This window comes from Salvelinus namaycush, chromosome 15 (assembly GCF_016432855.1).
Source record: "Salvelinus namaycush isolate Seneca chromosome 15, SaNama_1.0, whole genome shotgun sequence".
Classification (NCBI taxonomy): Eukaryota; Metazoa; Chordata; class Actinopteri; order Salmoniformes; family Salmonidae; genus Salvelinus; species Salvelinus namaycush.
Window position 1 is genome coordinate 41,838,010 of NC_052321.1, and position 144,179 is coordinate 41,982,188.

General features: G+C 45.1%; 1 protein-coding gene and 1 long non-coding RNA gene across 2 annotated transcripts; both read left to right on the forward strand.

The window, feature by feature from the left end:
* The first annotated feature begins 22,351 nt into the window (after positions 1-22,351).
* Positions 22,352-83,604, forward strand: LOC120060086 (pleckstrin homology domain-containing family H member 1-like). Its single transcript, XM_039009148.1, has 31 exons — positions 22,352-22,515; positions 33,844-34,059; positions 46,249-46,311; positions 46,615-46,764; positions 46,982-47,065; positions 48,656-48,737; positions 49,123-49,727; positions 51,801-51,932; positions 52,107-52,319; positions 53,461-53,539; positions 53,831-53,922; positions 54,044-54,191; positions 55,606-55,745; positions 55,837-55,947; positions 56,048-56,134; positions 60,677-60,838; positions 61,800-61,880; positions 63,684-63,863; positions 66,353-66,464; positions 66,828-66,940; positions 69,715-69,891; positions 70,106-70,203; positions 70,474-70,651; positions 70,843-70,998; positions 71,523-71,620; positions 71,790-71,931; positions 72,052-72,242; positions 72,450-72,579; positions 75,099-75,182; positions 76,864-77,010; positions 81,609-83,604. Exons 2-31 carry the CDS (start codon positions 33,907-33,909, stop codon positions 81,807-81,809), a joined length of 4,389 nt encoding a protein of 1,462 aa, XP_038865076.1. The 5' UTR covers positions 22,352-22,515; positions 33,844-33,906; the 3' UTR covers positions 81,810-83,604.
* Positions 83,605-91,662: 8,058 nt separating this feature from the next.
* On the forward strand, positions 91,663-136,284 carry LOC120060542. Its single transcript, XR_005478234.1, has 3 exons — positions 91,663-91,759; positions 91,879-91,966; positions 136,055-136,284. It is a non-coding gene; the product is annotated as an uncharacterized LOC120060542 (long non-coding RNA).
* The last annotated feature ends 7,895 nt before the right edge of the window (positions 136,285-144,179 follow it).

Consider the following 144,179-nt stretch of genomic DNA (forward strand, 5'->3'; position numbering starts at 1 on the left):
CAAACACATTCTAGTTCTCAGTAGCCCACACGGGTGTGTGGAATCTCCGCTGGCCTTCTCCTGCCCACGCCAAACACATTCTAGTTCTCAGTAGCCCACACGGGTGGTGGAATCTCCGCTGGCCTTCTCCTGCCCACGCCAAACACATTCTAGTTCTCAGTAGCCCACACGGGTGTGTGGAATCTCCGCTGGCCTTCTCCTGCCCACGCCAAACACATTCTAGTTCTCAGTAGCCACACGGGTGTGTGGAATCTCCGCTGGCCTTCTCCTGCCCAGCCAAACACATTCTAGTTCTCAGTAGCCCACACGGGTGTGTGGAATCTCCGCTGGCCTTCTCCTGCCCACGCAAACACATTCTAGTTCTCAGTAGCCACACGGCTGTGTGGAATCTCGCTGGCCTTCTCCTGCCCACGCCAAACACATTCTAGTTCTCAGTAGCCCCACGGCTGTGTGGAATCTCCGCTGGCCTTCTCCTGCCCACGCCAAACACATTCTAGTTCTCAGTAGCCACAGGGTGTGTGGAATCTCCGCTGGCCTTCTCCTGCCACGCCAAACACATTCTAGTTCTCAGTAGCCCACACGGGTGTGGGGAATCTCCGCTGGCCTTCTCCTGCCACCGCCAAACACATTCTAGTTCTCAGTAGCACAGGGTGTGTGGAATCTCCGCTGGCCTTCTCCTGCCCACGCCAAACACATTCTAGTTCTCAGTAGCCCACACGGTGTGTGGAATCTCCGCTGGCCTTCTCCTGCCCACGCCAAACACATTCTAGTTCTCAGTAGCACACGGGTGTGTGGAATCTCCGCTGGCCTTCTCCTGCCCACGCCAAACACATTCTAGTTCTCAGTAGCCCACACGGGTGTGTGGAATCTCCGCTGGCCTTCTCCTGCCCAGCCAAACACATTCTAGTTCTCAGTAGCCCACACGGGTGTGTGGAATCTCCTGGCCTTCTCCTGCCCACGCCAAACACATTCTAGTTCTCAGTAGCCCACACGGGTGTTGGAATCTCGCTGGCCTTCTCCTGCCCACGCCAACACATTCTAGTTCTCAGTAGCCCACACGGGTGTGTGGAATCTCCGCTGGCCTTCTCCTGCCCACGCCAAACACATCGTAGTTCTCAGTAGCCCACACGGGTGTGTGGAATCCGCTGGCCTTCTCCTGCCCACGCCAAACACATTCTAGTTCTCAGTAGCCCACACGGGTGTGTGGAATCTCTGCTGGCCTTCTCCTGCCCACGCCAAACACATTCTAGTTCTCAGTAGCCCCACGGTGTGTGGAATCTCCGCTGGCCTTCTCCTGCCCACGCCAAACACATTCTAGTTCTCAGTAGCCCACACGGGTGTGTGGAATCTCCGCTGCCCTCTCCTGCCCAGCCAAACACATTCTAGTTCTCAGTAGCCCACACGGGTGTGTGAATCTCTGCTGGCCTTCTCCTGCCCACGAAACACATTCTAGTTCTCAGTAGCCCACACGGGTGTGTGGAATCTCTGCTGGCCTTCTCCTGCCCACGCCAAACACATTTTAGTTCTCAGTAGCCCACACGGGTGTGTGGAATCTCCGCTGGCCTTCTCCTGCCCAGCCAAACACATTCTAGTTCTCAGTAGCCCACACGGGTGTGTGGAATCTCTCGCTGGCCTTCTCCTGCCCACGCCAAACACTTCTAGTTCTCAGTAGCCCACACGGGTGTGTGGAATCCGCTGGCCTTCTCCTGCCCACGCCAAAACATTCTAGTTCTCAGTAGCCCACACGGGTGTGTGGAATCTCCGCTGGCCTTCTCCTGCCCACGCCAAACACATTCTAGTTCTCAGTAGCCCACAGGGTGTGTGGAATCTCCGCTGGCCTTCTCCTGCCCAGCCAAACACATTCTAGTTCTCCAGTAGCCCACACGGGTGTGTGGAATCTCCGCTGGCCTTCTCCTGCCCACGCAAACACATTCTAGTTCTCAGTAGCCCACACGGGTGTGTGGAATCTCCGCTGGCCTCTCCTGCCCACGCCAACACAATTCTAGTTCTCAGTAGCCCACACGGGTGTGTGGAATCTCCGCTGGCCTTCTCCTGCCCACGCCAAACACATTCTAGTTCTCAGTAGCCCACACGGGTGTGTGGAATCTCGGTGGCCTTCTCCTGCCCACGCCAAACACATTCTAGTTCTCAGTAGCCCACAGGGTGTGTGAATCTCCGCTGGCCTTCTCCTGCCCACGCCAAACACATTCTAGTCTCAGTAGCCCACACGGTGTGTGGAATCTCCGCTGGCCTTCTCCTGCCAGCCAAACACATTCTAGTTCTCAGTAGCCCACACGGGTGTGTGGAATCTCCGCTGGCCTTCTCCTGCCCACGCCAAACACATTCTAGTTCTCAGTAGCCCACACGGGTGTGTGGAATCTCCGCTGGCCTTCTCCTGCCCACGCCAAACACATTCTAGTTCTCAGTAGCCCACAGGGTGTGTGGAATCTCGCTGGCCTTCTCCTGCCCACGCCAAACACATTCTAGTTCTCAGTAGCCCACACGGGTGTGTGGAATCTCCGCTGGCCTTCTCCTGCCCACGCCAAACACATTCTAGTTCTCAGTAGCCCACACGGTGTGTGGAATCTCCGCTGGCTTCTCCTGCCCACGCAAACACATTCTAGTTCTCAGTAGCCACACGGGTGTGTGGAATCTCCGCTGGCTTCTCCTGCCCACGCCAAACACATTCTAGTTCTCAGTAGCCCACACGGGTGTGTGGAATCTCTGCTGGCCTTCTCCTGCCCACGCCAAACACATTCTAGTTCTCAGTAGCCCACAGGGTGTGTGGAATCTCCGCTGGCCTTCTCCTGCCCAGCCAACACCATTCTAGTCTCAGTAGCCCACACGGGTGTGTGGAATCTCCGCTGGCCTTCTCCTGCCCACGCCAAACACATTTTAGTTCTCAGTAGCCCACACGGGTGTGTGGAATCTCCGCTGGCCTTCTCCTGCCCAGCCAAACACATTCTAGTTCTCAGTAGCCACACGGGTGTGTGGAATCTCGCTGGCCTTCTCCTGCCCACGCCAAACACATTCTAGTTCTCAGTAGCCCACACGGGGGTGGAATCTCTGCTGGCCTTCTCCTGCCCAGCCAAAACACATTCTAGTTCTCAGTAGCCCACACGTGTGTGGAATCTCCGCTGGCTTCTCCTGCCCACGCCAACACACATTCTAGTTCTCAGTAGCCCACACGGTGTGTGGAATCTCCGCTGGCCTTCTCCTGCCCACGCCAAACACATTCTAGTTCTCAGTAGCCCACACGGTGTGTGGAATCTCCGCTGGCCTTCTCCCTCCCACGCCAAACACATTCTAGTTCTCAGTAGCCCACACGGGTGTGTGGAATCTCCGCTGGCCTTCTCCTGCCCACGCCAAACACATTCTAGTTCTCAGTAGCCCACAGGGTGTGTGGAATCTCCGCTGGCCTTCTCCTGCCCACGCCAAAACCATTCTAGTTCTCAGTAGCCCACACGGTGTGTGGAATCTCCGCTGGCCTTCTCCTGCCCACGCCAAACACATTCTAGTTCTCAGTAGCCCACACGGTGTGTGGAATCTCCGCTGGCCTTCTCCTGCCACGCCAAACACATTCTAGTTCTCAGTAGCCCACACGGGTGTGTGGAATCTCGCGTGGCCTTCTCCTGCCCAAGCCAAACACATTCTAGTTCTCAGTAGCCACACGGGTGTGGAATCTCGTGGCCTCTCCTGCCCACGCCAAACACATTCTAGTTCTCAGTAGCCCCCCGGGTGTGTGGAATCTCCGCTGGCCTTCTCCTGCCCACGCCAAACACATTCTAGTTCTCAGTAGCCCACGGTGTGTGGAATCTTGCTGGCCTTCTCCTGCCCACGCCAAACACATTTTAGTTCTCAGTAGCCACACGGGTGTGTGGAATCTCGCTGGCCTTCTCCTGCCCCAGCCAAACACATTCTATTCTCAGTAGCCCACACGGGTGTGTGGAATCTCCGCTGGCCTTCTCCTGCCACGCCAAACACATTCTAGTTCTCAGTAGCCCACACGGGTGTGTGGAATCTCCGCGGCCTTCTCCGCCCCCCCAAACACATTCTAGTTCTCAGTAGCCCACACGGGTGTGTGGAATCTCCGCTGGCCTTCTCCTGCCCACGCCAAACACATTCTAGTTCTCAGTAGCCCACACGGGTGTGTGGAATCTCCGCTGGCCTTCTCCTGCCCACGCCAAACACATTCTAGTTCTCAGTAGCCACACGGTGTGTGGAATCTCGCTGGCCTTCTCCTGCCCACGCCAAACACCTTCTAGTTCTCAGTAGCCCACACGGGTGTGTGGAATCTCCGCTGGCCTTCTCCTGCCCACGCCAAACACATTCTAGTTCTCAGTAGCCCACACGGGTGTGTGGAATCTCCGCTGGCCTTCTCCTGCACGCCAAACACATTCTAGTTCTCAGTAGCCCAACGGGTGTGTGGAATCTCCGCTGGCCTTCTCCTGCCCACGCCAAACAACATTCTAGTTCTCAGTAGCCCACACGGGTGTGTGGAATCTCCGCTGGCCTTCTCCTGCACGCCAAACACATTAGTTCTCAGTAGCCCACACGGGTGTGTGGAATCTCCGCTGGCCTTCTCCTGCCCACGCCAAACACATTCTAGTTCTCAGTAGCCCACAGGGTGTGTGGAATCTCCGCTGGCTTTCCTGCCCACGCCAAACACATTCTAGTTCTCAGTAGCCCACACGGGTGTGTGGAATCTCCGCTGGCCTTCTCCTGCCCACGCCAAACACTTCTAGTTCTCAGTAGCCCAACGGGTGTGTGAATCTCCGCTGGCCTTCTCCTGCCCACGCCAAACACATTCTAGTCTTCAGTAGCCCACACGGGTGTGTGAATCTCCGCTGGCCTTCTCCTGCCCACGCCAACCCATTCTAGTTCTCAGTAGCCCACACGGGTGTGTGGAATCTCCGCTGGCCTTCTCCTGCCACGCCCAAACACATTCTAGTTCTCAGTAGCCCACACGGGTGTGTGGAATCTCCGCTGGCCTTCTCCTGCCCACGCCAAACACGTTCTAGTTCTCAGTAGCCCAACGGGTGTGTGGAATCTCCGCTGGCCTTCTCCTGCCCACGCCAAACACATTCTAGTTTCAGTAGCCCACACGGGTGTGTGGAATCTCCGCTGGCCTTCTCCTGCCCACGCCAAACACATTCTAGTTCTCAGTAGCCCACACGGGTGTGTGGAATCTCCGCTGGCCTTCTCCTGCCCACGCCAAACACATTCTAGTTCTCAGTAGCCCACACGGGTGTGTGAATCTCCGCTGGCCTTCTCCTGCCCACGCAAACACATTCTAGTTCTCAGTAGACACGGGTGTGTGGAATCTCCGCTGGCCTTCTCCTGCCCACGCCAAACACATTCTAGTTCTCAGTAGCCCACACGGGTGTGTGGAATCTCCGCTGGCCTTCTCCTGCCACGCCAAACACATTCTATTCTCAGTAGCCCACACGGGTGTGTGGAATCTCCGCTGGCCTTCTCCTGCCCGCAAACACATTCTAGTTCTCAGTAGCCCACACGGTGTGTGGAATCTCGCTGGCCTTCTCCTGCCCACGCCAAACAACATTCTAGTTCTCAGTAGCCCACACGGGTGTGTGGAATCTCCGCTGGCCTTCTCCTGCCCACGCCAAACACATTCTAGTTCTCAGTAGCCCACAGGGTGTGTGGAATCTCCGCTGGCCTTCTCCTGCCCACGCCAAACACATTCTAGTTCTCAGTAGCCCACACGGGTGTGGAATCTCCGCTGGCCTTCTCCTGCCCAGCCAAACACATTCTAGTTCTCAGTAGCCACAGGGTGTGTGGAATCTCGCTGGCCTTTCCTGCCCACGCCAAACACATTCTAGTTCTCAGTAGCCCACACGGGTGTGTGGAATCTCGCTGGCCTTCTCCTGCCCACGCCAAACACATTCTAGTTCTCAGTAGCCCACACGGGTGTGTGGAATCTCCGCTGGCCTTCTCCTGCCCAGCCAAAACATTCTAGTTCTCAGTAGCCCACAAGGGTGTGTGGAATCTCCGCTGGCCTTCTCTGCCCACGCCAAACACATTTATTCTCAGTAGCCCACACGGGTGTGTGAATCTCCGCTGCCTTCTCTGCCCACGCAAACACATTCTAGTTCTCATAGCCCACACGGGTGTGTGGAATCTCCGCTGGCCTTCTCCTGCCCACGCCAAACACATTCTAGTTCTCAGTAGCCCACACGGGTGTGTGGAATCTCCGCTGGCCTTCTCCTGCCCACGCCAAACACATTCTAGTCTCAGTAGCCCACACGGGTGTGTGGAATCTCCGCTGGCCTTCTCCTGCCCACGCCAAACACATTCTAGTTCTCAGTAGCCCACACGGGTGTGTGGAATCTCCGCTGGCCTTCTCTGCCACGCCAAACACATTCTAGTTCTCAGTAGCCCACACGGGGTGTGGAATCTCGCGGCCTTCTCCTGCCCAGCCAAACACATTCTAGTTCTCAGTAGCCCACACGGGTGTGTGGAATCTCGCTGGCCTTCTCTGCCCACGCCAAACACATTCTAGTTCTCAGTAGCCCACACGGGTGTGGAATCTCCGCTGGCCTTCCTGCCCACGCCAAACACATTCTAGTTCAGTAGCCCACACGGGGTGGTGGGATCCCGCTGGCCTTCTCCTGCCCACGCCAAACACATTCTAGTTCTCAGTAGCCCACAGGGTGTGTGGAATCTCGCTGGCCTTCTCCTGCCACGCCAAACACATTTGTTTCAGTAGCCCACACGGTGTGTGGAATCTCGCTGGCCTTCTCCTGCCCACGCCAAACACATTCTAGTTCTCAGTAGCCCACACGGGTGTGTGGAATCTCCGCTGGCCTTCTCTGCCCACGCCAAACACATTCTAGTTCTCAGTAGCCCACACGGGTGTGTGGAATCTCCGCTGGCCTTCTCTGCCCAGCCAAACACATTCTAGTTCTCAGTAGCCCACACGGGTGTGTGGAATCTCCGCTGGCCTCTCCTGCCCACGCCAAACACATTCTAGTTCTCAGTAGCCCACACGGGTGTGTGGACTCCGTGGCCTTCTCCTGCCCACGCCAAACACATTCTAGTCTCAGTAGCCCACACGGGTGTGTGGAATCTCGCTGGCCTTCTCCTGCCCACGCCAACACATAGTTCTCAGTAGCCCACAACGGTGTGTGGAATCTCCGCTGGCCTTCTCCTGCCCACGCCAAACACATTCTAGTTCTCAGTAGCCACACGGTGTGTGGAATCTCCGCTGGCCTTCTTTGCCCACGCCAAACACATTCTAGTTCTCAGTAGCCCCACCGGGTGTGTGGAATCTCCGCTGGCCTTCTCCTGCCCACGCAAAACACATTCTAGTTCTCAGTAGCCCACACGGGTGTGTGGAATCTCGCTGGCCTTCTCCTTCCCACGCCAAACACATTCTAGTTCTCAGTAGCCACACGGGTGTGTGGAATCTCCGCTGGCTTCTCCTGCCCACGCCAAACACATTTAGTTCTCAGTAGCCACACCGGTGTGTGGAATCTCCGCTGGCCTTCTCCTGCCCACGCCAAACACATTCTAGTTCTCAGTAGCCCACACGGGTGTGTGGAATCTCCGCTGGCCTTCTCTGCCCACGCCAAACACATTCCAGTTCTCAGTAGCCCACACGGGTGTGTGGAATCTCCGCTGGCCTTCTCCTGCCCACGCCAAACACATTCTAGTTCTCAGTAGCCCACACGGGTGTGTGGAACTCTCCGCTGGCCTCCCTGCCCCACGGCCAAACACATTCTAGTTCTCAGTAACCCGCACGGCTGTGTGGAATCTCCGCTGGCCTTCTCCTGCCCACGCCAAACACAATCTAGTTCTCAGTAGACCGCACGGGTGTGTGGAATCTCCGCTGGCCTTCTCCTGCCCACGCCAAACACATTCTAGTTCTCAGTAGCCCACACGGGTGTGTGGAATCTCTGCTGGCCTTCTCCTGCCCACGCCAAACACATTCTAGTTCTCAGTAGCCCACACGGGTGTGTGGAATCTCCGCTGGCCTTCTCCTGCCCACGCCAAACACATTCTAGTTCTCAGTAGCCCACACGGGTGTGTGAATCTCCGCTGGCCTTCTCCTGCCCACGCCAAACACATTCTAGTTCTCAGTAGCCCACACGGGTGTGTGGAATCTCCGCTGGCCTTCTCCTGCCCACGCCAAACACATTCTAGTTCTCAGTAGCCCACACGGGTGTGTGGAATCTCCTGCTGGCCTTCTCCTGCCCACGCCAAACACATTCTAGTTCTCAGTAGCCCACACGGGTGTGTGGAATCTCCGCTGGCCTTCTCCTGCCCACGCCAAACACATTCTAGTTCTCAGTAGCCCACACGGGTGTGTGGAATCTCCGCTGGCCTTCTCCTGCCCACGCCAAACACATTCTAGTTCTCAGTAGCCCACACGGGTGTGTGGAATCTCCGCTGGCCTTCTCCTGCCCACGCCAAACACATTCTAGTTCTCAGTAGCCCACACGGGTGTGTGGAATCTCCGCTGGCCTTCTCCTGCCCACGCCAAACACATTCTAGTTCTCAGTAGCCCACACGGGTGTGTGGAATCTCCGCTGGCCTTCTCCTGCCCACGCCAAACACATTCTAGTTCTCAGTAGCCCACACGGGTGTGTGGAATCTCCGCTGGCCTTCTCCTGCCCACGCCAAACACATTCTAGTTCTCAGTAGCCCACACGGTGTGTGGAATCTCCGCTGGCCTTCTCCTGCCCACGCCAAACACATTCTAGTTCTCAGTAGCCCACACGGGTGTGTGGAATCTCCGCTGGCCTTCTCCTGCCCACGCCAAACACATTCTAGTTCTCAGTAGCCCACACGGGTCCGCTGGCCTTCTCCTGCCCACGCCAAACACATTCTAGTTCTCAGTAGCCCACACGGGTGTGTGGAATCTCGCTGGCCTTCTCCTGCCCACGCCAAACACATTCTAGTTCTCAGTAGCCCACACGGGTGTGTGGAATCTCCGCTGGCCTTCTCCTGCCCACGCCAAACACATTCTAGTTCTCAGTAGCCCACACGGGTGTGTGGAATCTCCGCTGGCCTTCTCCTGCCCACGCCAAACACATTCTAGTTCTCAGTAGCCCACACGGGTGTGTGGAATCTCCGCTGGCCTTCTCCTGCCCACGCCAAACACATTCTAGTTCTCAGTAGCCCACACGGGTGTGTGGAATCTCCGCTGGCCTTCTCCTGCCCACGCCAAACACATTCTAGTTCTCAGTAGCCCACACGGGTGTGTGGAATCTCCGCTGGCCTTCTCCTGCCCACGCCAAACACATTCTAGTTCTCAGTAGCCCACACGGGTGTGTGGAATCTCCGCTGGCCTTCTCCTGCCCACGCCAAACACATTCTAGTTCTCAGTAGCCCACACGGGTGTGTGGAATCTCCGCTGGCCTTCTCCTGCCCACGCCAAACACATTCTAGTTCTCAGTAGCCCACACGGGTGTGTGGAATCTCCGCTGGCCTTCTCCTGCCCACGCCAAACACATTCTAGTTCTCAGTAGCCCACACGGGTGTGTGGAATCTCCGCTGGCCTTCTCCTGCCCATGCCAAACACATTCTAGTTCTCAGTAGCCCACACGGGTGTGTGGAATCTCTGCTGGCCTTCTCCTGCCCACGCCAAACACATTCTAGTTCTCAGTAGCCCACACGGGTGTGTGGAATCTCCGCTGGCCTTCTCCTGCCCACGCCAAACACATTCTAGTTCTCAGTAGCCCACACGGGTGTGTGGAATCTCCGCTGGCCTTCTCCTGCCCACGCCAAACACATTCTAGTTCTCAGTAGCCCACACGGGTGTGTGGAATCTCCGCTGGCCTTCTCCTGCCCACGCCAAACACATTCTAGTTCTCAGTAGCCCACACGGGTGTGTGGAATCTCTGCTGGCCTTCTCCTGCCCACGCCAAACACATTCTAGTTCTCAGTAGCCCACACGGGTGTGTGGAATCTCCGCTGGCCTTCTCCTGCCCACGCCAAACACATTCTAGTTCTCAGTAGCCCACACGGGTGTGTGGAATCTCCGCTGGCCTTCTCCTGCCCACGCCAAACACATTCTAGTTCTCAGTAGCCCACACGGGTGTGTGGAATCTCCGCTGGCCTTCTCCTGCCCACGCCAAACACATTCTAGTTCTCAGTAGCCCACACGGGTGTGTGGAATCTCCGCTGGCCTTCTCCTGCCCACGCCAAACACATTCTAGTTCTCAGTAGCCCACACGGGTGTGTGGAATCTCCGTGCTCCAGTGAGGATACATCCCACTGATCCCCATACAGCCCTGACCTCGCTATCTCCCTCCTGGTCTCAATTACTTATAATGGAGAGGCAGGGGTCTGGTGATCAGTGGTATGGGTCCAGTCCTCCCTCCCTCTCACTCTGGTTCTGCTCTGGTCCATTTGACTCCACACGCACATGCACGCATGCACGTGTCCGCGCATACTTACAAACACACCCTTCCATTTGTTGGGCAGCTGTGTTGCAGATCTGTGCGTGGTGCTTGGAGGATGTTTTGGATTGGGGTGGATGTATGTGTCTGCATTAGTGTGTGCATGTGTAACCTGTTCACCTCGGTCTCCTCTCCTCTGGGTTTGGGGGACCCGCACGTCCCTTACCGCGGTAACTCAGAGCAGATTTGGCATGCTGAAACAGGTGACCAAATTCCTGCTCAGCGGGAGGGAGACACGGAGGGTTTGTGTGTGTATGCTGTGACCACCCTGCCCATCTCTCCATCCCACCAGGCTGACACATTGGTTAGTCACAGCTGCTGTGGAGAATGTGGACTCAAATCCCTATGAAGGCAGAAGAGCTGGAGAGAAGAGGAGAGGAAAGGAGAGGAGAGGAGCGGAAATGAGAGGAGAAGAGAAGAGAGAAGAGGAGAAGAAAAGAGAAGAGAAGAGGGGAGTGGGGAGGAGCAGTATACACCCCTATTCACTTCTTTAACTGAATCAGACAGAGGTAGAGAAAATGGGGGAGAGAGAGGGAAGGAGAGAGAGAGCTGGAATCCGTCTTTGATCAAAGTGACCATTACTCAATGAGAGTTGGCGGTGGAGGGGCGAAGGGGAGTGGGGGGATGGAGAGACAGAGAGAGAGAGTTCTTTGTTTCTTCCCTTTCTTTTAAGGATATGAAAATGCCCCAGGGAGGTCGATACAGGGGTCATGACCTTTCCACCCCTCTGGGGGGGGGGGGGGGGGGGGGGGGGGGGGGGCAGTTTGAGGCTTGTACTTGAAGAGGACGCTGGCTGTCGTGTTAACTGTCTAACGGTCCTTTCAAAGATTCTCTCAATAACTGTCTTCTTATAGACAGGCACTTCTGTCTCCCTTTCTTGCTGTGTCTCAAGGGGGACTGTGTGGGGGGGACTTGAAGAACCTAGTGTGGTCTAGGTCCTTCAAGCATCTGCTGTTGGAGTGTGTTGGGTCAAATAAATCAAGGGTTCATTCTGAGAAATCAGGAAGGAGGGGAGGGGGGTTGAGAATCTCATAAGACATGTGTAACTGTTATAGACATGGTGTTATTGACTCTATTGTTATATCTGCCTCCGAAAACGTTGAACCAGAATGTTTGGTTGTTAAAGGAACTGTTTGAAAGCTGCTCAACACATTCTGTACCAACAGCTGCTGTAAATGTGCAATGTCCGTTATTTCACTGTAGGATTCTCAAGAATAAGACAGGCCTGATACTTTTATTTAACCCCCTAGAGTCTATTGACGCACCGCTGCGTCAATTTAAGTAACATAATAAAAAAATCCCCATCAAAATCCGTCAATTCAATCCACCGCATCTGCCTATGGCAGCCTTCTTCATCTGCTGTGGAAGGTGGCAGATATTTGATCAAATATTTGTATTGCATTTTTTATACCTAAAGAAGTCCTACAATTCAAACTCAAATAGCTAAATGATCCCTGGTATGACCGTCTTTAAACAATTCCATTTGTCAGCTTGGAATCCCCCACTCCCAACGGCTTAGACTCTTAAGAACTAATTTCAAAAACTGGACCAAATGTAACATACCTACAACCCCACCGCACAATTAAAAGGATCTCTAGCCATCGAAATGAGGATCTCTAACCGTCGAAAGTGCAACGTGAGAAACATTAGATGACAAGACGTTTGACTGATGTAATGTCCATTAGACAGAGAAGTACCTGGATGACAGTGATGAGAGGACATCTTAAGCCCTGCAGTCGAATGAAACGTAAGATCCCCCAGTCATTCTGGTGGATGGATTATCTTGGCAAAGGAGAAATGCTCACTAAAATCTGAGAGAAATAGGATTTTTGTGCATCTGGAAAATGTCTGGGATCTTTTATTTCAGCTCATGAAACCTGGGACCAACACTTTACATGTTGAGTTGATCTTTTTGTTCATTGTATAATATATATATATAAATAGTTTGTTCTATTTTGGCGGACTCTTGTGGTTAGTTTCCGTCAGTCTATTCAGTCAACAGCAGGGGGCACTATGCGGTAACACTTTATTTGGATAGTCCATCTGCAGACTATCAGTAGCATTTCAACTAACTATCACTAACCCTAAACGTAACCCTCACCCTATCCCTTAACTTAACCCTCACCCTTAACTTAACCCTCACCCTAACCCTTAACTTGACCCTTACCCTAACCCTTACTCTAAACCTAACTCTAACCGTAACCGTAGCAAGCAGTTGCTTATCAACAGATCGTTTGTTGATAGTATGACCGTCTGTGGAGCGTCTACAGATGGACAATCCGGACTATCCAAATTAAGTGTGACCCAGTATGCTTCTAAAACTGTGAAGTGACAACACAATCTAGGATCTAGTATTACTGATATCAATTCAATTGGATGGAGGGATGTTGTTGTTGTTGAAAGCATTTTAACACCTCTGTCCTCCCCCAGATACATGCTCATGATGACCAATAGGAACGTCCGATAACTCACATTTTTGCACAACGCTCTGGGTTACCACTAACACAAGAAAGGCTTGAGTCTCAAGCGAGGACCTCAACGAGCCGAGGCCAGTACCGCCAAATATGCACAATGTGGGCACAATAGACACAGGAAAACACCTACTGTCACAATAGAATATAACAGTAGAATTTCACAGTAGAAACCAACAGTAAAATCACACTGCAGAATCTCACAGTAGAGTCTGACTACCAGGGCAGACGTGTGTTTTCTCCTGTGGTTTAGCACAGTGCTAGGGTTTAACCTTGGCTAGAGCGCTACAGAGGGAAACACCCATTCATTACATAAACAAGCCAGCGACTGAGGAAGGCCAGAGAGTGTGTCCATACACACACACACATACACGCAGGCACACGCTCGCATGCACCACGGATTGAGTGGTATGGGTTTGTGTTTGTCTACAGCTGTTTTTCCCTTCTCTCTCCTCTGTCTGTGTCTGGTATAGTCATCACTCTGCCCCCCTACAGCCCTACAGCCCTACAACCCTCCAGCCTTACAACCCTAAACCCCACACCCCTCTGTTTTTCAGCTCGCTCCATGAAATCCAGCTCAGCCCCCCCCCTTCTCTCTTTCCTTCTATCAACCTCCTCTTACTCTCTTTTCTCCTCTTGTTTCTCTCTTTCCTAACACGCCCCCTTTGGTCTCTTTTCCTCCTCTCCCCTTCTGCCTCCCTTCTCCTCTCTTCTTTCTCTCTTTCCTCCTCTCCCCCGTCTTTCTCCGTCTCCCTGCCTGCAAGCTCCATCTCTGTCTTCAGCTGAACACTGCCAAGGCGATTGACTGTCTGTCTATGACATCACCCCGGGTATCAGTGCTCTCCTCTCGTCTCCTGTTCACCTCAGAAGAAGCTGGCCCAGGGACATGAAAGTGACACCTGATGACTCACAAAGGAGTAGAGGGGAGGAAGTGAGGGGGTGTTGTTTTTTTACAAGCCGGACTTGGCTCTCCGGTTCCCTGTCCCATGGAAGTAGAGAAGTCACATGAAGAACCTGTGGTGGGCCTCTCTCCCTCTGACAACAACAAAAGACAGTTGGGTGTTGCTTCGACACTCCTCCTCTCTGTAACTCCCTTGTCTTGTATTCACAGAGAAGAGGAGAGTCTGTGTGGACTTTACACTTCTACCGTCACACAGATAGTTACACACACACACTACAGTCTCATTCTCTATCCGCACGCCCTCTCCCTCTTCCTCTCTTTCCCTTTCTACCCCGCTCTCTCACTTCCCCGTCTCCTCCAATTCTCTTTCCTCCCATCTCTCTCTCTTTCTCTCCCTTCCTCTCTCCTCTTCTCTTCTTCCAGTTGATTTCCCTGTGGTATTTCCCAAAGTAAACAGACAGCATGTTGTGTATAGACAGATCACATCTGTCCACAGTACCGCAGCGCTGCTTGACACACACACACACACACACAGTCTGTCTTGTCTGTGGCAAACACCATGAGTGATTGAGATCTCCCGATGCCTGCGAATCCGATGTGTGCGAGCGGATGTTTTCACTCAGCTCCTTCAGTCTGTTTTGACAGTCAGCAAACAACACCATGATTTGGTGAGTCCATCTGTAAAACCAAGGGAAGAAGAAGAAGAACACCCTGCCCGCTGCCCGGACAATATTTAGGAAGAGCTTCCTTCCTGTTAGAATTTGCATCGATAATTACAACGCAACTTAAAGTACAGTAAGTGCATACATTTTAGTGTGTGTATGTGATCGACGAGGGAAATGAACCCATATGACCTTGGCACTGCTAGTGGCACAGCCACACTTCTACGAACTGAGCCCTGCGCGAGTGATGCTGTAGTAGCCTACTGCTGCCACAGCCCCAGTCTCTGTCTGTGCGTGTCTGTTTGACAGCGTGCTGTGAACGTGGCTAGTTTCACAGATCCAAGCAGGATGGAAAAACACGGCTCAACAATTATGGCTAGTGGTCCCTGGATCAGCTGTGGATGGTTGAAGTCGACGCACACACACACACACACACACACACACACACACACACACACACACACACACACACACACACACACACACACACACACACACACACACACACACACACACACACACACACACACACACACAAAGACCAGCACTGACCAACAGAGTGTAAACATGTTGCCTGCATGGAGAATCCACAAGATGAGAGCGTGCATTGTAGTTTAGATCTTTATACTGTAATCATCAAGAAAACCGCGAGGATACGCATATTACTGTATTCACACAAACAAGCACACATTTACGTACTGTATGCACACGTCCGGAGCATCACACCATTTAACATGAAGCCTCTCCTGAAAGGAGTGTTTGTGTGACGTACAGTAGATAAACAGCCACCAATCCTTTAGCCCCGGTGATTTAAAGATCACTGTCTAGCCACACTCACACGGTCTGCATCCGAAGCCACTGTCCTACACGCTCACAAACACACGCACACACGCAGTACACACACACACACACACACACACACACACACACACACACACACACACACACACACACACACACACACACACACACACACACACACACACACACACACACACACACAGTCTGCATCCACTGCCACCATGTGCTGGCCTACATCTCACTCATACTCACTTGACCAGAGTGAATTTTACAGGCTGGTGGAGAGATGAGTTTGTTGAAAATGTGAACACAGTCAACTATACCACTCACTCTAAACCCTGTTACAAAATGGCAATAGTGAATCATGGGATGTGAATATTGAATATATATGATTATTATATTATAATACATTATACATATTGTGATTAAGAGTGTAAGTGGAGGGTAGGTTTTTTCCTGTTTCCATTGCAGTGCCATCGACCATTCGCGGATGAAGGCTAACTAGCCTTCACCCGCAGGTGTCTGCTTTGTCAGCTCCAGCACAACACCACAACTAAACAGACCACACACACAGAATTACTAGGAAAGGAAGAGGGAGAAGAGGAGGGGAACGACAGAGCAAAAGAGGGAGAGGTAAAGCTAATGGCCTTGTCTTAAAGTAAGAAAGAAAAGAAAAAACGTTTTTTTCCCCCTTTCTTTCAAACATTTTATTTGACATTTTCAATACATCACAGTCACCAACAACAATGAAAAACATCCTGAACATACTTTGTGTAACACGTAACACAAAGCAACAGGAGATGTCGAAGGTCTTCCAAAAATAAAACATGTCAGAATAAGCAAATAAGAAAATAACGTTGTTGTATTTTACTCAACTCATTACTCTGGTCCAAGGTATAATAACATCATTTATGAAAACTGCCTGTTGTCTCTTTCTAAGTCAAATGAAGCTCTTCTCTTCCGGTCCTTCTCTCTCTTCTCCTGTTCTTCTCTCATCTTTAGCTGTGTGTCGTCCTCCCTCACGTTGCTGCTGTAAAAATGGGATTTTGTTTATTTTCTTTTTATAGTGAGTTTCCATCATGTTGTTCCACTCCTCTCTGGCTGTGGTTCCCTCTGCCTGGCCAAATGGCAGTAACACGGCTCATAGGACATCACGAGGGAAAAACAGACCTATTTGTTGGCCTAACTAAGACAAGCTCTCCAGTCTTCAAACAACTAGTCAACACGTGAAATGGTGACATGGACGAGCCAAGGTTGTACAATAAAAAGCTGTGGCAAGGTTAGGGGCTTCAATATTGCACCCTGTAGTGGCCAATCACAATCTTCCTTCAATCCAGGTCACTGATCCAACCAATGAAATGACCTCGACATTCAACCATGCCATTCAGATCAACAGTGGGTTCTGTCTGTAATGGGTGCTGAACTGGGTGGTACTACTGGCTCAGTAGTATGAAGGTTTCCAGGTCTTTCTTCAGTCCTGGTCTAGTACAGTCCACATATGACCCACTGGGAACTACTGAAACTGCCCCATTTTGTTTCTCTCTGTAGCCCACGCACTTTCAATATTTCAATAATAAATCAGTCGATTTTTCATTATGTTAATGGTGGCGGATTGATTCATTTCCACGTTTTAGTATCTGTTTCTCAAGATGAGTGATGAGAAGAGAATTGTCCAGCCCATTGGGTGTCTCACTACACCCCCATATGCCATGTCTTGAAATATGCAGACAGACGGATTAAAAGTATGTTTACATTGTCGTACTTCAGACAGTCAACTTTCTAGCTCCGCCAACAGCTTCCAGACTTTATAGCGTTCCCAGAAAGCATGGATTATCGAGTCAGTAGTCGGCTAGGCGAACCGAACTAATGTGTTCGCATACTCCCTTAAAATACCTCTGCTTGAAAAAAAATGTCAAAGTGGGAAAAGTACTGTTTGTCCATTTTGAGATGTTGTAGCCAGTATACACTTCCTCAAAATAGTCTGAAATTATCTAAAATAACTCAAGAAATCTTTCATTAATTTTGACATTTTTGCTGAGGAGATCTTAGTTCCGCAATTGTATGTCTAACCAAGATGTTTAGTGTAGTATTTCTCAAAGAAAAAATGTCCATGAAAACGAGTCGTCTGTCGTTGAATGACAACAAAGACTTTATTGAAGAATCGATACTAAAACATTTAAAAATCCCTCCTGTTGACCAATCACCTACGAAGGGGCGTACACTTCGGTTGCCGACTTCGGCTTGCATCCAGAATTTTTTGTGTCCCAGAACAGCCGGATTCCGAAGTCCAAAACGAACAAAAATGTCACAAAATGTCGTCATAATATATGCTCGGAATCTTCCAAACTTTTTTGTCTCAGAAGAATGCTGACACCTTTACTGCACTGGCAACCCCTAGAGCCAGTGCAGTATATTATACACTACATGGCTAAAAGTAGGTGGACATCAATTAGTGGATTTGGCTATTTCACCCACACCCATTGAACATTGAGCACACAGCAATGCATTCTCCATAGTCAAACATTGGCAGGAGAATGGCCCATACTGAAGAGCTCTGTGACTTTCAACATGGCACTGTCATAGGATGCCACCTTTCCAACAAGTCAGTTCATCATATTTCTGCCCTGCTAGAGCTGAAACGTCTAGGAGCAACAATGGCTCAGCCGTGAAATGGTCAGACCGCCGAGTGCGGAAGTACATAGCACATAAAAATCGTCTGTCCTCGGTTGCAACACTCACTACCGAGTTCCAAACTGCCTCTGGAAGCAATAACTTTTTTTTGGGAGCTTCATGAAATGGGTTTTCATGACCGAGCAGCCGCACCATATGCAATGCACCATGTGCAATGCCAAGCATCGGCTGGAGTGGTGTTGGACTCTGGAGCAGTGGAAAAGCATTCTCTGGAGTGATGAATCACGCTTCACCATCTGGCAGTCCGACGGACAAATCTGGGTTTGACGGATGCCAGGAGAACGCTACCTGCCCGAATGCATTATGCCAACTGTAAAGTTTGGTGGAGGAGAAATAATGGTCTCTGGCTGTTTTTCATGATTCGGGCCCCTTAGTTCTAGAGAAGAGAAATCTTAACGCTACAGCATACAATGGCATTCTAGATGATTCTGTGCTTCCAACTTTGGGGCAACAGTTTGGGGAAGGCCCTTTCCTGTTCCAGCATGACAAAACGCTGCCGTGCACGAAGCGAGGTCCATACAGAAATTGTTTGTCGAGATCGGTGTGGAAGCCCTGACGTCAACCCCATCGAACACCTTTGGGATGAATTGAAACACCGACTGCGAACCAGACCTAATCGCCCAACATCAGTGCCCGACCTCACTAACGCTCATGTGGCTGAATGGAAGCAAGTCCCCGCAGCAATGTTCCAACATCTAGTGGAAAGCCTTCCCAGAAGAGTGGAGGCTGTTATAGCAGCAAAGGAGGGACCAACTCCATATGAATGCCCATGATTAAGGAGCAGGTGTCCACATACTTTTGGTCATAAGGTCAAATCTTTTTGTATTATGTTCCAGCCCCCTGACCATTCGCTCAAGAAGAAAATCAGCCCGTGGCTGAATCTAGTTGATGATCCCTGATGTAAACCCTGTAGGCCTGACAGGCAGACATTGTTGTGACTGGGAGCACTGGAGCACATTGTGCAGCTCAGGTCAGGCCAACCATCCAGCCCCTCTCCTTTCCAGCCAGGGCCCTAGATAGGGCTCTGAACATTTCCTCTCCAGCCCCAACAAACAGACACAAGCCAGTGCTAAACCAGTTCCACTGCATTAAATGGGCAGCGGCTGAGCTATTATACCAACAATGGGCTGAGAGAGAGAGAGAGAGAGAGAGAGAGAGAGAGAGAGAGAGAGAGAGAGAGAGAGAGAGAGAGAGAGAGAGAGAGAGAGAGAGAGAGAGAGAGAGAGAGAGAGAGAGAGAGAGGACTGGTGAGCTGGCTAAAGTAAGGAGTGTTTAGAGTAGCAGAGGGGAGAGAGTAGCAGCACAGTACATTAGCTCTGTCCAGACACAAGTACATATATACCATATACAGTACACTCAAATAATCAATCATGATGTTCTGAGGACTTTATAAAGACTTAATACACTGAGCATACAAAACATTAAGAACACCTGCTTTTTCCATGACATAGACTGACCAGATGAATCCAGCTGAAAGCTATGATCCCTTACTGATGTCACATGTTAAATAGACTTTAATCAGTGTAGATGAAGGAGAGGAGACAGGTTAAAGAAGGACGTTGAAGCCTGGAGACAATTGAGACATGGATTGTCTAAGTGTGCCATTCAGCGGGTGAATGGGCAAGATAAGAGATTTAAGTGCCTTTGAATGTTGTATAGTAGTCAGTGCCAGGCACACTGGTTTGTGGCAAGAACAGCAAAGCTGCTGGGTTTTTCACACTCAACAGCTTCCTGTGTGTATCAAGAATGGCCCACCACCATCCAGCCAACTTGACACAACTGTGGGAAACATTGGAGTCAACATGGGCCAGCATCCCTGTGGAACACTTTCGACACCTTGTAGAGTCCATGTCCTGACGGATTGAGGCTGTTCTGAGGGCAAAAGGGGTGTAACACAATATTAAGAAGGTGTTCCTGATGTTTGGTATACTCAGTGAATATGTGTTACAGAAGTGTGTTTGTGTGTTTTAGTGTACTACATGTCATTTAATGTTCCATTTCTTTACACCTACCACATGGACCGTGTGTGTGTGTGTGTGTGTGTGTGTGTGTGTGTGTGTGTGTGTGTGTGTGTGTGTGTGTGTGTGTGTGTGTGTGTGTGTGTGTGTGTGTGTGTGTGTGTGTGTGTGTGTGTGTGTGTGTGTGTGTGTGTTTAGTGTTGAGCGATTAGTGCTTTTTGAGGTCGGTTGGATTTCGGTTAAACATTTTTGGGGGGACATTAATTACATTATGCATTATGTGGGTTGAATGCTGTAACAACACAGAATAAATCAATTAATACAAGTCACATGATGGAATTCAAACAATTTAACCAATGTTGGTCAATTAGTTGTTTAAAAACGGAAAAATACCCGACATTTCGGGTTAATCGCTCAGCCCTAGTGTGTGTATGTGTGTGCATGGCTGGTAGTGACCTCATCTCTCCATGCTCTTTACTGTAGGTCATAAGCCCATAAAAACTGTGTGTGTGTGTGTGTGTGTGTGTCATCCTGTTTTTAACTGGTCTTTCATAATAGCGTAGATTTAGGCATTTGTATATTCCACTTATGGCACCTAAACTGTGAATTATGTATTTGGGTATATCACACACGTGTATCCGGTGTAAAATGGCTAGCTAGTTAGCGGTGCGCGTTAGTAGTGTTTCAATCGATGACGTCACTCACTCTGAGACCTTGAAGTTGTTTCCCTTGCAGAGGATTTTTAAAAAACGTTTTATTTTATTTCACCTTTATTTAACCAGGTAGGCCAGTTGAGAACAAGTTCTCATTTACAACTGCGACCTAGCCAAGATAAAGCAAAGCAGTGCGACAGAAACAACAACACAGAGTTACATGGAATAAACAAGCGTACAGTCAATAACACAATATTAAAAAAAGAAAGTCTATATACAGTGTGTGCAAATGGCATGAGGAGGTTCTGGCAATAAGTAGGCCATAGTAGCAAAGTAATTACAATTTAGCAGATTAACACTGGAGTGATAGATGAGCAGATGATGGCGTGTAAGTAGTGATACTGGTGTGCAAAAGAGCAGCAAAGTAAATAAAAACAATATGGGGATGAGGTAGGTAGATTGGGTGGGCTATTTACAGATGGACTATGTACAGCTGCAGCGATCGGTTAGCTGCTCAGATAGCTGATGTTTAAAGTTAGTGAGGGAAATGTAAGTCTTCAGCTTTATCGCTTTTGGAGCGATAGGTAGTGATGCTTCGTGGGAGGCAGATGTTGAGGTGTTCAGAGGGCCCTTGGTTCAAGCCCAGGTTGGCGTATTGTTACACATGCAATGCAACAATCTAAACGCTTCCAGATTGCTCTAGCCTGGTCCCAGATCTGCTTGTGCTCTATAGCCAACTTCTATGGTCATTGTCATGGGCTTGTATGAGGTGTTTGTCCCGGACAGCCAGTCCTATGTTGTGTCCAAACATGACAATGACCACAGGTGATGACAAGACAGCACAAACAGATCTGGGACCAGGCTACCATTGCTTTACTCACTGAAGACAACTGCTATGTGCTTACGCATCTATATGGAATTAAACCTCTTCAACGTTGCTCTGCTGATGGAACCACATTTGCTAACAAACCAATGAATATCTCAAATCAGACGTAAAACCATTGAAACCAGGTAGATCTACTGAACTAGGACAGGCATAGTAGGCTACTGTGTGTATCTGACGCCGAGGTGGAATGTAGTAGTGTTTAGTAGGTAGAAACCCCAGTCTAAAACAGGCCTAATTATCCCCTCACAAAACTTTTACAGCCTGGCTAATGATTCATTAATAGTTAACTCTCACACCACAGTCTAAAAACGTTTCTTTCTAGTAAAACTGTAGGTGATTAAACCGAAATAAGACATTAGGCTATACTGGACACTCACAAAGGACAGACTTATAAACAAAACAATACAGTCTACTGATTTGTGAAATAATTCAGGTTACTACTAGTTTATTGAAAGGTTTGTGGTCAAACGCACATACTGAAACCATCATTAATCATCATTAAAAACATAGGTGCTGGGCTATTAAAGAATACAAGTATAGAACAAGAAGGCCGCACACTGTTAAAGCTCCCAATTCCACCGATTTATTGAGAACGTTTCGATCCGAAACGGATCATCCTCTCATAGTCTGTTTACACTATAGTAATCAGCTATCTACCACTTAGAACACAATCAATTCTCAAATAAAATCAGCGTTGAGCTCTGATGCAATATCCTGTGCAGTTCCTACCATAGTTCCTGACACAAGTGGGCTTGACTCCCTGCGAAATCTGATCCTGCATTTGGCCCTTTAAATGAATACGGGATGCATTTAGGGACTGGAGAATCGGGATCTACGGCACGGTGGCACAGTCCCCTGAACTCTCTCAGTCTCTCTACGTGCATGAGAGACACGGACAACCGGGGTTATACCGGACGATACTACAGCATGAAACGTTGAAAGAAGAGGCTAGGAACACAGTCAGAGAGTGAATGTTAATTGCAGCGTGATGTGATTTACCAGGGCGAGTTTACTAGGCTACGTGAAGCAAGAGAGAGCTGGCTGACTGCAAGACTACAAAGTCACAAGGTGAGAGGTACTGGTGTTAGAAATAGTTCCGCTAGAAGCAGGAACGCGTAAGTTTTTTTTGTCTATTTCCGATTGTAGCATACTACTCATCTGCTTTGATTTATGCTCTGACACGGACCTACAGTAGTTATTACGAGTCTGCTCTACTGTAGTCTACTATTCGTTTTACATCGTTAGAAGAGAAATGCAACACGAGTTTAGGATTGAGCATTGCTCATTTGCTATAGACGTTTTCATGGTGGTTTCTAGTCCAGTGTGTGTGTGTGGCACACCTGTGCGTTGCTTGTGACCATTCTGGACAATATTACACCAGCAGTGTAACTTTGACCTCATCCTCTTGGCATGCAAGAAGAAGATATAAAGAAGATATTTTTTTATGCAATAAACATACGAACTTTTGCAGTTTGTGTGTGTGTGGGGGGGGGGAGTGTGGAGTGTTGTGGAGTGTTTTGGTGTGTATCTCTCGCCAGCTAGCCAACTGTCTGTCTGTATCACATTCACATCCATAATAATGGTCCTACTAATTAATACATGTAAACCTAAACAGTCCAGGTGTTATCTAAAGACACCAGGGACAGTGGCCTACCATCGGTCCTGTACTGCCACTTCCACACTAAATGCATTCTGTTGGGTGTTGGCAATTCAGCTTTTGCAACCATCAGAATTGGATCCTGTTGTGTATACAGTACAGTAGCATCTATTTGATCTGCGTGGTAAATCATAGAGTCTTATTTATGACATGGGTATTAACCATGACAGTATTTGATATCTTACCCTCTTTTTCTTTCCAAGCTGGTTTTGAACATGCATGCTGAACTCTCAATATGTAGGCTACAGTCCATACAGACAGAATCCAAAGCATGGCAGATGTGCACTTATTAGGCCAGTTCAGGTACCACACCTTGTTCCCCGTGTTGAGCTTTTGATCGAGGACCTGTGTCAAGGCATGCGCTGCTATATGCCTCTACCCTACTGTATGTCCGAGCTGGGGATTATAGTTATACTGCTGCAACGTTTTCCCCACAGCACAGTCCTGCTCCCTCCCCTCCTGTAGTTAGTCATGCATTGTTGAGGGGAGACAGGATTTTGTGTGTGTGTGTGTGTGTGTGTGTGTGTGTGTGTGTGTGTGTGTGTGTGTGTGTGTGTGTGTGTGTGTGTGTGTTTTCCACTATGGGACAGCAATGCCCTGGTCTGTATTTACGGCAGAGACTGATAATGAGTGTGGTCAGTTTACAGAGAGCCTGTCATTAGACTACCCTGCTTGCACACTCAGCTTCCTATAGAGGTAGGGAGGGAGAAGAGGAGAGGGGGCGAGGAGAGAATGAGGTGGAGAGGAGAGAATGAGGAGAGGACAGGAGAGGTGGAGAGGAGGAGGAATAGAGGAGGAGAGAAGGACAAGGGGAGAGGTAGTGAGGAGAGGAAAGGGGAGGAGAGGTGGAGAAGAGAGAAGATAAGGAGGAGAGGAGGAAAGTAGAGGAGGAGAAGAGAGGGGGAGGATAGGAGAAAGTAGGGGAGGAGATGAGAGGTGGAGTGGAGAGGGAAGGAGGAGAGAAGAGGTGGAGAGGATAATAAAATGGACAGGAAGGAGATGGGAGGTGGAGTAGAGAGGAGAGAAGAGGAGTGGAGAGAGGTGGAGGAGGAGAGGAGAGGAGAAGAGAGGAGAGGAGGGGGGGAGAGAGGAGAGGAGGGGGGAGAGAAAAGGAGGAGAGGAGCGGCGATGAGATGAGGAGAAAGGTGGAGAGGGGAGAAGAAGAGAAGGGGAGGAGGAGAGAGAAGGAGAGGAGGAGAAGAAGATAAGGAGAGGAGGAGGAGAAGAAAGGGGGAGAGAGGGGAGGAGAGAAGAGGGGACGAGAAGAGGAAATAGGAAGAAAGGGGGGTCCTACACTGGCTCTTAGGTGCCCCTGCACATGCCAGTCTTTGAATGTACAGCTGTTACAGAGCCTTGAGCTGCATAATGTGTATAAAACTGTATTCATAAAACCACTAAAGTTGGGGTTTGGACAGTATACCATGTTCACTTCACCGTAGTTGCACGCTTCTGTTTAGACGTCTAGAGTAAAAGGCTGGTATTTAAATCTCTATAGCTTAGTGTTTATTTTGTTTCCAGTAACAAACCTCCTCTTTAAGAACACACTCAAAAACAAAGTAAGGAAACCCCATAAAAGGTGTGTGCATATGTGTAATCTTGCCTTTCTGCTTGCTAATCTAAATGGAATACTGTAGCTACTTTGGTGAGGCACTGAGACCAAAACATTGAGTCATAGTTTTAAACAAGAGTGTGTGTGTGTGTGTGTGTGTGTGTGTGTGTGTGTGTGTGTGTGTGTGTGTGTGTGTGTGTGTGTGTGTGTGTGTGTGTGTGTGTGTGTGTGTGTGTGGTGTGTGTGTGTGGCCAATAAAAAGAAAAGATTAAGATGGGCAAAAGAACACAGGCACCAGAAGGCCAGCATCCCGGAGTCGCCTCTTCATTGTTGACGTTGAGACTTGTGTTTTGCGGGTACTATTTAATGAAGCTGCCATTTGAGGACTTGTGAGGCATCTGTTTCCCAACTAGACACTCTAATGTACTTGTCCTCTTACTCAGTTGTGCACCGGGGCCTCCCACTCCTCTTCCTATTCTGGTTAGAGCCAGTTTGCGCTGTTCTGTGAAGGGAGTAGTACACAGCGTTGTACGAGATCTTCAGTTTCTTGGCAATTTCTCGCATGGAATAGCCTTCATTTCTCAGAACAAGAATAGACTGACGAGTTTCAGAAGAAAGTTATTTTCTTTTTCTGGCCATTTTGAGCCTGTAATTGAACCCACAAATGCTGATGCTCCAGATACTCAACTAGTCTAAAGAAGGACAGTTTTATTGCTTCTTTAATCAGCCCACAGTTTTCAGCTGTGCTAACATAATTGCAAAAGGGTTTTCTAATGATCAATTAGCCTTTTAAAATGATAAACTTGGATTAGCTAACACAACGTGCCATTGGAACACAGTGATGGTTGCTGAAAACGGGCCCCTGTACGCCTATGTAGATATTCTATTAGAAATCAGCCGTTTCCAGCTACAATAGTCATTTACAACGTTAACAATGTCTACACTGTAATTCCGATCAATTTGATGTCATTTTAATGGACAAACAATTTGCTTTTCTTTCAAAAACAAGGACATTTCTAAGTGACCCCAAACTTTTGAATGGTAGTGTATATCTTGGTTCCAGCGAGCTGCTTGCAGCAGGGTTTCAATCCAGTATTCCCCAGACAACTAGTGTTTTCTCTGGCCCAGAGTGTTTCAAGGTCTCTCAGCTGGAGAAGAAGGGAGCAGAGGAAGGAAGACCCACAGAAGGCCTAGACAGGGACCAAGCGAGGGGAGGCCCAGGGAGGGAACACCCAGGGAGGGAAGGCCCAGGGAGGGAAGGCCCAGGGAGGGAAGGCCCAGGGAGGGAAGGCCCAGGGAGGGAAGGCCCAGGGAGGGAAGGCCCAGGGAGGGAAGGCCCAGGGAGGGAAGGCCCAGGGAGGGAAGGCCCAGGGACGGAAGGCCCCAGCCCAGGCTCCCTGCAGCAAGAGGAGAGGAGAGGGGACCAACCCTGGCCCACTCTCTCCCCCCTATGTTAAACAAGCATGCAGTGCTAAAGGAACTAAATGAATTGTCCCAGGGAGAATTAGCATGGTCGTGCTGAAAGTGTTTAACCAGCAAATGGTTTGTTTGCACCCAGCTGTCTTAGCTAGCTTACTGGTGGAGGTGGCCTGGCCTGGGCTTACCATAGCAGGGATGCTTTGGCCTGGTCTAGTCTAGCCTGAATGGACTAGCAGGGCCTACCATACCAGGGTTGGCCTGGTTTGGCCATAGCTAGCTGGGCCTACCGTAGCAGGCCAGCTCTATGCTAGGCTGGCAGGGTCTAGAATGGCTGTCTGCTTTGGGCTGACCTCCCTTCCCTTACACACCGTGTTTCCCTTTGCCTGGCTGGTTCTCCTCAACCTCCAGAGAGATCCATCCAGCACTCCACCAGGGTCTAGGCCTTGTGGTGGGCCAGAGGAACCTCTGGATATATGGCTTCTGTAATTAGCCTGCTAGCCGGTGCTAACCCTACACTTATGAGCAGGCTAATTGCAGAGAGTGCAGAGAGAAATGGCTGAGTTTCAGCAGCCATCTGTTTGTCTGGCCGGCAAGCTGGTTAGCTAAGTGGCTGGTTGTCTATCTGTTTTGTCTGGCTCTCTGGCTGGCTGACTGGATGGCTTCTCATCTGTCTGTCTGAGTCTGTCTTTATGAGTTATACTTTGTTAACACTTTGTTATCATTACTATAATCAACTTTCCCCCATTGAATTCCCGCTTGAGCCTTTATGGATAAACATGCTGGAGAGTCCGTCTGTCTGTCTGAGTCTGTCTGGGTGTCCGTCTAGCCATAGAAAAAATGAGAACTAGTCAAATCGTTGTATTTGTCACGTGCTTCATAAACAACAGGTGTAGACTAACAGTGAAATGCTTACTTACGGGCCCTTCCCAACAATGCAGAGAGAAAAAAAAATAGCAAAATAGTCAAAGAAATAAATAATGCTAAATAATAACACAAGGAATAAATACACAACGAGTAACGATAACTTGGCTATATACACGGGGTATCCATGCCGAGTTGATGTGCAGGGGTACAATGTAGTTGAGGTAGATATGTATGTTGAACGCTGAGCTCTAGTCAATGAGCAGCATTCTCACGTAGGTGTTCCTTTTGTCCAGGTGGGAAAGGGCAGCTTGGAGTGCATTCGAGATTGTGTCATCTGTGCACCTTTTGGGGCGGTATGCGAATTGGAGTGGGTCCAGGGTGTCTGGGATGATGGTGCTGATGTGAGCCATGACCAGCCTTTCAAAGCATTTCATGGCTACAGATGTGAGTGCTACGGGGCGATAGTCATTTAGACATGTTGCCTTGGCATAGCGGGATTTCTTACAAGTTTCCGGATTAGTGTCCCGCTCCTTGAAAGCGGCAGCTCTAGCCTTTAGCTCAGTGGGGATGTTGCCTGTAATCCATGGCTTCTGGTTGGGATATGTACATAGGCTCAATGTGGGGAGAACGTCGTCGATGTACCCATTAATGAAACCGGAGACTGACCTGGTAAACTCCTCAATGCCATCGGATGAATCCCGGAACATATTCCAGTCTGTGCTAGCGAAACAGTCCTGTAGCTTAGCATCCGCTTCATCAGACCACTTCCATATTGAGCGCGTCACTGGTGCTTCCTGTTTGAGTTTTTGATTGTAAGCAGGAATCAGCAGGATAGAGTTATGGTCAGATTTACCAAATGGAGGGCGAGGGAGAGTTTTGCATGTGTGTGGAGTAGAGGTGATCTAGAGTTTTTTTCACCTTTAGTTGCACAGGTGACATGCTGGTAGAAACACTATTGTACTGGCCTGGATCCCGTTTCACTCCTGCCCTGTAATTAAGAAGGGATTGCCTGGTCTGGCTGGGCTGGGGAGAGCTGGGGGCTGGGGAGAGCTGGGGGCTGGGAGTGGGGGTGGAATACAGGCATTGCTTGGCCAGGCTTCGCTGGGCCTTAGCAGCACATATACTAAAGCTATGGAGATCTTGGTGTGGAACGGACACTGGCTGGGGTGGGGCACAGGGACTGGGTTAGGAGGTATTAGGTCATTTAGTTCAAAAGCACGGCCTGGCCTGCTGTGTGTAGAGCTAAAGACAGTTTGAGGTTCAAAGAGGAAGCTTTTATTTAACTGTCATAATGAAGTCATCGCTGAGAGGTGAGTGTTTGCTTTTCTCACATTGCCCCACTGAGTCACAGGAAGTGAAGTGAGGATGAGTTGTGAGGTGCAACTATTTCCATAAGATCTTCAGAGGGGTTTCACATGATTTTGCTTAGCAAAAGATGCTGTATCTTAATTTGATCATCCTACTGTTGCAGGAATTTTTCTGTGCAGAAAGGAAATGCAAGCTTGTATTGTATTCAAAGTTTAAAAAGGCTTCTGAAGTTTGTAATTTCCACTTTAAAATGTCAGACTGGATTTGCTCTAACAAATAATTTATTTACCCCTACAAAAATGTCCATTCATTATAATCCACATAATAATAATGTCATGTTCAGTGTTGTGATTAGTTACTTGAAAGTAACATATTACATATTTCTAGTTAATGCATTACATTAAAACATTACTTTGTGTGGAAAGTAACACGCTATATTACTAGTTCTATTACTTTGCGTTACTTTCATGAAAAAATCAGTTTGTTTGAGGGAGGGAGCAAGGCGAGCCGCACACACACACACCAAAGATATGTACTTACTAACTCACCCAATGATGCGCAGCTCACGCACCAGAGATGACGATGTGCTCGTGCCAAAAACCTCTCTCGCTCTCGTTAAACAATGCTGTTGGCTCAATATGCCTATTTGGAAGTTGATAGGATATTTTGGAACAGACAGATTAGATTGTTCTATTTTCAGCAGGGGAGCCATTTGCTTTCCAACCTGTTTTTTCCCCCCGCGATTGTATTTGAAATATTGTGAAGGCCTGTTTTGGCTGCATGCTGTTCACTAGGGCTGGGCGGCATACTGTATTTTACTAGGGCTTGGCGACATACCGTATTTAACTATATACCGGTGTAGCAATATTGATGTTACTCATATTGATGTTACACAGGAAATGGAAACCAGTTGTTACTTACTTCATTAATGTGCTGGTTGACAACATGCCTAGTAAAGTTTGTTTAACTATATATCTTTGTCTGTCGTGACTACAACACAAAGCATACTGAAACATGGTGGCAGCGGTACTCAAAAGAACCTGGATGTCATCAATGTTAATGAAGAATACATCCCAGGCAGCAGTTTGAAAAAGTGCCTCGTTTACGGGCTAGTCATCGCGCCGAACGTCTACGTTAGCTGGCTATCGTGAGAGACTCTATGCTAAAAGCTAGCTGGCTATTGGATACAAGATTCGTGAGTAGCCAACGTTCCATTCTACCAATAAATCGCCATGGAAAATGCACTGAAACCTCCGGGAAAAATAGACTTTGATGATTGTAATTTAGCACTGACCTGGAAAAGATGGAAAGAGGAATTCAATTTGTACATGGCTCTTACAACGAGAGAAAAACCTGAGGACTACAAAGTGAAGCTACTGTATTATCTCTTTGGGGGAAAAAGCAGAGAGATTTGTGTGACCCTGTGTGTGGGCAGTACAAAAGACAATATCTCTGTTGAGGAAGTAATTGCAGCGCTGGTTGCATTTTGTGATCCCAAGAAAAATGAAACAATTGAGAGATATCATTTTTTCATGCGAAGTCAGGGACCAAGATGAGAGTTTAGACAAATATCTCACTGAATTGAGGACTCTAGTGGCCACCTGCAACGTTGGAGTAATCACAGACTCTCTTATCAGGGACAGGATTGTGTGTGGCACGTGTGACACATACTCAGAGAGACTGATCTCAGTTTAGAGAAATGCATACAGATTGGAAGAGCTGCAGAACTGTCCAGACAGAGAGCTAACGTCATAAATGTGCAGGGCCCTGTAGCAGTGCATGCAGTAACACAGAAAGAGAGACCGAGAGGGAGAGGAGACCCTACAGAGGGACAGAGCATTATACAATGCAGATACTGTGGACAGACACATGAGAGAAAAAAGGAAAAATGCCCTGCATATGGACAAAAATGTAAATCCTGTGGAAAAAAACATCACTTCTCTACGGTTTGCAAAAGGGCAGGGATCAGCAAGAGAAACAAGAGTCCTGGCAATGGAAAATGAATCAGCTGACTCAGAGAGCCGTGAGGATGTTCTGTGCATCACACTAGGGCCAAAGTCAGAGAGCATCAACGTGGTGCAGGAGAAAACCACAGACCCCAATGCAGCTCTCTTTGCGACCATGCTGGTCAACAAAAAGTCAGTCAGATTGTAATCAGTGCTAGTTGTAATGTTATCCCTGCGAACCTCATAAAAGCCAGTCACCTAGAGCCCTGCAGTCTGGTATTGGTGATGTATAACAAGAGCACTCTGACGCCACTGGGGAAGTGCACACTTAAAGTGATCAATCCACGCAATAAGAAAACCTACCGAGTTGAGTTCATCGTAGTCAACAAGAATGGGCACAGGCCCATTCTAGGCAGTAAGGCTATCCAGGCAATGGAGTTGATTACTGTGCAGCATCACAACATCCTGGCCATCGAGAAAACAACCGGATCCTGGACTAAAGAGCAAATGAAACAGGAGTACTCTGATGTATTCCAGGGAGATGGATGCTTACCCGGCAAACTGAAGCTGGAAGTGGATGAGCGAGTGGAGCCCGTCCAGCTGCCGAAGAGAAGAGTGCCAGTAGCACTATATAAACCACTCAAAGAGGAGCTCAGTGGTCTAGAGAAAAGAAGGATGATAAAAGCAGTTGAAAAAAAGCACAGATTGGATTAGCAGCCTGATCGTAGTGAAGAAACCGTCTGGAAAACTACGAGTGTGTATTGATCCGAAACCTCTCAACAAGGCGCTCAAGAGGAGCCATTACCCACTTCCCACTGTTGAAGACGTGCTGCCAGATCTGAACAGAGCACGCGTGTTCTCTGTGATGTAAAAACGGATTTTGGCATGTGGAACTGGAGGAGGAATCCAGCTATCTCACCACGTTCTCTACTCCCATGGGACGCTACAGGTGGCTGCGCATGCCAACGGGAATCAGTCCAGCCCCAGAGATCTTTCAGAGGAAGTTGAACCAGGCAATGGAAGGTCTTCCAGGAGTCAAAATCATTGCAGATGACATCCTGATTGTGGGAGAAGGAGACAACGATGAACCGACGACTCTGGGCCATGACGAAAACCTGAAAATGCTCCTGGACAGATGCAGGAAGCTCAATATCGAGCTGAATCCGGAGAAGCTGCAGCTCAGGCTGAAGGAAGTGCCCTACATTGGCCACCTGCTGACATCAGAGGGGTTGAAAGTGGACCCAGGAAAAGTCACAGCCATCAAACTGATGCCTAGGCCTACAGAGGTGAAGGGGGTGCAGTGCTTCCTGGGCATAGTAAACTACCTAGCCAAGATCTGCAGCCACGCCACGGTGCTCTGCGGGCCACTGCGACAGCTAACACTCAAGGACTCACTGTGGGAGTGGTCAGAGAGACATGAGCAGGCTTTCAATAAAATCAGGGATACCATTGCACAGACCCCTGTGCAGAAGCACTACAACCCAACAGAGCTGCTTGTACTACAGTGTGATGCTTCAGAGAGTGGGTTAGGAGCAGCCTTGATGCAGGGAGGACAACCAATAGCATACGCCAGCAGAGCCCTGACAGAGACTGAAAAAGGGTATGCACAGATAGAGAAGGAGCTGCCAGCAGAGCCCTGACAGAGACTGAAAAGGGGTATGCACAGATAGAGAAGGAGCTGCCAGCAGAGCCCTGACAGAGACTGGAAAAGGGTATGCACAGATAGAGAAGGAGCTGCCAGCAGAGCCCTGACAGAGACTGGAAAAGGGTATGCACAGATAGAGAAGGAGCTGCTTGCAGTGGTGTCTGGCATGGAGAGGTTCTACCAGTTCACATATGGACGAACTGTGGATGTGCAGTCAGATCACAAGACCTCTAGAGAGCATCATGACAAAGCCTCTCCTCAGCGCATGCTAATGATACTCCAAAACAACGAGGTCAATCTCCGATACGTTCCGGGAAAACATGTGGTGCTGGCCGACATCCTGAGCAGAGAGAACCTCACAGAACAAGCCAACAGAGGCCCTGTGGAGGTCGAAGTGGAATCAATTAATATGATACACTACCTCGCTGTGTCAAGCGAGAGACTAAAGCACATCCGGAGAGCCACTGAGCTGGACCAGGAGCTCCAGATACTGAAAAATGTGACCCTGCTGGGATGGCCTGAAGTGTAATAACATGTACCCTTGGAAGTAGCCATGTATTTTCACAACAGAGATGAGCTGAGTGTGCAAAATGGAGTTATCTTCAGAGGTGAGCGAGTCGTTGTGCCTACTGCCCTCAGGTCAGAGATAATGCAGAGAATCCATTCGTCACACATAGGAACAGAGGGATGTCTGAGAAGAGCTCGCGAGTGTGTCTACTGGCCAGGCATGAATGCACAGCTGAGAACATACATGCACTGCATGGGCTATGAAGCAGCGGAAAGAAACGTTGAGGCCACACGAAGCACCAAAGCATCCCTGGGAAAAAAATAGGGGCCGACCTGTTCCAGTTCAACGACAGAGACTACATGGTCACAGTTGATTATCTCTCCAACTTCTGGGAAGTGTACCATTTGGAGAACACACAGTCGAAAACGGTCATTTGAAAACTGAAGACACACTTTGCATGCTATGGGATACCTGACATCCTTTACTCAGACAATGGTCCCCAGTACTCTTCAGACGAGTTCCGAAGTTTCAGCAAGGCTTGGGACTTTACATACAAAACATAGTCTCCAGGATACCCGCAAAGTAATGGCAAAGTGGAATCGGCAGTGAAAACAGCCAAAAGACTGATGTCAAAAGCAAAGAGAGCAGGTGCTGGCCCATACTTGGCCATGCTGGATTCCAGAAATACCCCGTCACAAGGAACAGTCAACAGCCCTGCAATGGTGCTCATGGGAAGACGTACAAAGACACTACTGATAATGAGTGAAAATCTTCTGAGACCGGGGATGGCAAACTGTCAGCAGGAGAAGTTCAAAGAAAGACAACAGAAACAGGCAAAGTACTACGACACCTCTGCTAAGGATCTCACAGAGCTGCCACGAGATGACAGGGTGAGAGTTCAGCCACTCACAGGACAGAAATAGTGGTGGCAGAGGGCCACAGTAGTCAGACCTGTGGAGCAAAGGTCCTACGCGGTGAAGACAGAACAGGGACAAGTCTTCAGGAGGAACAGGCGACACCTGAGGAAGAGCAGGTTGCCCCTAGTGTCCGGTTTCCACGTCATCTCCCAATGTCCTCAGACATGGATGGACGTCAAATACTGACTTGTACCACGGGAGATCTGGCTGTACCCCCAACACTAGTCCTGCAGTATTATTAAGAATCTCCATCTGTAGCTATCTGCTTATCCATTCCTGTGGCCTGGCGCTTGATATCTCTTTGTGTGAGTGACGTATTGTTTTGTGTTATGTGCTGTGTCTGTTTAATACTTTTTAATATGCATTTGTAATGTTGTGTATTGAGCTGACCAGGGTAGTGTGTGTGTGTGTGTGTGTGTGTGTGTGTGTGTGTGTGTGTGTGTGTGTGTGTGTGTGTGTGTGTGTGTGTGTGTGTGTGTGTGTGTGTGTGTGTGTGTGTGTGTGTGTGTGTGTGTGTGTGTGTGTGTGTGTGTGTGTGTGTGTGTGTGTGTGTGTGTGTTAATCACTGTGTGTTGTTTGGCAGGTCCAGGTCAGTCGGTCGGTTACCAGTCTGCGAATTCTGTCCGTCTGTCGGTCAGCGGTCAAGATGGCGGACGTCTTGGAGAGTGGCGGGGCGGGACCAGGCTCTGTAGGAGGAGCCGGCAGCGTGGATTGGCAGAAGCATTGCGTTGCCTTGGAGATGCAGCTGCTCAGGTTCCGTCTGCAGGCGGGGAAGATCCGAGAGCTGCTGGCTGAGAAGGTGAGAGAGAGGGGCATCATGGGTAATGTAGTATAACCACCATCATGTGCCATTGCTACTTTGTACTGTCTAAGGCCGTGTTTCTTTATCTGGTCCTGGGGACCAAAATAGATGCACATTTAGTTTTTGCCCTAGCACTACACCTGATTCTACTAATCAACACATCATCAAACCTTTGATTAGTAGAATCAGATGTAGTGCTAGGGCAAAAACTAAATGTGCACGTATTTTGGTCCCCAGGACCAGGATAAAGAATTACTGGTCTGATGGATGAGAAAGAACAGTTGTACCCAAACCTAGGTTATTTTATCATCACATAACATAAAGTACAGGATTATGTCTTCCACCCACAGAGCAGCCTTGCCAGTGCGCGTTTTGACCTGACATTGATTTGTTGTGCATGAATGAACTGCGCTATGTTCAAATGTACAGTTTGTTTACCATTATACAGCCAACAGACACAGACAGTGTGGGACCTGGTTATGCTATCATGATCATTTGTGTTGATTTAGTAGAACAGGCTGGTTGAAGAACATTTTCTTTGAGTATCCCTCCTTGGCCAGTTGCCACACTGACACAAAAGACTCCCTGTGAATGAACACCTAAAACCTCCCTCCTTCTATCCCTCTGTCTCTCCCTTTGGTGCTTTTGTTGTCCTCTAGACTCTGTCATGCTGCATTGACCTCTGTGTTGCAACAAATGGTTAACTGTCTGTTCCTTGTCTGTTCCAAACAGCCCTGCGTGAAAGCAAGGAAACTACTGACTCGTGTGAATGAGTGCCTGAGGGAAAATACAGGTGTGTGTGTGTGTGTGTGTGTGTGTGTGTGTGTGTGTGTGTGTGTGTGTGTGTGTGTGTGTGTGTGTGTGTGTGTGTGTGTGTGTGTGTGTGTGTGTGTGTGTGTGTGTGTGTGTGTGTGTGTACACCAATTAAGGTGCCACCAACCTCCTGTGTAAGTGTTCTGAGAAAGTTCTTTATAAAATCCTTCCAGGAACAGTATAGCAACATTTACCAGGGATAGTTCTTCACATTGTTTGTAACATGTTTCAAAACATTCTAATAATGTTCAGAGTATTAAAAAAAAGGGCTTAGCAAGAAACACTTCCAAAAAGACTAATTCAAGGCGAAACATTGTTGGAGCACGCAACAAAAAAAGGCAGAGATCATTTATTATTTGCTCACTTGCTTAATGTTCAGAGTAACGATGTTATTAAGCCCCCTTTTGAAAAGTAATTTTGCTCTGGGACGGCTTCTTGCTGGCTGTAAGGGAGTATAAAACCAAGTATATTTGCATTGTTTTGGTAAGGAGGACTGTCACTTTAAGTTTCATCCCTTATCCTCCTGCTGCTGTCGGTCAGTCAGCCGGATGTTTACAGGGAACATTTAGGATTAATGATAAGATCATAAAGTCTCTCTGTAGGGTTTTCTTTTCTGTCTCTTGTCAACCTATCAACCTTCTCTCTCTCTGTGTGCGTGCGTGTTAATCACTGTGTGTTGTTTGGCAGGTCCGGGTCAGTCCGTCGGTTACCAGTCTGCGAGTTCTGTCCGTCTGTCGGTGTCGCGTGTGTGTGGCAGGGGCGTGAAGCAATCATTCCAAACAGCAATAACATGGCCGATTAGCACTCAACACCCTCCCCCTCCCCAGAGAGAACACACTCAGCAACAACACAGACCTCCACCCACCAGCCCAGTGTGTGTGTGTGTGTGTGTGTGTGTGTGTGTGTGTGTGTGTGTGTGTGTGTGTGTGTGTGTGTGTGTGTGTGTGTGTGTGTGTGTGTGTGTGTGTGTGTGTGTGTGTGTGTGTGTGTGTGTGTGTGTTTGTGCGTAAAAGATGCATCGCTTACTCTTTATAGAAGAGCTGCTTTCTATTAGTGATGGGTTGGCTACAGTAAGTAAATACTAGGCATGTGGACTTCATCATTCATAGTTACATGAATTTCTTCCTAATGGCCCTAAGAAGAGGAGACGTGCTCTATCATGTGATGCAGGTCAATGGTCACCCAGAGAGGAAGTCTATAGAAGGCAAAAGGCTACTGGCTTTGAGTGCACTGCACATATAAACATGATTTGTTGGGTTAGTTTGTTGATTTTATAGTACTGGAACCAAATGTGTGGAGCCTAAAAACATAGGATGAGGACAGTGCAAGGGAGACTGGAAGCTGTGTTCTCCAACCAAATTAGGTCTCACTGGGAAGAAACCTGAAATAAGCTGTTGGACTGGAAGATTAGAGAGAAAGGTCTCTCTCTCTCTCTCTCTCTCTCTCTCTCTCTCTCTCTCTCTCTCTCTCTCTCTCTCTCTCTCTCTCTCTCTCTCTCTCCCCCCCCCCCCACCCATCTTCCCTTTGTATATCTTTCCTCATGTAACATGTTGACCTCTGGATGTCCACTTAATGATTGAGCCAACTTTTCACTAAACCATTAACAGTAACAATGGCTCTCACTAACCATTAACAGCCATATCACTGGGTTAATGATTATACTGTAGTCAGTTGCAGCTGAAACACTGATGTAGATGGATGTTGGAGTTTGGCAAAGAACAGCCTGCGCTCTCTCTCTCTCTCTCTCTCTCTCTCTCTCTCTCTCTCTCTCTCTCTCTCGCTCTCTCTCTCGCTCTCGCTCTCGCTCTCGCTCTCTCGCTCTCTCTCTCTCTATGGTATTAAGACAATATAGTATAAGTTGCAGGTATGGCTAACCTACAGACCAGCAGCAGCTTTCTGAGGGTCTGTAAAGGTGTAGAATGCAGGTATACATTCATGGGAGTATTCTTAGATGTGTGTTACTGCTAGCTGCATTTCCAGGTCCTCTTTCAAATACTCGTTTCAATGTCTCACAATGGGATTCCCTGATAGGCGGATCCCTACAGGAGGAACCAATCACAACAACCCGGTTGAGTGGGCAAAAGCGGTGAGTCCTTCCCTGCCAGTCGCTCCACCGCTGGTTATTCTCGCTCTCTTCCTCAATAGCGTGTGATTGCGCTCCGCAAATCGGGGCATTCTTGCATGTGGGCATTCCTGCATCCGCGGATACGGTTGGCATCCAAAGCTATGGTGCATTACCACCACCTACTGTACTGGAGTACCCCCGCCTCCTGCCTGTGTACTGGAGGCCTAGCTTATAAATGGACCACTATAAGTATAAAGAGGGGTTCCTGCAGGTGCACGAATTCCTACAGAAGGGTGCTTGAACCTTTACTTTTTAGTTTTGGTCCACCAGCTTCAAACAGCTGTAAAAAACTATCTTTTTTGTTATTGAAAATATATTTCACAGCGATTTAGATGTTACAATGATTCCCTACACTAGTCAGTGCTTGTTTTCGCACATATACTGAAATTGAGCAAACAGTATAGAATTTTTGCAACCAGAAAAGGACCGAGCGATTTCCACTAGATAACACAACCACAAAGTCAGAACAGCTTTCCCATTTTGACAGATGCTGCTCCGGCGGGAGAAATCAATAGGCAAATATCCCAGCCAATCACAAAACTGGTGGTTAAGTAATACTGTGAAACACTATCATTTCACTATTACTGCAGACACTTCATATATATATATATATATATATATATATATATATATATGAATATTTATGAATTTTGAAAATGTTCAGAAAATCCAATGCAAAAATCCTATGTGTTGTACCTTTAAACATACAAAAAAGGCTAGCGAATTTGCCAGCTTGTCCCAATGACTTAGCATGAGTTTAGGTTAGCATGCTAATCGATTAGCATGCACCCCAGCCTGGATATTTTTGTCAGTGATGAACTGAACACATTATGTACAGTATGTATTAACGCATCATTATCAAATATTGTAATGAGGAAACAGTTGAGAAGTGAATGGCCAACATATTCACTCCAAAACAGGAGTTGATTTTCTCTCACCTCAGCTCAAAAACGTCTGCCATGTTTTCCAAAATATTTTAGAATGGCAGACTGATCACATGACCAATATCTGTTCTCTGATTGGAGGATTCCAAAAAATTGCCCACTAGGTGGCACTGCCGATCAAAATTGCTCAGTTTTATGGAAAAATGTTGTAGCAACCGTTGCTGCAAGGCCAGCTAAACCACCAAACTAGCTTTTCTACCTAGCCAGACAGTAAAATTACTAGCTCTTCTCTCTCGTTTAGTTCAACCCACTTTCCCTCGTGACGTGTTGAGTAGACTGACTGACCTAGCTTCACAGCTGGACTGTCAAGAGAGACGCTTTGTTCATTGAGAGACAAAGAAAGCACATGCTTTCTTCAGCTGGCATTGTGCTAACTAGCTAGGTTTTTAGCTTTTTTACCTTTCTCCTCTTTCTCTACGTTCACTTGTTTGTGTTAACTGGACCGACCGGTTTAACCTCACTGCATTACGTTCATGAGTGAATATCAGCCCGAAGTCGAACAACGCAACCATTTAGGGATGCAGGATGGGTAACAGCGGTTTTGACCGCGGCCCAACCCAATCATTCAAAATGTAACAAGTAATTTTGGGTGTCAGGGAAAATGTAAAAAGTGCATTCTTTTTTTTAGGAATGTAGTGGAGTAAAAGTAAAAGTTGTTAAGAATAGAAATAGTAATGTAAAGTACAGATTACCTAAAAAAACTACTTAGGAAGTACTTTAAATGATTTTGCTTTACACAACTGGAGGAAGCTCATGTTCCGTATGCTTTCGCTTAACATGCTGTCTCACTCTGTTCGTCCAGGCAGCTGGTTCACTTCAGTCGACATACAGGACGCTTATTTTCACATTAGCATTCTACCAGCACACAGGACGTTTCTTAGGTTTTCTTTTCAGGGCCCAGCCTATAAATATCTCGCTGTCTCCTTCGGGCTAGCATTAGCTCCACGGACGTTCAGCAAGTGTGATGGACAGCTCTAGCACCCCTAGCTCTAGCACCCCTTAGTCCCCTAGAGTATCAGGGGACTAAGAGTCTCCGCCTACATAGATGATTATTGGCTTTGCTCCCCGACACAGGAGCCAACAGTGTGAGACACGGTTTCCCTTAAAACCCACCTCTTCGAGTTAGGGTTCAAGATCAACCAGAAAAAAGAGCTGTTTGGTGCCCACACAGAGAATAGAATACCTAGGTGTCAAGTTGGATTCTCTCCTCTGTTCCACAGAGGGCACTCGGTCACGGAGTTGATGGCGTCCACCATCTCAGTAGTAACACTGAGGATGAGAGACCTCCAGCGTTGGGTATCTGCCCAACATCTGTGTACACGACGTCACCTCAATAGAAAGTTAAGGGTGACCACAGAATGTCTCTCCGACATTGGAAAAGCCCCTCGATCTTCAATTCAGGCACTCCCCTACGGTTAGTATCAATGAGGAAGGTGGTGATAACAGACCTATCACTCACGGTGTGGGGCACAGTTTTACGAAGGAAGAGCAGTAAATGGTTTGTGGTCCCCACAGTTCCGCCATGCTGTTATAAACTACCTCAAACTGCTGACATTGTTTCTTTCATTGAAACACTTTCTGCTTTTCCTTCAGAATTGTCACATCCTAGGGCCTCCCGAGTGGCGTCTAAGGCACTGCATCGCATTGCTAGCTGTGCCACTAGAGATCCTGGTTCAAGTCCAGGCTCTGTTGGAGCCAGCCGCGACCGGGAGACCCATGGGGTGGCGCACAATTGGCCCAGCGTCGTCTGGGTTTGGCCGGAAAGGATGTCCTTGTCCCATCGCGCTCTAGCAACTCTTGTGGCAGGCCGGGTGCATGCACGCTGACACGGCCGCCAGGTGTACGGTTTCCTCTGACATATTGGTGCGGCTGGCTTCCAGGTTAAGCAGGCATTGTGTCAAGAAGCAGTGCGGCTTTGCTGGGTTGTGTTTCGGAGGACGCATGGCTCTTGACCTTCACCTCTCCTGAGTCCGTATGGGAATTGCAGTGATGGGACAAGACTAACTACCAATTGAATACCATGAAATTGGGGAGAAAATGGGTAAATAAAAAAAGTACAAAATAATAAGAAAAAATATAAAAGAAAAAGAAAGATACAATACGACTGTGGCACTCACTCTCTGCATCTACACAGACTAGCTGTCAATATTATTCTGTGAAGCAGAGCACACCACCTCTCACTACGCTCGACTTGTCCCAGGCGTATTGCATGTGGGAGCGGACTTAAATAGCGCTCCTTTAAAACTGCTTTACTGATTGCCCTTACACCTGCAAAGCGAGTGAGTGAGCTGCACGCACTGTCAGCCCCCAATTCGTGCCTACAGTTTGCCCGGGGTTATCCAAGGGTTACTTAATTGGTTTCTACCCGCCACTCTTCTCTTCTACGGAGGAAAATCGTCTCTAGAGTTTGTGTCCACAACACGCGTTGCACGCTTACTTGGATAGAACAAGAGCATTACGTAAGCGCGACCAACGCTTCGTATCTTGGGCACATCCCTACAAGGGTCGGCCCCTCTCTCGTCAACGGCTATTCCATTGGACAGTGGAGGCTATTGTAATTGTCTTATAATACCAATGGTTTATGGACCCCGGGCGGCCTGAGGGCTCATTCCACTAGAGGTATGGCTACCTCTTGGGCACTGTTCAAATGCATCTCTTTGCAAGAGATTTGCGATACGGCATGTTGGGCCACCTCTCACACATTTATGAGGTTTTACCGACTGGGTGTCACTGCACCTTCATTGGTGCATACTGTCCTCAGTGACAAAGCCTCTGAGGTAGTGGTGGATTGGTGCCTAGAGAAGTGGGTATACTTAAATTTAGCTTTTAAAAAAAAGGAAAGGCACCCTGTGTGAAAGTTTTTATGAGAAACAATTAATAAATACCATATTGTTCTTTCAGAGTCAGGCCAACCCAAGCTGTACTGTGCAAGTAGGCTAATAGTAGGCCTACTATTGAAACAGATAAATGAGACTCAACTGAGTCAGGAGAAATTGACAGATTTCCCTCATAAGCATCGCTATATTTTTCCTGTTACTTAATTGTTTGAAACCTGGACGTTTTACATCCTACAATGAGGCATGTCTTACGTTGCGTCAAAGTAGCCGATAGTCAAAATCACACCATAGAAACGTGGATGCAATTATTTTACAGGTTTCCTCATATGCGTCCCCCCTGTACTATTGGTTTCCTTTGAACTTTCTTTCATTGTCTAGCAGCCAAAGGCATTATCCTAGGCATCTTTAGATCTCCCCTCTTTCTAAATTTCTAACAGATCTTTCCATCTCTGTCCATGAAACCGCTCGCGTGTGCGGTGCACATTTTAGAAGGTGTGCACATCGCTGGGCATAAAATTTGAAGAAATAATAGGTCAGCATTGTAAGCGAAACATTCTGATCTGTTCTATCGGCCTTATTAATTGATACGGCGTAGACCTCCACTACACTACTTCAACACACATTGTGGGGACTAAGAAGTGAGTATACGCAATGCCCACTGAAAAATTAAGTGGGTATTCGGCGTATACCTGCGTATACCCTCCACGACACCACTGCTCTGAGGGGTGATATTGTTGGGACTACCCTGGCTTCGGAAGAGCATGTCTGTGATACGAGAGTTGGCCATAACCCATTGTGAGACATCGAAACAAGTATTTGAAAGAGAACTCAAGGTTACTTTCGTAACCCCCTGTTCTCTGAGGATGAGTGAGATGTCTCAGTGCATTTTTCTGCTCGCAAGAGCACAAAGAAGAGAGAAATGCTTGAGAATAACCAGAGGGTCTCCGACAGACGTTGTGTTATTGGTTCTTCTTGTAGTGATCCTCCTATCAGCAAATCCCATTGTGGGGCATCTGAACTGAGGTTACGAAAGTAACCTAGTTTCTCCATTTGTTTACTCATGTCCAGATTCTTAAGACAGTTGTAGCAGGAGTATGTTAACTGCGCTGTTGTCTATGATGAAGCTGTCAGCTGTTAGTGGATGAGATGACCCGCTGTGTCTCGTCCAGTCTGTTACCCTGTCTGTCACTCTCTCTGTCCACCTCCCTCTCTGGATACTATCAGCCCCCCTGTTAAGAGAGGAGAGGAGTACCATACCATCACCCTACCCACCTTCCAACCTTACAGCATTACAACTCCTCTCAGCTCAACTTTCGAAACACAAGAAAATCTAGGCTATTTTATCTTCCATACAAAAAATACAAAGCATTTAAATAAACATGTAATACATAGATTAATCTTAGATTCTATGCTCTTACAAGTAACTTGGTGCAGTCTATGAGGAGGAAATACACTGCAATACTTAATGCAGCTGGTGGCCACACCAGATACTGACTGTTACTTTTGATTTTGACCACCCCCCCTTTGTTCAGGGGCATATTATTCCATTTCTGTTAGTCACATGTCTGTGGAACTTGTTCAGTTTATGTCTGTTGTTGAATCTTGTTATTTTCATACAAATATTTACACATGTTAAGTTTGCTTATAAAACAACGTAGTTGACAGTGCGAGGCTTGTTTCTTTTTATCCTGAGTTTACAAGGAGCGGCCCTTTTTGTGACAAACAACGAAATTGCAACACTGCACTACGCTCTGAATCCTGCGTCTCCGTAGAGCTTGTAGTAAGCTTTACTAGGATGTGTCAGCTACTTTAATGTTCATTCCATTTTAGAAGTACCGCCTATGTCCCCTCATTGTCATCTTGGCCTGCTTAAAATCTTCCTGAGAGACTTGTGACTATAAGCTAACCATATGCTTTTTTACTACTGGTTAATGTGTGGTGAAGATTTTGTTTACTTCTCTGACTCCTTTCTCACTCGGCTAGTAATGCATTTCTTTGGACTCATTCTCAAGGTTTTTGACCTTGAGGTGAAGAGTCACTTCACCACTAACCACTAACACCCTACGCCCACTCCTTCCCTCTGTTCCCCCCCTTCTCCCCTAGATTTAGTCAGTGTTACTCTAGCCGTGAGTGACTAAGTCTGTTTCCTAAATGGCATCATATTCCCTATATAGTGCACTAGTTTTGACCAGAGCCCTGTAAGCCCTGGTCAAAAACAGTGCATATACATACAGTTGAAGTCGGAAGTTTACATACACCTTACCCAAATACATTTAAACTCAGTTTTTCACAATTCCTGACATTTAATCCTAGTAAAAAGTCCCTGTCTTAGGTCAGTTAGGATCACCACTTTATTTTAAGAATGTGAAATGTCAGATTAATAGTAGAGAGAATGATTTACTTCAGCTTTAATTTCTTTTATCACATTCCCAGTGGGTCAGAAGTTTACATGCACTCAATTAGTATTTGGTAGCATTGCCTTTAAATTGTTTAACTTGGGTCAAACGTTTCAGGTAGCCTTCCACAAGCTTCCCACAATAAGTTGGGTGAATTTTGGCCCATTCCTCCTGGCAGAGCTGGTGTAACTGAGTCAGGTTTGTAGGCCTCCTTGCTCGCACACACTTTTTCAGTTCTGCCCACACATTTTCTATAGGATTGAGGTCAGGGCTTTGTGATGGCCACTCCAATACCTTGACTTTGTTGTCCTTAAGCCATTTTGCCACAACTTTGGAAGTATGCTTGGGGTCATTGTCCATTTGGAAGACCCATTTGCAACCAAGCTTTAACTTCCTGACTGATGTCTTGAGATGTTGCTTCAATATATCCACATAATTTTCCTACCTCATGATGCAATCTATTTTGTGAAGTGCACCAGTCCCTCTTGCAGCAAAGCATCCCCACAACATGATGCTGCTTCACGGTTGGGATGGTGTTCTTCGGCTTGCAAGCTTCCCCCTTTTTCCTCCAAACACAACAATGGTCATTATGGCCAAACAGTTCTATTTTTGTTTCATCAGACATTTCTCCAAAAAGTCCCCATGTGCAGTTGCAAACCGTAGTCTGGCTTTTTGATGGCGGTTTTGGAGCAGTGGCTTCTTCCTTGCTGAGCGGCCTTTCAGGTTATGTTGATATAGGACTCGTTTTACTGTTGATATAGATATGTCTGTACCTGTTTCCTCCAGCATCTTCACAAGGTCCTTTGCTGATGTTCTGGGATGTACTTGCACTTTTCGCACCAAAGTACATTCATCTCTAGGAGACGCTCCTTCCTGAGCGGTATGATGGCTGTCTGGTTCCATGGTGTTTATACTTGTGTACTATTGTTTGTACAGATGAACGTGGTACCTTCAGGCATTTGGAAATTTCTTCCAAGGATGAAACAGACTTGAGGTCTTGGCTGATTTCTTTTGATTTTCCCATGATGTCAAGCAAAAAGGCACTGTTTGAAGGTAGGCCTTGAAATACATCCACAGGTACACCTCCAATTGACTCAAATGATATCAAGTAGCCTATCAGAAGCTTCTAAAGCCATGACATCATTTTCTGGAATTTTCCAAGCTGTTTAAAGGCACAGTCAATTTAGTGTATGTAAACTTCTGACCCACTGGAATTGTGATACAGTGAATTACAAGTGAAATAATCTGTCTGCAAACTATTGTTGGAAAAATGACTTGTGTCATGCACAAAGTAGATGTCCTAACCGACTTGCCAAAACTATAGTTTGTTAACAAGAAATTTGTGGAGTGGTTGAAAAACGAGTTAATGACTCCAACCTAAGTGTATGTAAACTTCCGACTTCAACTGTATATGGGCTAAACGTATCCTTATTTTAGTATTAATGTCAGAGGTTGAGGCAGTCTTTGCGAGGTTTACACAGCTAAGCTTTAACTGGCGTGTATCTCAGTCGTTGTGCTCTATGTTTAGCTTATCATGCTCCAGTGTTGAAGTAGCAGTCCCCTAGAAATGTAAAAACATCTGATCTCACCACAGATAATTCCTCCGAGACTCCCGTCACGCGCGCACACACACACACACACACACACACACACACACACACACACACACACACACACACACACTATCCTTGTGGGGACCAAACGATTGATTCCCATTCAAAACCCTATTTTCCCTAACCCCTATCCTTAAACCTAACCCCTAACTCCTAAACCTAACCCCTAACTCTTAACCCTAATTGTAACCCTAAACATAAATCCTAAGCCTAAACTAGCCTTTTTCCTTGTGGGGACTGTCAAAATGTCCCCACCAATACCTTGTTTTACGATCCTTGTGAGGTCCCATCAAGGATAGTAAAACCAAAATACACAGGCACACACAGTCCGTAGCCCCCTCTGATGAGCTCAGTATATGGCAATTTCGGGGCCAGTTAGGTTCAGGGCTTTTTCCTGAAAACCCTCTGATGACCTTGCCTGATAATGTTCAAGGTCTTATTGTTCAGTAGGATTGCATGCTGTGAAGAGAAATGTCTGAGTTGAATTGGTATCGTGCAATGACTCTCACAAGGTTGACAAAATAAGGGTCCTCCCTCCTCTACCCCCTCTCCCCTCTCTCCCCGACCCCCTACAGTCTGTGTGTGTGTGTGTGTTTGTAGTCTATAGAGCTAACAGAGTGTGTTTTTGGTCTATAGAGCTAACAGTGAGTGAGTGAGTGAGTGAGTGAGTGAGTGAGTGAGTGAGTGAGTGAGTGAGTGAGTGAGTGAGTGAGTGAGTGAGTGAGTGAGTGAGTGAGTGAGTGAGTGAGTGAGTGAGTGAGTGAGTGAGTGAGTGAGTGAGTGAGTGAGTGAGTGAGTGAGTGAGCAGTGAGTGAGTGAGTGAGTGAGTGAGCAGTGAGTGTGTGTGCGTTTGTTTGTGGTCTATAGAGCTAACAGAGTGTGTGTGTTCGTGGTCTATAGAGCTAACAGAGTGTGTGTGCTTGTGGTCTATAGAGCTAACAGAGAGTGTGTGTGTGTTCGTGGTCTATAGAGCTAACAGAGTGTGTGTGTTCGTGGTCTATAGAGCTAACAGAGTGTGTGTGCTTGTGGTCTATAGAGCTAACAGAGAGTGTGTGCTTGTGGTCTATAGAGCTAACAGAGAGTGTGTGTGTGTTCGTGGTCTATAGAGCTAACAGAGTGTGTGTGTTCGTGGTCTATAGAGCTAACAGAGTGTGTGTGCTTGTGGTCTATAGAGCTAACAGAGAGTGTGTGTGTGTGCTAGCCTACGTTGCAAGATGTGTCTTGCCTGAACCTGTGCATGGCAGCATCTCTAAGTTGAGTTGTTGCGTTTGTGTAAGTACTAGAGCTAGCAATTGTGATTGGGGAGGCTCAGAGTTACCTCTCAAAAGGAGGGCAGTGCAAACTCTCTCTTACACAACCACACGCACACACAGGATTTTCCAGTGGCCCCCTTTAACCCCATACTGACACAGCTGATCCGTAAGAAGGAGTAACCATGGCAACCTTTTTGTCCCCTAGATGCAAGAGCTGGAGCAGAGGGTTACAGAGTCTGACCAACGGGCTGAGAGTGCTGAGAAACAGGTACGGCAGAGTTTCAAAACCACAGCTTCAGCTACTTCAAGCTACCGGAGAAGCTTCAGTCGCCTCAAGTAGCTGCAGCACAGTGTGCCAAGAGTCAGGCTCATCGCCACTACAAAAGTCACTTTCTTTCTCTGTCTTTGTCTCTCTCTCGTTCCTCTCATTTCTGCACTATGCTCTGTATAACCATCGAGGCTCGTCTTTTTTGTCTCCTCTACTGAGAGTCAGAGAAAGAGCCCGTTTATTCCCGTCTATCTTGTGAGTCTGTGCGCACGTAATCATACTGTTGTTAACGGTCTATTACAGGTCCATGTCATGGAAGAGAAGCTGAAATCTGCAAACATACAACCCAGCGAATCAGAGAACTCGTTGTACAGAAGGTACCAGGAGCTGACCAATCAGGTGCAGGAGAAAGATGCTGTGATAAAGAGATTAGAGGTGCAGCTGGAAAAACAGGTAGGGAAGTTATAGGGTGAGTCACAAATGGTTTCCTATCCCTGATATAGTGCACTACTTTTGAGAAGAGCTCTATGGGCCCTGGTCCAAAGCAGTGCACTATATAGAGAATATGGTGCCATTTGAGAAGCAACATACATGTTCATTGATGTTCATAATGATGTGGGTTTTGATAAACCCCTGACTAACCCTAAAACCCTGTTTTCTTGGCCTATAGATCTTAGTCAGAGCCCAGGAGGCGAAGACCATTGAGGAGAAGGCTGCTAAAATCAAAGACTGGGTTACATTTAAGCTACGAGAGGTAAGCTCAAATACAGTATGCAGTATTGTTGTCACGACACTAGTATGTATCACAATACTATGAAGTAAGGAAGAAAAGGAAAGAAAACATGAATTGGACTTCATTTCTTGAGGAAAATAGTCCTAATGTTGGAAAAAACAGCCTTATGTTGTCACCCAGTGTCACATTTGTTTACTTTGCAAGCTACAGATTGTAGGACATCTTTTCGAGCCAGTTTGCTACAGAAGGAAAATTATCCTCCAGCAACAGGACATTTTAATTATTATGTGGATTATAATACAGATCTTTTTTTTTTTAAGGACCATAGGAGTTTAGTCTGCTTTGTATTTTTTCTTTTTGACAAGGAAACGTAGTATCACAATACTGGCATCATGTACAGTACATATAAATCCTATATGGACCAGCCAGGTCAAAGATTTCTTTGCATTATTTAACCTCTCTTGGGTATGTGGGACGTTAGCGTCCCACCTCTTCAACAGCCAGTCAAACTGCTGGGCACCAAATTCAAATACAGAAATACTCATTATAAAAATTCAGAAAACAAAACATATTTTACATAGGTTTAAAGATGAACTTCTTGTGAATCCAACCACGGTGTCAGATTTAAAAAATGCTTTACGGCGAAAGCATACCTTACGATTATTTGAGAACATAGCCCACTAGACAATTCATTACAAACAGTTACTAGCCAAGTAGAACAGAGTCAGAGTCAGAAATAGAGATAAAATTAATTCCTTTGATGATCTTCATATGGTTGCACTCAGCAGACATTCATTTACTCAATAAATGTTTCTTTTGTTCGATAAAGTCTCTTTATATACAAAAACCTCCGTTTTGTTTGCCTGTTTTCTTCAGTAATCCACAGGCTCCGCTCAAACGCAATCAAAACAGGAAGACAAAAAAATCCAAATTGTATCCGTAAAGTTCATAGAAACATGTCAAACGATGTTTATATTCAATCCTCAGGTTGTTTTTAGCCTAAATAATCGATAATATTTCAACCGGACAATAACGTCGTCAATTTAAAAGGTAAACAAGAATTGCTATCTCTCTGTCGCGCGCGTGTCAAAGCTCTGCGACACTTTAGGATCCAGTCATTCCGAATGCTCTTATTCCATAATTTTTCAGAATACAAGCCTGAAACAATTTCTAAAGACTGTTGACATCTAGCGGAAGGCATAGGAACTGCAATTTGAGTCCTAAGTCAATGTATACTGTAATGGCATTGAATAGAAAACTACAAACCCCCCCCAAAAAAACTACTTCCTGAATGGATTTTCCTCAGGTTTTCGCCTGCCAAATCAGTTCTGTTATACTCACAGACACTATTTTAACAGTTTTGGAAACTTTAGAGTGTTTTCTATCCAAATCTACCAGTTATATGCATATCATATCTTCTGGGCCCAAGAAGCAGGCAGTTTAATTTGGGCATGCATTTCATCCAAAATTCCGAATGCTGCCCCCTACCCTAGTGAAGTTAAACTGGAAAACAAACAGAGGTCATGATCAGTTGATAAAGACATGAGAACATGAGAACAATTAACTCAAAACTTCTACTCATTGTTATCTGCTTTCTGTACGGTTTTTCAGATGGAGATTGAGAACCAGAAACTGAAGATGTCCAACTTGAAGCAGGCAGAACAGATTATGATGCTGCAGGACAAACTCCAAGGTGATCCCCCTTCCACCACAACTGTACAAAACTCCTGGGAACTTTAGTTCATCTACCCAGAATACTCTCTGAGAGTGCCACACTCGGTTTTAATAGACAGACACCCTCGCCCAGAGGCCTTGGATGCTTGCCAGCTGCTAATCAACTGTTTTCACCGCGATAACAATTACAAAGATCTGTCCGAGTGGGAGTATGTAGATTATTAAGAGAAGGGGGCCCAGCACAGAGCCCTGGAGCACACCCTATATTACTTTGATAGTATCAGGGCCTAGTCACCTTAGTGGAAGACTGCGGTTGGCCTATGTTCTACAGAGCATGTTGTGATATTGCCAAAAGCTGCAGTTGTGTCTCTAGATTGACTATATTTTCCCCTCTTGTTCAATAGCTATCTTGGAGAACCCTTCATCTCCTGGACCACCCACCTCTCCTTTCACAGACACCCACCAGGTACCCTGCAGCCCCTTACACACCCCAAGCTGTCCAGGGACCCCGCCTGTCCAGGAGGAGATAGGCTGGGGAAGACAGACAGGCATAGGGGACAGGTCAGAGCAGCCCTGTAAACGGAGTGGTGACCGAGGGGACAGAGGAGACACAACAGGCCACGGCACAGTGACAGTAACCCTGTCAAACACTCCCTGTCTGGGCAGCAGGGGCAGGGAGACTGGGGCTGGACCTGGTAGTCCTGTTCTGACCACTGGAGGTCAAGACCAACCACTAGGTGGTGCTACTCCCAGAGACCACTCCTCGGACGAGCTCAGCAGCAAGTTCCGCTCCCAACGTCTCCGCTCCTCCTCCTCTTCCTCCTCCTCCTCTTCCTCCACCTATGAAACAACCCACGGGGGTCGCAGTATCTCTGACACCCCTACGCCTACCTCCACCCCTAAAAGCCCTCTCCTCTGCCGTTCTCCGTCTAACTCCCACCCCTTCCAGACCACCGCCCAGACCCTGGCTCTACCCTCCCATACTGGGACCAGCATGACCTTACCCAAGGTGTGATAAGTTCTACATTCCTAACTAGTGGCCCTAATCACCTCTCATTACAGTGCTCTTTCCCTTGCTTGTATCTGTGTCGTACATTTCTTGTAACTCAGGGATTCTTGGAAAACGGAACAATCTGTACTTTTTTCCACACATTGTTTCTTAATATTAGCAACATTTGAAATAATGTATATATTTTGATAGACCAAAGTATCAGCTATCACACAATGTAAAGGAACAGCCTCCTAATTCTCCGTCAGACACCGTAAAAGGCATTTCATTTAACATTTACATGGGCCTTGATTGTTTAATTCTAACATTATATGTAATACAAATAAGTCTAACTTAATATGTAATACAAATCTCTGAACATATTTTTGTTTTGTTTAGTAGCGCTATACACTGAGTGTCCAAAACATTAGGAACACCTCTTTCCATGACATAGACTGACCAGGTGAATCCAGGTGAAAGCTACGATCCCTTATTGATGTCACTTGTTAAATCGACTTCAATCAGTGTAGATAAAGGGGAGGAGACAGGTTATTAAAGAAGGATGCTTAAGCCTTGAGACAATTGAGACATGGATTGTGTATGTGTGCCATTGAGAGGGTGAATGGGCAAGACAAAAGACTTAAGTGCCTTTGAACGAGATATGGTAGTAGGTGCCAGGCACACCGGTTTGAGTGTGTCAATAACTGCAATGCTGCTGGGGTTTTTCACGCTCTACAGTTTTCCATGTGTATCAAGAATGGTCCTCCACCCAAAGGACATCCAGCCAACTTGACACAACTGTGGAAAGCATTGGAGTAAAAATGGAACAACATCCCCGTGGAAGGGTTTCGACATCTTGTAAAGTCCATGCCCTGACAAATTGAGGCTGTTCTGGGGGCGCAACTCAATATTAAGAAGGTGTTCCTAATGTTTTGTACACTCAGTATATAATGCTCCAGGGCTAATTTCATTAGTATTTTGGCATGTTTTTCTAGATTCAGAACTTGAATCAAAATTTATAAGGCAAACATTATGCCTTAGATCAAGCACAGCAAATACTTCAATAGTTTAAGCAGATGTTGCAGAACACTGATACAAATTATCTTACGGGAGTTAGCCATCAGTGAGTTGACAACAAATACTCAAAACAGACACATTTTAGCCTCTAAATGTAAAATATTAAAATAAGCATTTGTAAAAATCCCCAGTTAAACCGAACCATTCTATCAGATCTTTCAGCAATCTGACAGAATTGAAGTTAAACAAAATTCTGACCGAGTTTTTATTTTACAGAGTTGACAGAAATGTCATGTTTTTTCTTCATTCATGTAGCATACAAAGTATCAATGTAGATTTGTCCTCGGTGGCTTTATGACTAAAACCTAATTCAAATCAACATATTTGAACCAAAATTGTATTTTATCTTAATCTATCAGGGAGCTGGAGTTGGCAGTTTATGCTTGTAACCATGGTGATTTAAATATTTGTTTTGTATGAAGAGAACTTTACAGACCTTGAGTGATCTTGTTGCACTACATGTAGTGAGGGCATGAACAAGGGGTCCTTATGGTGGAGCTAACCCTGCTCATTCCTGATTCATTTAGGATTTTAGACAAATCTGAAGACAAGAATATTCCTTAAAGTTAGAGAGGGCTATTGCAATAAACTACATAAGACCTTTTTCAGTTCATATTAATTCATGGCAGTTTATAGAATTTTAAACACTTTTTTTGGAGAATTGGGATCCTTTGCTTCGGACAAGGGCATTTCCAGGCATAGAGCCGACATGGAAATGAATACTATCGAAAATATTTCGAAAATTCTAAAAACAAATCTTTCCCCTTATAGAATTGCCCTAAATGTAGTTTTTAAGCTCAAATAATGTAACAAAATCTTCTTTAACTATAAAAATATAGCTCCCATGCCGGACAAGGATTGTCCCAACTTTCAAGAATCCCTGCACTGTTTGACTGTGCCTATGTGTGATGGCCGTTCTGGGATGTAATCAGTTAATAAACTTAGTTGAACTTGCACCGCATCAATCAATCGATTAAATTCCAATCAATCATGTCATCTTTATTTGTGAACTAACAGGTGCGGACGCCCCTGACCCCCCGCGATAGCATCCAGCTGGTGAAGAAACACTACAGCCAGCCCCAGCCTGGAGGTCTGGACCGGCTGCACCACCTCAATGTCCCCATAAACATGATTGCCTCCAGCACCCAGGTAAAGGGAGGGAGCATGCTCAAATCTATCCTGTTGTACAAAAACAGTGAGAGAGTGCCTGAAGTCAACAGTCTGTCACGTAACGACGAAAAAAAGAGGCCCTGACTTCACTCACTTGATGTAGTTTCAATTATAGCATTTGTTTGTTTTATTTTCATCTTCTGCACCCTGTAGAGCCCTGTGTCCCCTTCCAACTGCAATCATGTCCTGGAAGAGACAGATATAGATGACGGGCTGCCTGACGGTATGGAGGGGGTGGTGGAGGGGCCCGGGGCCAAAGGTCCTCCCAAGGAACAAGTGTTTGTTAGGTTGGCTGAGGATCTGGAACTGCTGGACCCGGATGTCCTGAAACCCCCCACCCCTCCTCTGCACCGGTTCCCCTCCTGGGTAAGATCGGTGTTGAGGGTAACGCATTCCAAAAGGAATGCGTTACTTCATCAAATTACTTTTATGAGTAACAGAGTAAAGTAACATGTTACTTTTTCAAGTTGGGTAATATTATTACAGTCGCTTGGTGTTTCCATGATCCGATCTCGACTTGTTTCCTCATTTAGTTCCCGAGCGAGCTGAGAAAGGCTGTTTGGAGAAATGTCATGACAGGTGCTGTCCATATAAATGTATAGAGGACGCACCGCTGATTGCCATGGATCGCTTCTGTGATAGCAGGGCTTTCCCGTCTAGTGTCAAGTGTGTGGTCTCTAACCAGAACTAGTGGCTCGAGATAAATATTTTGAATGAAAAGATAGGAAATCGGTCCAGATGTTTGGCTTACAGTATATTTGGCTTATTAAACAGCCCATATATATATATATATATATATATATATATATATATATATATATATATATATATATATATATATATATATATATATATATAAAAGGAGAAGCTAGTGATCAAACCTGAGTTAGTAAGTAGCCTATCTTTTTTTCATGAAAGTAACACAAACTAATATGACATGTTACTTTCCACACAAAGTAATATTGTAAAGTAATGCGTTACTTTTGTTAAATGTAACGAGTAATATGTAATATAGAAATACTGTATTTATAAGTGTTTTTTGCAGTTGTCTCATATCTGTGTATGTGTGTGCTCCTGTAGAGTGGCTGGGGGCAGCCAAAGTATTGTTATACAGATGAGGTCAAATATATTGACACCCTGGCACCATGTCTTCTAAAATAAGTTGGAATTGAAAAAACGTTCATTGTTAATATGTGTATTTGTTTAATTTACACGTGCACAGGACCCCCCCAAAAAAATTATTGTAAACTTAAGTTGAGATTTTTCACTTCAAAGTTCAAAATAAATGACTTAATAATTTATCATTCAAATGAATTTGGTTAGAGGTAAGTGATTCTTGTTAACTGCTAATCTATCTCACCTGTGGTAAGTTTCAGGGTAAAAATAGCCATCCAACCCGTTTTATATAAGAGAGAGAGAGCGAGAGCTCTATTGCCAATATATTTGACCACATCTGTGAAACACAAACACACACTTATGCTTGCACATTGATCTGTGTGCTCTACAGGAGAGCCGTATCTATGCTGTAGCCAAGTCAGGGATGAGAGTATCAGAGGCGACTGCAGGAGCCAGAGGTCCTGGACGAGGTGAGTTACCCTGCTCATGTTGGAAAAGACTCTCTGTATCTGTAGGGGGGTTACAGTATGGGATCTGTCAGTACTCGTTTTTGATGTAACATCCTCTCAGCAGACAGGGCTAAGTAACACCTGTGCAGGTGCGATCTGGGAAGCTTTTATGAGCTCTTTAAAGAGGTGTGTAAGGACGGAAACCTTGTTTTTTTTTAATCAGCTGTGATGAAACAATAGGACTTAAGACACACAGCTATAATTATCACCTTGCGTTCTCTCTGGATCACATACATCTCATGTTTTCTGCAGGATCCAGCTTGCCGCAGTACCCCTCCACAGGACCATTCACTCACCTGATTTACAAGAATATCAGTGTGCCCGTGTATACCACACTCAAAGGGGTAAGTACCATCCTCTGCAGTAGCTCGAATTGTGACAAATTGACAATGACATATCAACTTCCTACGGACTGTGGTATGTGCTGAGGAATATCTAAACGTCTCTCCTTGTGTGTGTCTGCAGAAAGCCACTCAGATCAGCAGTGTGCCCCTGCATGATGACGACTCTGGTTCGGAGGACGACAGTGGCTCTCTGGCCAGCCTCAGGACCTCCACCCTGGGCCCAGACAGGAAGGGAAGCACCCCTGGGAGCCCTCGCGCCGTCAAGAGGGGTGAGCATTGCTACATCAGCGTTGTTATCCTTCATAGTTAGCTGACACTGATTTAGTCTGCTCTCCAGTGCTTATTTTAATGTAAACGGTCTTCCAACTAGGAATAACTATAGGTTGTTGGTCCCTGACACAAGAAGGAACATATACGACATGACCAAAAGTATGTTGAAACCTGCTCGTCAAACATCTCATTCCATAATCATGGGCATTAATATGGAGTTGGTCCCCCCTTTGCTGCTATAACAGCCCACTATTCTTGGAAGGCTTTCCACTAGATGTTGGAACATTGCTGCGGGGACTTGCTGAAACAGAAAAGGGCCTTTCCCAAACTGTTGCCACAAAGTTGGAAGCAAAGAATCGTCTAGAATGTCATTGTATGCTGTAGCGTTAAGATTTCCCTTCACTGGAACTAAGGGGCCTACCCCAAACCATGAAAAACTGCCCCAGACCATTATTCCTCATCCACCAAACTTTACAGTTAGCACTATGTATTGGGGCAGGTAGCGTTCTCCTGGCATCCGCCGAACCCAGATTCGTCAGTCGGACTTCCTGATGGTGAAACGTGATTCATCACTCCAGAGAACACATTTCCACTGCTCCAGAGTCTAATGGCGGTGACCATTACACCACTCCAGCCGACGCTTGGCATTGCGGATGGTGATCTTAGGCTTGTGTGTGGCTGCTCGGCCATGGAAACCCATTTCATGAAGCTCCCGACAAAACAGTTCTTGTGCTGACGTTGCTTCCAGAGGCAGTTTCGAACTCGGTAGTGAGTGTTTCAACCGAGGACGCGCTACGCGCTTCTGCACTCGGTGGTCCTGTTCTGTGCGCTTGTGTGGCCTACCACTTCACGGCTGAGCCGTTGTTGCTCCTAGATGTTTCCACTTCACAATAACAGCACTTACAGTTGACGGGGGCAGCACCAGCAGGGCAGAAATTTGACGAACTGACTTGTTGGAAAGGTGGCATCATATGACGGTGCCATGTTAAAAAGTCACTGAGCTCTTCTATGGAGATAGCATGGCGGTGTGCTCAATTTTATACACCTGATAGCAACAGGTGTGGCTGAAATAGCCGCATCCACTAATTTGAAGGGGTGTCCACATACTTTTTTATATATAGGGTAGTTACATCAGTGTTTTTCAACTTTTTCGTACTGTATCAGGGACCAACAAGCTATGGTTCTTCTCTATGGACGCCTGCTTACATGTAAACTAATAATAAGCTAGTACTTACATGTAAACTAGTACTAAATGAGTGCTAGGCTAGCTAACCATCTAAGGGACCACACAGCAACATCCGGAGGACCAGTTGAGAGACACTGGTCTGGTGTATGACAATAAGTCCGTCAGCTGTCGGCCATCTGAGTCACCTGTCTGTCAATTTGTTGACCTCTGACCGTTGATTTCTCCAGGTGTGTCCATGTCGTCCATCAGCTCTGAGAGTGACTACGCCATCCCACCTGATGCCTACTCCCTGGACTCTGACTACTCTGAGCCGGAACACAAAGTCCAGAGAACATCCTCATACTCCTGTGAGAGCCTGCGAGAGCCCGTGAGTGACCATTTACCGTACAGTACAATGCAAAATTAAACAAAATGATACCATACCATACGATACAACAATACTGGATGTTACCATACAGGAGACGCTGGAGAAGTCAGGGTACCTGCTGAAGATGGGCAGTCAGGTGAAGGCTTGGAAAAGACGCTGGTTCATCCTGAGGAACGGAGAGATACTCTACTACAAGTCTCCTGTGAGTCGCCACACGTCATCACTATGTGCTTTACTGACGAATTAGTTCAACTGGTCACAGATCTGTTTGAGCTGTATTGCCAACTCCTATGGTCTTTCAGAGCGACGTTATAAGGAAGCCTCAGGGTCAGATGGAGCTGAACTCTTTCTGCAGGATCGTCCGTGGAGAAGGAGCACAGACATTCCAGGTGAGTGATATTGAAGAGGGACTGAAAACCAAGATTTTGGTTCTGGTTCCGAGAGCACCTCTACACACGTGCACACGCACACACCCTAACCTACCACCATTACCAAACTGGGTCAAAGAGAAAGGGCAGCATTCCTCCAGAGGGGCTTAACATCATCAGGGATAGCCTTGCAGGGAATGGAATGTTGTGTTCTAAAGCTGATTCTCATCTTTACTGATCTGGTGATCTGGTGTGTTTGTTTGTGTGTCTGTTTGTGCGTGCGTGTATGCGTGGCGTGCATCCGTGTGAAGAACGGCGCTGGAATGTATAGCGGCTGTTTTTTCGGGCTCTTGACCAGTTCTGCTACGTTGTGTGTTTTTTTTGCACTGAAATTAACTCATTTTTTACATAATGTTTCCGCCATCATTTCCTATGACCAAGAAGAGTTTCTGGACATCAGAACAGTAATCACTAACCTAGATTCGGATGGCAATTTCTACTTCAATGAGTCGGCGGCACAGGACATACCGCTCACCCCGGATCAGGTCCTAGTCCCTGACACTCGGAAGGGAAAGAGACGGCGATATATGGGTAACGTGTGGGTACCCTGATGAACGTGTGGGTACCCTGATGAACGTGTGGGTACCCTGATGAACGTGTGGGGTACCCTGATGAACGTGTGGGGTACCCTGATGAACGTGTGGGTACCCTGATGAACGTGTGGGTACCCTGATGAACGTGTGGGTACCCTGATGAACGTGTGGGTACCCTGATCAGTGTGTGGGTACCCTGATCAGTGTGTGGGTACCCTGATGAACGTGTGGGGTACCCTGATGAACGTGTGGGTACCCTGATGAACGTGTGGGGTACCCTGATGAACGTGTGGGTACCCTGATGAACGTGTGGGTACCCTGATGAACGTGTGGGGTACCCTGATGAACGTGTGGGGTACCCTGATGAACGTGTGGGGTACCCTGATGAACGTGTGGGTACCCTGATGAACGTGTGGGTACCCTGATGAACGTGTGGGGTACCCTGATGAACGTGTGGGTACCCTGATGAACGTGTGGGGTACCCTGATGAACGTGTGGGTACCCTGATGAACGTGTGGGTACCCTGATGAACGTGTGGGTACCCTGATCAGTGTGTGGGTACCCTGATGAACGTGTGGGGTACCCTGATGAACGTGTGGGGTACCCTGATGAACGTGTGGGTACCCTGATGAACGTGTGGGGTACCCTGATGAACGTGTGGGGTACCCTGATGAACGTGTGGGTACCCTGATGAACGTGTGGGGTACCCTGATGAACGTGTGGGGTACCCTGATGAACGTGTGGGGTACCCTGATGAACGTGTGGGTACCCTGATGAACGTGTGGGTACCCTGATGAACGTGTGGGTACCCTGATGAATGTGCGGGTACCCTGATGAACGTGTGGGTACCCTGATGAACGGCTGCGAGTAAGTAAAGCGCCTCTACCCTCTGTTGTGTTTCCGAATGTACAATCACTGGAGAACACACGGGAAAAGATGGACAAGCTCTATCCTATCAACGGGACCTGAAGAACTGTAATATCCTATGCTTCTCGGAAACTTAGCTGAACAAGGACATGGATCATGTTCTAGCTGGTTTTTCTATGCATCGGCAGGACAGCAGCGTTGGGTAAGCTCAAGATAGGTGGTGTGTGTCTCTTCGTTAACAACAGTTTGTGCGCAATCTCTGATATTAAGGAAGTCTCGAGGTTCTGCTCACCTGAGTTAGAATACCTCATGATAAATTGTAGACCATACTATTTACCAAGAGAGTTTTCATCTATATTTTTCGTAGCTGTCTTTACTAAGACCACACTCAACAAGCTGTATAGGGCCAAAAACGAACCACAAAATGCTCATCCAGAGGCGATGCTCCGAGAGGCCGGTGATTTTAATGCAGGAAAACTTAAATCCGTTTTACCTCATTTCTACCAGCATGTCACCAGTGCAACTAGAGGCGAAAAATACTCTAGATCACCTCTACTCCACACACAGCCATGCATACAAAGCTCTGACCATTACTCTATCCTCCTGATTCCTGCTTAAAAGGAAATCTCAAACAGGAAGCACCAGTGACGCGCTCAATACAGAAGTGATGCGGATGCTAAGCTACTGGACTGTTTCGCAAGCACAGACTGGAATATGTTCCGGGACTCATTCGATAGCATTGAGGAGTTTACCACATCAGTCACCGGTTTCATTAATAAGTGAATTGATGATGTCATCCCCACAGTGACCGTTTGTACATATCCCAACCAGAAGCCATGGATTACAGGCAACATCCGCACTGAACTAAAGGCTAGAGCTGCCGCTTTCAAGGAGCGGTACACTAACCCGCACGCTTTAAAGAAATCCCACTATGCCTTCCGATGAACCATCGAAGGCATTGTGTCAATAAAGGACTAAGATCAAAATCCTACTACACCGGCGCTGACAATCGTCAAATGTGGCTGGGCTTGCAAACTATCACGGATTACAAAGGAAAACCCGGCCGCGAGCTGCCCAGTGACGCGAGCCCACCAGACAAGCTCAATGCATTCTATGTTCGCTTCGAAGCAAGCAACACTGAACCATGCGTGACAGCACCAGCTGTTCTGGACGATTTTATAATCCCGCTTTCCGCAGCCAATGTGAGTAAGACCGTTAAACAGGTTGACATTCACAAGGCTGGATCAGGGTGCATACTCAGAGCATGCACTGACCAGCTGGCAAGCATCTTCACTGACATTTTCAACCTCTCCCTGACCCAGTCTGTAATACCAACATGTTTGAAGCAGATCATCATAGTCCCTGTGCCCAAAAACGCCAAGTTGTCTAAATGACTCTCGCCACGTAGCACTCACATCTGTAGCCATGAAGTGCTTTGAAAGGCTGGTCATGGATCACATCAATACCATCATCCCAGACACCCTAGACACACTCAAATTCACATACCGCCCCAACAGATCCACAGATGATGAACACCTATGTGAAAATGCTATTCATTGACTACAGCTCAGTGTTCAACTCCATAGTGCCCTCCAAGCTCATCACTAAGCTAAAGACCCTGGGACTGAACGTCTCCCTCTGCAACTGGATCGTGGATTTCCTGACGCGACGCCCCCAGGTGGTGAGGGTAGGTAACAGCACATTCGCCACACTGACCCTCAACACGGGGGCCCCTCAGGGGTGCATGCTTATTCCCCTCCTGTACTCCCTGTTCACCCACGACTGCATGGCCGTGCACAACTCCAACACCACCATTAAGTTTGTCAATGGCACAACGGTGGTAGGCCTGATTACCGACAACGATGAGACAGTCTATAGGGAGGAGGTCACAGACCCCTGGCAGTGTGGTGCCAGGACAACAACCTCTGCCTCAATGTCAGCAAGACAAAGGAGCTGATTGTGGACTACAAGAAAAGGAGGGCTGAGCACCTCCGGGGCTGTAGTGGAGCAGGTTGAGAGCTTCACGTTCCTCAGTGTCCACATCACTAATGATCTATCATGATCCAAACATACCAACACAGTCGTGAAGAGGGCACGACAATGCCTCTTACCCCTCAGGTGGCTGAAAAGATTTGGCATCAAAAAGTTCTATAGCTGCACCTTTGAGAGCATCTTGACTGGCTTCATCACCGCTTGGTACGGCAAATGCTCGGCATCCAACCGCAAGGCGCTACAGAGGGTAGTGCGGACGGCCCAGTACATCACTTGGGCCAAGCTCCCTGTCATCCCGGACCTCTATAACAGGTGGTGTCAGAGGAAGGCCCTAAAAAGTGTCAAAGACCCCAGCCACCCTAGTCATATAGACTATAGACACCCTAGACCCCAGCCACCCATATGTTATCTTGGAAAGCAGTACCGATGCACCAATTCTGGAACCAACAGGAACCTAAACAGCTTCAGTTTACCAAATAGCTACCCGGACTATCTGCATTGACCCTTTTTGCACTAACTTTTTTGACTCATCACATACGCTGCTGCTAATGTTTATTATCTGTCACTTTATTCCTAGTTATATGTACATATCTACCTCAATTAACTCGTACCCCTGCACGTCGACTCTGTACTGGTACCCCGTTATATATAGCCAAGTTATCATTACTAATTTTGTATTTATTATTACTTTTATTATTACGTTTTTAACTTTTTTTTATTATTTATCTATTTCCTTTCTCTCTGCATTGTTGGGAAGGGCCCGTAAGTAAGCATTTCACTGTTAATCCACACCTGTTGTTTATGAAGCATGTGACAAGTAAAATTGTGTGTGTGTGTGTGTGTGTGTGTGTGTGTGTGTGTGTGTGTGTGTGTGTGTGTGTGTGTGTGTGTGTGTGTGTGTGTGTGTGTGTGTGTGTGTGTGTGTGTGTGTGTGTGTGTGTGTGTGTGTGTGTGTGTGTGTGTGTGTGTGTGTGTGTGTGTGTGTGTGCTTGCTTGCTTGCTTGCTTAAATGTATGTGTCTACCTGTTTGCACAGGCACACTTTCACAGGCATGCTTTCACACTCAATAATGCATTTCTCTCATATTTTCTCCATCTCCTGTTCTAATCAGTTGATAACAGAGAAGAAGACGTTCTACCTGACAGCTGACTCTCCCAACATCTTAGAGGAGTGGATCAGAGTTCTACAGAACATTCTCAAGGTCCAGGCCAGCAGCCCCGTCCCAATGGAGACCACTGGAGCCAAACCCACCGTGAGGGGCTGGCTCACTAAGGTCAGGGGTCAATGCATCACTAGGCTGGAGGTTGGGCCTAAGATATGAGGGTTATGGAGATGAGAAACAGACAGCATGTTTAAGGGGATTGGCTTGAGCAAGGCGAGGTACAGAATGACTTATCTTGATCACATAATGGGTGGTTCGTTGGGATGTAAGCAGGATGATTTGTGGATCACAGATTCTGGACACAGCCTTGCTCAGGCGATCCTTTCAAACACACAGTTGTCACGGAAGCTTTTAACTTGTCTTTTTCATGGAAGGACAACCCTTATTTCAAAGGCATTACAGAACAATACAGCTATTCTCGCCCAATATAGAGACCTGTTATATCAACCATATGTATCATATTAGGACACGGGAAAGTTTAAACTAACCATTCTTTAGACTGCAAGTCAGTTTGACAGAAGGCTTTCACTTTCGGCAGATTCCTGGAAAGCTAATTTGCGTTGGGACACGGCTACGGTTAGCACCCCTTACTGGTCAGGGGATGATGGAATGTTTGAGTGATATCCCCCCTTTCACTCCATCCCCCTCTGGCTCTTTCTTGTCTCTCTCCACTGAGGTGTATCTGTCAGTATGGTTAGTACAGGGGGCGTGGCAACCTTCTAACTTCAGAGGGGTGTCTGTTACGGCTGACTGACAGATGAAACCTCCCTCTACTCTTCCTTTAAAGAGGCTTTGATCTCTACACTATGACGTTATACACCTCAGAGCTCTATAGTGATGTACTGCTGGTTCACGACCTCTCTCGCTGCATATTTGACCTTTGACCCTGACGAAGAGATGTACAGCTGGGATCATGAGTCATGATGACATGTGGCCAGAAATCCACAGACGCACATACACACCCACTCTCTAGTGCCACCTGGTGTTCAAATGAGAAATATGCGATACAGTCAGTGGTAATGAGTGTATTACCCTCATACTTTCTCCTCGCTCTCTTTTTCTCTTTCTCTAGGTGAAGCATGGTCACTCTAAGCTGGTGTGGTGTTCTCTGGTCAGCAAGGTGTTTTATTACTACAGGAACCAGGATGACAAGGTACTCCCTTCCTTTTCTCCTGCTAAACTTACCCTCATGTGTCCTCAATTGTTGCCAGTCTCTATATCAGGGGTGCTCACATTTTTGGGCTTGGTGGGACGCAGGCCGAACAATAAAGGGTAAGCAAAATATTTCTACACATTTATTCAGAAAAATAAAAAGGTAAGCAATAGCTTTTTAGGGTCTTGAATCAATAGCTTTTTTAAATGTAATCATAAAAACATTAATCAAATTGTAGCCATATATTTTGACACCTAACAACATATTCTGATTACCAGTATTAAAGATTTATTCATATTTTTACAATTATAGCATAGAAACAGCAACCAAGTTTCTATGTTCATAAAACGAAAAACAACTGTAGCTTTAAAGTTAAAGGTGTTACACATAGGATTTTGTATAATTTTTGCATTGTAATTTCAGAAAATGTCCATAATATATCTGCCGCTAATAGTGGAATGATAGTGTTTCACAGTATTACTTAACCGCCAGTGTTGTGATTCGCCTATTGATTTATCGCGCGGGAGCAGCATCTGTTGTCAAAATGGGAAACCGTTCTGACTTTGTGGCTGGGTTATCTAGTGACAATCTCCTGGTCATTTCCTGGTTGCTAAAATTCTACACTGTTCGCTCAATTTCAGTTTGTGAGAAAACAAGCACTGAATAGTGTAAGGAATCATTGTACTGTTTAAATCGCTGTGAAATATCTTTCCAATAACAAAACAAATATGTTATTACAGTTGTTTGAAGCAGTTTTGGTACACCAGCTTCAAACAGCTTTAAAAACAATATTTTTAGTTGTTGAAAATATATTTCAAAGCGGTTTAGATAATATGGCAGGTAGCCTGGCGGGTAGGAGCTCTGGGCCAGAAACCAAATGGTTGCTGGATCAAATCCCCGAGCTGACAAGATAAAAATCTGTTGTTCTGCCCCTGAGCAAAGCAGTTAACCCACTGTTCCCTGGGCGCTGATGACGTGGATGTTGATTAAGGCAGCCCCCGCACCTCTCTGATTCAGAGGTTAAATGAGGTTAAATATTCAGTGCTTGTTTTTTTCTCACATAAACTGAAATTGAGCGAAATGCTTAGAATTCTAGCAACCAGGAAATGACAGTGATTTCCACTAGATAACACAGCCACAAAGTCAGAACAGCTTTCCCATTTTGACAACAGATGCCACTCCGGCGGGAGAAATCAATAGGCGAATATGCCAGTCAATCACAACAATGGCGGCTAAGTTATACTGTGAAACACTATCATTCCACTATTACTGCAGATATATTATGGACATGTTCTGAAATGCAAAAAATTCTAAACAATCCTATGTGTAGCACCTTTAATGTCCTGCAATTCCACATATTTTCCCATGGGATGGAGTTTTGTTTTTGCACTTTTGATGCTAATTCCCTGCATTTCTACATATTTTCCCATGACTTATGCCATGTTCAAATGATACCTGAGTGAGAGTGACTAACAAAATCAATGGGGGGTCCCCTGGAGGTCAGGGACCCTGGGCACATGCCTTGGGTGCCCGGTCAGTAATTCAGACATGATTACTACAAGGCTTAGATAGCTGGCTAGACTAACTTATCTAGAAAATGTTAGCTGACATGGGCTAATTGATTGACTGTCAGTGACTGACATAACATGAGGAACACTGCTGATGCACAATCAAATGTATTTATTTTTGGGTCGGGGGCCCCATAGTGGTCCTGACGGGCCAAATCAGACATCACCCTAGTTTGGTTGGCTCTGCTCTATATCATATGTGAATATATTCCCTAAATGGGTGTGTGCGTGTCAGCTCCCCCTAGGCCAGCTGCGGATGCGCGAGGCGGCGGTGGAAGAGGTGGACAGGTCATGTGACTCGGACGAGGACTACGAGGCCAGTGGGCGTGGCTTCTTGTCGTCCCACTGTACGCTAGTGGTGCACCCCAGAGAGCAGAGCCCCACCTACCTGCTCATAGGTACCAAGCAAGAGAAGGTACAGCACTCTAAAACTACACAACCCATACACCCCCTCACCTACCTGCTCATAGGTACCAAGCAACAGAATGTGCAGCACTCTAAAACTACATTACCCACGCACCCCCTCACCTACATGCTCATAGGCGCCAAGTAAGAGAAGGTACAGTACCTATAACTCCACACTAACCCTAACCTATGGCCTCTTCCTATGGAGATAGATAAGTCCCAGTATTATGTAAATAAGTACAGTGCAACTCACAATATTTGTAAACAGGAAACTATACTCAAATGTAAATCGCAATCCACAGACAAATCAAATCAAATGTTATAATACAACAGTGTAGACCTTACCGTGCGTGACAAGTTTACTTACAAGCCCTTAACCAACAATGCAGCATTGTTTGAAAAGTAAGAAAATATTTGCTCAAAACATTTATAAAAAATAAAATTAATCAAAGTTTAAAAAGTACCACAATAAAATAACAATAACAAAGCTATATACAGGGTGTACTGGTACCGAGTCAGTGTGCGGGGGTACAGGTTAGTCAAGGTAATTGAGTTAATATGTACAGGTAGGTAGGGGTAAAGTTATTATGCATAGATAATAAACAGCGAGTAGCAGCAGAGTAGAAAAGGGGGTAACTGCAAATAGTCCGGGTAGCGATTTGATTAGCTGTTTAGCAGTCTTATGGCTTGGGCGTAGAAGCTGTTAAGGAACCTTTTGGACCTAGACTTGGCGCTCCGGTACTGCGTGCAGTAGCAGAGAGAACAGTCTATGATTAGGGTGGCTGGAGTCTGACAATTTTTTGGGCCTTCCTCTGACACCGCCTGGTATAGGGGTCCTGGATGGCAGGAAGCTTGGCCCTAGTGATGTACTGGACCGTACGAACTAACTACCCTCTATAGTGCTTTGTAGTCGGAGGCCAAGCAGTTGCCATACCAGGCAGTGATGCAACCCGTCAGGATTTTCTCGATGGTGCAGCTGTGGAACATTTTGAGGATCTGAGGACCCAAGCCAAATCTTTTCAGTCTCCTGAGGGGGAATAGGCGTTGTCGTGCCCTCTTCACGACTGTCTTGGTGTGTTTGGGTCATGATAACGTGTTAGTGATGTGGACACCAAGGAACTTAAAGCTCTCAACCTGCTCCACTACAGCACCGTCGATGAGAATGGGGGGTGCTCAGCCCTCCTTTTCTTGTAGTCCACAATCAGCTCTTTTGTCTTGCTGACATTGAGGCAGAGCTTGTTGTCCTGGCACCACACTGCCAGGTCTGTGACCTCCCTATAGGCTGTCTGATCATTGTCGGTGATCAGGCCTACCAACGTTTTGTTGTTGACAAACAATTTTTTGGGTAAATATATATATCCATATACATACACTTATGCATACATATACACATATACACATACCTATATAGATATACATACTTTTTATAGAATATACCTTTATTATTCCCCGCAAACCCTACCACCCTTCCCCCAATTGGAGTAAACTAATAAACACGTAGGCTTCTACCTTCAGTTTATACATCTTATACACATTTTACAGACACAATCTATTTTACAATAGTTATATTTTGTTTGTTTTTAATCCTCCCTCTATTTTTGATGTCCATCCAGTTTGATTTCTATTTGTAACTGTGCTATTTCACAACATTTCTGAACCTATATACATTTTACTTAATGATGGTATTGGAGTCGTTCCTGGCCATGCAGTCGTGGATGAACAGGGAATACAGGAGGGGACTGAGCACGCACCTCTGAGGGGCCCCCGTGTTGAAGACCAGCATGGCAGATGTGTTGTTACCTATCCTTACCACTTGGGGACGGCCCGCCAGGAAGTTTAGGATCCAGTTGCAGAGGGAGGTGTTTAGTCCCAGGGTCCTTAGCTTAGTGATGAGCTTTGAGGGCACTATGTTGTTGAACACTGAGCTGTAGTCAACAAATAGCATTCTCACGTAAGTGTTCCTTTTGTCCAGGTGGGAAAGGGCTGTTTGGAGTACAATAGAGATTGCATAATTTTTGGATCTGTTGGGGCGGTATGCAAATTTGAGTGAGTCTAGGGTTTCTGGGATGATGGTGTTGATGTGAGCCATGACCAGCCTTTTAAAGCACTTCATGGCTACAGACGTGAGTGCTACGGGCCACTAGTCATTCAGGCAGTTCATTTTGGCAGTTAGCTACCTCAATATTATAAACTGGGTGGTTCGAGCCCTGAATGGCTGACAACCGTGGTATAACCGACCGTATACCATGGGGATGACAAAACATTTCTTTTTACTGCTCTAATTACATTGGTAACCAGTTTATAATAGCAATAAGGCACCTTGGGGGTTTGTGGTCTATAGCCAAATACCACGACTAAGGGCTGTATCCAGAACAGCCCTTAACCATGGTATATTGGCAATATATACCACATCCCCTCCAGCCTTATTGTCTAAATATAATACACAGTCACATCTTGGCACTTACCTATCTCCATTATTTCCCATTCGTTCCTGTCCAGGACACCTGGCTGTATCATCTGGCGGTGGCAGCAGGCAGCAGTGCCAGCTTCAAGGTGGGCACAGAGTACGAGCAGTTAGTCGGGAACCTACTGGACGTAGACGGTGACCCAGGTAAGACATCTACAGTCACCAAATCAATCAGTCAGTCGGTCAGTCAGCCATCCAGTCAATCAGTCTGTATGTCTGACATCACAAAATATGACACACGAGAGGGCTACTGACTAACAACAGTTGACTAGGAATACCTTAAAAGATCTGTATCAGATGCCGAGGATCCAGATTTAGTCAGGGGCTCTTTAATGTTATTTGCAACCAGGAGGACTGACTACTGAAACCTCTTGATCCAGTCTTCAATCTGCAGACAGTGTTTATGACTGGCCTCTAGTAGGGCTGTTCCTGGTCAGCTGTTGCACCACTTGAGTTTGTAACCCAATCTGTGTGTGTGTGTGTGTGTGTGATTGTGTTCTCTCTCAGACTCTGCGTTGTGGAGGAGTGGGGTTCTATGTTTCTGTAAAGACGGCCTGCGCTCCCCTCTCACCACTCTCCCCTCTGAAGCTTTGCAGACTGAAGCCCTCAAACTCTTCAAGGTTGGTCCCTTCATCTCTCCCTCTCTCTCATCCTCTCCTTTGCTTCAACTTCCTTCACGTCCTTTCTTTGAGTCCCTTTACTTTCTCTTCCTTTGTATTTCTTCACATCCCTCTCTCGTTCTCCTCTCCCGGCTGCATTCATGTCTACTGCTCTGACTGAGGCCCCCAGCCCTTCTGTCTGTCTGTCTGTTTGAGGCATCCCTCCTTTTCTTCTCTTGCCCCCCCTACTCCATGCCCCTCTACGCTACCGTCGCTCAGAGATCAAAGCCTCACAGTAGGGGGTCTTAGAGCTCATTAGAAGTATGGAAGAGAGGTAATGGGGGTGATCATCTCATCTGATTGAATCAAACCTTTCTTCTTGTACTTGTCCTTGTTGGGCGGTAGATGGATGTAATAGAATGAGGAGGGAGTGTGACAGACAGGCAGCACGGTGAATGTGAGAAGGAGCTGGGAGAAGGGAGTGGGACAGGGACTGGGGTAATGAAGTGGATCTGGAGGAGGATGGACCTTGATTTTGATGTATCCTGTTCCTCTCTTTTCAACCCGGTCGCCCAGTCCGCCTCCCCCCTCCCCTTCTCTCTATGCTTTACTGAGCTTTCCCTCTGCCCCACATTTCGGGTGGCTTTGTCTGATTTGGTGTTCCATATATAGAGGAATGGATTAATTGAGCTCACTCGCAACCCTTTAAAGTCTCTGTTCCTGTTCAAATACTTTGAACATGCACCCTTCTCTTCTGTCCTCCCCATCTTTGAAGTATAGTCCCTGATCTGACATGACTGGGTTAGTGAAAGGCTCTTTCATTTTCACAATATTCATTTATACAGTGCCTTGATCCTGACGGTGAACATTCTCTTGTTGCCCTCCAGCCATGACATGACAGGCTTGTTTGACGGCTACATCCTGACTTGGTTTCATTAGAATAGTAATCAGTCTCCAAGTAGGAAACACCATCATGTTGCTGCATGTTTCATTACAATTTTTCTACCTGAGTTGGGTAGTCTCACAACCGTATGTATTTGCCTCCGCCTGCTGGTAGGAAGGTGGTATTACGCTGACATATCATTGCAGGTGTTTTAGATTGACATCGCAGTCTGACTGCACAGAGCCACTGATCTACAAATCAACCTTCTTAAAATACATCCAAAATAACTACTCATTATGTGCTCAAGACTACCGATTCTACCCCTTGCTTAAACTTATACCCTTAAATACATTGATTATATTGTTTCTCAACACATAAACTCAGCAGAAAAGAAACGTCCCTTTTTCAGGACCCTGTCTTTCAAAGATAAAAATCCCCAAAACGTCACAGATCTTCATTGTAAAGGGTTTAAACACTGTTTCCCATGCTTGTTCAATGAACCATAAACAATGAATGAACATGCACCTGTGGAACGGTCATCAAGACACTAACAGCTTACAGACGGTAGGCAATTAAGGTCACAGTTCTGAAAACTTAGGACACTAAAGAGGCCTTTCTACTGACTCTGAAAAACACCAAAAGAAAGGTGCCCAGGGTCCCTGCTCATCTGCATGAACGCGCCTAAGGCATGCTGCAAGGAGGCATGAGGACTGCAGATGTGTCCAGGGCAATAAATGGCAATGTCCGTACTGTGAGACGCCTACGACAGCGCTACAGGGAGACAGGACAGACAGCGGATCGTCCTCTCAGTGACAGACCACGTGTAACAACACCTGTACAGGATCGGTACATCCGAACATCACACCTGCGGGAAAGGTACAGGATGGCAACAACAACTGCTCGGGTTACACCAGGAACACACAATCCCTCCAACAGTGCTCAGACTGTCCGCAATAGGCTGAGAGAGGCTGGACTGAGGGTTTGTAGGCCTGTTGTAAGGCAGGTCCTCACCAGACATCACTGGCAACAACGTCGCCTATGAGCACAAACCCACCATCGCTGGACCAGACAGAACTGGCAAAAAGTGCTCTTCACTGGCGAGTCGCGGTTTTGTCTCACCAGGGGTGATGGTCGGATTCACGTTTATCGTCGAAGGAATGAGCATTACACCAAGGCCTGTACTCTGGAGCGGGATCGATTTGGAGGTGGAGGGTCCGTCATGGTCTGGGGCGGTGTGTCACAACATCATCGAACTGAGCTTGTTGTCATTGCAGGCAATCTCAACGCTGTGCGTTACAGGGAAGACATCCTCCTCCCTCATTTGGTACCCTTCCTGCAGTCTCATCCTGACATGACCCTCCAGCATGACAATGCCACCAGCCATACTGCTCGTTCTGTGCGTGATTTCCTGCAAGACAGGAATGTCAGTGTTCTGCCATGGCCAGCGAAGAGCCCGGATCTCAATCCCATTGAGCACGTCTGGGACCTGTTGGATCGGAGGGTGAGGGCTAGGGCCATTCCCCCCAGAAATGTCCGGAAACTAGCAGGTGCCTTGGTGAAAGAGTGGGGTAACATCTCACAGCAAGAACTGGCAAATCTGGTGCAGTCCATGAGGAGGAGATACACTGCAGTACTTAATGCAGCTGGTGGCCACACCAGATACTGACTGTTACTTTTGATTCCCCCCCCCCCCCCCCCCCCCCCTTTGTTCAGGGATACATTATTCAATGTCTGTGGAACTTGTTCAGTTTATGTCTCAGTTGTTGAACCTTGTTATGTTCGTACTAATATTTACACATGTTAAATTTGCTGAAAATAAACACAGTTGACAGTGAGAGTTTAGTGAGTTTACATGTATCACAATCATTGCAAGTAAAACCTTCTTTATCCTCTTTATCCCTCCTTTCTTCAGTCCTGTCAGCTATTCATCAACGTGCTGGTCGAGTCTCCCTCCATCGACTACCACACATCCCTTGCCCAGAATGCATTGCAGGTGTGCCTGACGCACTCCGAGCTCCAGAACGAGATGTACTGTCAGCTGATCAAGCAGACCAACCGACGCACGCCACACAACTACTCCCTCACTCAGGTATGTTAGAGACTGGTACCCCATTCCACTACTCAGCATGGCTGGCCTGGTTACACATCCACTGTGTGTCGAAAAGCACCATCTGGTAAGAAAATGTCAGAGTTAGCACAGTTTGGTTCTGGTGAGCAGATCTTCCTGTCACTTGTTAAATGTTACGCTTGGTTGCTTTAGTGTTGTATGAGTTGTTGTGAATAGTGTGTTCTCCTCTCCTCAGTGCTGGCAGCTGTTGTCTGTGTGTGTGGCTCTCTTTCTGCCTCAGCAACACTTCCTGTGGTACCTCAGACAGTATCTGCAGCGTCATGCAGACCCCAGGTACACACAGCGATGCACGAACACACACACACACACACACAAACCAATCGATTAATGATAACCCACCGTCAAAGATAATCCAACTACAGAATAGTAGGATCATTGTTGATGATCCTGTGTGTGTGTGTGTGTGTGTGTGTGTGTGTGTGTGTGTGTGTGTGTGTGTGTGTGTGTGTGTGTGTGTGTGTGTGTGTGTGTGTGTGTGTGTGTGTGTGTGTGTGTGTGTGTGTGTGTGTGTGTGTGTGTGTGTGTGTGTGTGTGTGTCTGTAGGAGTGAGGTGGGGAAGTATGCAGTGTACTGTCAGAGGTCTGTGGAGCGTACCCTACAGAACGGGGAGCGAGAGGCCAAACCGTCACGTATGGAGATCCTGTCCATCCTACTCAGGAATCCCTACCACCACTCACTACCCTTCAGCATCCCTGTCCACTTTATGAACAACACCTACCAGGTAACCCACTAAACACAGACACGCAACCAACTAGCACGCGAACAATCAAACACCTACCAAGTCGGGAAGATGGAGAGGCACACACAAAAAGTCGGCAAAGTGCAGACCAATGGTCAATAAACTATGAATAAGCACACTTTCTGTTACACCCAATCATTTAAGAAGTCACACTCTCCTCTCCCGTCCTCTAGGTGGTAGGCTTCGATGGCTCAACCACGGTAGACGAGTTCCTGACCACCCTGACCCAGAGGGTGGGCATGAGGAAACCACACCTGTCTGGCTTCGCCCTCTTCACTGACGACCCCTCAGGGAAAGACCTGGAGCACTGCCTACAGCCCAGCGTCAAGGTCAGTGTGGACTAACATACACTTGTGATTATATACCTGCAGATGCATTGTGGCAGTTGTTCCAGTACCACGCAATCAAACCTTTTAGTGCCCGCAACTAAGTATAAGGCAGTAAACAGACGGGTAGACTGGAATCAGAACAGGGAACAGGGAATAATGTACAAGAGAGCAGGGTCGGCCCGTAGAGATAGATAGAGGACTCATCTTTTTATCTGGGCCATTATAGCATCTGTGACAGCATGGGCAGCGCCATTGAGGATATCTCCATTGTAAAGTAGTCAATTGTCTTCTTCTTCGTTGGCTGATTGCGCCCAACTCGTAGGAATCCCCACCCACGTGACCACCATTAAAATGGTGGAAGCACTCAATGGCAATGTCCATGTTGTAACAGGTTTTATCCGTAATGAGTGTTATATCTATGTCAATGGGTCTGCCCGGTCAGTTTGCATGGTCAGGAAAACTCCTGGCTCCAAAGTAGAAGACAATTAACTAATTGATCTTTTAACTCTCACCTCTGCCAACAGATCTGTGATGTCATCTCCAAGTGGGAACAGGCCCTGAAAGAACTGCATCCTGGGAAATATGAGGGGACACGCATCGTCCGTCTGACATACAAGAGCAGGTAGGCTTTACCTTGTTTTAGTTCCTTGATGTGTTCATTGTTGAGCTGAAGACACCCAAAATGGATGACGAGGTGCAGACCAGCGGACTTTTGATTGGATTTTTACGAATAACGTATCACTCAGTGACACACACATCATGCGTTAACCATTGTGATGTCTGTTGTGTAGGTTGTGTTTCCGGGCCCAGGCTAAAGGGGAAACGGACCGTGAGCGCCTCCTGCTAGCATACCAGGTGAATGACGAGGTCCACCAGGGACACTTCCCCATCAACAAGGAGTTGGCTCTGGAAGTGGCTGCTCTCATGGCTCAGGTTGGTACTGCTTTGGTAAGGAGAGGGGCATTATGGGAACTGCCAAATTTTTTTTTTCGTAGTCAATTCAATTGACTACAAATGTGTTTTTATTACACATCACACCCTCTCCCTCCCCAGGTAGAACATGGTGACCTGGACCGTCCGGCACCCTTCTCCCCCAGCAGTAGCTCCTCTCCTCAGCCTAAAGCCCAACAGATCTCCCCTAGCTGCAACTCCCCTCATCCCAAAACCCAACAGATCCTCGTACAGGCCCTGGAGCGCTTCTACCCCAAACGCTACAAACAGGACTGCACCATGGACCAATTCAGGTAATACGCCCATACGCACGACCAGCTCAGGTGATGCATTACCCTCACAGACAGATAAAGTAAGACACAGGCTTCTACCCCAACCGCTTTTAACAGGACTGCAGCATGGGACAACTCGGGCAATACTGGCCACGTGCACGCATTATACTCAGATAAAGATACCTATACAGACACAGACAGACTAATTATTCCTTCAACTCCCCTCAGAGACCTATCAGAGCGCCTGGCCACTAAGTGGTCAGTCCTGCGTGGCTGCAGTGCCTCAGAGTGTGTCAGAATCTACTTGACCGTCGCTAGGAAGTGGCCGTTGTTCGGTGCCAAGCTCTTCAGTGCTAAGGTAAGTGGGGATGCAAGTAGACTGAACAACCTCTACCGCGTTCCTGAATGTGTATTCTACTGCAAGTGTCCAACATAGTGTGTCTGTACTGTATGTTTCCAGCTTTTGCTGAATCTGTGTCTCCAGTGACTTGGAAGGTCTCTCTATAATCAAATAAATGTTTCTGTCCTCTTTCCTCTTTTTGGAAGGCCAAGTGTTTCAGTATTTACCCAGACAATAGCCCCTTCCTATTGAAACCGTTAGTAGCACCGATATATATGTAGCGGTACCGGTGTATCAAGTCTGACACCGACAGGCTCCTGAACAGCTTCTATCCCCAAGCCATAAATCTGCTAAATAGCTAACAGAACGGCTGCACGGACCATCTCAAATCAAATCTTCATCAAATCAAATTTTATTAGTCACATGCGCGCGAATACAGCAGGTGTAGACCTTACAGTGAAATGCTTACTTACGAGCCCCTAACTAACAATGCAGTTTAAAAAAATACGGATAAGAATAAGAAATACAAGTAACAAGTAATTAAAGAGCAGCAGTAAAATAACAATAGCGAGACTATATACAGGGAGTACCGGTACAGAGTCAATGTGCGGGGGCACCGGTTAGTTGAGGTAGTATGTACATGTAGGTAGAGTATTTAAAGTGACTATGCATAGATGATCACAACAGTGAGTAGCAGCGGTGTAAAAGAGGGGGGGTGAAAGCAAATAGTCTGGGTAGCCATTTGATTAGATGTTCAGGAGTCTTATGGCTTGGGGGTAGAAGCTGTTTAGAAGCCTCTTGGACCTAGACTTGGCGCGCCGGTACCGCTTGCCGTGCGGTAGCAGAGAGAACAGTCTATGATTAGGGAGGCTGGAGTCTTTGACAATTTTTAGTGCCTTCCTCTGACACCGCCTGGTATAGAGGTCCTGGATGGCAGGAAGCTTGGCACCAGTGATGTACTGGGCCGTACGCACTACCCTCTGTCTGAGTTGACCCTTGTACTTTATTCTCTATGCATACTCACAGGACTCACACACACTGACACTCCAACACACACATAACATGCACATACATTTATACTGACTCTACACACATGCACACACACTCACATACAATCATAATTTACGCTGCTGCTACTCTGTTTATCATATATCCTGATGCCTAGTCACCTTACCCCTATACATACAGTATCTACCTCTATCACTCCAGTATCCCCTCACATTGTAAATATGGTACTGGAACTGACCTTGTATATACACTAAATATACAAAGGTATTTGGACACACCTTCAAGTTAGTAGATTCGTCTATTTCAGCCATACCCGTTGCTGATATGTGTATAAAATCGAGCACACCGCCATGCGATCTCCATAGACAAACATTGGCAATAGAAGTGCTCAGTGACTTTCAACATGACACTTTCATAGGATGCCACCTTTCCAACAAGTCAGTTTGTAAAATTTCTGCCCTGCTAGAGCTGCCCCGGTCAACTGTGAGTGCAGTTATTGTGAAGTGGAAACGTCTAGGGACCGTCTAGAAGTGGAAACGTCTAACTGCTCAGCTGCAAAGTGGTAGGCCACATAAGCTCACAGAACAGGACCGCAGAGTGCTGAAGCGCGTAGCACGTTAAAATCGTCTGTCCTCCGTTGCAACACTCACTACCAGGTTCCAAACTGCCTCTGGGAGGAACGTCAGCACAACAACTGTTCATCGGGAGCTTCATGAAATGGGTTTCCATGGCCAAGCAGCCGCACACAAACCTAAGATCACCTTGCGCAATGCCAAGCATCGGCTGGAGTGGTGTAAAGCTCGCCGCCATTGAACTCTGGAGTGGTGGAAACTAATCACACTTCACCATCTGGCAGTCGAATCTGGGTTTGGCGGATGCCAGGAGAACGCTACCTGCCCCAATGCATAGTGTCAACTGTAAAGTTTGGTGGAGGAGGAATAATGGTCTGGGGCTGTTTTTCATGGTTCGGGCTAGGCCCCTAAGTTCCAGTGAAGGGAAACCTTAACGCTACAGCATACAATGACATTCTAGACAATTCTGTGTTTCCAATTCCCTTGGGGTGAATTGGACCGCCGACCGTGAGCCAGGCCTAATGGCCCAACATCAGTGCCCGACCTCACTAATGCTCCTGTGGCTGAATGGAAGCAAGACCCCGCAGCAATGTTCCAACATCTAGTGGAAAAGCCTTCCCAGAAGAGTGGAGGCTGTTATAGCAGCAAAGGGGAGACCAACTTCATTTTAATGGCCATGATTTTGGAATGAGATGTTCAATGAGCAGGTGTCCACATACCTTTGGTCATGTAGTGTAGCTTCTTGCTTTCTCGTGTTCTTCTTATTTTTATTTCTTGTGTGTTTTTGTTCTACCTTATGTTATTTTTAGTGCTACATTGAAATTGATTGCTACATTGTTTAGTTTTAGATTGCAAGAAAGGCATTTCACTGTACTTGTGCACGTGACATAAAAAACTTTACGCTTGACCTACTGTCTCTGTATACCATCTGCGTCTCTCCTCCGTCTCTGTCTGCAGCCTATACCGCCCTCGTCTGTGGAGCAGTCCCAGGTTTGGCTAGCCGTCAATGAGGATGGACTGTGTGTGCTTGACTATACCATGGTAAGTGTCTGTTTATCTACATGTTTATATGTCTGCTTCATTAGCTCATTTACCATGGAATAAGTGATTATTAACAGTATGCATGCGAGTCAAAATCCAACCATGTGGCATTACTGGTACTAAAAGTGGCCACAAGGGGGGGCGTGTTTCGTTGATTCAATACCTACAGTCAGTGGTCAGAGGACCACCATCAGAAGAAAGCTCTTGAACAGATAATGACATCATATTTCAACCATTAATTACCTTCATTACACTTTTTTTTTTAAAGACAACAACCTTTCAGAATCCAACCAAAGTTGTATGGTTTGGTATTCTCTAATTCCTTTTTTAATCGGGCACAATCTTAGCTTAGATTCGGAGCACTTAAGGTTTGGGGTTTCTCTTCTCTCTTTACCAGTCTGCCTGTTGCCAGACCACAGGGGCAGAAGCTTGTTGATCTACTGGTCTGGAATGATTTTCTACTGTAGCGTTTGAAACACCAGATCCCCACAGGGAAACAGAAACTGCTGGCCTACAATTTTACCAGACATGGGTTCAATTCAAATACTATTTGAAAGCATTTGAAATACTTAAGCTGGGCTTGATTAACCTTGCCTGGGTTTATAAAACCAATAAAAATGACCCAAAAGTGCAAATCCCACCCATCTGGTTCTCCAGGCAGTCTAGAGAAAAGGGCCAAAGTATTTGAAAGATTTCAAATAGTATATGAAACCAGATCTGGGTCTACCCAGAGATCAAAATGCTGACTGAGATATAAACAATGTTAAAACACTATAATTATCTTAGCCGTATTCCTCTGTCATTTCTGATATGGCGTCCTTTCATGCTCCAATACATTTACTAGTTCTTAGGGAGAAAATAAGGAAAAAACACAATAAAGCATTAGAAATGATGTCTGGCTGCTTCAATGGTTCATGCTCAATTTGCCTCTTGAGAAAACAATAACAAGAAGCCAATTCCCAAAGAAAGGATCCTCTGGCCTGTACCAGGAAGAGAGATGAGACAGATTACTTAAAGGAAAATTCCACTCAAAAACGATCTTTTGGTACTTGTTTCATTAGTCCACTGTTGATACAGTCCCAAAATGTTTTGCATGTCAGCAATCAACTTTCAAAATACAGAAAGTGTCACAGTATGATGTGTTGTGCATCGTCATTTTGGGACAGTATCAACAGTGGACTAATTAAACAAATACCAAAATATTGTTTTTGAGTGGTATTTTCATTTAACGGCTTCTTACACTACTGAACCGAACAAACCAAACGTGAAAAGATCAGAGCCATCAAAGTCAAAAGGGTACCATGTGTTTTCCTATTCACATACATACAGTACCAGTCAAAAGTTTGGACACACCTACTTCAAGGGCTTTTCTTTTCTTTTGACTATTTTCTACATTGTAGAATAATAGTGAAGACAACAAATGCCAAGAGTATGCAAAGCTGTCATCAAGGCAAAGGGTGGCTACTTAGAAGAATCTAAAATATATTTTGATTTGTTTAACACTTTAATAGTTACTATATGATTCCATATGTGTTATTTCAAAGTTTTGATGTCTTCACTATTATTCTACAATGTAGGAAATAGTACAAATTAAGAAAAACCCTGGAATGAGTAGGTGTGTCCAAACTTTTGACTGGTACTGTATTTAAACAACTGAAATAAATCATCCATTCCTTTACAGCACCTTCTGGTCATGTACTCCTACCAATCAGTGATCACCTTTGGCGGTTGCCGTGACGACCTGATGGTGGTAGTGAGCCAGACCAAAGAGCAGGGTGGAGGGAAGAAGAGTGTGGAGAAACTGGTCTTCGCTATGGCTAAACCCAAGGTAAGGTTACCTAGTCGTCTCTATGGCTAAACCCAAGGTAAAGTTACCTAGTCGTCTCTATGGCTAAACCCAAGGTAAAGTTACCTAGTCGTCTCTATGGCTAAACCCAAGGTAAAGTTACCTAGTCGTCTCTATTGCTAAACCCAAGGTAAAGTTACCTAGTCGTCTCTATTGCTAAACCCAAGGTAAAGTTACCTAGTCGTCTCTATGGCTAAACCCAAGGTAAAGTTACCTAGTCGTCTCTATGGCTAAACCCAAGGTAAAGTTACCTAGTCGTCTCTATTGCTAAACCCAAGGTAAAGTTACCTAGTCGTCTCTATTGCTAAACCCAAGGTAAAGTTACCTAGTCGTCTCTATTGCTAAACCCAAGATAAAGTTACCTAGTCGTCTCTATTGCTAAACCCAATGTAAGGTTACCTAGTCTCCAGTATGTCTTAACTCAAGGCAAGGCCATAAAAACATTATATATTCTATTTCATTCTATAATGAACAAAAATATAAACGCAACATGCAACAATTTCAAATATTTTACTGAGTAACAGTTAAGAAAATCAGTCAATTGAAATTAATGCATTAGGCCCTAATCTATGGATTTCACATGACTGGGAATACAGATATGTATCTGTTGGTCACATATACCTTAACAAAAAGTAGGTGAGTGAATCAGAAAACCAGTCAGTATCTGGTGTGACCACCATTTGCCTCATGCAGCATTGATCAGGCTGTTGATTGTGGCCTGTGGAATGTCCCACTCTTCTTCAATGGCTGTGCGAAGTTGCTGGATATTGGCGGGAACTAGAACACGCTGTCGATCCAGAGCATCCCAATCATGCTCAATGGGTGACATTTCTGGCGAGTATGCAGGCTATGGAAAAACTGGGTAGTGGTTTGTATTCATGGATGCCAAGGGAAGCCAGGCTTCCCCCCAAAATGTACCAAATAATTAATCTTTTGTCTCCCCGTGGTTCATAATTTCCCTTAAATTCTCATGAGTCTGAATGTATCTCACCGGAGAAAGCATCCGAGTGAGCAAAACAGCGCCCCTCTGTTTCTGTATGTGTAGGCCATCTATCTGATGCTGTCTGGTCATAATGAGTATGACATTGTTGCCACCCGTAGCATTGAATGCAAGGGAAGCCAGCGAGCATTTGGGATCCCTTGACAAATAAAGTATAAAATAATACCCAATCAGCGTTGAGCTAAACTGAGTGAGCTCAACTGTGAATGGTCCTGGCCCACCAAAAAAAGTGTCAAGGCAAGCCAGTTTGGATTTGGCGTAACTCCTATCACATTGCATCGAGAGCATACGTCGTTGACAGAAACAACTTGAACTGTTGCAGCTCGTTGTCCTCCAGTGGCTAGCTAGCCAGCCAGCTAAAATTGTCCCTTTCCTAAATTAGCCATAGATGGAGATAGGGATTTGGATTTACTAATTCTCCATACTGGCCAATGATTATAATGGTAATTCTGATCCAATCATAAATTCATACATTGTGCCCCTGGCCTGAGAGGATGGAAGTTCAATATGTAGCTAGATGTAGAAGGCAAACGCTAACGTTGCCCATGAAAGGAAGTTAGGCTATCGACCAAACATTTTTGCCAGGTAGCCTTCGATAAAAATAAAAAATAAAAGCGTGTACTGTGTGACAGAGTGATAGAGACCGTTTCGTCAACATGAAAGCCTTGGCGTTTCTCTACAAGTAGGGTGGGTCTATATGTTATTTTCTACTTACACGAATGCACACAGAAATCAGAAACATGGACAGCCACGTCATATTTAGCTTACGTTGATTGGACTAAATTGTTTTTGGTATCTGTTAGTTGTCACTGTATTCGACTAAGCAGAGATGATTTGATGATGTTGAAATGGTGCTGGAATAGTGGAGGCAGCTCCTGTTTTCTTTGCGACTTGCGGTAACCTCGTGGTTCTAAATCAATAACGTTAGTTGTTTAGTGGTCTGAAATGTCGGAAACATTAACATGCTTGACCATGCTGTAGGTCATGTAACTGTTTGTTACATGCAATATGCTTTGTGGACTTCACCGGACAGAGGTTGCTCTACGGTTTTGTGATGAAACAAAGTTGTGGTTGAATTTATTCTGCCACTGTGTCTGTCTTCTTATTGTGTCGGCCTATTAGACTATACACTACTGTTCAAAAGTTTGGGGTCACTTAGAAATGTATACATGAAATGAGTTGCAAAATGAATAGGAAATATAGTCAAGACGTTGACAAGGTTATAAATAATGATTTTTAATTGAAATAATAATTGTATCCTTCAAACTTTGCTTTCGTCAAAGAATTCTCCATTTGCAGCAATTACAACCTTGCAGACCTTTGGCATTCTAGTTGTCAAATTGTTGAGGTAATCTGAAGAGATTTCACCCCATGCTTCCTGAAGCACCTCCCACAACAGCTCAATAGGGTTGAGATCGGGTGACTGCTGGCCACTCCATTATAGACAGAATACCAGCTGACTGCTTCTTCCCTAAATAGTTCTTGCATAGTTTGGAGCTGTGCTTTGGGTCATTGTCCTGTTGTAGGAGGAAATTGGCTCCAATTAAGCGCCGTCCACAGGGTATGGCATGGCGTTGCAAAATGGAGTGATAGCCTTCCTTCTTCAAGATCCCTTTTACCCTGTACAAATCTCCAACTTTACCAACACCAAAGCACCCCCAAACCATCACATTGCCTCCACCATGCTTGACAGATGGCGTCAACCACGCATCTTTTCATTTTTTCTGCCCGTCTCACAAATGTTCTTCTTTGTGATACGAACACCTCAAACTTAGATTTGTCTTTCCATAACACTTTTTTCCAATCTTCCTCTGTCCAGTGTCCGTGTTCTTTTGCCCATCTTAATCTTTTATTTTTATTGGCCAGTCTGAGATATGGCTTTTTCTTTGCAACTCTGCCTAGAAGGCCAGCATCCCGGAGTCGCCTCTTCACTGTTGACGTTGAGACTGGTGTTTTGCGGGTACTATTTCATGAAGTTGCCAGTTGAGGACTTGTGAGGCGTCTGTTTCTCAAACTAGACACTCTAATGTACTTGTACTCTTGCTCAGTTGTGCACCGGGGCCTCCCATTCCTCTTTCTATTCTGGTTAGAGCCAGTTTATGCTGTTCTGTGAAGGGAGTAGTACCCAACATTGTACAAGATCTTCAGTTTCTTGGCAATTTCTCGCATGGAATAACCTTAATTTCTCAGAACAAGAATAGACTGACAAGTTTCAGAAGAAAATCTTTGTTTCTGGAGATTTTGAGCCTGTAATCGAATCCAAAAATGCTGATGCTCCAGATACTCAACTAGTCTAAAAAAAAAAAAAGGCCAGTTTTATTGCTTTTTTTAATCAGGACACAGTTTTCAGCTGTGCTAACATAATTGCAAAAGGGTTTTCTAATGATCACTTATCCTTTTAAAAAGATCAACTTAGATTAGCTAACACAACGTGCCATTGGAACACAGGAGTGATGGTTGCTGATAATGGGCCTCTGTACGCCTATGTAGACATTCCATTAAAAATCAGGCGTTTCCAGCTACAATAGAAATTTACAACATTAACAATGTCTACACTATTTCTGATCAATTTGATGTTATTTTAATGGACCAAAAATGTGCTTTTCTTTCAAAAACAAGGACATTTATAAGTGTCCCAAACTTTTGAACGGTAGTGTATATCACGGTCGCAATGCACAAATTTGTGCACAACATTTGAGAGAAGTAAGCTTTTTGTGCATATGGAACATTTCTGGGATATTTTATTTCAGCTGATGAAACATGGGACCAACACTTTACATGTTGCGTTTATATTAATGTTCAGTGTATTTCTATAGGTAAGACTTACCGTAGGCTTGGCTTTACCTCTGGCCAAGTGCAAGTGGTCAGTGAAAACGATTAGTGGATAATTATCATCATGGACCACAACAGCTCTGCCAACTTTCAGTCAGTCAATAGGATCTTGCTATGCAGAAAGCCAGTGTGAAAAGTAGGAGGTGAGCTCCTGCTGTGTTGCGCGGTCCACAAGCAGCAACCAGGGTCATGGGTTCAATTACCACAGGGATCACATCATTGTACCTTAAATAGCTTTGGATAAAATCTCATATTACGTGATATAATAGTTACCCTCCACTGCCTTGGGCAGATGTAGAAAGCAGGTTGATCCTCGATTTTATTTGATCTGTTCTGCCTCAGAGGAGCCAAAGGGAGCGATTCAAAGAAACGCAAATAAATGACCAGTGCACTGAAATTGACTTTAAAAGGTGATTTTGGCTTGAGCCACCATTCGTTAATCTGTGTTGGGTTGATGCCTGGCCTAAGCATACAGTAGAGTCAATTTGCTAATAAGGCCCTGCTGTATTCAGGAAGTCAAGTCAAGTCATTTCTATGGTTTTCTCATTGGCTTTAAACTGAACTTCTAAATGTGAGCAAATGGGCATCCAGCTCCCTTGGATCAAATGAAATTCAATCATTTCAAATGGTTAAACAATTTCCCCCTCCTTACTCTGTCTTCTCCTCTCCCGTCTTCTCCTTCTCTCCTCCTCTCTCTCCCCTGCACGGTCTCCTCCTCCTGTCCTCCATCCCTCTTCTCTCCTCCCAGATCCTGGAGTTGACTCTGTTAATGGCCAACTATATTAACTACTGGACCCCCGTCCTTCCTGGGGCCCAGCACCAGTCCCCAGGACCCTGCTCCCCTCTGGGGCCCCGTGGGGATGGGGCTGAGGCCGGGAAGATGTGGGACGTGGATAGTAGACACTTTCCCTCCATGACCTACACAACCAAAGGACCCACTCTACTGTGAATACAGAAACCACAATCAACCCCCTGTTCCAGTGCATCTTTGGAAAAACAGGGTCAAGTTCCTTAGCCAATAAATGGAAGAAAACTGACTGAAACAAGGAGGATCTATACCTGGACTTGTCAAATAAGAAATGCTCATTTTTGTTTTCCATTTCAAATGGTTTTGCGACAGTGTACCCTACTGAACATGATCCAGGACTGAGAAACTGCAGGGTATTGTGGGAGTTGTGGTACAGAAGATATTTTGCTCCACATACATTACGTTACACCTGAAAATGGCCATTGTTTTATTTTGCCCTCATTCCCTCTGGCCGGGAGTGGATTCTGTTGCATATACATATGACATTTCTGTTTAACCACGATGAATGGGAGATCGTCATTTGTGGAAGGGACAATAGATCAAAGGGTTAACAGTTAGTCGGAAGAAGTGGGAGAGGATATCGTTTGTGGTTCATATGAAGATGTCGCTCTTCGAATGTTTGTGTTTTAGTCTTTAAATTGTTGTATTTATTCCTGTAACAAGAGTGTTCACCTCTGCTTAATTTACAAAAATATGCTCACGTTTGGGGACTATTTGAAAAACAATTGAGCCTTGAAAAAGGAGATTTACAGTGTGGGATCAGCATAAAGGACCAACACACACACACACACACACAACTTGTTGACCTTGGCAGTCTGGCCATTATCTATACAATGAGAAATAACCTTAATAGCTGGCAGCTTCTCCCTCATTTAAACCTTAACTCTCCCACACCGCCACCCTTGTCTGTTCCAGACAGTGTATGCCAAATGGCACCCTATTCCCTGTATAGTGCACTATATAGGGAAAAGGGCTCCCTTTGCAATGCATCCACTGTCTTTTTTTTAAGGGAAAAAGGCTGTTTAAAAAAAGAGGAAAATACTGTTGATTTCTTTTGGCTCTTTGGTACCTAATGTGGATTGGACTAACGTTATTTAACATTAAACCAGTACAAAATAATTATAATATACGAGAAATCAAATTGTACTTGATTTTTTTTCATCAAACAATTATACAAAATGTCTTGACTTTTCTAGAAAACACCAGGCCAGGGCCTGAGGAGGAACCATCAAAGCTCTATAACGTATAATAACAAGTGATGATTGTACCATTCTGACCAAGCAATGTTTTTATAACCATTTGGACCACATAATGGTTATCAGTCTTTTTTAAAGATTATAGTGAAGAATAGAGATGGAATATAATGTATGATGTGTCTGTCAGATGTATGAAGTCATTGGGTGGCATGTTCCTACTGAAGAAGCAGCAGCTATTCTTCCTGGGGTCCACACAAAACATAGAACATGACATAATACGGAACACTAATGGACAGGAACAGCAACAGCAACACAAATGTAAACGAATAACGCTACGACTATACAATACAATGGAAGGTAATGAGAACGCAGCCAGGTAGGACGGATTACATGGAGAGGTCCAGCCACATACGACTGGTACGATTACAGATATTCAAATGTTATTAGTGACTTGAATTGTTTTGGATCAAACCACTTGTTTTTTGTACTTATTTATTTCATTTCCAGCATTTTGTGTCTTTTTTTGTTTGCTGTAAATTATGTTTAGCAGAACTGTTAGGTTTTCAACTGGAAAAACTGACAATGACTTTGTCTAAAGTAGCTGAATAATTTAACTTGACAGTTTTACACTGTATGAATGCAGTATGATTTGTGAATTTGGGATGTTAGGTCAATGAAACAGATTATATACGATGTGCTTAACTGTTATGAGATTCTGTGTCTTAAATCAAATAAACCGTACAATCTACACAACTGTTTTGTGTGATACATTTTCAATTCCACTTTCAAGGGACATTGCGCCCCGTAATTCTTTCTCAATGTGGAAACAATCATACATTTATAGCCTGATTGGAAAATATGTTGACGTTGAAAGTGCTTATATACAGCATGATGGAATTTGGCATGGCTTTGACCTAGGAAACATTTCGAAAGACTCCAAACATACTGGCGAATACAATACGCTTGTTCTTATCTTGTTTTTTTTACACCCAGACTATCCCCATACATTGGCAAATGTGCCAGTGTGATGTACAGTAGGCTATGCATTGTGCGCATGTTGACGTAGCTGGGGTTTGGTAGCTAGGATGGTAGTTGCTCTGATTTGTTTCATCCAAACGGGTCAAAGTGGTAATGATGTTTTCCTGCCAACAGCATTGCTATAAATCTTTCTCTTTTAATTGAATGATTTCTGAAAACCTCATGTTTTGTAGTTACTCTAATAGGATTTTTGTTGTTGTATTTACTAGACACTGCCAACTTAGGAAAAAGACAATTGTTTGTCATTGTTTTTGCTCTCTGTTGAAGAGGATGGAAGCAAAGCTTGTTGTCGGTTTGGCCATTCCGTAACGTTGCGTATGTGTTTGTCTCTATTTTAGCCTTATGATTTTAAATAGCATTTTTTGCTTTAGGCCCTATGGGGGAAATTCAGACCCAAGTTACGCATGTGTAAATGGAACTTTTCCCTTTTTTTATGCACTTGTCTCTATGTGTTTCTGACCTTGAACCTATGCATGGGGGTAAAATGTTCCTGTTTCCTTAAATGTGTAGGCTATAGGCTATATTAAATATTATTACCCGCTATCAGTAGCGGCCTTATGTAATAAGCATTTATATATAACTTTTAATGTAGTTTTTGTTCCCTTCCCTGCATTAGTATCATTCCATTACATTGTTTGATTCAGCCAACCTATATTTCTTTCCTCTGTAAAACGCTGTCACGTCCTTGTGGTTTTGGCTGAGGGTCAAGTAATAGTGGATACTAGGCCAAATACAAATTATAGTAAAAAAACTCATGTGGACATGTAAGCTTAATAAATCATTATGGAGCTCATTATGGCGCTCAAACCTGAACTTTGAACTTGACGCATGGCACAAGACTTGGCATTTGCCATCACACAGTTCCATGATCAGTGCAGGCAATTAGGGTATATTTATTATATCATACCATTGCATACTATTCTCCATAGTATAAATATAATGTAGGCTACATTACTTCCAATGGTACCATTGATGAACTGAACGTGGCAACTTTCAGAATGAATCAAACCAACTTTTTGGGGTTCGTACGTAAAAGCTTTATTTTTTCCATGAAGTAGGATCCGTGATTTTTCCCTAAACATTAATAATGTGTCAAATCTGAGTTTTTTTTTTTCAGAACCCATCTGTCCATGGGTTCTGAAACAGAGACCAATATACATATGTTTTCATGGCCATCTTTCTGTGTTCTGAGCGCATTCTCCATAGTCTACATTATAGTCTTGTGCCAATCAAATTCTAATTAAAGGTACACCATATTTAAAGGGATTACTTTGAAGAAATGAACAGAAAAACGAATTGAACAAAAACTCCCTGGTTAAATTGGTAGGCTACCCAGTGGGTGTGTTTCCTGGGGTTAAATGAAATGTATTCAGAGAAGGTTTTCCCATCTCCACAGAGGAACTCTGTAGCTCTGTCAGAGTGATCATTGGATTCTTGGTCACCTCCCTGACCAAGGCCCTTCTCCCTCGATTGCTCAGTTTGGCTGGGCAGCCAGCTCTAGGAAAAGTCTTAGTGGTTCCAAACTTCTTCCATTTAAGAATGATGGAGGCCACTGTGTTCTTGGGGACCTTCAATGTTGCAGAAATATTTTGGTACTCTTCCCCAGATCTGTGCCTCAACACAATCCGGTCTCAGAGCTCTACAGAGAATTTCTTTGACCTCATGGCTTGGTTTTTGCTCTGACATGCAACTGTCAACTGTGGGACCTTATATAGACAGGTGTGTGCCTTTCCAAATCATGTCCAATCATTGAATTTAACACAGGTGAACTACAATCAAGTTTAGAAACATCTCAAGGATGATCAATGGAAACAGGATGCAGCTCAAGCCTCATAGCAAAGGGTCTGAATACTTATGTAAATAAGGTATTTCTGTTTTATTTTTTATAAATTCGCAATAATTTCTAAAAAACAGTTTTCACTTTGTCATTATGAGGTATTGTGTGTAGATTTATAAGGGAAAACAATAATTTAATCAATTTAAGTCAAGGGGTCTGAGTACTTTCCGAATGCACTGCACATGTGTATTTAATACACAGCCCAAAACAAATACTTTTATTTGAATATTTAAATGGTTATAAAAAACAAATGTAATATTCTTTTTATTTCTTTTTCACCTTTATTTAACCAGGTAGGCCAGTTGAGAACAAGTTTTCATTTACAACTGCGACCTGGCCAAGATAAAGCAAAGCAGTGTGACACAAACAACAACACAGAGTTACACATGGGATAAACAAACGTACAGTCAATAACACAATAGAAAGTCTGTATACAGTGTGTGCAAATGAAGTAAGGAGGTAAGGCAATAAATAGGCCAATAGTGGCAAAGTAATTACAATTTAGCAATTGACACTGGAGTGAAAGATGTGCAGATGAGGATGTGCAAGTAGAAATACTGGTGTGCAAAAGAGCAGAAAAAAACAAAAAACAAATATGTGGATGATGTAGGTAGTTGGTTGGATGGGCTATTTACAGATGGGCTGTGTACAGCTGCAGCGATTGGTAAGCTGCTCTGACAGCCGATGCTTGAAGTTAGTGAGGGAGATATAAGTCTCCAACTTCAGTGATTTTTGCAATTCGTTCCAGTCATTGGCAGCAGAGAACTGGAAGGAAAGGCAGCCAAAGGAGGTGTTGGCTTCGGGGATGACCAGTGAGATATACCTGCTGGAGCGCGTGCTACGGGTGGGTGTTGCTATGGTGACCAGTGAGCTGAGATAAGGCAGAGCTTTACCTAGCAAAGACTTATAGATGACCTGGAGCCAGTGGGTTTGGCGACAAATATGTAGCGAGGACCAGACAACGAGAGCATACAGGTCGCAATGGTGGGTAGTATATGGGGCTTTGGTGACAAAACGGATGGCACTGTGATAGACTGCATCCAATTTGCTGTGTAGAGTGTTGGAGGCTATTTTGTAAATGACATTGCCGAAGTCAAGGATCGGCAGGATAGTTAGTTGTACGAGGGAATATTTGGCAGCATGAGTGAATGAGGCTTTGTTGTGAAATAGGAAGCCGATTCTAGATTTAATTTTGGATTGGAGATGCTTAATATGAGTCTGGAAGGAGAGTTTACAGTCTAGCCAGACACCTAGGTATTTATAGTTGTCCAGTTGTCAGAACCGTCCAGAGTAGTGATGCTAGGCGGGCGGGCGGGTGCGGGCAGCGATCGGTTGAAGAGCATGCATTTAGTTTTACTAGCGTTTAAGAGCAGTTGGAGGCCACGGAAGAAGTGTTGTATGGCATTGAAGCTCGTTTGGAGGTTTGTTAACACAGTGTCCAAAGAAGTCCAGATGTATACAGAATGGTGTCGTCTGCGTAGAGGTGGATCAAAGAATCACCCGCAGCAAGAGCGACATCATTGATATATACAGAGAAAATAGTCGGCCCGAGAATTGAACCCTGTGGCACCCCCATAGAGACTGCCAGAGGTCTGGACAACAGGCCCTCCGATTTGACACACTGAACTCTATCTGAGAAGTAGTTGGTGAACCAGGCGAGGCAGTCATTAGAGAAACCAAGGCTGTTGAGTCTGCCGATAAGAATACGGTGATTGACAGAGTTGAAAGCCTTGAGCAGGTCGATGAAGACGGCTGCACAGTACCTTGAGCGTGGCTGAGGTGCACCCGTGACCAGCTCGGAAACCGGATTGCAATGCGGAGAAGGTACGGTGGGATTCGAGATGGTCTGTGATCTGTTTGTTCACTTGGCTTTCAAAGACTTTAGAAAGGCAGGGCAGGATGGATGTAGGTCTGTAACAGTTTGGGTCGAGAGTGTCTCCCCCTTTGAAGAGGGGGATGACCGCGGCCGCTTTCCAATCTTTAGGAATCTCAGACGATACGAAAGAGAGGTTGAATAGACTAGTAATAGGGGTTACGACAATGGGGGCGGATAGTCTACCAAATTGTAGGGTGAGTATTGGTAAAGTGGGACACTTTCTGAAAATGTGCTTTCTTGAACGCCTTACAGATTCAGCCCGTTGTCTTAACCCCCAACATGATACCATTCTAAATAACTTAAGAACTCTACTACACTATACAAAATATTGTCTTTTTTCAGCCAATATTGGGAAATTTGGACAACTTGATTGGCAAAATGGGACACAATTATTTATTGTAAAGAAGAATAGATGAGAGTATATGAGTCATTTCTATATTTTAATGATAAAATAAAATAATTTGTACAAATGAAATATATATATTTTTAAAATAGCTATTTTTGTGGAACATTAATCATTGTCATTTATTGTTAGTATTATTATTTAATTAGTATTATTAATATCATCATACTTGATTATAATTATATTATGTAGTAATTGTATAGCCTATAAATTAAATTAATTAATTATACTGAAGAAAAATCTAAACACAACATGTAAAGTGTTGGTCCCATATTTCATGAGCTGAAATAAAAGATCCCAGAAATGTTCCATATGCACAAAAAGCTTATTTCTCTCAAATGTTGTGCACATATTGTGTTTACATCCTTGTTAGTGAGCATTTCAACTTAGCCAAGAGAATCCATCTACCTGACAGATGTGGCATATCAAGAAGCTGATTAAACAGCATGATTATTACACAGGTGCACCTTGTGCTGGGGACAATAAAAGGTCACTCAAAAATTTGTAGTTTTGTCACACAACACAATGCCACACATGTTTCAAGTTTTGAGGGAGTGTGCAATTTCATGCTGACTGCAAGAATGTTCACCACATGCAGACCACATGTAACCACGCCAGCCCAGGACCTCAACATCTGGTTTCTTCACCTGCGAGATTGTGTGAGACCAGCCACCCGGCCAGCTGATGAAAACTGAGGAGTTTTTCTGTCTGTAATAAAGCCCTTTGTGGGGAAAAACTAATTCTGACTGGCTGGCCCTGGCTCCCCAGTGGGTGGGCTTATGCTGTCCCAGGCCCTGTCCAGTCTTGTGAAATCCATAGATTAGTGCCAAATTAATATATTTCAATTGACTGATTTCCTTATATGAATTGTAACTCAGTAAAATCATTGTAAATTGTTGCATGTTGCGTTTATATTTTTGTTCATTATACATTTAGGCTTATCAGCTCAACATTCTCAACACTAAATTCTAGTGGACATTTCGTAGAATGCAACCAGAAAGACCCCCTCACCCCTCAACAATTCCAATGACTGTTTTATTGTAACCCTAGTCAAATACAGCAAAATAATGTGTTTAGTCATATACCTGTATGGTTATGAATATAGCTTGCTAGGGTTTTTTAATGTTGGTGAAGAAATATCTTTCTAAGTAAAATCCAGCTACACTAGCATTCACTAGCAAGCTAACTGATAGCAAATTTGAGGAAAATTAAATTGATCCTATTTAAAAAATGGATTTCTGTTAAGAAACATGTATTTCACAACCCCCCCCCCCCCCCCCCCCAAAAAAAAATCTCCATTATTTGACAGTAACAGGGTGTCCCAGTTTGACAGTAGGCGATTGGCATACTGGGACAATATTCTAAAAAGGTGAGAGTATTAAGAAAACAGTCATTTTGATTCACAATTACATCCCATTACAAAATATGTTGTAATGAGACACTGAATACCCTTTCTTAGTTTTTTTTATAGCCTTAGCATTATTTACCTCAGAAGGCTATATAATTTTACTTACTATTATGCCGCTTGAGACGTGTTCCACGCCCACTATGATGACGGCATACCCATTGAATCCGTTTACAGAGAGGAGGTGACGCGAGAAGATAGTACTCCGCCCAAAATCTGTCCGCGTGAAGATAGTACTCCGCCCAAAATCTGTCCGCGTGAGATAGGCCCTTTTTCGGATGGAGGTCTACTGTTGAATTATGTGAGGCTTATTTGATCGAATAGAAGTTTCGTAATGTTTAGGCTGTTACAAAAACGACGTATTGTACACATGTTTTATTTATTTAACTAAGCTTAAGAACAAATTCTTATTTACAATGACGGCCTTGGAACAGTGGGTTAACTGACTTGTTCAGGGGCAGAACGATATATTTTTACCTTGTCAGCTTGGGGCCCAACGCTCTAACCACTAGACTACCTGCCACCCCATGACAGCTTAGGTATCACACTTTGCTATGTTAGCAACTTAACCAATACTAACCCTATTTGAGAGTATTTTCAAATACTTATTTCAAATATGTGAGTTAAATGCATGGGAGTGTATTTGAGTCAGTGTATTTGAGTATCTTTCCAAGTGTATTTCCAAATACATTAAAATACTAAACTACTTGTAAAAAATATTGGAATACTTACTTCAAATGTATGTTAAAGTAATTGAGATATTTGAAATATTATTTGAACCCGGGTCTGGACAGTACTCTGCCATAATGGGCATGTTCCTCTGATGCATGCCAGAATTACAAGGCCTGTAATCACCGCCTGGTATGGCAACTGCACCATCTGCAAGGCTGTCTAGAGGTTGGTGCGGTCTGCCCAACACATCACCAGGGGAACACTGCCTGCCTCCAGGACATCTACAGCACCCGGTGTCACATGAAGGCCAAGAACATAATGAAGGACCTCAGCTACCTGAGCCACGGCCTGTTCACCTCTGTTCACCTTCATCCAGAAGGCGAGGTCAGTACAGGTGCATCTGTTTTTCAATCTCAAGGCCATCAGACTGTTACATGTAAATATCCATCACTAGCCGGCCTCCACCCAGTACCCTGCCCTGAACTTAGTCACTGTCACTAGCTGGCTACCACCCGGTTACTCAACCCTGCACCTTAGAGGCTGTGGCCCTATGTACATCTGTCCTTTGGTCTGATGAGTCCAATGTTTTTATTTTTGGTTCCAACTGCCGTGTCTTTGTGGGACGCAGAGTAGGTGAATGGATGATCTCCACATGTGTGGTTCCCACCATGAAGCATGGAGGAGGAGGTGTGATGGTATGGGGGTGCTTTGCTGGTGACACTGTCTGTGATTTATTTAGAATTCAAGGCACACTTAACCTGCATTATTCTTCATCCACCAAACTTTAGTTGGCACTATGCGTTCGGGGAGGTAGCGTTCTCCTGGCATCCGCCAAACCCAGATTTGTGTGTCGGACTGTCAGATGGTGAAGCCAGGGTAAGCCTACACGAAACACAGCCATTATTTTTTACTGTTTCTAAAATTCCATATGGGAAAAAAATATTGTGGAAAAACGATTGGAACCATTTCTCTGTTTGACCGCTAGGTTTTCTGGCTATTATGACCTCCACTGTGGGCTCTATAACAAATACCATGGCATTATTTTTTGCATAGCCTATAACTTAAACTTGAGTTCATATGTTTTGAGTTTTTCTTGTAGGCTATGTTGTTGCATCATGCACCACTACCGTAGAAACCTTACCATCGTCAAGGTTACATATAAAACTGAGAGTGTCTAGTAGGGCTACACCATAGAGAATGATAGAGGCCTCTTGTGGACAAAATACCACTTTAGCGCCATTTAGGGCTTCCATTTTAACGTAGCCAACTGGGTGGGACTTCCAACTTCATTGGCTGATCCCTCCCGATTCCCATGCTGGCACAGTTACAAATGAGTTCTCTATCTATCTCTATGGGCTACACAACTCGGAAATTCATAATTTTGCTATTGCGCTGGTCAACGTTACGCTCGAAGCGAAATTGACAAGCAGCGGAATATGTCCAAAGAGTTTCTATTGGATAAATTCAGGTAGGTCCCTCCCCGTTTCGTTCCGTGTACTTCCGTTTAAAACACGTTTTTCAACAGAATCGATGTAATGAATATGCCCTAGCTGTCATTTCTCATTCACTAACAGGTAAACCCGAAGTTTAAATAGCCTCTGAAATTCCAGTTGCCCGTGTTTGGGATATACTCGAGACTTTGGTCACCCCAAAAAATACACTAGGTCATAGTTACACAAATGTTATTTCACCACGTTGAAATTAACTAACTGTAGATTTTGTATTGCGTTTATCTGGAAGGTATTTAAGTGAACTCATGTTGATGTGATGTGTGCTTTTGCAGGCAGACTAGCGAAACAAGATGACATCCCCCAAAAAGCAAGGTTTATTACGGGAGGCATCTCACCAGATCATTGCCGGTGGATCAGCAGGTAAGACTAACTTTAGGTTAGTAACACTTTTAGTATATCAAATATGGTCTACAATCGGTTGTATGGTTCAAATGAATAATCGGCTGCGCTTGTTTAATTTCATTTTCCAACATGCCTACTGTAGAATCTCAGTTTTAGACATTATGGAAAGCCATATTCCCACTATCTGAATAGTTGTTTTTACTGTAGACATAATTCAAGAAGTTATATAATTGTTGTGATGAACTCTGAACTATTCAAAATGTTCTGTACCGGATGGTCTCCTTTTTTATATGTCTTCTGAAAACATTACTGTCCGCATTGGGTTCCGCATTCCAGATTCCTTTCCACATACTGTATGCGGCTGCTTGTTGGTTTATGAAAATGTGTGCTTGCAAGTCCCTCTCCCGTCAACGTCTCTAGAATTCAATCAAACCACCCCGCCAAAATATAATATATATATATACAGTTGTTGGAAGTTTAAATACAGTTAGGTTGGAGTCATTAACTCGTTTTTCAACCACTTCACACATTTCTTGTTAATAACTATAGTTTTGGCAAGTCAGTTAGGACATCTACTTTGTGCAATTGTTTACAGACAGATTATTTCACTTATAATTCACTGTATCACAATTTCAGTGGGTCAGAAGTTTACATACACTAAGTTGACTGTGCCTTTAAACAACTTGGAAAATTCAAGAAAATTATGTCATGGCTTTAGAAGCTTCTGATAGGCTAATTGACATCATTTGAGTCAATTGGAGGTGTACCTGTGGATGTATTTCAAGGCCTACTTTCAAACTCAGTGCCTCTTTGCTTGACATCATGGGAAATCAAAAGAAATCAGCCAAGACCTCAGAAAAAAATTGTAGACGTCCACAAGTCTGGTTCATCCTTGGGAGCAATTTCCAAACGCCTGAAGGTATGACGTTCGTCTGTACAAACAATAGTACGCAAGTATAAACACCATGGGACCACGTAGCCGTCATACCGTTCAGGAAGGAGACATGTTCTGTCTCCTAGAGATGAACGTACTTTGGTGCGAAAAGTGCAAATAAATCCCAGAACAACAGCAAAGGACCTTGTGAAGATGCTGGAGGAAACCGGTACAAAAGTATCTATATCCACAGTAAAACGAGTCCTATATCGATATAACCTGAAAGGCCCCTCAGCAAGGAAGAAGCCACTGCTCCAAAATCGCCATTAAAAAAGCCAGACTACGGTTTGCAACTGCACATGGGGACAAAGAGCGTACTTTTTGAAAAAATGTCCTCTGGCCTGATGAAACAAAAATAGAACTGTTTGACCATACATTGTTTGACCAAACATTGTTATGTTTGGAGGAAAAAGGGGGAGGCTTGCAAGCCGAAGAACACCATCCCAACCGTGAAGCACGGGGGTGGCAGCATCATGTTGTGGGCGTGCTTTGCTGCAGGAGGGACTGGTGCACTTGAACAAATAGATGGCATCATGAGGAAAATTATGTGGATATATTGAAGCAATATCTCAAGACATCAGTCAGAAAGTTAAAGCTTGGTCGCAAATGGGTCTTCCAAATGGAGAATGACCTGAAGCATACTTCCAAAGTTGTGGCAAAATGGCTTAAGGACAACAAAGTCAAGGTATTGGAGTGGCCATCGCAAAGCCCTGACCTCAATCCTATAGAAAATGTGTGGGCAGAACTGAAAAAGTGTGTGCGAGCAAGGAGGCCTACAAACCTGACTCAGTTACACCAGCTCTGTCAGGAGGAATGGGCCAAAATTCACCCAACTTGTTGTGGAAGACTACCTGAAACGTTTGACCCAAGTTAAACAATTTAAAGGCAATGCTACCAAATACTAATTGAGTAGATGTTAACTTCTGACCCACTGGGAATGTGATGAAAAAAATAATAGCTGAAATAAATAATTCTCTCTGCTATTATTCTGACATTTCACATTCTTAAAATAAAGTGGTGATCCTAACTGACCAATGACAGGGCATTTTTACTTGGATTAAATGTCAGGAATTGTGAAAAACTGAGTTTAAATGTATTTGGCTAAGGTGTATGTAAACTTCAACTGTACAGTATCAGTCAAAAGTTTGGACTCACCTACTCATTCAAGGGTTTTTCTTTATTTTTACTATTTTCTACATTGTAGAATAATAGTGGAGACATCAGTACTATGAAATAACACGTGTAATCATGTAGTAACCAAAATACATTTGAGATTCTTCAAAGTAGCCACCCTTTGCCTTGACGACAGCTTTGCACACTCTTGGGATTCTCTCAACCAGCTTCACCTGGAATGCTTTTCCAACAGTCTTGAACGAGTTCCCACAAATGCTGAGCACTTGTTGGCTGCTTTTCTTTCACTCTGCGGTCCAACTCATCCCAAACCATCTCAATTGGGTTGAGGTCGGGTGATTGTGGAGGCCAGGTCATCTGATGCAGCACTCCATCACTCTCCTTCTTGGTCAAATAGCCCTTACACAGCCTGGAGGTGTGTTGGGTCATTGTCCTGTTGAAAAACAAATGATAGTCCCACTAAGCGCAAACCAAATGGGATGGTGTATCGCTGCAGAATGCTGTGGTAGCCATGCTGGTTAAGTGTGCCTTTGAATTTTTTAAATATATTTTGTTCACTAAAGTAGTACACTGGGCCTTTAATAGTCCTCTATTAGAGGGCATTCTCTCTCCCCCACCCTCATCACCCCAAACTATGTTTCTATTGATTCCCTGTTTATCTGAGTTATTGCCATTTCAAGCATGCAGAAACCATCCGGTATGACGTAGCACTGTGACAGTCACTCTCACTAGACTGATTCTCCATGTTGCTACAAACCTTACTATAATGCCAAAATGAAACATTTGTTCACAACAAAAATATTGTTCTCACATATTGGTGTTATTTAACACTGTATATTTAAAGGAATGAGTGGTTTTGGGTGGATTTTTTCTTTAATTGTAGTCTAGAATTCTTTGAAATAATAGGATTTCATTATTGATTCAAATAGATGCAGAAATACTGAAAATATTCTTTACACTCTAATCTATATATTGTAGCTTATTTGTTCTGTGTGTAGCTTATGTTATAGGCACAGAGGTGGCACCACAGGTTCCAAAGTGGTGTGGCAAAATGTGTACTTGTCTTTTCTGGGGCCTGGAGTTTTTTCTGATCTAATGATCTGGTCAGGTAAAACTCTGGGTCCTATTCATATGCTATGACAAAATATTATTATTATAGATAGCTTGCTTCCCTTTTAATCTGTGCTATGACTATAGGGTTGGGAGTTTTCTTGTCGGGTCATGTGAATTGGAAACACTCCTGGCCAAAGGTGGATGAAACCCTTTCAAACTACCACAAACCTCGTTATTATTCATTCTGAATTGGATATCAAATGAGCCAGAAACAACTACTTCAATGGACAACATACTCTGTAGTTTAGTGAACTACTATAACACGGCTGAGAGTTATGCAAAGAATGGTTACAATCTATTTAAATATCAATTTCACTCTAGGCACACAATGTTAAACAGTGGACCTTGAAAAATAAAATAAACTAAACTATTTTTTGTTCATCTGATTACAGTGCTCTTCTGCAATTATTCAGTCTGTAAGCTTTATGTGAGGCAGGGTTACATTTAACACGGTACATAGTAGACTTTGCAAGCTGTCTGTCTCTATTTGTGAAAGTTATGGTGGTGCTAGAATACATATATATTCTCTCTTTCTGCATTAGCCATCCATCTGTTTATAGTTGGACAAGTGTGTTCATATTGTCTGTGTAGACTGCTCTGTGGTGGATTTTTTTTGCTTTTGAGACAAATTTGCACCACAAACATTTGCGAATAATCACCTGCAGTAAAAAACAAAATAATATTACTGGATTAACAAACTGTCTGACTCACCTTTTTCAGGAACGTCACTATCCCTTAGCCTTGGGGTAGCAGAATCCGATCGTTTCACCTTCTTTATCCTGTTCCAAACACTAATGTTGGCTAGCTAGCTATCTATCTACTGTAGCTAGGCTACTAAGGCTAACATTAGTAGTTTTGTTAGCTAGCTATAGATTGCATCAATGTAGCTAGTTTTAGAGGATGACTAAACTGCTTTTATTAGCTACTTTTATTAACACATACCTTGTTTTCCATTTCAAATGTGTGTTCATTCTCTCGTGAGGCAAGCAACCAGGCAGGAGAGGAGCGTGAGCGAAGAAAGAAACCACGTGCAGACTGCAGAGTCAAGCAATGAGGTGCTGGTGCAACTCCATTTATTTGTTGAGAGGTGTGGTTGATGAGGCTCTGTAGGCTGTAGCTAGAAGACCACTGTGACAGACACGTGAATCTACCTTTCGCAGCGAGTGTGGCGTTTTACGGTGTGAAATCCCAGGGACAGGGTTGTATTCACCAGACAAAATAGAGGCAAACAGGCTGAAATTGGGGGAGGTACTGTGTAAACTCGTCTAATAAGAAACGCCTGCATTCTTCTCAGTTGAAAAACGTTTTTCAAAAGTGTTCTATGATGTGAACTAATGAATATGTCTGGTAAACGGGTTTGTTGCTGCTGCTTGAAAGTGACCAGATTGAAAAGTACTGGGGCAAGTGCTCTTTCGCCACACTTTTTCCTGCGGCTCTTTGTAGGTTCATTGATTTTTAAGTTTTTTTTAGGTTTTGTGGAGACCATTGATGTGTGATTTGATGTGCCACCTGATGTAGAAAATAGGTTTTTAGAAATGCTTGCAATGGTATTAAGCATAAAAAGCAGATACCTTATTTACATAAGTATTCAGACCCTTTGCTATGATTTGGAAAGGCACATCAATCAAATAAAAATGTATTGTCACGTGCACCGAATACAACAGTGAAATGCTTACTTACAGGTTCTAACCAACAGTGCAATTTTTAAGAAAAAATAGGTATTAGGTGAACAATAGATAAGTAAAGATATAAAAACAACAGTGGAAAATAACAGTAGTCGGGCTAATTGAGGTAGTATGTACATGTAAGTATGGTTAAAGTGACTATGCATATACAGTCGTGGCCAAATGTTTTGAGAATGACACAAATATTAATTTTCACAAAGTCTGCGGGCTCAGTTTGTACGATGGCTATTTGCATATACTCCAGAATGTTATGAAGAGTGATCAGATGAATTTCAATTAATTGCAAAGTCCCTCTTTGCCATGAAAATGAACTGAATCCCCCCAAAAACATTTCCACTGCATTTCAGCCCTGCCACAAAAGGACCAGCTGACATCATGTCAGTGATTCTCTCGTTAACACAGTTGTGAGTGTTGACGAGGACAAGCCTGGAGATCACTCTGTCATGCTGATTGAGTTCAAATAACAGACTGGAAGCTTCAAAAGGAGGGTGGTGCTTGGAATCATTGTTCTTCCTCTTTCAACCATGATTACCTGCAAGGAAACAGGTGCCATCATCATTGCTTTGCACAAAAAGGGCTTCACAGCAAGGATATTGCTGCCAGTAAGATTGCACCTAAATCAACCATTTATCGGATCATCAAGAACTTCAAGGAGAGCGGTTCAATTGTTGTGAAGAAGGCTTCAGGGTGCCCAAGAAAGTCCAGCAAGCGCCAGGACCGTCTCCTAAAGTTGATTCAGCTGCAGGATCGGGGCACCACCAGTACAGAGCTTGCTCAGGAATGGCAGCAGGCAGGTGTGAGTGCATCTGCACGCACAGTGAGGCGAAGACTTTTGGAGGATGGCCTGGTGTCAAGAAGGGCAGCAAAGAAGCCACTTCTCTCCAGGAAAACATTAGGGACAGACTGATATTCTGCAAAAGGTACAGGGATTGGACTGCTGAGGACTGGGGTAAAGTCATTTTCTCTGAATCCCCTTTCCGATTGTTTGGGGCATCCGGACAAGGTGAGCGCTACCATCAGTCCTGTGTCATGCCAACAGTAAAGCATCCTGAGACCATTCATGTGTGGGGTTGCTTCTCTGCCAAGGGAGTGGGCTCACTCACAATTTTGCCTAAGAACACAGCCATGAATAAAGAATGGTACCAACACATCCTCCAAGAGCAACTTCTCCCAACCATCCAGGAACAGTTTGGTGACGAACAATGCCTTTTCCAGCATGATGGAGCATCTTGCCATAAGGCAAAAGTGATAACTAAGTGGCTCGGGGAACAAAACATCGATATTTTGGGTCCATGGCCAGGAAACTCCCCAGACCTTAATCCCATTGAGAACTTGTGGTCAATACTCAAGAGGCGGGTGGACAAACAAAAACCCACAAATTCTGACAAACTCCAGGCATTGATTATGCAAGAATGGTCTGCCATCAGTCAGGATGTGGCCCAGAAGTTAATTGACAGCATGCCAGGGCGGATTGCAGAGGTCTTGAAAAAGAAGGGTCAACATGGCAAATATTGACTCTTTGCATCAACTTCATGTAATTGTCAATAAAAGCCTTTGGACACTTATAAAATGCTTAAGTAATTATACTTAGGTATTCCATAGTAACTTCTGACAAAAATATCTAAAGACACTGATTAAGCAGACTTTGTGGAAATTATTATTTGCGTCATTCTCAAAACTTTTGGCCACGACTATGATAAACAGAGAGTAGCAGTAGCGTAAAAGAGGGGTTGGCAGGTGGTGGGTGGTGGGACACAATTCATATTGTCCGGGTAGCCAATGTGCGGGGGCACTGGTTGGTCGGGCTAATTGAGGTAGTATGTACATGAATGTATAGTTAAAGTGACTATGCATAGTTGATAAACAGAGAGAAGCAGCAGCGTAAAAGAGTGGTTGGGGGGGGCGGGACAATGCAAATAGTCCGGGTAGCAATTTGATTACTTGTTCAGGAGTCTTATCGTTTGGGGGTAAAAGCTGTTGAGAAGCCTTTTGGTCCTAGACTTGGAGCTCCGGTACCGCTTGCCATGCGGTAGCAGAGAGAACAGTCTATGACTGGGGTGGCTGGGGTCTTTGACAATTTTTAGGGCCTTCCTCTGACACCGCATGGTATAGAGGTCCTGGATGGCAGGAAGCTTGCCCCAGTGATGTACTGGGCCGTACGCACTACCCTCTGTAGTGCCTTGCGGTCAAAGGCCGAGCAGTTGCCGTACCAGGCGGTGATGCAACCAGTCAGGATGCTCTCGATGTTGCAGTTGTAGAACCTTTTGAGGATCTGAGGACCCATGCCAAATCTTTTTAGTTTCCTGAGGGGGAATAGGCTTTGACATGCCACACCAAGACACGACTGTCTTGGTGTGTTTGGACCATTCCAGCATAGTCCTGTAGTTTAGCATCTGCTTCATCTGATTAAAATTTTACATTTTTGCTTGTAAGCAGGAATGAGGAGGATAGAGTTGTGGTCAGATTTACCAAATGGAGGGCGACGGAGAGCTTTGTATGCGTCTCTGTGTTGAGTACAAGGGATCTAGCATTTTTTTCACTGCGGTTGCGCATTTAACATGTTGATAGATATTAGGTAAAACTGATTTAAGTTTCCCTGCATTGAAGTCCCCGGCCACAAGGAGCGCCGCCTCTGGGTGAGCGGTTTCCTGTTTGCTTATTTCGTTATACAGCTGACTGAGTGCGGTCTTAGTGCTAGCATCCGTCTGTGGTGGTAAATAAACAGCCACAAAAAATATAGATGAAAGCTCTCTTGGCAAATAGTGTGGTTTACAGCTTATCATAAGATACTCTACTTCAGGCGAGCAAAATCTAGAGACTTCCTTAAATTTCGTGCACCAGCTGTTGTTTACAAATATGCACAGACCCCCCACCCCCCCTCGTCTTACCGGAGTGTGCTGTTCTATCTAGCCGGTGCAGCGTATTTCCCGCTAGCTGAATATCCATGTCACCTTTCAGCCAAGATTCCGTGAAACATAAGATGTTACAATTTCTGATGTCCCGTTGGTAGGATATTCGTGATCGTACCTTGTGTAATTTATTGTCCTTTGATTGTACGTTGGTAAGTAATACTGACAGTAATGGCAGCTTTCCCACTCGCCGTCTGCGGATCCTTACGAGGCACCCTGCTCTGTGTCCTCTGTACCTGCGTCTCTTTCTCTTGCCAATGACGGGGATTTTGGCCTTGTCGGGTGTTTGAATTACATCCTGTGCGTCCTGCTTGTTGAAGAAAAAATATTTGTGTAATCTGAGGTGAGTGATCGCTGTCCTGATATCCAGAAGCTTTTTTTTGCCGTAAGATACGGTTGCAGAAACATTATGTACAAAATAAGTTACAAATAACGCGAAAAAACACCACATAATAGCACAATTGGTTGGGCGCCCGTAAATCTGCTGCCATTTCTTCCGGCGCCATTTTATCTCTCCTGTCTCTATATAAGGTACCACCGTTGACAGTGCATGTCAGAGCAAAAACCAAGCCATGAGGTCGAAGGAATTGCCCGTAGAGTTCCGATACAGGATTGTGTCGATGTACAGATCTGGGGAAGGTTACCAAAAAATGTCTGAACCATTGAAGGTTCCCAAGAACACAGTGGCCTCCATCATTCTTTTTTACATTTAACTAGGCAAGTCAGTTAAGAACAAATTCTAATTTACAATGACGGCCTACCCCGGCCAAACCCAGACGTCGCTGGGCCAATTATGGGACTCCCAATCACGGCCAGATGTGATACAGCCTGGATTCGAACCAGGGACTGTAGTGATGCCTCTTGCACTGAGATGCAGTGCCTTATACCGCTGCGCCACTCGGGAGCACTATTCTTAAATGGAAGAAGTTTGGAACCACCAAGACTCTTCCTAGAGGTGCCCGACCGGCCAAGCTGTGCAATCGGGGGAGGAGGGCCTTGGTCAGGGAGGTGACCAAGAATCCGATGGTCACTATGACAGAGCTCCAGAGTTCCTCTGTGGAGATGGGAGAACCTTCCAGAAGGAAAATCATCTCTGCAGCACTCCACCAATCAGACTGTTCAGTTTTAGTTGTAATACTTACTTATATTACTTACCTTGAATTTGGCTCCCCCTATTGTTGATCTGGAGTATTTTCCTTTAGCTAGAAAATGACCCGTCATGTGACCTGTTACGAGGAAGTTTGTCATTGTTGCCTCATGTAGAGTTCAGAGTGCTCTGTTTGTTGTTTTGTGGAAGCTTTGTCTGAGTATTTTCAGTCCATTTGCATATGTCTTTCGTTTCAGAGCATTATTTGTGGAATTTGGATGTGTATGTTTACTTTGTGGAATAGATGGATAGCACTAGCTTCATTGCTACAATATGTTAGCCTAGCTTTTGCTAGTTGTCAGTGTGAGCAAAATATCAGGTTAAGTTCATATCTAGTTTTTATTTTAAGACAGATTACGTTGTTTTATGCAGGCATTGTTGTCTTTGTTTCAGTTTCAACTCAATAAATCTTGTGACCATGGAGATCATGCTTTGAGGGTTATTGATGTGAAGGTGTTTATCCTGCTGTCAAGATATGCACAGTAACGCATACGGAGGACAGTATACAGGCCTTTATGGTAGAGTGGCCAGACGGAAGCCACTCCTCAGTAAAAGGCACATGACAGCCTGCTTGGAGTTTGCCAAAAGGCACGTAAAGGATTTAGACCATGAGAAACTAGATTCTCTAGTCTGATGAAACCAAGATTGAACTCTTTGGAGGGAATGCCAAGCGTCACATCTGGAGGAAACCTGGCACCATCCCTACGGTGAAGCATGGTGGTGGCAGCATCATGCAGTGGGGATGTTTTTCAACGGCAGGGACTGGGAGACTAGTCAGGATCGAGGGAAAGATGAATGGAGCAATGTAGACAGAGATCCTTGATGAACTCACTCCAGAGTGCTCAGGACCTCAGACTTGGACAAATGTTCACCTTCCAACAGGACAACGCAGGAGTGGCTTTGGGACGAGTCTCTGAATGTCCTTGAGTGGCCCAGTCAGAGCCCGGACTTGAACCCGATCGAACCTCTCTGGAGAGACCTGAAAATAGCTGTGCAGCGATGCTCCCCATCCAACCTGACAGAGCTTTAGAGGATCATCGAGAAGAATGCGGGAAACTCCCCAAATACAGGTGTGCCAAGCTTGTAGCGTCATACCCAAAAACACCTGAGGCAGTAATCGCTGCCAAAGATGTTTCAACAAAGTACTTAAGTAAAGGGTCTGAGTACTTATGTAAATGTTATATTTCAAAATGTTATAAATCAACAAAAATTTCTGAAAACCTGTTTTTGCTTTGTCATTATGGGGTATTGTGTTTAGATTGAGTTAAAACAACAATTTAATCAATTATAGAATAAGGCTGTAATGTAACAAAATGTGGAAAAAGTCAAGGAGTCTGCATACAGTACTTTCAGAATGCACTGCAATTGGTCCTGGCCTGTTCTCCTTCCTCCAGGGGCTGGAGTCTTGGAACTATCTCCGAGGAAGCTAGAGGACTTAGAGAGCCAGGATCTGGGCTCTAGGAGGCTGCACTTCTGCACCTTGTGTAGAATCAATGACCGCACTGTTTTTATCCTCCTCAGCTTCCTTAGGCCTGTGTGTGTGCCTGTGTGTGGATGTTTCCGTGTGTGTGTGTGTGTGTGTGTATTGTTAACATCCTTACTTCCCTGTTAACGAGGTTGGAGCGGAGACCGGTGTTTATTTATGCGCGACCCGGCCCGGTCAGTGTGAGTGTGAGTAGTGTATACTATAAGTTGAGTAAATCTACCTTGGCTTTGGTGCTCTTTACAATCTGCATGTGTGTGGACTTTGGTACTTTTGGCTCTCTGTTCAGTCTGGACACGCTTTGGTTATTTAGAACTTTTGAAGGCTGAGGTCAACAGACAGAGCTCAGCCTCTCTTTGGTTTGTATAGTAACTGAGTAATGTAATTCGTTTCTTCATTCATTGATTCACAGTATCATCAGGGCGGTGACTTATGGATTTTTGGGTAACAATTAATTGCTATGCTTGTCATAATTTTCGTTTTTGCTGAAAACGATTTTGAGCTCACCGGTATAATGTATCATAATGTGTATTTGAAAATGAGCTACGACATAGGTCAACCTAATGAATACAAAACAGCTTTGGTGACACCCCGAATGGTTTAGACAGCTTGGAACTTGAGGAAATGACGCTTCCCCTCTCGACAGTGTCCTACTACTCGTATAATGATTACTGTCCTTGTTGAGAAATTACCAACGTTACTTTTTTTTCATGTAAAAATGGGTAAACAAACTGTAGGCCCTATCTACTTGAAGAGGAAGTTGCACCCCCCCCCCCCCCCAAATTGTCAATGATAGGATTATTGTGCCAGCCCCACAGTATGTATCATGTGCAACTTTGTTGCCTCAATAGTGGATGAATAGTATCCCTTCCAATAAGGGAGGTTACGAATGAATGTGTCAATGTCCTCTACGTGTTTGTACAAGGCTGACTGGTTTCTATGTGTATTATGTGTATGTGATTGCTTTATTCTTGTACGGTGACGCCGAAGAAAAATATCCATCCTTGGATGGACAATAAAGTTATATTCTATTATATCAATGACATTTGAGAATAATCACTCTGTTCAACGAGGAAGATTGATGTTGAAATCGTATTTCTTCAGAGGTGGGGGATGTAGTTGTTTTTCAAAGTGAGGCAGGCAGTGCATTTTCAACCATAGATGGACTTAAAGGTAGGCTCAGCAAGATGACGTACATGCACAAAGTAAACAGCAGTAGTGGGTCAATTTCCACAACAACTAAGAGCGTTGAAGTGCGTGGCTAAACTTCTCTGCTGTTTTGGTCCCATAGCTACCATGTTGTAGCAGCGTGAAGGGAACCTCTGCACATGTGTTTGACTGTGTGAGAGCATAGTCTTGCATCGTGCTCATCGCAATCTCTGCAGTGCTGCTTGTGGCAACGGCATCGGCCCATTTTTTTTCAATTTTCACCTAAAATGAGGCCCTGAAGCAAGGATATGCATTTTCTTGGTACCATTTGAAAGGCAACACTTTGAAGTTTGGAAATGTGAAAGGAATGTAGGAGAATACAACACATTAGATCTGGTAAAAGATAATCCAAATAAAAAGCCAACCGTTATTTTTTAAATATTTTTTTTGCACCATCATTTTTTAAATGCAAGAGAAAGGCCATAATGTATTATTCCAGCCCAGGTGCAATTTAGATATTGGCCACTAGATGGCAGCAGTGTATGTGCAAAGTTTGCATTTCTGTTCAAAATGTTGTATCAAGACTGCCCAAATGTGCCTAATTTGTTTATTATAACTTTTCATGATCAAAACTGTGCACTCTCCTCAAACAATAGTATTCTTTCACTGTCATAGCTACTGTAAATTGGACAGATTAACAAGAATTTAAGCTTTCTGCCAATATCAGAAATGTCTATGTCCCGGGAAATGTTCTTGTTACTTACCACCTCATGCTAATCGCATTAGCCTACGTTAGCTCAACCATCCCGCAGTGGACCCACCAATCCTGAAGAATGAACTAGAAGTGGCATGGTTTCAATTCAGTCTTTTCACCACAATGGGGCAGCAATTACCTACTCTTTCACTTTTCAACAGGAGGGTACAGTATCACTTTCTGCTGATTCTTAACCTGAGTTTGGCTTGCGAATGTAACACTGCGCGGATGTCTGTAGCATATATTAGCTATATATGTGTGTGTAAATGTTCAGGATCATTTTCGGGCTTATACAAATTGCAAAATTACATGGACTTTTGTCTGATGTGAATAATTGCAAATGTATGATGTGAGAAATACTGCTAATATTATATATCAAATATTGACGTTTTAAGAGAAGTAGATATTTTGCTCCCAAGGTGCCCCCAAAAGTGAATGCTTTACCTGTGAATAACTACTCATATTTCAGAAAAAAATGGTCAGCTGTTATTTGTGTTATTCTAGTATTGATTATTTCCTTTTCCTTCCCCACTTGACAATGTAACTTCATAACATTTGCCGTTTTCGTTAACGGCTGGGTAAACCAATCCTTCCTTAGCAAATGGAGTGTGTCGATACTCGACAGACACCCTAAGTATGATTTAGATACACTCCCAGACGACGTCAGTGTAGTAGACTGTCAGAATCTTACTTAAAACATACTGCAACTCTCTTAATTTGAATTGGTTTTAAACTGTGAACCTAACATGAGGCGGCATCAGACAAATAAATCCCACTTCGTTTAAATAAAGAAGAAGAAGAAAAGATAAATGGGAAATAAAATAAATAGAACCAATCAAAGTGAGTGGTGAAACTCTGTGGATGACGAAGAGAGAGTCCATTACAAATGAGCGGTCCTTTTCCTTACACTTCCAGACTACACCAGGTTTGCGATTGGATTGCCTGCCACAATCAGAGCTGAATTACTGTAGGCCTAATATTTATTTCCAGAAACAATTGTACATGTTTTAGCGGGCGCTTTGATTGAACTCCCGGCGGACATGCTGTAGACAGATGTTTAGATGACCTCATGTTTGAAGTAATGTTGATTTTGGATGGGGTGCTGCTTTACCGTTTTTTCTAAATCACCCCCCTCCGAACCCCCCAGCGCTCTTCGCGTGACTGTGCGTCTCATGCAGCGAGGGCAGGGAGAGGTGCATCCTTCAGAACACACACACACGGTCGGGCAGTGTTTCGACTCGGGAAGGAAGAGAAGATATTTATGTTCCTATTTTTTTGACAGACAGATGTCTTGGGGTGGATGGCTGGGGGGGTGAAAATGAAGCATGACAGTGTTGAAGGATGGATACTGGTGGTGTGATATATTCTATCTGTCTCTTCCTCTCTCTCTGTGTGTGTGTGTGTGTGTGTGTGTGTGTGTGTGTGTGTGTGTGTGTGTGTGTGTGTGTGTGTGTGTGTGTGTGTGTGTGTGTGTGTTTTACTGAGGCGTATGACACCATCAACATAGTTCTGAAAGACGTGTCTAATAAACACCACATTGTGTGAATTCCATCTATAGATAATTAGCTGCCCAGACTCCAAAGCGACATTCTTCGTAACAGACTGTTGTAGAATAAGCCTTTCTCAGTAAGACATTTAGTTCGGATAGAAGGTCATTAAGAGATTTACATTTCTGAGGGAATTCATTATTCTGATGTGGTTCCTTTATGAAGCAGCCATTCCATTATGTTACGCTGTCTTTTCTCGCATCCAAAATGGCACCCTATTCCCTATGTAGAGCACCATGGGCTCTGGTCAAAAGTAGTTCACTACATACGGAATAGGGTCCCATTTGGGATACTCTCCATCTTCGTATGTAGCCTAGCCTAACTGATAGAAACTCCCTCATTTTAGATTCTAGAATGGGGGGGGGGGGGGGCAAGTCAATTAAAACTCAACCAAACATTTTAAAAAATAAACAACAGATTTATTGTCCTAGTCCCCCTAATTACTGTAGTCAGGAAATGTGAAGGATCATAACGTCAGTAGAAATCAGTTGACTGCAACCATGCATGAAGGGTAATGGGAACAAATGTAGCATGGACCCATGGACCCTGTGCTTCCCGAAATAGATTTGATATGTCCCAGTGGTCTTAAGGCGTCAGAATCCCTCAGTTCGGCTGGCTGACCCGAACGAGTGTGCTCGCATACTCCCTTGAAAGACCTTCGCTCAAAAAATTAGAAAAAGTGGCAATAGTACTGTTTGTCCATTTTGAGACGCCGTAGTCAGTATACACTTACTCAAAATATTCTGAATTAATCTAAGAAATCTGTAATTTTGACGTTTTTGCCGAGGAGATCTTAGTCATGCAATTTTACACCTAAGATATTTCATGCAGTATCCTTCAATGGGAAAATTTGCATGAAAATGAGTCGTCTCTCGTTGAATGACAACAAAGACTTTATTGAAGAATCCCTACTGTTGACCAATCGCCGACGAAGGGGTGTAGACTTCGGCGGCTTGCCTCCAGAAAAAATGTTGTGTGCACGACCAACTAAACAAAAATATAAACGCAATATGTAAAGTGTTGGTCTCATGTTTCATGAGCTGAAATAAAAGATCCCAGAATTTGTTCATTATGCACAAAAGCTTATTTGGCCACAAATTTGTTTACATCCCTGTTAGAGAACATTTATCCTTTGCCGAGATAATCCATCCATCTGACAGATGTGGCATAGCAATAAGCTGATTAAACAGCATTTTCCTTACACAAGTGCACCTTGTGTTGGGGACAATAAAAGGCCACTCTAAAATGTGCAGTTTTGTCACACAACACAAGGCTGCAGATGTCTCAAATTGAGTGAATGTGCAATTTCATGCTGACTGCAGGAATGTCCACCATAGCTGTTGCCAGAGATTTGAATGTTTATTTCTCTACGTCGTTTTAGAGAATTTGGTAGTACGTCCAGCCGACCTCACAACCGCAGACCACGTATAACCACGTCAGCCCAGGACCTCCACATCTGGCTTTTTCACCTGCGGGATTGTCTGAGACCAGACAGCTGATGAAACTGTGGGTTTGCATAACCAAATAATTTCTGCACAAACTGTCAGAAACTGTCTCGGAAGCTCAATTGCGTGCTTGTCGTCCTCACCAGGTTCTTAACCTAATTGCATTTCGGCATCGTAACCGACTTCAGTGGGAAAATGCTCACCTTCCATGGTCACTGGCACACAGAAGTGTGCTCTTCACGGATGAATCACGGTTTCAACTGTATCGTGCAGATGGCAGACGGCATGTATGGCGTCATGTGGGCGAGCGGTTTGCTGACATCAACGTTGTGAACAGAATGCCCCGTGGTGGGGTTATGGTATGGGCAGACATAAACTTCGGACAACGAACACAATTGCATTTTATCGACGGCAATTTGAATACACAGAGTGGAATGTTATCCCACTCCTCATCAATGACTGTGCGAAGTTGCTGGATATTGGCGGGAATTGGAACATGCTGTCATACACGTCAATCCAGAGCATCCCAAACATGCTCAACGGGTGACATGTCTGGTGAGTATGCAGGTCATGGAAGAACTGGGACATTTTCAGCTTTCAGGAATTGTGTAGAGATCCTTGCGGGCCATGCATTATCATGCTGAAACATGAAGTGATTGCGGCGCAGAATGGCACAACAATGTGCATTTAGGATCTCGTCATGGTATCTCTTTCTTTTTAAATTTTATTTATTTAACTAGGCAAGTCAGTTAAGAATATTCGGGGACGGGGGCCTGGGATTAAAATAAATAAATAAATACAATATAAATATAGGACAAAACACACATCACAACAAGAGAGACAACACTACATAAAGAGAGACCTACGACAACAACATAGCAAGGCAGCAACACATGACAACACAGCATGGTAGCAACATAACAACAACATGGTAGCAGCACAAAACATGGTACAAACATATTGGGCACAGACAACAGCACAAAGGTCAAGAAGGTAGAGACAACAATACATCACGCAAAGCAGCCACAACTGTCAGTAAGAGTGTCCATGATTGCGTCTTTGAATGAAGCGATTAAGATAAAACTATGCAGTTTGTGTGTTTGTTGTTAATTCAAATTGCCATCGATTTAAAATGCAGTTGTGTTGTTCATTGTCCGTAGCTTATGCCTGCCCATACCATAACCCCACCGCCACCATGGGGCACTCTGTTAACAACATTGACATCAGCAAACCGCTCACCCACATGACGCCATACACGCTCTCTGCTATCTGCCCGGTACAGTTGAAACGGATTCATCCACGAAGAGCACACTTCTCCAGCTTGTCAGTGGCCATGGAAGGTGAGCATTTTCCCACTGAAGTCGGTTACGACGCCTAACTGCAGTCAGGTCAAGACCCTGGTGAGGACAACGAGCACACAGATGAGCTTCCCTGAGACGGTTTCTTTTAGTTTATGCAGAAATTCTTAGGTTGCGCAAACCCACAGTTTCATCAGCTGTCCTGGTGGCTGGTCTCGGATGATCCCGCAGAACATGGTTCACATGTTCTACGGTTGTGAGGCCGGTTGGATGTACTGTCAATTTCTCTAAAAAAGACATTGGAGGAGGCTTATGATAATTTAATGTTCATTTCCCTATCTAGCAACAGCTCTGGTGGACAATAACAATTCAGCATGCCAATTATGTTGTGTGACAAAACTGCCCATTGTAGAGTGACCTTTCATTGTCCCCAGCACAAGGTGCACCTGTGTAATGATCATGCTGTTTAATCAGTTTCTTGATATGCCACACCTGTCTGGTGGATAGATTATCTTGGCAAAGGAGAAATGCTCACTCACAGGGATGTAAACGCAATTTGTGCACAAAATTTGAGAGAAATAATATTTTTGTGCATATGGAACATTTCTGGGATCTTTTATTTCAGCTTATGGGACCAACACTTCTTGCATTTTTGTTCAGTGAATATTTTTCTAGGTAGTTAACATTATCTAGTGCTAGTCGGCTGTACCTGTACCAAAACTCCAGTATTTCTCCTTCTATAGGTTGGTCTCAATTTTATTTTTAAATGGTGAGCCAACATGTTTTCAACACTTTTTATTTATTTCCATGACCGATCAAAACGTATTTTCTCATGTCTCTCTCTCTTGTCCCTCTGCAGCAGACATATGGTGAGCAATATGTTTGGAACATGGAATCGCAATTAAATTGCAGTATTGAATCGCAATACACATAAAATCGTGATACATATAGAAGTGCAATTCGTATCGTGATAAAATCGTATCGGGAGGTCCCTGGAAATTCCCAGCCCTATGCAGTAATTTGGTGGTCAATTTCTGTCTCAAAGAAGATAATGTGCCATTCAATAGATATCTAATGTCGACATAAAAGAGGACTGTAGGCTACCTCTTAATCAGCAGTTGTGTGTATGAGAGAGTGGTTGGGTGGTCTAGTGGGGATTTAGTCTGTGCTGTAATGTACGACCCTCAGACCAGCTGCTGACGTTATCTTAATAAGGTGATTTCTGGAACTACCTCACTGACTGAGTGGGGGTCCACAGGATGCAGTGTGTAGGAGGAAATGTCTTTGTTGTGATGCTGAAGAGTTTAAGATAGCATTAAACACATTCACTCTCAAATAGAGGCGCGCACACACACACACACACACACACACACACACAAGCCATCCATCATGCATGTTAGGTTGCTGTGACCAGTAAGGATAATTGCAGTGTTATGTTAGGAGCAGAATCTGCAGGATAATTATGATTGTTCGAAATGGGAGGCTGTCCCTGGACTATCGCTAGTCTCATTTACCACGGTACAATTATTACGAGGGCACTGCAGCCAGTCGAGGTGGCTGTGGCGTGCAGTGACGACGTTTTGTACGGGGTAATATTGTAATGCTGCTTTTATGTCCTCTCTGACGTCTAGTACCTGGCTGTTGTGACCGTCGGGGAAATGGAGTTGAAGTTGTCATTCATTGATACGTGAATAATCTTCGGTTGACATTTACATCCTCCTCACCCATGCTCAGCAAATCCACGACTTCCTCTACCGTTTGTAGCTCTGCACTCAATGACAGAAACCACATCTTTTTGGGGAGTAATATATTCCATTCTGAAGAAATTGCACCGGTAATGTAAACGGGGAGAAGAGGACAGATATATAAAGAAAACAACAGCCAGACCATCTCAGTGAATTCCTCTGTAATAGAAATGTGAAGGCGTACATGCTACAGCATATGGTAACTATGAGGAAATCGGCTAAACAAGCTATGCTTAATTGAGCAATTAGTCTAAGTAGTCAAGGGGCAAGGCTAGAGTGACCCTGGAAGAAAGTGTGTGTTCTCACCTCTCTGTGTGTGTGTGTGTGTGTGTGTGTGTGTGTGTGTGTGTGTGTGTGTGTGTGTGTGTGTGTGTGTGTGTGTGTGTGTGTGTGTGTGTGTGTGTGTGTGTGTGTGCCCCTGTGTGTATACGACTACGCCTGGGTGTGTGCGCACGTTGTGTCTCTGGCGTCTGTTCTTGTGTTTTGAAGAGCTCTATATTTCAGTAAGACCACTCCTGTCCAGGCACAGGCAGGCCCAGTCTTTTTGTTTCTGAACCCACTAATTAAGTTACAATGGAAAAGAGGTACTGTATAGGCTCTCTGAGACGAGTGGTGTTTGGCAGCACCGCGCCCTGATCATCACCATCCGGAGAGCTGGGTTTCATTTGAATAAAGCAGAACCCTCCACTTCAGATGCTAGTCTAGAGCAAGATCTCAATCCATGTTGCCGTCCCCTCTGCTCTGTCCTGCCATAGCCTGCAAAACCAGACTCAATGCCTCGGAAGTGAGTTATTATTTGACATTGAACTTGCTGAACTGTAGCATCTGTTATACTGTACTAGAGACCACTACGTAAGGGATAATCAGCGAGGAGCTATGCGTTCTACGGAAAATAATGCACAACGCGGAAGGTATGTTCCACGACGCGCTGGCGGAGTGGAACTGACCTTCCACGGAGTCGCGTTATTTTCCAGCGAATGCATAGAGCCCAGAGTTGATGATCCCCGCTTTTAACGCGGCTGTAACTTAACACATTTGCAACAAGAAACGTGTTCATTTGGTGGTTTGAATGTGTTCAACATCCACTGAAGTAGCTCGGGAGTTTACTAGATAGCTACAGTAGTTGCCTTGGGGCATTTCCATCTAAAAGGACCCGTGAGCAGCAAAATGTGATGGTCATAGGAGCCTGTCAAATGAAAGCTAAGAGTCTATATTTTTTAAAATAAATTAAGTCATATTTTTTCCCAACCGTTTTCCATCCTAAAAATGAGTAATAAGCAAAGGTTTGATTTCTGGTCAAACGGATGGAAAAGGGGTCTTCGTCAACATCTACCAGGAAATATTATTAAAATGTATTAGAAGTACATCAAAACACAATTATGTTGAAGTAAAGACCCCTGCCAGCTAATAGCAACACTTATTTTTGGTTTTGGAGAAATAATTTGCCTTCTGTGACTTAAAGAAACATTGCCTTGTGCCTTGTAATTCCGTTACCAAAAACCCACATATTTTCTAATGTCTCTCCCTCGTGAGGAGGGAGGATAATGAAAGGTCAGAAGTAACATGTAAAGGCAGACCTACCGATTTAGTTCAGGTTTTTACTGATATTATTAAGTGATTTAAAACGTGTAATTCTGTTAACAAATCTGTATTACAATTACCGCAATTGAATTGGCTACATTGGAAAGTCATAGTAGTCAAAAAACCACAGTTGGGTCACCTGCTACTGTCCTCCTTTTCACTGGCATACTGTTATGTTCAGCTCATAACTGTTTTTTTTCTCTCTTTCAGTCATCTGATGGTCAAAGCAAGACTGTGAAAACAGTCTGGACAACCCCTCACTCTCCCTCTCTCTGCCGGTCTCTCTCTCTTCTCTCTCCAGTGACTGTCACTTCTCCCGGCTCTTACTGACAACTACCGTGATACCTACCCCCTCTTTCCAGTTACTGTAACCAGCATCCTCCCCCACTGAGTAACGACCGACACTGGACGTTGAAAAGTAGTTGAAATTTGGTCAGTCCGCCCTGGCCGGAACATATCTGTACCAATCATAGACGTCTGTGTTTCACAAGTTTGGACAGTACAGTAGAGAACAGTACAGTAAAGTATATTTGAGTTCAGTACAGTAGAGCACACTAGAGTAGAGTACTGTGATGTGCTCTACTGTACTTGTGCCTTACTGTGATGTCTACGTTTCACAAGTTTGGACATCTATGATTGTTTCAGATTTGGTCTGGTCCGGAATGTGGAATTTAAAATAATAGCTAGTGTGTAGAATAATACCCAAATATGCAAAAGAAGAATATTACATATTTCTACCTTGTGTACCTATTTAGGATACATCACCATGAAGAGAATAATATTCATATCCATAATTATGCATTTCTGTATAGTACAGATCGGGGGACCCATGATGTCATCATTCCGTTACCCGATGTCAATCCACGGTAGTTCAATAACCAAAAGACATTTTCTTCAAATTCAAGGTGTCATGTCACAGCCGACACCCCGTTCTTTCTGCAGACGTCTTTCAATCTTAATTCGGAGCAGTTTTTGGAAAACGCGGTCGCATAAAAAACTGAGGGAGATTTGACCTTAATTCTGTTACCAAACTTTGCATCTGCGCAATTCTCCCACGAAATGTGTTTTTGTGAAATTTTCGGTGTAAATTGTTCAAAGTAGTCATTGTGCACAGACTTGCATGGTTTGAACTTTGAAAGCAATGGATTTTGTTTAGCATACATTTTAAAGTGAAAGATGTGAGTCTGTGTAATGCCGTTATTGTGGAATTGCCCCTTGGTAACCAAACAGACTTGCTAGGTGAGTTAACCAAATCAGTCCTAGCTTGCTATAAAAATAGAATTCTCAATTGGACTCTCAAAAGAAGCTCAAACATAGAACACGTAGGCTAAGAATGAACTATAGCCATTGAATTATTCTGTGCATTATAGGGAAATAATGCACTCTCTAGAATGCCCTCCGAGCCAATCAGAAATTAGTATTCAACAATTCTGTGGTATAATTAACGAGGGAGTATGATATATGGCCAATATACCACGGCTACGGGCTGTTTTTATGCACAATGCAACGCGGAGTGCCTGGCCATATACCACAAACCCCCAAGGTGCCTTATTGCTATTATAAACTGGTTACCAACGTAATTAGATTAGCACAAATATTTTTGGGATCATAACCATGGTATATGGTCTGATATACCACGACTTTCAGCCAATCATCATCCAGTTTTTTAATGTGTATTATCAGTGATTGTTCAGATTTAGATCAAATACTATGTTCTGCATGTGATTGCCAAAAACCGGTTTTGTTTGTTCTCAACATTTTGCATCAGATAAAATCTAACTAAGGCAACTGAATTTTATGCAAAAATCTAAAGTTCAGATAATTACAAACCTTGTTTCTACTGGAAGTACAGAAATATAAATAAACATAATAAGTACTCTCAAACAGAAACAAAAAAAGCCCAAAAGAAACAACCCTTGAATTACATGGCACTGTGGGTGTGTGTGTACAATGTGAGTTTGTGTGTGTGCGCTTGTGTACGTGCTTGCGTATTGTGTGTTTGTCTGTGCGCATGATGTACTTTCCCCTGTGTGTGTGTTTGGATAAGCTGGTAGAATATGTTTTACAGTAATCCACTGCCAAGATGTAATTCAGTCATTTTTCTTTTTTTTTGTTAGCTCTCACCATGCATACAGCCCCCCCCCCCCCCCCCCTTTGTTAACTGTATCAAGATGATGAGTGTTTAGGCCAGTGCAGTAATCATAATGTGATTTGTTGTGCTCGTGAGCCAATTTGCGTCTTTACTGCATGGGGAAAATACCCCGTGTGCCTGGTCGCTGGGCGAGCTTTTGTTTGCCTGTGTCAAAGAGTACGTCTCCACCAGGCTTTGATTAGGGAAGCTCCCAATTTTATATCACACTTTAGATTATGTGTGATCTTGAGCTGGTAGAGAATGACATGGGTTTCGGAGGAGGGCGTTGGCGGAGGCAACGTTTGATAATGAGAAACAAAACTGAAGTCATTTGGAATTTGTTTACAATTTCATTTTCCTTTTCAAGGAGGGCAAGAGCCTCGCAGGGAAATCAAGGGAAACGCAATTGTCACAATCGTGAACGTGCATGTGAAGGGCCGCGAAGACAAAAGGCAGCAGCAATTATTATGTTTGAAATAAAGCCAATATGCTCTGGAAATGAAGATCTGAAACTGTTGCTGGGTCATGGAAATGAGCAGGTTCTGTCACGGTGGTTTTCACCCCTCCCTCGTGTTCTGTGTTCCCCAGTGTTCAGTGTCTCCTATAGAATGGGGCTGGGACCCTCGAGCAGAGACTGACTCAACTGTAATGTACTCTAGCTATTGTTACATTACATTTTAAACATCTGACAGAGGCTCTTATCCAGAGCGACTTACAATCAGGACATTGACTCAACTGAAGTAGTTAGTAACCAACTGGGTTGTTTACAGCTACTGTCAATGTGATTGGACTGACTCACCTCTGGGCTGTGTTCAGAGCACACTGTAGCAAAGCGCTTCAAAATGTTTCGATGGGAAAACGACAATGAGCATTTTCTCCTGGACGACTTCGGTTACAATTGGTTGAAGGCCGTATTCAGACTTGTGTTCAAATCTGAACATTGAAAGACATTGAAAGATCTAGAGGATATCGTACCATCGATTTTTTTACAACTAATCACCGTGCTTTGGTTTACGTTTAGCTTAATGTAGCATACGCTATAAGCCAACCATTACGCTGGCAACCCAAGTCACCCTTTTGACTAACATGCCTTTGTGAGTCTAGAGGGCAGAAGAGAGCTACGTTGATGGCGAAAATACTACTTGCTTTGCACCAGAAACACATTTGTACACTGGTTAACATTTTTCAGGGCATGACATTGACTTGAGTTTTGCCAAAATCACGAGAGACCTCCAACACACATGTACGGTGGTTCAGTACGGCGGTCCATATGATACAATGTGCTTCGTTGGTATATCAACTGACAACGATGTTAAGAGCAATGCAAATGACTTCCCATCCTTGTTGCAGTACCACAGTGTGTGTGTCTCACCCCTCTTCTTGTCCCCGAAAGACAGCAGTACCGTAACACCAGATACATCCCATGTATAATGTGAGTTCATTACAGAGAAAAGACATTCCATTACGCTGCAGGTGTCAGGTCAGTGGTTCAAGGCCTTTCACATTTGTCTTCAGTCTTGGTCGGCAACTACTGCTGTGTGACTGTGAGGTGTTGAAAGGCTCAAATATGTATTCACTGCTGTGTCAGTCACACGTCATTTGACATGTCCTACTTGGAAAGGCTTGGTGTGGCTCGCAGTGGCTCACAAATCCACATCAAACAGCGTGAGATTGATTATATGCCATTTTCTTTCCTACTAATCTGACTCCAAACCTATCCAGTTCTCTGTTCATACTGTTCTATTGCCTGTATGGTTTCCCAACAACAGGAATTCACACTGTGATCAGTATGTTAGGAAGTAGCGGACAGACCACACGGGGAAGGGAGCCCAGGAGCTGTTTGTGTCCAGGGGGAGAAGAAGAGTAGTGGACAAGGGAGGAGAAGGAGGGCGAGAGAGAGCAATGTATGGATAGAGTGATGGGGGGGGGGGGGGGGGGGGGGGGGGGGGGTTTAGCAAGGTTACATTATCAGTGTTTTGTGTGCTCAGTGGGCTGACCAACCACCGAGCGCTCGTGTTTGCGCGTGTGCCTAGTGCCTAGTGCCGGACCTCTCTGCTCAGGCGGTCTGCTCTCGTCTGCGATGATGAGATCCGTGACAGATGCTTTCTCGATAGGAAGAATCCCCCAGAAGCCTTTGGCAGGACGGAACACACAGGTCGGTGAGGCGCCGTTTCCATTGTGGCTGCGTCCCAAATGGCACCGTATTCCCTTTATAGTGCACCAATTTTGACCAGGGCCCTCATTGCACGACAACGGGAATAGGGTGCCATTTGGGACGCACTAAGTCAAGGGGCTGGATGGGGCCGGGGTGAAATATTGATGTTAATGTCTTCAAAAGGGGGAAAATATGACTGGTCTCGTACAAGGGAGAATCCAAATGTTCTTCATGTGTATCTGTGAGGGAGGTGATTTTATATCCTAACGCTTAAGTTTAGGTGTGCGTGTGCATGTGTGTGTGTAGGTACATACCCTACCGGTCCAAAGTTCTAGAACACCTACTCATTCAAGGGTTTTTCTTTTCTTTTTACTATTTTCTACATTGTAGAATAATAGTGAAGACATCAAAACTATGAAATAACACATGGAATCATGTAGTAACCAAAAAAGTGTTAAACAAATCAAAATATATTTTATATTTGAGATTCTTCAAATAGCTGCCCTTTGCCTTGATGACAGCTTTGCACACTCTTGGCATTCTCTCAACCAGCTTCATGAGGTAGTCACCTGGAATGCATTTCAGTTAACTGGTGTGCCTTGTTAAATGTTAATTTGTTTAATTTCTTTCCTTAATGCGTTTTGAGTCAATCAGTTGTGTTGTGACAAGGTAGGGGTGGTATACAGAAGATAGCCCTATTTGGTAAAATACCAAGTCCATATTATGGCAAGAACAGCTCAAATAAGCAAAGAGAAACGACTGTCCATCATTACTTTAAGACATAAATGTCAGTCAATACAGAACATTTCAAGAACTTTGAAAGTTTCTTCAAGTGCAGTCGCAAAAACCATCATTTGCTATGATGATACTGGCTCTCATGAGGACCACCACAGGAATAGAAGACGCAGAGTTACCTCTGCTGCAGAGGATAAGTTCATTGGAGTTGCAGCCCAAATAAATGGTTCACAGAGTCAACATCAATTGTTCAGAGGAGACTGCGTGAATCAGACCTTCATGGTCGAATTGCTGCAAAGAAACCACTACTAAAGGGCACCAATAAGAAGAGGAGACTTGCTTGGGCCAAGAAACACACAAACGCTGGAAATCTGTCCTTTGGTCTGATGAGTCCAAATTTTGCGCATCTGGTTTGCGCTTAGTGGGACTATAATTTGTTTTGCAACAGGACAATGACCCCACACACCTCCAGGTGGTGTAAAGGCTATTTGAACAAGAAGAAGAGTGATGGAGTGTTGCATCAGATGTCCTGGCCTCCACAATCCCCCAACCTCAACCAAATTGAGATGGCTTGGGATGAGTTGGACGGCAGAGTGACGGAAAAGCAGCCAACAGGAGCTCAGGATATGTGGGAACTCCTTCAAGACTGTTAGAAAAGCATTCCAGGTGAAGCTGGTTGAGAGAATCCCAAGAGTGTGCAAAGCTCTCATCAAGGCAAAGGGTGGCTACTTTGAAGAATCTTAAATGTAAAATATGTTTTGATTTGTTTAACGCTATGGTTACTACGTGATTCCAAATGTTATTTTGTAGTTGTCTTCACTATTATTATACAATGTAGAAAATAATCCAAATAAAGAAAAACCCTTGAATGAGTAGCTGTGTCCCAAGCTTTTGACTGGTACTGTACGTGTGTGTGTTTGTTGCAGGGGAGGTGATAACTCACAAAATAAACGTCTTCCTTTGCTACATTTAGTATTTTCCGTCTTCACTCTGGCTAACTACCTCCCAGGAAGCGGACTTTAGTGGAGCCCAGTGCTATGTTCTCCTCTGAATGGCTGTTCACTAGGGTGCATTTCATAACAGGTCTCTCTGCTCTCTGTGCTGCAGCAGCCTCAACACATGGGGCCCCAGGGGACAATCTGCACCAGCCACCAATTTATCAGCTCATATCCACACCAATGCAGACTGACACACACACACAAGGATGCATAGAAACGGAGACGCAAGCATGCATAATCACACATGCGCACACGCACAGAGAAACACTAGACACACACACACCCGTCATGATTTTCCAAAGTTTCTTTGAGTTGATAGGAAGGTTTTTCTTAAAGGTGATGTCGTCATGTGGTTCTACACAGACCATTGCCCTTTTTTATGCTGTGGTTTTGTTTTTGATTATTTGAGGAACTGTTTTGTTTAGTCAAATCTACATTTGTACCCAAATGTAATATTTTTTTATGTTCTAGTTGTTCAGAAATGCATCTGTAGCCAAAGTAGAATTGTAATTGTAGTTGTACATTTCTGGCAAAATTTGATACAATACCACTTTTTTTTTAATGAAATAAAGTAAATGCATAATAAACAGTAAATGAAAAAATATTGTTGTAGAATAATAATTACCTAAATATCTAAAATATTATAATGCATTTTATTTTTATATGTGAATAATGTAAACTTGTATTACTTATCATATATTTTATCATATAAAAAAAACAATAATGTTTGATTATTATGATTATTATGTTTTATTATGGTGAATTATTATTAATACACATTTTAGACTTGATAAGATGGCTGTTGGTTTTTCTAAATAAGTGGAAAGGGGACAGGGTCAATTAGAGGAAGGAGGCTGAGGGAGCATGTTTTCTAACCCAAACATCCTTGTCCTAGGGTACAATGCTGGGGCTGAGGTGGCTCGACCTCCTTCTGCCCCTCCCCCCCCTGCCCCCTGCCTAGCCCCACGGCCCTGCCTGCTCTGCCTGCTCGCGGGGAGCCGTTTGTGGGGAAATGGATCAGGCTTTGTTTTCTTTCCCTGGAAACCTGCCTCAGAAAGTTCTGACAAATGAGCAGCACCTGAATCCCCCTCTAACCCCCCCCCCCCCCCCCCCCCCCCGAAGTGTCAGCCCAGAGGACGCCCCCTCCTTCCTCAAACACATGCTCACGCCTCACGTATGCAAGTGTAGTAGTGTTTTAAGTCCTTAACACATACTGCACTGTATACAGTACACATACACACTGTATACAGTACACATACACACTGTATACAGTAACACATACACACAAGACATTATTGTAATAGTAATGATAGTATTTATTTTCTAGAGCACATTTCCCATCCTCAATGTGGAATACACAATTCTCTTCTTTAATTAAATTCTCTATACTTTTGAAATTCGGTTTATTTTCTTTACTTAAAGAATCTTTTCTACAAGCACAGTGTTCATGTTCACTGCATGTGCTCCCACTTCCCATACGTCTGTCTGATTTGAACCGGAGCTGGACAGAGAACAGCTAGAAAATGACCGATCGAGAGGGGAACAGTATTTCAGATCAGGGACCAGGTCAGACACAGTGAGAGGGGGATGAAATGGCACCGATGAAGAGGGAGAGCGAGTGTTGGCCGATAGATCTATTCAGGAAGAAAGTGAGAGTGGGAGGGAGGAACGGAAGAGAAGTTTCATGAATATGGAAGGAGGAGAGACTGGGTTGTCCTGCGGGCTGCTCTGCTCGTGGTCCAGTGTTGCGTTTAATGATATGAGAGCTATTCAGCCAGAGATTGCATCCCAAATGGCGACCTATTCCCTATACAGGCCCCTACTTTTGGCGAGAGCGCTGGTCAAAAGTAGTGCACTATAATAGGGAATAGTGTGCCATTTGGAATGCTGCCAGAGTGTGGACTGAGAGGTGTTCAGAAGCCTAACATGTTGTGTGTGAGACAGGGGGGCCCACAGCCGTTTTGGGGGTGGGTTTGGCTTTTTTCAGACCTTATGGGGGGGCCCCGCGAAACTGCGGTACGCCACTGGTGATATCCATCAGAAAAGAACAGGGCGGAAAAAGAGCGACATACACAAAAAAAACTGCATGATATATTGAGGTTGGTGGGAAAGAAAGGGAGCGAGAGAGAGAGAGAGAGAGCGGAGAGGGAAATGGATGTTTTGCATGTGGGTGAATCGAGCGTCATTCCAAGCGAAGCAGTGAGCTGACTAAACGACAAAACCAGTTCATTTATTAGTCCTTCCAGAGCAGAGCTATGGTGAAGTCCCAAATGGCACCCTATTCCCTATATAGTACACTACTTTTGACCAGGGCCCAAAGGGATCTGTATAGGGAATAGGGTGCCATTTGGAACAGACACACGATTATAATATTTTTTGCCTTTATTTTCATTATTTCCCATTGCAGTTGATCTTAGGGTACTGTAAGAGCGAGGAAAAAAGGAGCTCATATTTGCCTTATTCAAGACTGAATGAGAATTATTGTTGGCTCTCGGCCAGGTATGTCTAAAGGGCAAACGGTGTGTTTCATCATCTTGAGGTTTGGCGGGAATGAGCTTGATTAGAACAATCTTCCACTCTCACCTCGGCTAGGAACTAAGCCCACTACTCTGCTATAGGTTGCGTCCCAAATGGCACCCTATTGCTTATATCAGGGGTTCCCCAACTTTTTTGCTTTGTCACTCACCAATTTCGGTGTCTTAAGAGGTGGAAAAACATACACAGACCAAAGAATACGTCTTTTTTTTATTTTAAATAAGCTAATTTCCTGAAATTCTACGCATTTTGACATGGCTAATGCTGTGTTCTTATGCTTAAACATATATATTTTTTAATAAATGGCGGCCTTTTATTTTGCTGATTGTGGGTAACTCTGGGTCTTCCTTTCCTGTGGCGGTCCTCATGAGAGCCAGTTTCATAGCGCTTGATGGTTTTTGCTTTTACCAAATAGGTATACCACCCCTACCTTGTCACAACACAACTGATTGGCTCAAACGCATTAAGAAGGAAAGAAATTCCACAAATTAACTTTTAAGAAGGCACACCTGTTAATTGAAATGCATTCCAGGTGACTACCTCATGAAGCTGGTTGAGAGAATACCAAGTGTGCAAAGCTGTCATCAAGGCAAAGGGTCGATACTTTGAAGAATTTCCAATATAAAATATATTTAGATTTGTTTAACACCTTTTTTGGTTACTACATGATTCCATATGCGATATTTCATAGTTTCGATGTCTTCAGTATTCTTCTACAATGTAGAAAATAGTACAAATAAAGAAAACCATTGAGTAAGTATGTCCAAACTTTTGACTTGGTACTGTATATTTTTTACAATACACAATGTCGTCCCTTGACCCACCTGGACCCCCAGTTTGGGAACCACTGCCCTCTATAGTGGCCCTATTCCCCATAGGGCTCAGGTCAAAAGTAGTTCATTATGTAGGGAGTAGGATACCATTTGGGATGCTACCATAGACTACATACCTGTCAGAACTGAGGAACTGGTTCCAGACCTGGGTTGAAATAATATTTGAAAGCTTTCAAATACTTGTATAATTTGCTTTAGCCTGCCTGGAGTTGCCACCTCCTTAAATGCTACTTTTACACTTTTGGGGATGTTCTATTGGTTTCATTCCAACAGGCAAGCTCGATAAGCCCAGCTAATTAAAATGATTTCAAATAATATTAAAGCCAAGGTCAGACAGGTTCTGTGATTCTTTCCCCCGTCTCACCGTGGTGCATTTTACTGTGGAATAAATAGTTGAGAGGAAAGAGAGATGACCCACTGTCGTTTGATTTAGCTCCATTTTTGTTCTTTTGCAGAGTGGCGGTTTTAGCTGTTGAGAGGAGGGGAAGGGAGTGAGTGTTTATGGCTGTGTCCTAAATGGCACTATATTCCCTAAATGGCACACTACTTTTGACCAGGGTCCCATGCCCTGGACAAGAGTAGTGCGCTATGCAGGGAATAGGGTGTTTATTTGTCATGGTGCGTTTGCAGAGTTCATAGTTAGCGAGCAATGCTGTGCTGGTTGGAGCGAGAGGTTTGCCATCGGCCCTCTAAAAACAACACGCCTCTCCTGCCAAACTTCCTCGCTAATTAGCTGAGTATGTCACACGCTGCATCACATCAAAAAGGAAATGGAAAATTGACAAATTAAGTGTGTGTGTGTGTATATATATATATATATATATATATATATATATATACACTATATATACAAAAGTATGTGGACACCCATTCAAATTAGTGTATTCGGCCATTTCAGCCACACCCATTGCTGACAGGTGTATAAAATCGAGCACACAGCCATGCAATCTCCATAGACAAACATTGTCAGTAGAATGGCCTCACTGAAGAGTTCAGTGACCTTCAAATGTCTTCCCTGCTAAAGCTGCCCCGGTCAACTGTAAGTGCTGTTATTGTGAAGTGGAAACGACTAGGATCAACAATTGCTCAACCGCGAAGGCGTTGGCCACACAAGCTCACAGAATGGGACCGTTGAGTGCTGAAGCATGTAGCGCATAAAAATTGTCTGTCCTCGGTTGCAACACTCACTACCGAGTTCCAAACTGCCTCTGGAAGCAACTTCAGCACAAGAACAGTTCATCTGGAGCTTCATGAAATGGGTTTCCATGGCCGAGCAGCCCCACCAAATTTAAAATCACCATGCGCAATGCCAAGCGTCGGCTGTAGTGGTGTAAAGGTCGCCGTCATTGGACTCTGGAGCAGTGGAGTGATGAATCACGCTTCACCATATGGCAGTTCAACGGAATATCTGGGTTTGGCGGATGCCAGGAGAACGCACCCTGCCCCAATGCGTAGTGTCAACTGTAAAGTTTGGTGGAGGAGGAATAATGGTCTGCGGCTGTTTTTCATGGTTCAGGCTAGGCCCCTTAGTTCCGTTGAAGGTATATCTTAACGCTTCAGCATACAATGACATTCTAGACAATTCTGTGCTTCCAACTTTGTGGCAACAGTTTGGTGAAGGCCCTTTCCTGTTTCAGCATAACAATGCCCCCGTGCACAAAGCGAGGTCCATACAGAAATGGATTGTTTGGAAGAACTTGACTGACCTGCACAGATTCCGGACCTCAACCCCATCGAACACCTTTGGGATGAATTGGAACGCTGACTGAGAGCCAGGCCTAATCGCCCAACATCAGTGCCAGACCTCACTAATGCTCTTGGGGCTGAATGGAAGCAAGTCACTGAGCAAATCAAGAATGGAGGCTGTTATAGCAGCAAAGGGGAGATCAACTCCATATTAATGTCCATGATTTTGGAATGAGATGTTTGACAAGCAGGTGTCCACATACTTTTGGTCCCGTAGTGCATTCGGAAAGCATTCAGACCCCTTGACTTTTTCCACATTTTATACATTACAGCCTTATTCTAAAATGGATTAAATACAAAAAAATCCTAATCAATCTACACACAATACCCCATAATGACAAAGCTAAAACAAGTTTTTAGACAGTTCAGCTTTTTTATTTTTTGCAAAAATATCTTATTTACTTAAGTTTTCAGACCCTTTGTTATAAGACTCAAAATTGAGCTCAGGTGCATTCTGTTTCCATTGATCATCCTTGAGAAGTTTCTACAACTTGATTGGAGTCCACCTGTGGTAAATTAATTTGATTGGACATGATTTGGGAAGGCAGACACCTGTCTATATAAGGTCACACAGTTGACAGTGCATGTCATTGTAAAAACCAAGCTATGAGGTTGAAGGAATTGTCCATAGAGCTCCGAGACAGGATTGTGCCGAGGCACAACACTTCTGCAGCTTTGAAGGCCCCCCAAGAACACAGTGGCCTTAAATAGAAGAAGTTTGGAACCACCAGACTCTTCCTAGAGCTAGCCGCACGGCCAAAATGGGCAATCGGGGGAGAAGTGCCTTGGTCAGGGAGGTGACCAAGAACCCGATGGTCACTCTGACAGAGTTCCAGAGTTCCTCTGTGGAGATGGGAGAGTCTTCCAGAAGAACAACCATCTCTACAGCACTCCACCAATCAGGCCTTTATGGTAGAGTGGCCAGACGGAAGCCACTCCTCAGTAAAAGGCACATTACAGCCCGCTTAGAGTTTGCCAAAATGCACCTAAAGGACTCTGACCATGAGAAACAAGATTCTCTGGTCTGATGAAACCAAGATTGAACTCTTTGGCCTGAATGCCAAGGCTCACATCTGGAGGAAGCCTGGCACCATCCCTGTGGTGAAGCATGGTGGCAGAATCATCATGCGAGGAATGTTTTTCAGCGGCAGGGACTGGGAGACTAGTCAGGATCGAGGGAAAGATGAACGGAGCAAAGTACAGAGAGCTCCTTGATGAAAACCTGCTCCAGAACACTCAGCACCCAGACTGGGGCAAAGGTTCATCTTCCAGCAGGACAACGACCCTAAGCAGACAGCCAAGACAACACAGGAGTTGCTTCGGGACAAGTCTCTGAAAGTCCTTGAGTGGCCCATCCAGAGCCCGGACTTGAACCCGATCGAACATCTCTGGAGAGACCTGAAAATAGCTGTGTAGCGACGCTCCCCATCCAACCTGACAGAGCTTGAGAGGATCTGCAGAGAAAAATGGGAGAAACTCCCCAAATACAGGTGTGCCAAGCTTGTAGCGTCATACCCAAGAAGACTCAAGACTGTAATCGCTGCCAAAGGTGCTTCAACAAAGTACTGAGTAAAGGGTCTGAATATTTATGTAAGTGTGATATTTCAGTTTTTTTTTTAAATACATTTGCAAAAATTTCTAGAACCCAGTTTTTGCTTTGTCATTATGGGGTATTTTCTGTAGATTGATTATATCGTTTTTTCCCCCTCATCAATTTTAAAATAAGACTAACGTAATAAAATGTGGAAAATGTCAAGGCGTCTGAATACTTTCCGAATTCACTGTAAGTAAAGTATTTATGTATGTGGGGAGGGGTACTTGCTCCAACACAAGGGAGGGGGTTAAATAATTCTCACAACCTACCTCGGATACATTCATACGTTACTGCAATGCAGAGTCAGCAGGGTTTTGCATTGCGTTCAATCGAAGACATATTATTTACTCTAAATTAATTCATGTCAATTAGTTTCCATTTGTTTATCAGTTAGGCCCCATAACTGATTGTAAGAGTTGAGATGATTGAAAGGAACGTGTAGAATTGTATTTTAATGAGACCTCAATAGTCTTGAATGTTGATTCTTTAACAGTATTAGTATGTTTTACATTTTGTTGGGGGATTTCCAGGGGTTGTCAACTGGCTCCTTTAGTTTTAATTCAAATAAACCCCGTAAATTTGATCAAACAATGTCTGGGTTCTTTAAATGGTGATTTATTTAAATTATTTTTGGGGCCACATTTCTGAGCCCACTTAAAATGTCTTAAGTGTCAGTTGTTGAGTGTCATTAATACCACATTGACAAAGCTTGTCCCTCCTTATTTTCTCTCCTTTTTTTACTTAAAGCCTTATATAATGCTTTATAACTTGTATGATGGGCCTTTTATACTGTCTTACGATGAGGTTTATATTATGTCATATCTCTCTATGTATCAAAATGTAATTTGACTCAAAATGGCTGGTACTTCTGAAAGCCAATAAAACATTGACAGCAGCTTTGACAGACAGCTTTCCGTCTTCTCTATAGTTACAGTAACTTACCCATAGGTGTCAATCGGGGGGGGTCCAAGCCCAGCTCCAGCATCCGGGGACTAAGCTCAGCCACTTTGTACATTTACCTGGACACTTTATTTAAATTTTATTACAACAGGTTGCAATCCATCAGCCTTAGACACACACACACCCTCCCACCCCTCCACCCCTTCCACCGACGGGGGAGAAACTGTCACCGCGTCAGCCACAGCTAGTCTGGGGAGTTGAACTTGACTGAAACATATGTCTTCAATTTTAATAGCTCTCTCTCCTCTCTCTCTCCTCTCTCTCTCGTTCTCTCTCGTTCTCTCTCTCTCTCGTTCTCTCTCTCGTTCTCTCTCGTTCTCTCTCTCTCTCGTTCTCTCTCTCTCTCGTTCTCTCTCGTTCTCTCTCTCTCTCGTTCTCTCTCTCGTTCTCTCTCTCGTTCTCTCTCTCGTTCTCTCTCGTTCTCTCTCTCTCTCTCTCTCTCTCTCTCTCTCTCTCTCTCTCTCTCTCTCTCTCTCTCTCTCTCTCTCTCTCTCTCTCTCTCGTTCTCTCTCTCTCTCTCTCTCGTTCTCTCTCTCTCTCTCTCTCGTTCTCTCTCTCTCTCTCTCTCGTTCTCTCTCTCTCGTTCTCTCTCGTTCTCTCTCTCTCGTTCTCTCTCGTTCTCTCTCTCTCGTTCTCTCTCGTTCTCTCTCTCTCGTTCTCTCTCGTTCTCTCTCGTTCTCTCTCGTTCTCTCTCGTTCTCTCTCGTTCTCTCTCTCTCTCTCTCTCTCTCTCTCTCTCTCTCTCTCTCTCTCTCTCTCTCGCGCCCCAGATGGCCTAAAGGGGGGAATGTTGCCTGAGAAGCGGCGTTTCATGTAAGAATAATTAGTGTTAAGTAGCTGGGCGATCTGTTTGTTACGCTACAGCTGACACTCGGTTTATGTTTCTTGAGGAGGATGATGGATGAAGCAGGAGTTGATGCTAATTAGCCTAAATTGTCGCAAAGAATGCAAGAGGGGGCTTGCCTGTGCCCAGTACGGCCCTGCGCCTGCCGCGATCACGGCAGCAGAGCCCAGGACAGTTTCCATTGTTCCTGCCTCTTCGCACTCTGGGCGTAATTGAATGGAGCTTGTGGCCATTCATCATTGTACTGGGCCGGGCTGGGCGGCAAGAGGCAGTGGCAGGAAATGAATGGCCAGAGCTGTGGCTGGGTCGTATTCACTAGGTACCAAATGGAAGAAAATAGACTTTAGAGAGGGACAAGGGACTGTACTTGTCCAATAAGAAACACGTGCGTTTTTTTTTTTCATTGCTGAAACGTTTTGCTACGTTTTGTGCACTCATGAATACCAGGCTATTAGTCGCTGGGTGATGGAGGATGTCACTTTTTTCCCCCTGACCAATTAAGAGACACAACCTGAGTCCAACGGGGCGTGACATGGATGGTTACCAAATGACCTGCCCTGACTTTCAAACCCCTCCCCCTCTCCTCGCTGACAGTCTGACCGTGAAGAAATAGTGTCCCTGTCGGCGTCAAGCTTCCCTACCCTGTGTCCCTGTGCTTTCTCGCGGCAGGTTGATTGTGTGCCCTTACAGACTCTCACAGATGTGTTACTCTGTCACTTTGACTCTGTCACTTCCACATCATGGATTTTTTTTTTTTAAAGAAACAAGAAGCAAATAGACCCGCTTGTGTACATGGTCGATCGGAGAAGATAGATCAGAGGGTAAGATGGAATTCCCACCGTATTGCATAGAGCTACCTGTAGGGGTTGGGGCTATGGGTTGATTTGGGACTGTGTGGCATTACCTAGGAGGGTGTCCCTCTCTACTCAGTGTCGCTCATCTTAATTAGTTTTTGCTGCTTTTCCCTCCCCGTTTATTTTCCCCTCATTTGCTGTTTTTCCTGCAGCAGGAACCGCTGGGGGGGGGAGAATGTGTGGAAAAGACTTACACAAATACTTGGAAACTGTTCCAGCAGCTTTGCGTTGGAGTGACGCTTAGATAAACCAGCCCACACACACACACACACACACACACACACACACACAGTCCTACTCTTAGCAATACAGGAGATGTGTGTGAGATTCCGTGCTGCTTTGTGCATGAAATGATGTTGTTGCTGTTACATTTCAGAGCCAACCAAACACAGTGGATGCACAGCGCTCACACACGGGGTCCAGAACCCTCTGCTCTATAGAGCTGTTGGTGGGTTCTGTTCACCAAGAAGCAGCGAGCCTGGCATGTTGCATTGAACCCTACAACACAACACGCCTGACCCCTCACGCTTCACTCGACCTGGGTTCCAATAATATATGAAATCTTTCCAATATTATTTGGCATTTGGTTCAGCCTACATGGAGTGCCATGTGGACATGGGTTTGGACTTTTGCGACTATTGTATTGGTACCATTGTGCCAGGCAAGATCAATCACGCCCGCTGAAGTATTTGAAATGATGTCAAATAGTATTTGAACCCAGGTCGCTCCAACCTTGTTCGCAAACCCCCCCCCCCCCCCCCCCCCCCCCCCCCCCCCCCCCCCCCCCCCCCGGGGTCATGCCGATCGCAGCTAGAACAGAACCAACGTTGCATTGCATCTGCTAGTCATCGACCTTTTTTTAAGCATGTACAATACAACCGTAAACAAATCGGCATCGTTGTATAAGGCCCAGAGTGGATGTCTAGTGTCAAGTCCTATAACGGAGAACAGAGCAAGGTTAGGGAAGTAGATATGGAGTGGACTCCCGACGTATGTTCAACCTCACAGGGAAGGGCGACTCTGACCATGACAAGGGTTTTGCGGTCCTTCGCTTGCAGCCTAGTTCAGGGTGACTTGCATAGCCCTTTACTTTGGCTCTGTACCCCGCTGGAGGTTTCATGCTCTGTTTGTTTAAATGGTCACTGCCGGCATCCGCTAAATTGAGCATTTTTCTCAACCAAAAGCGACTGTAACTCAACCTGATATCGGCATGTTTTAAATGTCATGCCCAAATCATCTCCAAGTAACTTCGATCCAAGTCATTAAGCTACACAATCCTTTTTTTGGGGAGGATTTGAACTTTTTGCCATGCTTTCAGTAGATATTGTGGCCAAATATGTTTTCTATGGTTTGGGTTGGGTTCTGTTGGGCTCTGATTTGGCTGATTTCTGTGGAGTGATGGAGGCTAGGGCTTGAGGGGTGTTGGGGGTGGGTGAACAAGGAAAGGGATGAGGAGAGGAAGTGAGTTAGGCTCGGATGGGCGAGAGTGAAACTTTAGTATGATTGAGTTAAGAGGGGAAAGAGCAGGGAGCCCTCAGGCTGCAGTGCCATCCAGCCACTCGGATGCTGTGTGTGTATACATGGCGGTTCTGTCGTGTGTGTGTGTGTGTGTGTGTGTGTGTGTGTGTGTGTGTGTGTGTGTGTGTGTGTGTGTGTGTGTGTGTGTGTGTGTGTGTGTGTGTGTGTGTGTGTGTGTGTGTGTGTGTGTGTGTGTGTGTGTGTGTGTGTGTGTGTGTGTGTGTGTGTGTGTGTGTGTGTGTGTGTGTGTACACGGCGGTCTAGTAATGCTAGCCCAGTCAGTAGAGGGGAGATTGTGATGGAATTACTTGGTCTGCCTAACCTGATTGGCATACTGTGTACCTGGAGCTTGTGTGGTGCCATGTATATTAGTTTGGTTCAAGGCCTTGTGGCCCTATCTTAGTGGGCTTCCCCTTTTCCACATGTCCCATTTAATAGACACATATCCCTTTTATAATGTATAAGGCTTTACAACAACATTTAAATGTTGTCCTTATTCCGAGGCTTAGGGGGTTTTCAGTAGTCCTTCTGCTGTTGCATAATGATACTGTTAGAGAGGAAAATCCAAGTGTCTCTCTCCCCTCTCTTTCCTCTCTCCCCTCTCTTTCCTCTCTCCCCTCTCTCTCTCTCTCTCCCACCTCTCTCTCTCCCACCCCTCTCTATCACTCTCTCTCCCCTCTCTATCACTCTCTCCCTCTCTCCCCTCTCTTTCCTCTCTCCCCTCTCTCTCTTTCCTCTCTCCCCTCTCTCTCTTTCCTCTCTCCCCTCTCTTTCCTCCCCTCTCTCTCGCTCTCTCTCTCTCTTCTCTCTCTCCCACCCCTCTCTATCACTCTCTCCCTCTCTCCCCTCTCTTTCCTCCCCTCTCTCTCTTTCCTCTCTCCCCTCTCTTTCCTCCCCTCTCTCTCGCTCTCTCTCTCTCTTCTCTCTCTCCCACCCCTCTCTATCACTCTCTATCACTCTCTCTCCTCCCTCTCTCTCTCTCTCTCACTCCACGGTGCACAGCGTGTGAGGTGCTGTTTAAACTGTGGGAAAAATGTCCCAAACTTAAAGCAATGCGGAGCCGAGCCGCCTCTCCCCTAACACACAGCACCCGGAGCTAAACAAAAGCAGATGGCATAAGGTTTACAGAAATCAGAACATTCTTTTCCTGTTTCCATCGCATTCTTCTAAACACTTAGAGAACACGCTTTGAAGTCACCATAGAAATCTAGTCTGCGGGAGAAACGATAGCATCTCTCCCGAGCAACAGAGCGAAAGGGAGGGGGGGAAAGGGAGGCGGCGGCGGCGGAGGAAGCAAAGGGCGGCGAGGAGAGGGAACGAGTAAAGGGGATCACGTTTATTCTGCTCTCAGATGATTTCAAGTTGAATCTGTTTGAATTCATTCGTAGAACCGAGTGCAGTGGAACGTAGCTCCATCCCCCTGATGCAGATGGAAGTCGTTCTGATGTTGCTTTGCTGGTTGAGACCGATAGTACAACAGTAACAGTTGGTGGGACAGCACAGCCGCGAGCCTAGCTTCCATACGGGACCCTGTTACTTACAGCCTACACAAAGGCTTTTATGATGTACTTTTGTGCTACGTAGCTAATGTGGCAGGCATTTGGTAGCGTTGGTAAGATGCGTACCTTCTCACCGGGTTCGGGTTAGCCGTACCATAGTTCTGCTCTCTATAGACTGTGACAAGTCCGAGGCAACGTGTAGAGTATCGCTCAAGTCATCTTCTGTTACTTTCTCATATCGATGTTAAATGGATTTCCGGATCCTTCCGACCTTCAATGCGAAACGCATTTACAAGCTCCGATCGTGTACGTGATGCTTTTAGACTTGCAGTGACAGGCCACACTTGTTTCTGATTTGCTTGTGCAAATCACCCGTTATTGCTTTGCGTTAGGAGAGCCAGGAGCAGAACAAACAACATTCTGCTCTGAGAGCTCCGCTGAGTACACTGTGTACGCTCAGCCCTTGTTGTACAGTAATACAGGGTGGCATGTGGATCACTCACACGATGCTCGTCTCTCTACATGCCACCGCTACACACGCACACACACGCACGCACGCACGCACGCACGCACGCACGCACGCACGCACGCACACACACACACACACACACACACACACACACACACACGCACACCGGCGCTACAGATTGGACCTCAGTCACAGTTCTGCCTCGTTTCTGCTTCCTGGATTCTCATCCTCAGGCCTAGCAGACGTGTGTGTGTGTGTGTGTGTGTGTGTGTGTGTGTGTGTGTGTGTGTGTGTGTGTGTGTGTGTGTGTGTGTGTGTGTGTGTGTGTGTGTGTGTGTGTGTGTGTGTGTGTGTGTGTGTGTGTGTGTGTGTGCGCGCTGCGGTCTTGTCATCCTTCGGGCTTAGCAGACGCATTCCACATGAATTATAATTCAATAGAGAATGATGTTGCTTTCCTTAATTTGACCGTCAACGGTACAGGAAAGGCAGAGTTCCAGTGGGTTGGCAGGGTCTGACACTGCGAAATGGAATGACAGTACTGCAGCCCAGTATAATGCCACACATATACTGACAGTACAGAGGTCCACACAGACCGCGTGATGCATCGTGGTCATGTCTGAATGGAGATGGACCACCGTGTCTGATGAGCACTGAAAACCTTCTCATCTGAGACAGGAGCCTTTGGAGCCGGGTTTTCTGCTGAGTCAGGGATCAAGTGGTAAAATAAAAAATTGATGGGTAAATACATGTTCAGTGGTCTGAGGGGCTTTGTCCATGGCTTCCAGTTGTTCTGTTTCTATGGTGTGGCGCTTAAAGGGGAGCAGGGTGGGAACTGAGAGATTATCATGATGATACAGTAGGAACGGCAGGCATTTCCTCCTCCCAACACAGTACAGGGCCTTCTCTCTGTCTCTCTCTGTCTCTCTCTGTCTCGCTCTCGCTCTCGCTCTCGCTCTCTCTCTCTCTCTGTCGCTCTCTCTGTCGCTCTCTCTGTCGCTCTCTCTCTCTCTGTCGCTCTCTCTGTCGCTCTCTCTCTCGCTCTCTCTCTCGCTCTCTCTCTCGCTCTCTCTCTCGCTCTCTCTGTCGCTCTCTCTGCCGCTCTCTCTGTCGCTCTCTCTCTCTCTCTCGCTCTCTGTCGCTCTCTCGCTCTCTGTCGCTCTCTCTTTCTCTGTCTCTCTCTTTCTCTGTCTCTCTCTCTGTCTCTCTCTCTGTCTCTTTCTCTCTCTCTTTCTCTGTCTCTCTCTTTCTCTGTCTCTCTCTTTCTCTCTGTCGCTCTCTCTCTGTCGCTCTCTCTCTGTCGCTCTCTCTCTGTCGCTCTCTCTCTGTCGCTCTCTCTCTGTCGCTCTCTCTCTGTCGCTCTCTCGCTCTCTCTCTGTCGCTCTCTGTCTCTCTTTCTCTCTCTTTCTCTCTCTCTCTTTCTGTCTCTTTCTCTGTCTCTTTCTCTGTCTCTCTCTTTCTCTGTCTCTTTCTCTGTCTCTCTCTTTCTCTCTCTCTTTATCTGTCTCTCTCTCTTTCTCTGTCTCTCTCTCTCTCTCTCTGTCTGTCTCTCTCTGTCTCTGTCTCTCTCTCAATTCAATTCGCTTTATTGGCATGATGTACATATTGCCAAAGCTTATTTTGGATATTTACAATATAAATAAAAAAATGAGAATCAAAATTGTCAATGGGACAACAGTAACAACAATAACCAAGGGTCAAAATAACCATACATTCAACAATAACAATAAGGATACAGTAGAGTACATGTGCAGGTTGATTGGTCTGTCAGACACTGTCCCTCAACTTATGGCAGGCAGCAATGTAGTGCGCTGCCAACCCACAGCTCTCTGCGTCCTCCCCCAACAGGACTGGCAAGGCTGTGCTCACTGAGCCTGTACTTTGTCAAGGTTTTTCTAAGGTTTTGATCAGTAACCATGGTCAAATATTTAGCCACGGTGTACTGTCGATTTAGGGCCAGATAGCACTGCATTTTGCTTTGTGTTTGTGCTTGTGTTTCCCAATAAGCAATGTAGTTTTGTTTTGACTGTGTTGTAATTTGGTTTATTCTGATTGATTGGATGTTCTGGTCCTGAGGCTTCAGTGTGTTAGTAGAACAGGTTTGTGAACTCAGCCCCAGGACCAGCTGGATGAGGGGACACTTTTCTTTGCTCAGCTCTTGGCATTGCAGGGCTTGGTAATGATATGAGAAGGGGTCACTGTATTTTAGATGTTTCGAAAACTTAATTGCTCTTTTTTGAGTTTTTATTATTAGTGGATATTGGCCTAATTCTGCCCTGCATGCATTGTTTGTAGTTTTCCTCTGGACATGTAGGAGAATCTTACAGAATTCTGCATGCAGGGTTTCAATGGGGTGTTTGTCCCATTTGATGAAATCTTGTTTTGCAAGTGGACCCCATACCTCGCTGCCATAAAGTGCAATTGGTTCAATGACATATTCAATTAGTTTTAGCCAAATTTTAATAGGTATTTCAATTTGAATTTGCTTTTTAATGGCGTAGAATGCCCTGCGTGCTTTCTCTCTCAGTTCATTCACTGCCTCATTAAGGTGTCCAGTTGAGCTTATTTTTAAACCTAAGTAATTGTAGTGTGTGCAGTACTCTATATATTTTGTACCAATAGAGAACTTTGGTCTAATTCCCTGAGATCTGGATCTTCTCTGGAAAATCATTATTTTAGTCTTTTGGGGGTTTACTGCGGAGGGCCCAGGTCTGGCAGTACTGCTCTAGCAGGTCCAGGCTCTGCTGTAGGCCATGTGCTGTGGGTGACAGCAGGCATAGGTAATCTGCGAAGAGTAGGCATTTAACTTCTGAATTGTGGAGACTAACACCAGGGGCTGAGGATTTTTCTAGAATAGTGGCCAATTCGTTGATGTAAATATTGAAGAGTGCAGGGCTCAGATTACAACCCTGGCGAAGGCCCCGCCCCTGGTTAAAGAATTCTGTTCTTTTCTTACCAATTTTAATGCTGCACGTATTGCCAGTATACATTGATTTAATTATGTCATATGTTTTACCCCCTACACCACTTTCAATAACTTTGTAGAACAGTCCTGTATGCCAAATAGAATTAAATGCTTTTTGGAAGTCGATAAAGCAAGCGTATATTTTGGTATTATTTTGGTGGACATGTTTATCTATCAGGGTGTGTAGGGTGTAAATATGATCAGTTGTGCGACGTTTTGGTATAAATCCAATTTGGCTTTTACTCAAGACATTGTGCTTATTAAGGAAGTTTAGAACTCGTACATTGATAATACTACAGAAAACCTTCCCCAGGTTACTGTTCACACAAATGCCTCTGTAATTGTTAGGGTCAAATTTGTCTCCGTTCTTAAAGATTGGGGTTATGAGTCCTTGATTCCACCTACACTCAGGATCAAATTAAACAGTTTTAATATAGCTAATTGAAATTTTGCACTAGTGAGTTTGAGCATCTCATCAGGTCTGCATGCTTTTTTACATTTGAGAGCCTGAAGTTTCTTATAGAGCTCCTGGTCAGTAATTGGGGAGTCCAGTGGATTTGGATTGTCCTTTATAGCTTTTTCTAATCCATTCAACTTCTCATGAATTTGGCATCTCTCTCTTTCTCTCTCTCTCTCTCTCTCTGTCTCTCTCTCTCTGTCTCTCTCTCTCTCTCTCTCTCTCTCTGTCTCTCTCTCTCTCTCTCTCTCTCTCTCTCTCTCTCTCTGTCTCTCTCTGTGTCTCTCTCTGTCTCTCTCTCTGTGTCTCTCTCTGTCTCTCTCTCTGTGTCTCTCTCTGTCTCTCTCTCTGTCTCTCTCTCTGTCTCTCTCTGTCTCTCTCTGTCTCTCTCTCTCTCTGTCTCTCTCTCTCTCTCTCTCTCTCTGTCTCTGTCTCTGTCTCTGTCTCTCTCTCTGTCTCTCTCTCTGTCTCTCTCTCTGTCTCTCTCTCTGTCTCTCTCTCTGTCTCTCTCTCTGTCTCTCTCTCTGTCTCTCTCTCTGTCTCTCTCTCTGTCTCTCTCTGTCTCTCTCTGTCTCTCTCTCTCTCTGTCTCTCTTTGACGCTGCTTTATTGGCATGAAAAACATTGTCAATATTGCCAACGCAACAACGTATACAATATAGATTGTAATAAAAGACTGCAGAATAATAATATCAAGTGGCAGTAAATAATAATACAAATAAATAGTAACAGTCGTTAGTATTAATATAATAAATAGTGACGATAAAAGGCTATACATGGAAAATGAAACTACAACTAACTTCTAACTAACTTTCATCCTCACCATTACATCAGTACTACAACTACCATCATTACTACTACTACTACTACTACTACTACTAAACCGCAGGTTTAATAAGATCCAATGTGTTATAAATGTATTAAATTCTGCCAATAAGGAATCTCTTGGTGAGGAATATTTCTCACAGTGAAGGAGAAAGTGCATCTCTGTTTCTACCTCCCCTGTTGTGCAGTGACCACATACACGCTCCTCTTTGGGTAGCCATGTCTTTTTATGTCCACCGGTTTCTATTGCCAGTTGGTGGTCACTCAGCCTGTACTTGGTAAGGATCTGTCTCTGCTTCGTATCTCTGACAGAGTAGAGATAATCTCTCTCTCTCTTTCTGAGACACACACACTTCTTGTTTGGATTTGCTGTTTTCCTCCACGCGTTCCATTCTCTCTCGCTCTCTCTCTCGCTCTCTCTCTCTCTCTCTCTCGCTCTCTCTCTCGCTCTCTCTCTCTCTCTCGCTCTCTCGCTCTCTCTCGCTCTGACACACTGTTCTGCTCTACGCGTTCCATTGTTGTCCTTGGCCCTGCTGTAGGTGATGCTGCAGGCCAGGCAGCCACTGGAAAACTGACTGCCGGTGCGAATTTAACTGGAGGACAGGGAACAGGGTTCATAAAACACTCCTCTGTTCATCCCTCCATTTTCCATCTGGAGGGGGAATGGACTTGTGGGGTTTTTCCTCACCTTTTACTTGAGTTGTTTTGAAAGCACAGAAGCTCTAAGGGAAGAGACTGGGACGGGTTAGCTAACTCCACATTAGGGCTGGTTGATATGGCCTGAAAATCATATCTCAATTATACAAACAGTGTTTACTTATTGGCGATTCAATATATATATATATTTTCTTTTTTATTTAAATACGCATTTTTTGCACAATTTAAGGTCAATACACTGCATTTCAAACAGGGAGCAATAGTCTAATGAAATCAGGGCTTGTTAAATTATAACTAGGCTAAATATAAGCCTCCCACAACCCACTAATCATTTCATCAAAATAGTTTCACCTGCTTTTTTTGTCTATGAAAGTCTGTCTATGAAAAATAACCTTTTTTTTTTTTTTTTTACAAGTGTAACCAGAACAATGCAAACCAGAACCATGCAAACCAGAACCATGCAAACCAGAACCAGAGCCGTGCAAACCAGAGCCGTGCAAACCAGAGCCATGCAAACCAGAGCCGTGCAAACCAGAACCAGAACCATGCAACCCAGAACCAGAACCATGCAAACCAGAATCATGCAAACCAGAATCATGCAAACCAGAACCATGCAAACCAGAACCATGCAAACCAGAACCATGCAAACCAGAACCAGAACCATGCAAACCAGAATCATGCAAACCAGAACCATGCAAACCAGAACCATGCAAACCAGAACCAGAACCATGCAAACCAGAACCATGCAAACCAGAACCAGAACCATGCAAACCAGAGCCAGAACCATGCAAACAAGAACCATGCAAACCAGAGCCATGCAAACCAGATCCAGAACCATGCAAACCAGATCCATGCAAACCAGATCCAGAACCATGCAAACCGGAGCCAATGAAACCGGAGCCATGCGAACCGGAGCCATGCGAACCGGAGCCATGCGAACCAGAACCGGAGCCATGCGAACCGGAGCCATGCGAACCAGAACCGGAGCCATGCAAACCGGAGCCATGCAAACCAGATCCAGAGCCATGCAAACCAGAGCCATGCAAACCAGATCCAGAGCCATGCAAACCAGAGCCATGCAAACCAGATCCAGAGCCATGCAAACCAGAGCCATGCAAACCAGATCCAGAGCCATGCAAACCAGAGCCATGCAAACCAGATCCAGAGCCATGCAAACCAGAGCCATGCAAATCAGATCCAGAGCCATGCAAACCAGAGCCATGCAAACCAGATCCAGAGCCATGCAAACCAGAACCATGCAATGGGACATCCACCAATAATGAAAATGAACACAGATCTCATAAACAATCTCTCTAACTCAATCTTATTATTATTATTTCAAATCTTACCATCTTGGATGTTTTTGCTCGCTATCAAGGTAGAACAGTTGAACTGTTCTAAACCCCCCCCTCCTGTCCGTCTCCAGCTGTTTGGACAGCATGCCAGCCCGTTCACTTTGTTTAGATGCTGAAATCAAGTGGCCTACCTGGATAAGAAGATCATTACTTCTTACAAGGAGAAGTTCCACTTTTTATGCTCATAGCAAATGTATAAAACAAAGACTAGACAGCTAGCACGTAAGTCTGTGGCTAAAATGCTGCTAGCTGTACCGCAATGCAGCGTGCGGAAAAAATGTAGCGTTCATTTTCCAGAACCAATGTTCATTGATACTACCTTTTTTTTGTTGTTGAATTTTAATGTCTCAATAATGTCTCGATGTGTTTCGGTTCTGTTGGACCAAAGCTCAAATGCAAATAGGGAGTTGAAACTGCGTGTTGTCAGAGAAGTGGTGATCTTTCGTCTTTGTTGTTGTGAGTGGCAGGGAGAGAGAGGTGTGTGTGTGTGTGTGTGTGTGAGAGTAAATGTGAAGGTGCACACTGCACATAAAAAGCGAAGGAGACGAGACCAAAAAGGCATGAGGCAGACACAAACGCTCAAAAAAGCAAACAACGTTTTCTTGCGATAGTCAATTAGAATTTCGCACTAAAATATAAATTAGAATGAATCCAAATCGTTGGATATATCACCCAGCCCTACTACACACTATATTTGGGGTGGGATGAAAGAGTGGAAGAGAGAGAGAGAGAGTGTGTGTGTGTGTGGGATGTCTACCGTACGGGATGAGCGAATGAACGGGCGAGAGGTAGAGATGCAGAGAGGGGGGAGAGAGAGTTGCAGTGGGAAGAGGAGGTCTTTCTTACCTCACGTGTGCTGAAGCCGGGGTATTATTTTGACTCCCTCCAAGCGCCGTAAAAAGCACGTCTCTGTGCTGCTGATTCATGACATCGTGTCCTAAATATTTCCGAGTCAGGAAGTCCATTTTAATATGGCTGTGTGTGGGGTGAAGTGGCGGCCAGTGTGGTGGGTAAGGAACAGGGTGAGGTCACGATGATGTAAGGGGTCACTATGGACGATGAAACAACATTGTAAGGAAGCCCTCCAAGGCCGGTCCATGGCTGACTGGGGACCCCGACAGTAGTGACTGAAGGGAGCATTAGACCACCAGAGATGTCCATGCCACCCACCCAGACAGATCATCCATCTCCCTATGGCTTCCCCTGAGAAGGAGTTCTCCCCTGAGTACATGTCCCCGGACACCCTCCACCCTGGGCCTGGCAGGGCTGTAGCAGCGGGGAGCTTTCCTGGTGCTCTGAGAGGAGGACATGGTAGCGGTGTGAAGCATCTCATTGTCCTGGCCTGGGGTCAGCAGGAGGAAGCCTCTTCCTCAGTTCCTCCGCAGCGTGTGTGTCTGGGTGTGAAGCAGGCGGAAACTCTGGGTGAAAGATGGCTCTGGAGAACGCGAGCCAAGCCGTGAAAGTTCAAATAAATATTGAGAAGCTCGAGAATAGCCCTGGTGGTCTGGGAATCCCTCCACCCCCACAGCTGCTGTTTTCGCTCTCTGCCGCCCTTGTCTCGAGAGAACACACACTGTCGTTTTAGGGAAGGCTAGTGCTGGGCTGGTGGCATAGTGTGCAACCCTCGTCCTGGAGGGCCACTTGGGCTTCATGTTTTTTGATTTAACCGACCTGGAGGACCAGGTGTGTTGAATTTAGGCAATCACTGAACTGATCCGTTAGCTGAGTTGGTCAGGTGTGTCGGGGTCGCCTACCTCCTACGTTGTGTGTTTATGGTTGGCTTCTCCCTTGAACTGATTCCCTCTTGAAAGGTGCTCCACTGCCTTCATAAACACAACACAGCGATAATATTGTCATACTGCAAAGTCGACGCAATTTCCGGTCAGTTCAATGTCGACTTGTCCGATGGCCCTCACCGTTATGGATTCAATATGTTCTGGGTTAGAGGTCAGCGTTCGGCATTCAGCTGCAGTCCCGTGTCCGAGTACACATGGCTCCGAGCGGTTACAGCGAGACAACGCTCTAGCCCATGAAATGAAGGAGGAGTTAGTTCAGTATGAATCCATAGACCCCGCAGGTAGCCAAAACACATAGGCTGTGTCATAATGTAAAACATCCAGGACAAATTGAATCATGTTTGGACAGATTGAGCCTTCAGAGAGACACGGGCTGCATACCTGTTGAACTGAGCATTGAGAAAGATTGTAATGCGGCCTTCTCCGTCCAACTTCTCTTTCACTTAAAACAACAAATGATTTCCCCCCCCCTCTTGGACATCATTGCACGCGTGATAGAACAGCAGACTAGGATTATTTTTACCACAATGCAGAGTGCTCCTCTGACCCATTTCCAAAACGCTAACAAATGCGCCTCGGGGCGACCAGTGGTGCTGCTTCACCAAATGCGGATCTCAGATTTAATAGACGCTAAAAGTATGCGGACACCCCTTCAAATTAGTGGATTCGGCTATTTCGGCCACACCCGTTGCTGACAGGTGTATAAAATTGAGCACACAGCCATTCAATCTCCATAGACAAACAATGGCCCATACTGAATGGTCCGTACTGAATGGCCCGTACTGAATGGCCCGTACTGACGAGCTCAGTGTCTTTCAACGTGATACTGTCATAGGACGCCACCTTTCCAACAAGTCAGTTTGTCAAATTTCTGCCCTGGTCAACTGTAAGTGCTGTGAAGTGGTAGGCCACACAAGCTCACAGAATGGGACTCCCGTGTGCTGAATGAATCACGTAGCGGGTAAAAATTGTCTGTCCTCGTTTGCAACACTCACTACCGAGTTCCAAACTGCCTCTGGAAGCAACGTCAGCACAAGAACTGTTTGTCGGGAGCTTCATGAAATGGCCGAGCAGCCGCACACAAGCCTAAGATCACCATGCGCAATGCTAAGCATTGGCTGGAGTGGTGTAAAGCTCGCCGCAATTGGACTCTGGAGCAGTGGAAACGCGTTCTCTGGAGGGGTGAGTCACACTTCACAATCTGGCAGTCCGACGGACAAATCTGGGTTTGGCAGATGCCAGGAGAACGCTACCTGCCACTATGCGTAGTGCCAACTGTAAAGTTTGGCGGAGCAGGAATAATGGTCTGGGGCTGTTTTTCATGGTTCGGGCCCCTTAGTTCTAGAGAAGGGAAATCATAATGCTACAGCATACTAATGACATTCTAGACGATTCTGTGCTTCCAACTTTGTGGCAACAGTCCTGTTTCAGCATGACCATGCCCCCATTCACAAAGGGAGGTCCATACAGAAATGGTTTGTTTGAAAGAACTTAACTGGCCTGCCCAGAGCCCTGACCTCAACCTCATCGAACACCTTTGGGATGAATTGGGACGCCGACTGTGAGCCAGGCCTAATCGCCCAACATCTGTGCCCGACCTCACTAATGCTCATGTGGCTGAATGGAAGTAAGTCCCTGCAGCAATGTTCCAACATTAATGGCAAGCCTTCCCAGAAGAGTGGAGGCTGTTTTTTAAATTTAATTTAATTTATTTTACCTTTATTTAACCAGGTAGGCCAGTTGAGAACAAGTTCTCATTTACAACTGCGACCTGGCCAAGATAAAGCAAAGCAGTGCGACACAAACAACAACACAGAGTTACACATGGAATAAACAAACGTACAGTCAATAACACAATAGAACAAAATCTATATACAGTGTGTGCAAATGAGGTAAGATTAGGGAGGTAAAGCAATAAATAGGCCGTAGTGGCGAAATATGCTGTTATAGCAGCAAAGGGGGGGACCAGCTCCATATTAATGCCCATGATTTTGGAATGAGTATTAGGTGTCCACATGCTTTTGTGTTCCTGATTTGATGAGGGGAAGCCTTTTCTAGTGTCACCGCCTGTTCCTGTAGATGGCCTGTCCAGAGCACCAGAGCTCCAAAACCACGTTTCTCTAAAGTTATCTATCCGGATTTCAGCCATCGGATGGGATTAAAAGCATAGAAATAGGAAGTAACAGAACGCCCCCATTCAAGTCGGCGATTTCTATTCATTCTATTTCTATGCTTTTAATCCTGTCCAATAGGCGAAATCCGGATGACTTTTGGAAAGCTGTCTGTGTTGTATATAGACCTGGGCCTTCCCAGTAGATCAAGCTGAACCCCCAGCTCTAAATCTGCTGGGTTGATGTAAGGGGAGAAGCATGGTAGAATAACAGAACGTGCACTTTGTTCACCCCAGCCTGCCATAAAACAGGAAGAATTACAGAGTGAGAGACCGTTTAACCGGCCTCGTAAATACGTGTTTGCCCTTTAGTCTATTTTCCCTCCCTTCCTTTCTCTCTGTCCTCCTGTGACACTGGTTGATGCTGCTGTGAAGGCCTGGCCCAGACTAAGATGCACACTTAATGGACCTTTGTAGTTGGCGTCTGTGTGTTTTGTGTCGGTGTTTGTGCAATACACATGTTTACAGTCATACTATTTATCTGTGGCACACACACACACACACGTCAAGGGTGCCCGTCCTTGTGCGCTTGTGTGCGGGCGTTCGTCTCCGCCTGCGTGTGTGTGGTGTGCACCTGCGTCCGCCGTCCGTGTGCGTGAGGGGCTTGGTTGTGTGTAGTTTCCAGGCAGGCGGTGGGAGTGGAGGGAGTGGGTGGGGCTCGTCCCTTGTACTCCGTACTCCTCTACCCTAAGCAAACCACAGTAGGGCAATAATCACTTAACCCAAATCAGAGCAGCGTTCCTCCGCAGCTGGGAGGCACACGGTCTGGGGAGGGGACGACGGGGGAGGGAGGGAGGACTCGTTGGACAACAATGAGGAGAAGGAAGACGCCTCCTCCCTTTTTTAGCCTAGCCTGTACCCCCGGGGCACATTGTTGTAAGTGTGTGTTGTTCAGTCTGTGTTGTAATGCAGTGTGGCGGGGGCCCGCTGTTGAAATCAGATGGCCTGTCTGATCCGATGGTTAAGTGTAGTGAGCCGGTTTTGTGTTGCGATGGACGTCCTGACTGTCACTGCTTCAGGCCCGTGGGGAGTGGCAGGGAGACGCACTCTCTGACGGAGCCTGATACCCAGGCGCTTTATTGGTCTCCGCGCCACAGCCAAGACCTCCAGGACGCCGGGCCAGCTCGGTTTCAGTCTCCGCTATGTCCTTCGCTTCCGCCTCCACAGCCCTACAACGCTGCTGCAGTGCTTATCTCCCCTCCACTCACTGCCTGCTTAGTGGCCAAGCCTGCTCTTAATTAAATGGAGATTGCGGCAATATTGTATCAGGGCGAGAGATCTGTGTGTGTGTGTGTTCGCTCCAGCCGTGTAGTGGTCTCACTGCTGTGCCGCGTCTACCTCATAACATCTGCCATTCGTTTAGAGGGAAGACAAACACACTGATGACAATGTCCTGCACCGCAAGGATCTACTCCCTCTCTGTCTCTGTCTATGTCCCCCGTCTGTCTCCCTTCCTATAGCATATATGACATTCGACTCTTTTGTGTACATATATTTAGAATGGTATATGTTGCACGACTAAATGTATAGAATTGAAGTTAGCGTTGTTTAAACACAACCCCGTTGGTCTCACACAGGGTCTCAGTGGTCACTGATCTACAGTATATGTCTATCTGTGACTGTAATGTATACGTGTGAAATCTGTATCCTTTTATGTTTCCACGTCGTAGGTCTGAAAACAGATGGCGAGCAGGGAACAACTCTCCTGTTAGATATTCCCCTCCGTCCCTGAAATAGACGAGCTGCAGCGTTTTGAAAGTGTCTGTAGTCCTGTGTGTTTTCACCGTGTATGGGTAGGATGTGTGTGTGTGTGTGGGGTGAGATGGGGGGGGGGTAGTTTGGTGTGGGGGGAGAAGGTGTTGAAGTGGAACAACACGTAGATCAATGAGGAAACAACCTGCTCCCCCAGCTACTGACCCAGAACAACCCAAATCCTCACTAATGGACGGAGGAACACACACACATACTTAGGCATTTATATATATATACACACACACACACAGGGATACGCACTCCAAAGATGCAGGCAAACACACACACACACACACACACACAAAGGCAGGCAGACTCGCATAAGAAACACTCCTTCCACTCACCATTGTTAGCACGCACACACATGAATTCAGCAATTAGCCTTTAATTCCAGTAAGGTTTGCTTAGCTTATCTTTGACGGTTGAGTCTCAGCTTTGATAAGATAATGGGACTAGTTAGGGTTGGTTGCACCTGACGTGTGTGTGTGTGTGTGTGTGTGTGTGTGTGTGTGTGTGTGTGTGTGTGTGTGTGTGTGTGTGTGTGTGTGTGTGTGTGTGTGTGTGTGTGTGTGTGTGTGTGTGTGTGTGTGTGTGTGTGTGTGTGTGTGTGTGTGTGTGTGTGTGTGTGTGTGAGAGGAGGCCCTGGGTTATGGTGAGCACTGCCTGGACGTGCTCACAGCGTGTTGACTTAAACCTTCAGACTGCGACATCAATCATGTGTGTATGACGGGCTCTCTAACTGCCCTCTGAACCCTGCCCTCTGAACCCTGCCTGCCTGGCTCGACGTTAGGCTACTTCATCTGCCTGGCGACTCCCGCTCTGCTCTGTGTGTGCGTGTATCAACCAGCTCCATTTAAAAGAAATAAAAACACTGAATTTCCTTTTCCTTTGCTTCTTTTTCCCCACACACTTAAAACCCTCTCTTACACAGGCACACACAAAACCCTCTCTTACACAGGCACACACAAAACCCTCTCTTACACAGACGCACACAAAACCCTCTCTTACACAGACACACACAAAACCCTCTCTTACACAGACGCACACAAAACCCTCTCTTACACAGACACACACAAAACCCTCTCTTACACAGACACACACAAAACCCTCTCTTACACAGACGCACACAAAACCCTCTCTTACACAGACACACACAAAACCCTCTCTTACACAGACGCACACAAAACCCTCTCTTACACAGACGCACACAAAACCCTCTCTTACACAGACGCACACAAAACCCTCTCTTACACACACAAAACCCTCTCTTACACACACAAAACCCTCTTACACACACAAAACCCTCTTACACACACAAAACCCTTTCTTACACACACAAAACCCTTTCTTACACACACAAAACCCTTTCTTACACACACAAAACCCTCTCTTACACAGACGCACACAAAACCCTCTCTTACACAGACGCACACAAAACCCTCTCTTACACAGACGCACACAAAACCC

Excerpts from the sequence above, each read along its gene's own strand:
- LOC120060086 (XM_039009148.1), top strand. The coding sequence starts at position 33,907 with ATGGCGGACGTCTTGGAGAGTGGCGGGGCGGGACCAGGCTCTGTAGGA. Across the intron at positions 53,923-54,043 it reads TGTATACCACACTCAAAGGG|AAAGCCACTCAGATCAGCAG; the intron begins GTAAGTACCATC and ends GTGTGTCTGCAG. Across the intron at positions 71,621-71,789 it reads CGTCTGACATACAAGAGCAG|GTTGTGTTTCCGGGCCCAGG; the intron begins GTAGGCTTTACC and ends TCTGTTGTGTAG.